Here is a 144179-nt window from a genome sequence, read left to right on the forward strand (position 1 = left end):
TTTTAAAATTGATTTTCTTTTCCCCTGTAATAATAAAACAGTAATTGATCCCAACTTAGATATAATTAATCCTTATTGGACACAAAAAATCCTATTGGGTTTAATTCATGTTTAATTGATTTTTTAGTAGACTTTAGTTATGGAGATCCAAATTACGGAAAGATCCCTTAGTTACGAGCATTCTGGATAACGGGTCCCATACCTGTATAATTAAAACTCAATAAAAAGATAATTAAAACTCAATAAAAAGATAATTAAAAAAAAAAAAATTGAATAAACTCAATCTATGTAAACCATCAAAAAAACCACTTAATATGCATTGAATTTGTATTCTACCTATTACCCTAAAAAAAAAAAAAAAAAATAGAAATACTCTCATTGAAAAACCACATGAATTTTGCCTAGGACAGATCCTATCAACTTCACAAGTTTTTACAAATGAGATTATCAGATTTTTTGTGCTTAATAAATATCGAACATTAAAGTTTTAGAAGCCATAATGTGAACTCGGGAGTTTTTGAGCCAAAAAATTTGAATTGTGGAAAAAAAATAAAAGGTTAATTCCCCCCCTATAGTACCACAACATCTGGAAATATGTGGCAAAGCACAAAACAGGGCATATTTGTCCTATTGTGCTGTTTCCCAGATTAACAGTGTGCTTAACGGTTACTTGGACTTTGGCAAATTATGTTGTCACTGGAGTGTTTTTTTCAATTTTTTTTTACTATTTAAGTTTGAATTTTTTACTTGCACAATGTCCCTGATAAAGGTTCCAAGAGGGACTGAAATGTTGGATTGCACAGTGAATAAAAAGAAGATATTGATGTTACCTGGTGTGCTGGTCCTTCTTATCTACAGGTATGGAACCTGTTATCCAGAATGCTTGGGACCCGGTGTTTTCCATATAAGGGATCTTTTCATAATTTGGATCTCCATCACTTAAGTCTGCTAAGATCATTTAAGAATTGAATAAACCCAATAGGCTTGTTTCCCTCCAATAAGGATAAATTATATCTTGGTTGGGATCAAGTACAAGGTACTGTTTTATAAAAAGGAAATTTTTAAAAATGTGAATTATTTGCTTATACTGGAGTCTATAGGAGATGGCCTTTCCGTAATTTTCTGGTAACTTTCTGGTTAATGGATTTCTGGATAAGGGATCCCATACCTGTATATGTGTATATATATATATTATTCAAATCCATTTTTGCAATGCTGCTGACCTCTTCTGGTCAGTGCATATTAATCATTTGCTTCTTAAAAATTCTAATTTATCACTTCATGCAAATATTTTCTGATGCTATGAGGTGCTCCCAACAGTAAAAATCACCATTACAACATCAAATCTGTTATTTCTTGAGATAAATGTTTAAAAAATCTCTTTGCTAAAATATTTTTTTTATAATACTAAACCTGTACCATGGCATGATACAGTGCAAAAGCCACACATTTTCTATGGTTTCATGAATCTTCATGGACTTAAGGTACAAATGACCCCCCCCCCCCCCCCACAAACCTCTAACAATAATGATTGTTACAGTAGTTTTGTACAAAGTTTTGTATTAGTGTCCTTTGTGTTTTTTTGTTTGATAAATCATGGAAAATTCTTTATTTGTTTTTTTTACACTTAAAAATTCAGTTTTAATGCAAACAATTGTGAAAAATAAAATATGACCTTTAGTTTTACCCAGAAACGAATGGGCTTATTTATCAATTTCTCAAGTTTGTGAATTTGAGTTTGTTCGCATATGGCTTGACTTTGCCTAGGTAGGATAACTCCCGTTGACGTTTATAGAAACTAGCAAACTTTTAGATGGCAAATTTTTACATTAAAGTTTTTGTTTTTTTGTGTTTGTATGTGTAAACTGTATACAGGGGAGAGAAAACACATCTTATAAGGTTTGATTTACTGCTGTATCGTTATTTTTCTATACAGAAAGTAAGCTGAAGAGTTGGCCTCATACTACAAGTCTGGGATCCATTATCTGGAAACATTTTATCCAAAAATCTCTGCAAAGGCCCTTTCCCATATGATTTCCTCTTTTTCTGTAATAATAAAACTGTACCTTTTACTTGATCCCAACTAAGATATAATGAATCCTAACTGAAGGCAAAACAATGCTATTGGGTGTATTAAATGTTCATAGATTTCATGGCTGTACTTTAAAGCTACTGAAACCTTATGTATTTTATTTAGAATTGCCTTTTTACCTTATGAAAAATTTGGATTTGAAGATCTCCTTTACAAATAGCCAGCACTTGGTTTAATCCATGCTGCAGCATTAACCTGCCTCTAGAAGCACCCATGTACCAGCATGTGATCTAACATACATTCTGGATTTAATCAGCTGTGAAAAACAATAAAAAGACATTATTTGCACACATAGAAGGAGACTGATTTCAAGCACACAGTTTCAGTCTCAATAACTGTTTATTTAAGTCAAAAACTATAAAAAAAAATACATCCACAAAAGACTAAATACAGAACATTTGACCTTAAATAAACCTTTTTCTATACATCTACACATATTTACATAAATAACTAGTTAACTGAAATTTGGAAGGCAATGTGTTTGATTTCAGTTTAAAAAAATTAGAGGGTCTAAAGTAAATAAAAGAAAAATTCTCCGATTTCTTTTCTGAGCGCTCAATTTTTTTTTTACTTTAGATCCTCTTCAAGTGCAAAGCTTTTTTTCCAAATGCTTCTATAAAAAGTAATTGCTATTTTTTTCAGAATTATCTACTAATAGTTTATTCAATGTGCTTAAACGTCTGAAAATATACGGACCTAGAAATGTCATTTTGGAATACAATATACTTTGTAGGTACCCTCATTAGTAGGGGAAAATGATATATACTTACAAGCAAAAACAAGTTATGCAGTAATGGGTAGTCCCAGTAGTCTGCTTTAAATAGCACACTGTATATAAATAGCACTGTCTTGTGTAACACAACCAAGTAAAATTGGTTTATCCTATTCATTAACTCCTGGAAAATCAATATGAACCCCAAACTGCTCAGAAAGTGCTTTTAACTTCTCTTCTAGAATAATATTCTTCTTAACTTCTTCATTATAGTTATACTTTAAGTCTTCTATCTCTTCAAAAAATGTAGGGTCAAAGTTCTGTAGCTCTTTTTTCAAGTTTTTTATCTCCTCCTGTAAAATAGAAAATACTTTTGAGTTTATTATATTTACCATATTTATAATAAATTCTCACTTTTATTTTTTAGCCTAAGGTGAAATAGCATTAGGAAATGCAAACAAATAGGAATATAAGAATGGCAGTGAGTTAGCTAAATATGTTCTTTACTCCAACCATATGCTATGAAGAAAGAAATAGGCAAGACTTTCATCTTATTTGGTTTCTATTTTAACAAAAAAAAAAAAAGTAAGGTAAAATAAGAACTGAGCAGGATTTAATCAATAACTACCAGCACTTGACTTTGGCTTGGGGGATAATGAATTACAATTGCTATCTGGGAACAGTTTCCACCAATGCTGTAGAGCAGGGACAAGATAAGCAACACAGCATGAACTGCGTGATAGCCTTCCTAAGTTTCTAGCACTGATGACACTTTGGGAAAGGGTTAAGCAGCCTAATTAATTAAACACTACAACTAGTTGGGGAAAAACAGACTTTTGTTATGCAGGGCACAACACAATTAAGCTTAGACTAAATCTGCTTGTTTGGTAAGGTTGCCAAACAAGCAGATCTTTACCTAAATGCAGATGACAATTTTCAAATCTGCCCAATAGATATCTGGGCAATTCTTGGCCAGATAACAGCCAGTCAGGCCTTCAGACTGACCTCATACATGGGCCAATAAGATGCAAGAATCGATCAAGAGGGGCTGAGTTTGCAGCTAATGGCTGCTGGCACATGAGCAGCTTCAGTATGTTGTGTAAAATACTTGTATAAGATCTGGATATTTTTTAAAATGGTACATTTAATTTACTTACTCTTAATTGTTGTTTCTCTAAATCAGATGTTTTGATATGTGTTTGCAAAAGAATGATTTCCTCCATGAGTTTGTCATGTTTGCTGTCCATTAGAGAGTTGTAGTCTACCCAAAAAAAAAATAAATAAAAAAGATCATACACATAATATCCAAATTGTGTTCCAATGGCATACAACATATGACAGCAATGTCATTGAAATGCTTAACCCTTTTGGTGGCAGGTAAAAGAATTAAATATAACAACAAAGTTTTAACCCCTTAATGCACATGTTAATGATGTATAACCATGCTTCTTTTCGGAGCATAGGCAACCAGCACTGTGGTTAGAGAGGATGTGGCCAGGAACCAGGAAATAGACAGTTTTACCTATTCTTAGGGCGAGGGCATACGGTGTGTATATCCCCCTTTTCTCAGCCCTGCATTTTTCAGTCAGGCTAAGAGAAGCAGATTTGCTTGCCTATAGTCCTCTGCCTGCATTAAAAACTATGGCAACTGCCCAAGTGCGGGCACACAGAGCGGAATGGATAGCATTTCAGCCTGAAAAACGCAAAAGCGGGTGTTTTCTAGGCCGACTTCCAATCCAGAGGAGCATAGGCAACTGGATATACACACAGAGTGCTTTTGTTCTTACAGTCTATTCAAATAGTATTCCATGGCGCTGGCCTCTCACATTTATCAGCTCAATAACAAAAATTTAATTAAAAAATATATATCAAATGTATTACATTTCACAAATACAGTATTACTATAGGTATTTTACTATAGATAAGGATTAGGTTCACTCGTGAAATTTATAAAAGCAGGAGTACCTCCATGTCCAGAAACACCACTCTTCTTTCTATATATTTCTAACTGATGTTCCAGCTCAGCCTTTTCATTTTGCAGACGATTATTGGCTAATCTGCAATTGAAATAAATTGTTCAGTTAAGTACAAATGTTAGATTAGTTTTTAATCAGATATGAAGTGCATTTAAGTACATTTCTAGTGCTCTGCTGCCCATCTACATCCTGTTGGAAAATAATTGAGCCTGCAGGAAATTAACTGCATGGGGTACTAATAACAAGCATTGCAGCCATAGAGCTAAACTACACAGGATATTTTGTAGGATTGTGTTGGATTAAAAGATTGCATCCTAAAAGTCGGATGTAGTGGTGTGGGTTAAAAAATAATGGGACTAATAGAAAAAGCTTATGTGTAAACTAAATGAAAACTTTGCCATCTGATGTGACATATGTGCCGGAAGGGAATGCTGCATCTTTTCATTGAAATACATTGACTGTCGGATGTTGATGCATGAACAAAACCCACTGTCCGATGTTATCTGATTCGACTTGCATTAAAGCTCTTACACATAGGCATTTTAAGCTCTTTCCTGTGTTCCAGGGGAATGCAGAAAGAAATACAACGCATTCTTCCAGATCCCACACCAGCGCTGAACACAGGTGGAACGCATTAAGTTCCTCAATGAGTATAATGCAATATGGAAGAATGGGCTGCATTTTCTCTACCGCAGGGGGTTGCAGCAAGAGATGCTCATGTATAAGAGCCCTTACAGCTGGGAGGATCAGATTTACAAAATATTGTGCTGTTGCATGATTTTGTGGGTTAGATATAGTGTGACCCACAAAATCTGATCAACATCTCCCATATAGTGGTGTCTTTGCCCTTAGAGTCAACAGGACTCCACAAGAACAAACGCTCACACAAACCCCAAAGTCTATTATGAATCTTCATCACTTTAAAGTACTAAACATTTTGTTATACGCCAATGTGACATTATACACAGTGTATGCTCCTGCTAGAAGCAAGCTGTGTCAGAATCAAGATGGGCTTATTCCCATTTAAGCTGCTATAAATCTATTGTTTTATTCAGTAATCTATGAAAGTAATCCTCTGAGGTAACACAAAGAGGAATTTAGAGAAGCAATCTATCTTGTTTATTTTTGCATTAATTTTATTTTATTTTTTTTAATGAAAGAGTTTCCTAGTGAAGAGTAAGGGCAAGGGCACATGGAGCATTGGCTGAGAGAAGTGGATCCAATCCCTTCTGCCTCTCCATATAGTTGTATTGACAATTGTAGCTTCCGCCTGCATGTTGCTACACGGAGTGGAAGCGGAGATCCCCCAGAAAAAGCAAAAGCAGGCATTTTCAGCTGTATCTCTGCTCCATGAAGCTACATGCAGGCTGAGGCTGTAATTGTCAATACAGCTATACTGGGAGGCAGAAGGGAGCAGATCCACTTCTCTAATCCTGCAAGAATACTGCTGAGAGCAGGAGACCCAAAAGCTGTGTCTTACTGTTTGCTGTCTAATAGTTATAATGCATAAAAATAAATTAAAAAAATAATGTATCACTACATTTTTTTTCCTTTTACATTTTACCCCCACATATCATCTCAGATTTAGGCACAGAAATACATGCCAAGTATACCAAAGGGACTCATTTTGGCAGCTTTCCGTGCTTTACAATAAATACATATATTTGAATACCATATATTTGATGCATTTTTTCTAAACTGACAGTTCATTGTATTAAAAGAGATTTTAAATGTAAAATGTCAGTATGGATTAAGAAACTACCCAGCACTAATAGCACAAACTTAATTTCTCCATCTGTTCCTCCAGTTTAGTGCAGTCCGACACTGGCAAATAAAGAGGGGGTTCAACAGAGTTGCTAGAAGATTTATGCCAGAGAGAAGGAATAGAAAATGAGTAAAGAAAAACAACAGAGAAACAATGGTCCTCTTTATTATATTCTGATTATTCTGATAAACCCAAGAAGTTATTCTGTGAGACCATTTTCTCTCTTAATCCACAGCAGATGCACAGATACCTTTCTATTTATACAAATGAAGATTGCACAAAAAATTATTGCAACACAGGAAGAATTAATTCAGGCATCAACACACATTAACCCCCCACAAAAAAGTTACTCTGTGACCAGCCTCTTTGAAATCTTTAAACATCTGGCACTGTTTGTTCAAAGGTTAATAGTTAGGCTGCAGCACCCCCTTAAGCACTTATAATGTCTTCTCCTCCTCTAATCCACTCGGCCATCTCCCTTAGGAATTTACATTAGCTGTTGGCTACTGGGCATGCTCACTTCTCAGCTCAGGTTACTAAACACATTGCCTCCAGTCTAGCAGCCAATGAAGAGATGGCATTGCTGGTTCCCATAGTAACTCTGCTCTATTTTTTTCCTAACCTCGTCTCCTAAACCCACTTTAACCATTACGGTGTTCAATCCAAGCAGGACCAAAGTAAGGTCTGGCTGTGTAAGCCTGTATTCTTGATTGCATGAACTTTACTCTAAATAACGGTCTTTGAAAACATGTGCTGTTGATGTCACTAATGGTGTGTCAGAGAGAAAATGGCTGCCAGGTGAAAGCCACTATTGTTTTAGGAAAATGTAATTACGCTGGCGAATGGAGGGGTTACGTGCTGTACTATTGATGTCATTTGGGTGGGGAGATGTGCCCAACTTATATGCTTATAGGGATATTTGGGTTTACATGTCCTTTAATTAACCCTGTAAATATTAAAGCACTTCTGCATACTATACAGAATGTTATAGGCCCTAGCACAGAATGGGAGCTTTACAATAAATCCACTTTATCTTACATATATTTGACTTTCAGCAGCTGAAAATGAAAAGGCCTAAACTAGATCTATACTGAAACACCCTATGAATTGCACAAAGTATATGTACATGGTCACTAGAATATAAGGATAAAAACTTTGCAGCTTTGTTTATCATATTGTGTATAAGCAAAACTAAAACAGCATATTCAGAAACTTTTAAACATCAATGAAGTTCAATTATATCTTCCCCAACTTACAACAGGTTAAAAAATAATTACCGTAATATTTGAAAATCTCTGGCAAGGCCTTCTTCTGTTTTTGCTTCTTCTGGAAAATTCTTCAGTAATTCATTCTTCAATTATAAATATACATATATTAGAAAACAGTTAACACATTTGCTTACTAGAGGAAATTGCCTGATATTTGGGCTTATATCATTTGGGTAGGGCCCATACATTGTGTATAAGCTTTCAGTAGTGACCAAATTAGCAGCTTTTATGGCTTGTGTATGGCCATTTTAAGAATGCAAACTCTAATGGATGTCTAATAATGATGTCTGTTTTGGAGATACCGAATGTATTATTAGTGTGCTCATCGACCACAAGATTAGCCCTGTGGCAGCTGGGCATTTCAAATAGATAACTTAGGCAACATTTTGGCTAATTACACATGGGAAAATCAAGTGATTCTCTTAGGGCAAAGGCACACTGATATTTTAGGATGAAGTATATTAAGTAGAAGGGCCTGTGCCTTCTGCCATCTCCATGTCCATAAAGCAGGGATCAGTCAGAAACAACCCAGTCATTGTCTCCAAGTTATAACCACCTACAGTAAGCAGCATATACAGCTCATTTCCTATTCACAATTTTAAGTTAATTTTTTATTGTAGTTAAATTTCCCCTTTAAAGTTATAGGAACTCTCTCTTTTTTATAATGACAAAGATGGCATGTTTTTGTCACTTACTTCATTTTTTAGGTTTCCCACTATTTTCTCAGTTTTCAGTTCACGCTCAGTGGCTTCTTTCAGTAGCTTTTTTAAATCAACAATGCCGTCATTTTTCTTTTTAAGTTCTGATTCTAATTCCTTAATCTTGTTTTCAAACATCCTAACAAAGCAAAAAAAAGGGTCTGAGTTTTTTTTGTTCAAACAGTACTCACAGAAGATCTGTGTCTGAGCCAAACTGGAAACAGAATGTGAAAAGAAAAAAAAAACAAACTACTGGGAAACAATTACATTCTTCTTTATAGTCTAAGAGGCCTCAGGAAGTGTTTAGTAAGCCATTTCTCTCTTATTTCTTAGAAAAGAGCTTGATCGGAAAGGTATAGACTGCTGGGACAGCAGACAGAGTGGGGGAGTAAAAGTACTAATAATTTCTAGTCTATACAAAGATACCTCAGGAAAAATATATAGCTCATAAAAATATCGTCCATGAACAATGTTTATTTTCAGCGTTGATTTGAAATTTTTAAGTCAACGCAAAACAGAGGGATAGACATACTTGCTTACAACAGTGGATTTCCAGGCTTTTCCTTGGGTTCCTTCCAGTTGTGGCCCACTTCTTTCTGAAATGTTCATTCTGGCCTCCTCTAGGTCCCTTGCCAGTTTCTCTTTGATCACCTCTAAATTTCTTTTTGCTATTCTTAATTTTTCTGACGTCTCAGTTTCCTAGATAAGTATTGGCAGAGTTTGTATTAAATATCAGATTAAAAATCTCTTTAGTATATGTTTTGCAATAATTTGGGATGAAGTGAACATGTTGGTTTGATAAAAAAACAAAAACAAAACAAAACAAAAACTTCTGAACTTTGTACATTCTTTGTACAAAATAATTAATATGAATTAATACAAATATAATGCAAATTGCTACCTGACATTCTATGGCTAAAGGCCAAGCAGCTCCTTTGCTAGCCACAGGCATACCTATGCTGCAGTACATGAGCCGCCTTACTGTGCAGCATTATTTGTTGACATTGCAGGTGTAATTAAATTTTAATGGCACATAAATTAGCTTTTAACAATCAATATGGAATTAAAACAATATACCTAAATTATAAATATCCAGTACTTACTGTTTTCAGTTCTTTTCGGAGCCTATCATTTTCAGCAATTAGTTTTTCTATGCCTTTTGTTTTGGCTTCATATCTCATACTTAACTGTCCACCCACATGCAGCTGTAGCTTTTCTATTTCCAACTAAAGGTATAATGAAAAAATACATGAATAGATGTCATTCTTATTCACAGATCAATAACAATAAATACAGAGGAAATTAATATTTTTTTACAGTATAATAGCTGTAGCCTAAATGCTACTAAGGGTCTCTTCATACAAGTAAGTTTATTTTATTGTTATAGATATATGTATTTGTATCTCCTGCAGTCAGCAAAACAAGGCTTTTATTAACTTTATGAAATATATAGAAAGTATAATCAAAATAACTTCTAAAATCTTCTGCACTGTTTATGAATTGAAACAGCAATACTCATATATGACGTGCAGGGTAGGGTGTTTCTTGTGCTCCAAAATAAAATGCTGAGCCTATGTAATACTATAACTATATTTTATTACCTTTAATTTTTCATTTTCCATTTCAAGGTTTGTCAGTTTTTCATTGGAGACAATTCCTGGAGCTTTTTTAAGTTCCTCGTTTTCTTTTTGCACTCTTTCTACCACTCTTTTCATTAAAGCAATAGTCTTTTCTAGCTCTGGGACAGTCTTTCCACTTCTTCCAGACTGTAAGGAAAAAAAAAAAGCATGGTTGCTATTTGAAAATAAAATACATTTATCAGTTCACCTGTATACAGCATGTTGAACATATAAATCTATATACAGCAGTATAATGTTTTATTAATGAGTATACAACTCTCTCTTTTGCTATTCTTCCAATTACCACTTCCAGAAGCCCTAGCCATTATCAAACAAGCCACTAGTTGGGGATCACTGCCCTAGACCGTAAGTAAAAATCATCTGGGCTTCCTCATCTTGAATTCCCCAACCCTACACTACAGGGTGACATATAAAACCACTTTTAAGAACAGTTAAAAGGCTGAGCCAATGGGACAAAACCAATGTTACATTTTGGCAATCATAGTTGCAGAATAGCAAGGTACAGCTTTAGTTTTATCATGCAAAAAGATGAATTTGTATCACGCAGTCATAAAAATGTTCTCAAGTGCTCAGCACAACAGCATAAAATATTCATCCCATACAAATCATAAAAATAATAATTTTTCCACTAAAGCGCTGCTTACCCCTCTGACACTAGCAACTTTTCGTTCAGCCTCTATTTTTTCTTTTTTCAGTAGATCACACATTTCTTTCAAATTTTCTATTTGGTCCTAGAAAGTAAAAGACAGAAACTGAGGATCTTACATTTCATTGTGGGAAAAAAAGAAAAAACAAAAAAACTTTTGGTTCTATGAACTAGGTGTTTTTTAATCCCTTCATAACTGGTACAATAACCTATGAAAGTTTCAACAGATTTATTATATTAATTTCTGCCACATGTATTCCATGCATCTACCTGGAGGCTCTTGTCAGAATCCAACTCAGAGCTTCAGTTCTGCAAGGCAGCACTGCTAAAGATGAAGCCATCATGGTGCCATCATGTTCCTTTTTAGTTTCCTTCACCTGTTAATCCCTTCATAAATTTACCAAAACTAAATATATACTATATCTCCTTGCACAAGCTATGTGTAAATAAAAGTGACAAGGAAACCTGAATTATGAACCATTAAAAAGTGCCAGCTTCTGGGGGGGGGGGGGGGGGGGGAAGTTGTTATTACAGAGCATGCTATTGTAACCAAAGGATGAGGCCTAAAGCCAGTATTAGAGGCATCAGTTGTTAAATGCCACTATTACATTTTTATTTTTCCCAGTAATTTTTCATTGCGCTCTTTAGCAATCCTTTAATTTATGTGTTTACCTAACCTTTCATTCATTTAAAAATAACGTTTGTTAACAGATACTTTATTTGGCAGAGAAAATGCTTTGCTAAAATCCCTAGAAAACAGCATTGCTGCAGACTACACACATTGTTAATTAATTAAACCAGCCCTATTTTCCCCTCCTGGTGAATAACAATGGAACAGACTGCTTCCATAGACTCTTAAAGGTTACAGTGTGACATGAAGAAGTCTATGGCAGGTAAATTCACATAAGAGAGACCCAACTGCTGTGTTCAGACAGCTACTGCCTACACAAAACGTCTTTTAAGAAAGAAAACAAAAACAGCTTTTTCATTAGAATAATACTTTTGTTATTTGTATTATGTTTCACTTGGCAGTTTTGAGGGAAGGTGTAACATTTTGTTGTCATAAACAACCTTAGCCCTTCGACAAATTATGGAACAACTGAAGATAAGGATGTATTTCTGCGTTTTGGAGGCAGGCAGACATAAGCCAGGAAACCGCATGCTTCTGCGTTCTTCTGGCCAACCTCTGCTTTGTGTAAGTGCGCTCAGGCCAATGCAAGTGGAGAAATAGCAGGGCATATTAGCTGAAAAAATGGTGCAAAAAGCTGTGAAAATAAATGGGAACTTTATCAAGCTGTGTTTTATTTTACGCTGTCTGAACACCAGATTTGATGCAGTTTTCTCCACCACTTTAGACCTTGTGTAAGTTCCAATTTAAGAAAAAACATGTGCAAAATTGTTCAATTTTTAATGTAAATGTGCGAATATCACAACATTTTTTATGCAAGAGCCATAAACATATTAGCTACTGTACCTTTAAACGAGGCAAGTCTTTGTTGGCCTGTTCCAAGTGGAACTGAAGTTCAACATTTTCAGAGGTTAATTTTAAATTTTCCTTTTCCAACTCTCTTGTTTGGTCATCTGATCCTAACCCTGAAGTCTTAAAATTAAAAAATATTGTTAATACCAGAAGACATGTTCATGATTTTTCCTGTTCCCTCACATTCCCAAACTGCTATTAATTTTAATAACTTAAAATAAAATATCTAATTAATACATACCTCAGGGTTTATATTCTAAAAGAGGAAAATACATGTTATATTTTGAAACATTAAAACACTCAAACTAAAACAGCACTATAATAAAGAAGCAATCATCTATATATTGTTGGTTGCTAATGACTAATCTATATCCACTCTTCAATACACAACATAAATAGAAGACTAAGATATAGTACTGGCTACAGGGAGGGGGCACACCTGAAGATGTTGTAATGATGATTCTAATTTAACAGTGTTGCTTTTTTGAAATGCAGTATCTTCAACTGACTGGTTTTCAGAGTTGGTATTGGCTTCATTAAAGGGCTTCTGGACTTGAGTTTCCGAGGTAAGATTGTGTCCAATAAGGGAATCTGATATAATTTTATTACAGTTCAAAGTATTAAGCTCTGTGCTCCCTTGCTCTGTAATATTTCCATGTATGCTCTGATGTTTGTTATTGGGGGTTTGCCTTTCATCTGCATTTTTAGCAGCACTATTTATTCTTTTTGATGTTATGTTAGAGGTGTCTTCTTCTCCACTGCTGGAATTAGATTCTTGTTCATCTGTAGCTGGTGAGCTTGCTGTGCATGCTGCACTACTCAGCCCCGGAGTAGCTGTTGTACTTAGAGGAAGAGAAGGTTTTGAAGCTGTTTCTTCACTTGCAGACACTGACAAATCAAATGATCTTGGGGTTGCTTCCCTGCTTTCAGCAACTGACTGATTACTTTCCAGTGTGGTTGCATCTATATAAATTACAGAACTATCTGGAATTTGTGTGACTTCTTTATATGTCAAAATTTCCTTCCTCGTATCTGTTATTTCTTGACTATTCATAACAGCTAACTGATTATTTTGAATCAATGTTGCTTTCCAATCCTCACAGGAGGAATTTTCCGGCTGTTTGTGAGTGTTCCCATCTCTCTGTATTTCTTCAGACTCTGCTCTGTAGTCAGATTGATTTAGGCCAAGAGAGGTCTGTACATTTGCCTCCAAATGAATACTATATGGTTTGGACAGAATTGTTTTGTTTTCTTTTAAACATTTTAAGATATTTCTTTTTTTATTGGGAAACACAGAACTTCTGTGTTTACTGGTTTCAGTCTCATAAAATGGAAGTGCCAAAAAAGGTTCATCTCCAGCTGCACTCTACAGACAGAGACAGCATAGTTGCATAGAAAAAAAGCATAAACAAATAATATGATAAACATTGCTATACTGTACTACAGCCACATTATATTTCTCTTTCTTTTTACGAACGTGTATTTAGAATTAATTATATGGTTATTTATAATAGGACATCATCAAGAGTAAGAATAATTCATAGGGCTCACATTGAAAACGTAATCATTTGTACTTTTTAAATTGACTTATGTTTATTTACGATATTACCCGTATATACTCGAGTATAAGCCGATCCGAATATAAGCTGAAGTACCTAAACTGGAAAAACCTATTGACTCGAGTATAAGCCTAGGGTGGGAAATGCAGCAGCTACTGCTAAGTTTTAATAATCAAAATAAATACCAATAAAATTACATTCATTGAGGCATCAGTGGGGTATATGTTTTTCAATATTTATTTCAAAGATAAACTAGCTCTGTAAGCGGAGAAGAGGGTCAACAAAAACAATATGAGTACTACCCCACGCTCATTGCACATTGGCAAACTGGCAGCAGACCCAGTCCCGGAGAGATGTAAGGGGAAATAAGTATTGCTAGTGGGAGCCTAGGCCAGGGCACTGGAGGGTCTGGTTGCAGGTGGCCTAATTTGCACACAAAGGAGAGAGGGTGCTAGTCTAGAGGGACCCATGGCACCCGACTCGAGTATAAGCCGAGGGTGACTTTCTTCAACACATTTTGGGTGCTGAAAAACTAGGCTTATACTCGAGTATATACAGTAATAGTTTTTGTAGGAATTTACCTAGTTATAAACATTTTTAAAAAACGTTCATGCTTGATATATTTGCAGCTGCTCTGCATTTCAGTTAGGCTGAAAATTTAGAATGATGGAAGTTCAAATTCACCCTGTCTCCTTATCCTTGGGGATAATATAAATGTGGCTAGAAAACACACCCCTTGTGTTTGCAGAACCACAGTTCGTAAGGTGAATCTGGGATGGAATAGGCAGCTAGATCAGGGCTGGGGTTTGACATGCCTGTACATGCAGTAAACTGGTACCTGATGATACTGACCATAGGGTGTGTGTTTTGTATGAATTTGACAATGATTTACATGTGAGGGACACATTTTTGTGTAAAGAAAGATATTGTTACCCCTTCAGGTACATTATAAAAAGGAAGCTAGCATGCTGGTAACACAAACCTTTTTATAATGTTCACAAAAAATATATAAGAATGGACATAAACAATACTTACAGAAGGCCTTGATGTGTTTTCCTGTGAAAGCTGTCTTTCCAGGGCTTGTAACTTTTCTTGCAAGAAGCGATTTTTTAAGTGCAAGTCATCAATCACAGAATCACGTGGCAATGCTTGTTTTGTCCTACAGCAAACACCATGCAAAGTTTTTATTTATCTTCATCCTAAACCTTTACTTACTGCTTTCACTCCTGCTCAGTCTTACATAGAATAGAAAGAACCTAGTAGTTTCAGTAAGTTCCCCTAGAACAGCATCACTTTCAGAACTTGAGCACCATGCATGACAAAAAAAATGTAATGAAGGGCACCACAATATTTTTAAATGTGTATGTTACTTGGATTCAGGATCACAAGGTTAATGAGAATAAATTGTTTCAGCCAGAATGCAGAGGTTATGCCTTCCTTGCCAAATACTATTTTGTTCATCCATGTGTAATATCTCTAATTATTTCAAGAGCCGCCTGCACTCCATTCTTCAGACATTAACCTGGCAAATTAATCCAGTGATGCATTAAAGCTGTTATTTCTAATCCTATTTCAACTAGAAAGGGTGATTTTTTTTTTTATCACACTGACAATTTAAGAGGATTTTGATTTAGGAAAGTTAGGAGAAAGAATATCATTTCCTTTCAGCTATTTAAAGGGCTGTAATGTGGCATTCATAGGAGAATGGAATTAAAGTGCCCGGTAATGAAGTCAGAAGAAAATAAACTGATATGTAATTATCAAAATCTGCCAACATATAGCAATCTTTAAAATTCATAGACCAGTAATTAGGGGCATTAGAACTATGGGTAATAGTAAGTCAATACTAGACCCCCAAATCAAATACATTTTTAGTTATGTAATATACAGGTCCTAGTAATGAACAGTAAGAATCAGCAAGCAGCTTTTACTGGTCACCAGGCTGAAGGCAAATATCTAACTGCTTGCTGTGAGTTATTAGACCTGGTGCAACCACAGTTCATTTTATGAATTTATTTCTTTAAAGTGATCTGGGGCTGAACGGATTTGAATAATTTGATTAACTGGCCTGGGCCATTATGCAACAAAATCCTGCTATATATTTAAAACATTGTAAAACCAAATCTTTCTGTACATTGTATAAATAATTATCACACAATTTCTGTCAGCAATCTCACTGAAACAAATTGTGTAGTGTTAATTCATGCGCAGCCTCTTAAAGACAATATGCAACATCTTGGAGCTGCAACTTTTCTTAGGGAAAGCAGAAATAAAATCTAACTTAGATAACTTAGAAAAAAATTGAAATAACACAAATGCAAATAATTAAGATGACAGAGAAGACAGAAAATAATATGATTACACATAATATAAAAGTTCCAGAACTAAATTTTGAGTTAAAAAGACCAGTTCATCACCATATAGACCTGTGATCCCCAACCAGTGGCTCATGAGCAACATGTTGCTCAAAAAACAAGATTTACTACCATATAAAGAAAAAACAAGATTTGCTACCATATAAAGCCTCCTGTAAGCTAATAGTGTGCATAGAGGCTGCCTAATAGCCAATCTTAGCCCTTATTTGGCACCTCCATGAACTTTTATGATGCTTTTGTTGCTCTCCAAGTCTTTTTACATTTGACTTTGGTCACGAGTAAGAAAGATTGGGGATCCCTTTTAGACTATACCATTCTCTAATGACCTAATCAGCCAAAGTCTTAAAAAAAGAATATACATTCAGTACCTATGATTAAATGACTTACTTCATGTGTTGAATTTCATTTTCTAATTCTTGGTTCTTCTTCCTAAGTTCCTCCACTTCTCTCTCTGATTCTGCAGTTCGTGCCCCAACTACCTGATCCACAGTTACACCACGAGATTTTAGCTTCTTTTGTAACATCAACTTTTCTTGTTCACCTCTGCAATACAATTATTTATTATACAACAGTTTTATTTCAAACTAATACAAAAAATGTACAAAAGGGTAGTTTGAAAGAAATACAGGAACATGCTTTACACCATTGTGCAAAATTATCCAGACACTTTTATTACAGTGTATGGTGTTTCCGTGAAACATATTGTACCATGAGTCTAAATATATCATTAAAGCATGTTTCATCTGGGTAGCTGCAAACTATTTATCACTACATACAGGGACAGGGTCTGATCAGGCAAGTGCTGAAAAGCCAGGGAAAATGCAAATAAGGTAGGAGGCCCAATTTCCATTAAAGGTGTTGTTCACCTTTAAGTTGATTTTTATTATGTTATAGAATGTCCTATTCCTATGTCCTTTGCAATTGGTCTTTCTTTTTTTTAATCGTTTGCCTTCCTCTTGTACATTTTCTAGCTTTTAAATAGGGGTTTCTGACACCGGCACCCAAGATATTATTACTCTGGGAGCTTACAATTGTATTACTGTTATTTTTGATCCTTATCTTTCTATTCATACCCCCACCTATTCATAGTCCAGTCTCTCATTTACATCAAAGCTCTGCTAAGGTGAACAAGACCCTCAGAGTGCTGCGCTAAATAACTGAAAAACCACAAACAATAAAAAATTAAAAACAACTGCAAATGGTCTAAATTACACTAAAAGTTAATTTATAGGTGAACTTTAAGCAGACCCAAGTCAGGCATGAGGTACTACTGTTCAGAGCTCTATTACAACAACAAATAAGCAAAAAAATTAAATAAATAAAAGACAAACTGTAAAATGTCCTACAAAATGTTCATTTGAAGATAAATTGCTTAGTGTACACATTTGACTTGGTTTGAGTGGTTTGCGAAAGTAAGATATCAGGTACATACTTTTATATAGCATTTTTGTAAATTAATAATTACATACCAAGAATTGCATAATTTGTCATTATAATGTCGTTACTGACTGAAGCAATGGAACTCACTTTGAGTAAAGGTCCTTTAAGGTTGTCAGTTGTTTTGTGAGAGAATCTACTTCCTTTTCCTTGTCCTTAAGTTTGCTTCGCATCCCTTCTATTTTTATTTGCCACTTTTTACTTTCTTCCCATCTTATAATTTCCTCTTTAGAGCTCTGCAATTGAAAACAGAGGTGGTTTTGTGGATGTTATGTTATATATTATATATATTGGTATATTTTCAAGATTCAGAAAGCATAAAAAAGTATTTGAATATTTAAATAAATACATATAGATTTTTTGCCTCAGATCCTTTTCACATCCTACATTTCATATTTTTTTTTAAATGTGACCATGTGCATATACAGTCATTTGTACGGTATCCTTCTGTTTGGCCTTTAGGTCAATTCATCAGATACCAAGGAGAACAATAGTGTACGGGCACTTTTATTATGGACACAACATACTTTGTCATCCCGAACAGGTTTCCTTTCAGCTTCTTCACTTTTCTTAGCTAATTCTGCTTCAAGCTTTTTAATTCTTCTCTGGAGATCTTCTGATGTATTGTGTTTATTGTGTAAATCAACTTTACCCTAGGAAATGCAACAACATTTAAAATGTTAGCTTTAGTCTACAAAATATCTACGGCTAATTATGCAGGGACAGATTTGAGTGCTGCTACTAGAAAACAGTGACAATCAAAATATCCCTGTGTGCCCGTCAGCACTTGTAATGTCTTTATATGACAAGCACCCCACCAGACACATGTGGAGAGGTAATAGGCAGCCCATCACACATCATTTTTGCATAGAAGTCCATGCAAAAAAACAAATTTAGCCATGTTTCACCCAGAATAATTATTTTTAATTACTTGGTTCTCAGTCGTAAGTTATGAATGAAAACACTTGTGTTGGAGGCCACCATAAGCCATAGGTGGTCTCCAGTTGTTTTCTAAGCGTCTGTACAAGACTTCATTTTAAACATCTTAATTTAAGAAAAAGTGGCTTGTCAAAACTGTACAGTTCGACCAAATATGTGGATGCCCAAATTTCAATGACTTGGTTAACCTATATGATTGCTTTCTCTACTTTTCCTAGGAGGGACAATGACAAGTGAAAAGTAGGGCATACCCAAATTTTGGGCCAGGGGCCACTTTCTAAAAAAAAAAACCCCTGAAAGTACATGTTAAAAGAGGGATGCTAGTGTCCTTAGGTTTTTTTTTTTTAAAAATCTTGCGTTTAAAGGGTTGCAGGTACCTGAAAATTAATTGTTAGATCTTTTATCCGTTTTTTAAGTTCTTCATTATCACGTTCCATTTCATCTTTGTCCTTCTGCAGCTTGCTAAGAGCTTTCTCTTTTCCACGCAAATCTTGGTTCAGGTTTTCAGCTTCCTCAATGAGGGCATTCTCTCTGGATTTGCTATTTTTCAGGGCCTCCTTAAGCTTTAGTTGCTGCTCATTTAATTTTTCAATTCGTGCCTGTAGAAGATAATATTGTTCCCCTTTACAATTAAATTTGCCCATTGAAAATATCACACAGGAATTAGGTTTCAGATTAAAACTTCTTTAATCAGCTTTTATGCTAAGAAAGGATAATGTAGTAAATTTACATCATTTACAAACCAGCCTTATCGCCATGGGACATCATTTGTAAGTAGCTGTTTAATGAAAGAATGTGCTCCAGATGAATTATTTATCTCCTGTTTTCATGTAAGAAATATCAATAATACAAATCACACCACAAAGGTTACTAAAAGTCTTTGCCCACAATCAATATAAACTCAAAAGGTTTCAAGACTACAAATAAAGCAGAAGTAATACATTTATTCTGTATACCGCAAAAATCTCTCTGGGGAAAAAAGAAGACAATAGTGCTCAATGCCAAATGATATTCCTATTCAAACTATGCAGCACAAATTTGGTGTTCATGAGTGCACAATACGCATAGTGCTAGTGTTTGGCAGTGATGCAAAGTAATTCTAATGATTGTAAATAACTTAAAAGAGGGAGGCACCGGCCCAGAGTAAAATATAAATGGGAAGCAAGCGGTCATTGATATCATTGATAATCTATACCAACCCTTAGTGAGTGTTAGAAACAAGCTCATACAATTCAAAATTATCCATCAAACGTACTTTACACCCTATAAATTGCACTCCATTGGAAGACTTGCCTCTCCCACTTGTTTGAGATGCAAGGCCCCCTCCGCTAACTTCTTCCACCTGATATGGGACTGCCCTGATACGCGGAAATTCTGGAGACAAATTGTGCACTTTATGGCCACAGAACTGTCGCTCCCTCAAGTCTATAACCCAACGACGTGCCTACTAGGCTTACTTGACTCCCTGGTGCCCAGAACATATACTAGATGCCTTATGAGACTGCTTTTCTTCTACGCCAAAAAGACTATAGCCATTCACTGGATGGGCCCAACCCCACCAACACTTGCCAAGTGGATTGTCCTGATTAACTCACAGTTACAGTTATACAAACTCACCTATCTAGCCAGAGGCTGCATAAACAAGTTCGAATGTGTCTGGTCCCCATGGCTCGAATCCCCAGCAACAACCACGGAATGAAGAATGTGATCGTCCAGCTCCCTTTCCCCTTCCCCTCTTTCCTATATCCCTCTAAACTTTCCAGTTAAAAATTAAAATCAATAAAAATACTTTAAAAAAAAAAAAAAAAAAAAAAAAAAAAGAGGGAGGCACATTTTTCATAATATAAAGAAATAAAATAGATTAAAAAAAACATTTAATCTGTGTCTTAGGCACTGATTCTCATATATATATTACCTTGCTATAAATTAATGGTAGGCTGGAAATATGGAAGGCCAAAATGGGGCTAAAAGAGCTCTGTAATAGACAACCTTTACAATGGTGCCCTAATGAAGTGCCATTTGCCATAAAACCAGCAATGATAACCAGGCAACCTCAGTGTACAAGAAAGATTTCTAACACAAAGTAATAAGGATTCTTTTCTTATCCTATTCAAGTTTTTCATGAGCCAAGATAACATATATTTTCATTGTAGAAATATGTGCTGGGATGTACTTGGACAAGTTAAGTTTTTTTTTTTTTATGAGTATACATGGTCAAGTTACATTTTTGGTTGTTACATTATTTCTGGGGGTTAAGCTCTAATTTTTATTCCCACTATATTATTTGTAGTGAAAATTATTTCTCACGTTACAATGTAAGATAATAGTATTTACCTTTAAATCTTTCGTTTCTTTGTCTACAATTTGTTGAACATTTATATTCTCTTCCTTTTGTGCTGCAGCAGCAATAATATGTTGTTCTGCTTGGGAGGTCATCTCTGCCCTAAGGGTCAGAAGAGCTTTACTTAAAGCCTGTAGAAGAAACCATCGTAATTAGCACATTAGGTTGAATGGTTAACAGTAGACTGTTTATCACTTCAATTAAACATTATATTAACCGTGAAGTAAGAATTTTAATACCTAGATTAACCAAGCTAAAGATCAAAATGAAAAATAAAATTAGAATAAAATACAAATTAAACCAGCGACTACTTTCTACTTTGCTCTTTTTCTACTGTTCACTAGCAGGGGGCAAACATAAGGTATGTTTCCAATAGTAGCTTGGTGCATTTATTGCCCAATATATAGGTAAGAGGTACAGTTTTTATTCCTGACCCATTATCCACCAGATACAGAACATATGATTCTCTGCACAGGTAGAATACAAAGGATGGTTGTGCAAACAATACAGGGCAAAGAGGTGCTGGTGTATACCTACCCAATCAGAGTAACATAAGACTTTCCACAAACTACTTGAAAACAATTAATACTTCTTGTGCTCTTGAACAGTAGGCAGGTGGCAATGATTAGTGGATTTTTTTTTTTTTTTTGGCCTGTGTCAAGTAGCAGCAGGCAAAACCACAAGAACTGACCTTTGCTTTGTAATTCTCAAAAACAACAAAATGAAAGTTTATCGTGACTTTTAATTATTAAAGGACTAAATATTTATACTTTTTAACTGTTCCTCAGCGTATAAACCCCATTGAAGTGTGCTGAGTTAGAACACACTTGTGAATATTCCCGAAACAAAGGCTAAAAGCCAACTACCAAATGATTTTTAATGTGATATGTTTCTCTTTTGAAATTAAGTTCATGCATGAACTACAAAGAGCTCCCAGTTATTGGCAAGAATCTAATCCCCAGTCTCATTAATAGGAAATTAATTAAGTTAAACTTCAGCTGATTAATATAGAAATGTACCTTAGACAAGTTACAGATACTCCTGCATAATAAGTACCATGTCTGATACAACAGATAATTTGAGGGGCACGGCCAGTGGAGAGGGCCCAAACTCCAGGATAATGCCTTCTTAAGTGTTTATGTTAAGTTGCAAACTTCATGACTAGTTAACAACAGGCTGTATTTGAAGTTATCACTAATGAACCTTATAAATCAGCCCAAACACATTCTAAATTTGTTCGTATGCAGGTCTGGTGACTGGTGGCACACTTTATGACTAAATGTAAGTTGGTCTGCTCATGCTGCTCGAACAACCTCAACCTTTCTGAGAAAGCTTTTTATTAGATATTGGAACCCTGTTGGTATGATTTGTTGCAGTTTAGCCACAAGGACATAGTAAGGTTGGATGCTGATATTGTGGTCTCAGGTCTAGCTTGCAGTTGGGTTGGGGTCAGTGTTCTGTTCTGGCCAGCCATGTTCATCCACTCCCAACTAGGCAAACCCAAACTGTACCCACCTAGTTTGTGGACTGGGGTCATGGAATGCTTATTAATGCTATTGTGTGCTGTAGCCTTAATGAAGGTTTCCAACGGAACCAAGGGCTCTAGCCCCAACCATGAAAGACAGTTCCAGACCAATATTCCTCTCCAATAATGTTTACAGTACATACATCATCTATTAATCTATTATCTTATTAATAGTCTTTAAAAAAAATCCATAGATTTACAATATACCTGTTGCTGTTTTTCCTTAAGTGCTACTTGGTTTTTCAGACGTTCCACAAGATTCTTCATAGTTGATGTTGGAGCTCGGGTATTCGCCTCTTTTTGAGCCTCCAGTTCAGTGTTAAGATAATTAATTTCTTTCTCTGTTTCAGCAATACGAGCTCTTAAATCTTCAGCATCGTTCTTCAGTTTTTTAATCTCCACAATGTGCTTCTCTTCAAGCCTGTTATTTATACATAAAATAGATATATTGATAGAACAATATAACATAAGTTAAGCAACTTATCACCGATTTCAAGTAACAAATTTCAAGTAACCTTTTTCACCGGCTACGTAACCAACATGAGAAACAGGTTCAAAAACTTCATAATTATGTATAATGTTTCTCTGTCTCTAGTAGCTACATTTATTTAGTATCTGTATTTATTAACCACAGTAGCTCTGGTTATGCAAAAGCACAATTCACTAATAAAAAATCATTTTAAAGGCTTAATCTTGAAAAAAATGTAAAAAAAGGTTTTGATGGAATTCTTTAAAACTACTTGAGACCGCAGATATCTGCAGAAAAGCAGAAAAGGCTGACTGCTACAGTATTTTCTTGTAGCCTAAAAAAAAAAATTCAAGGCTCATTTTCTGTAGAACAATAAAGTCGTAAGGCCACAAGCTGTAGGTCTATTCTATGTTTAGAATCTAGTTTACACAAAATTGATCCCTTTAAATCTAGTTTGTTACACGTCAAACAAAACAAATATTAATAAAACATATATTGTATTGATAAGTGATAAAAGTAAGGTCAAACCTGCACTGACTGCTCACACCACATTTGCTGAAAGGACTGCTGTATATTTTCTAAAAAATTTACAGAATTAATACGATATAGACCTGGTTTTGCTGTTTTCAAATTCATTGACTTTTGCTATCGTGATCTGTTTCTGCTTCTCCAGCTCCGATGTTGCTTTCCTCAGCTGGTTGGACAGGGAAGCCAGTGAGTTTTCTTGTTCAGCAACTGTCTGTTCCATTTCAGCCAAACGAATTAAATTTGCACTTGATGGAATTTGGAGTGAAGGTTTTTTCATGAACTCCTACAATGTACAACAGCAGAAGGTATGAAGGTTATGGGGTCTTAATGGCCTTAAAGAGGTTGGGTCGGCTGACTTTACTGTTAATAGTTAATACTTTATACATAATACAAGTCAAAAGAATCCAATACTTCTAGAGAAAACATAGAGAGTCATAGTGATTACCACTGTTTACCACTGCAGAGAATATTAAAATAAAACATCTATCTAACCATTAACCAAAATCAAACTCTGAAAAGATTAAAATTTCAGTGAATTAACTTAGTTTTGATCTTTAAATATAAATATATATATATATATATATTAAATAATGTACCCTCTATCGTATATTATTATGTGATATTATAAGTCACAGAGGAGTGTCATGACCTTATAAAATCACAAAGCGAAGGCCGGTTAACCTCATATTTTACAACAGGGGGTACATTATTTATTATAATACACAATTTTCAGTGAGTCATGTGACGGAAATTACATCACTAAGCTCATTTATAAGCTCCAATTATAAAGATACAATTTACAGGATATTCATGACTCTTGTGTATTATATCAGGATATATGATCACTTTATTGCAACCAAATTTCATCAAGATTTAAAAGTAATAATGCATTTTACTATTTTTTTTATTTTTGATAGATATAAACTTTTATCTGTGTGTTGCAATTATAGATATATGACATCCTAATGTTAAACAGAATTGAAAATATATATAATAAGTGCCATTGCTTATATTTTACATTATAACAGAACATTTGAAAACTTTTAAATCTGAATTCTGTTAAGATAAGTACAAGACTAAAAAAAAGGAAAAATACACTGTCTCTTTTTGAAAAAAAAAACATTAAAATACTTACTTTAGCAGCTTCTTTAAAATTGTTAATGGAAGTATCTGAATAGAAATTCAGTTTATGATGCAATTCTTTAAGGTCTTCTGCATGCTTCTTTGTAACTTCTTCTTGCTCCTAATGTAAAAATTTAAAAAAAAATATTCTAATATTATATAAATAGAACATTTTATTAAACTAATATACTACCATAATACTGAGCAGGACATGATGAAGCTCTGAAAGTATGAGAGAAGTATTGCTACTGCCTTTACTGCTGGACCTCAGTATACATTTAACACTGAATGCTGAAGTAGGTGAGTCTACTCTAGTCAAGACTTGCTAAAAAGCCTAAAGCTGGACATACCCTAATAGATCTGCTTGTTTAACAATGTTGAAAAAATGAGTTAAATCATGCTGATCCAGTTGTTTGACGCAAGGACTACATAAAAAGTTATACATTTCTGTCTATTTAGATTTGTATTTATTTATTTTACAGAGGGGTGCACAGGATTTAAAGAAATGTGTTTCTCTGTAAAATCTTCATTGGACCCAAAGTCAAAACAAGTGTGGGAGTAACTCTCCGTCCTAATCCAAAGTAAGGTACCTGACTTCACATTTGTTTGAGATGACCACATGCCGTACTAGCTTTCAAAACAGTATAAATGTATAATGTACAGTAAACAGTACAAAATTTACAATGCTTAAAGTAAAAAAATTTCTACGAATTAAGGTTCATAATATGTTAATATTAATAATAATATAAGATCATATAAAAATGTACAGTAGTGCTATATACATACATATTTTCATTTATTAGAACTTGCAACAGATGTAATATCTACAAAACTACAACATGTTAGCAGTCCCTAAGAGATGAAAAACTGCATCTAGCTGCTTTGTGTGCAGTATGTCATTCATATTTTATTAGAACACATGCTGAAGGCTACAGCATAAAAATCTTCCTGTTAATTAAGATACAGGATTGACGCATTTATATACGATAAATAAGATGAATTTTTCTTTTAAAAGAACTGCAGCACATATAACTGCAGTATCAATCACTCTATCAATAACACGACATTTTTGCTTTGAATACCTCTCTTGCTTTAGCCAGAAGATGTTGATATTTCTTTAGCATTTCTTCCTTTTGATTCAGTCTTGCTTGCATGTTGGCAACAGTTTGATGAGCAACTTTCAAAGCTTGATGCTGTTCTGAATCTTCCTTTATTTGATTTAGGTTAGACAGAAGTGTTTCTTTTGCTGCTGTCGCAGGCAGCTGAAGCCGTAATTCATTGATCACTCTGTCTCGGCTCAAAATATTATTTTCAGCTGTCCTCAACAATGAATCTTTCTCCTTTAGTTTCTTAAAGTAAAAGCAACACTTCTTTAAAAAAAATCCCATTAGGAGCCTACTAAATGTGTACCATGTGAACGGGTGTGTAAAGATGGTAAAACCTGTTCTATTGCAGAGCTTCTATTTACCCACAAAACCTATAGGCATTAATGTAATATCCAACACCATTAGAGAGTATATAAATTAATTACACCCGCAAACCTTGAAATTTCCCTATCCCTATAGGAAAAATTAATATTCTGCTTAAAAGTCAAGTTAATACAATGATTTGAAACTGCATTTGCAACCATAGTGTTCTCCAAACGGCAACAGTCAGCAATCATTCAAAAGCATATACTATGTTTACACAGATTTTATAGCTTTCAAAAAAGACTTGTTTAATGCTCCAGATGTAAAATATTGGTTAACCATATACCCCTCTGTTGGATTGTATTTACAAAGCTGATCATGAACATGCCACTTACATTCTGATTCTGAACTCTGATTGTGTTGCCATTTTGTCTCAGTGATTGAATAGCAAGGGCAGTCATTTAAACTGTCTATGCCTGAAGCATTTTTTTTAGTGTTTTAAAGAAATAACAGTTATACTTAGGATCAAAATGAAAAGAAAATAGTGATTCAGTTTTAAATGATTTGGCACCAAGTTCCAAGATCCATGCAGCACACTATACATCTTATTCTTAGCTGAAGGCTGTCAGTAAGAGGGTGATGACGCAAGCTTTAACAACAAAAGCCTAACATTCCATGCCCACAATATGCAGAAGGAAACAGCTCATCATACAGCATATTTTATTTAGTGATGCCTGGGTAAAAAAAAAAAAAAGCCATTCTCAGGGGTGTTCCAGCACCTAGTGCCACCCTGAGGCAACCTATCGGATGCACCCCCCCCCCGCCCCATTTGCCACCCCTGGTAACTTCAGGGATGCAGCTGCCTGAGGCAACTTGACTCATGGGAACAGCGTTCCTGGCCATTCAAATGATTATACTGGAACCAAAATATTACAACCAATATAGGCAAAAAAGTAACATACTGCCCTTGTTCTTTATTAACTATTAACTATTATTAATTAGAGTTATGTGCAGATACAACTTGAAACTGGCATTGACACAGAGATCAAAATAGCAATTAATTCACTTACCTCTTCTAATGTTCTACATACAGATTTTGTTTCCACAACAGCCTTTACATGCTCTTTTATTTTTCTTAGTGCAATTTCAAGTTGTTCAGGTAAAGGTAAATTAGAGTCAGGAACTTCTCCAGTTGCCTCTTCAAACTAAGATATATTACAATAAATGTTAATTTATTTTTGCAATATAATTCTAAGAAATTTATGCTCCCTGACCCCAGCCTGGGTTGGGTTTCAGTAAGATTAGATGTACCTTTTGAGCTGCACTTAGCACTTCATTTTGCTGGTGCTCATACATGTCAAGCTGTCGTTCTAGCTCAACTTCTCTCTGATCCCAAGACATTTGCCTTTCTTCATGAAACTTCAAGAAGATATAAATACAATATCACACAATATGCAAATTATAAAGAAACAATGATATGTGAAGATGTGAAGCTTATTCTACTAAAACAATGCAAGGTTAGGAAAACTGTTGAAATGAGATTCTCTTTTAAAAGGAAACACAGATTTTATGTATAATTCTTTTCATGTGAAGCACCAATTCCAGTCACTGCATGTGCCATCTGTAAGTGTTCGCTGGATAATCCAAAATGCCACCTTTCTTCATTTGACTTCACAGCAATAATCAAAAAGAGCAATGTAAATATGCAGAGAATGCACTTAAACATATAAATGAATTAGAAAAACCCTGTGACATTTTGCTTTGAATCCTATTCTCACTATCTGGGCAATAATTTTTTTCTCACTAATAGTAAGCTCTATTGAGCAGATATCACATTTCTGCCCTGGGATATCACTGGCATGCATTGCAGACAAATTGGCACAGATTGAAATTCACATTGTTAGTGTAGTATAAATCTAATTACACTTGCTTGTACATATTTTATATAAACAACTTCCTCTTGTTATAAGTAGCCCTGCAGGACATGTTGGCACTTTATAAACACTTAATAATAATAATAATAAGCAGCAGAACTATGATTTATTGGTATTCGTGTTTGTGACTGCTGCATGGTTTCATTTTAAAACCCTCATCAATAATTATACCAAGTTACAGATTTTGCACAACTGACAGACATTTTGAATGTCAGTTTTGCAAAAGTTTTACACTTTAAAAATATAAGACTATAGAGCCATGTAAGAAAACATACATTTCCAAAAGTACATAAAAAAAATAATAAAAAGTGTAACTATTACTTGATAAAACAGTTAAAGAACTTGCAAAAAAACAGCTACTTTTATATGATCTCTTATTTGTATAGTGTCAACATATGTATATTATATGTTCATAATATTAACAACAGTCTCTGCTCCATTGGGGCTTGTAACCAAAGGTCCCTATTACACAATACTGATATCACTTAAAGGCATGATCACTCATGGAAAAAAATAATCCCAAGTCGTTTACTTTAAGGTCCCTCTTTGCTAAATAAATAAATCTGTTCTAAACAGCTTTTCATCTGGTCTTTAGTATTTATTTATGGTTTTTAAATTATAACTCTTTATCTTTATTCTTATATTGAATTGATATATAGGATTATATAGGATATATTATATATATATATATATATATATATATATATATAAATAATAATATGTGTACTCTTACTGTAAAATATAAGAGGAGATGGTCAAACAGGAGCTCTGTTACCATATAAAAGCTCAAAGCCAAGGCTTTTATACAGATCATGTTACTCTGAGGTATATTTTCATATCCTTATACAGGTAAGGGATCTCATATCTGGAAACTCGTTACAAAGAAAGTTCTGAATTATGGAAAGGCCATCTCCCACAGATTCATTTTTATTCAAATAATTCAATATTAAATATATATTATTTATATTCAAATGTACTTGATCCCAACTAAGATATAATTAATCTTTATTGGAGGCAAACAATCCTATTGTGTTTAATGAATGTTTAAATTATATTTTATTAAACGTAAGGTATGGAGATCCAAACTACTGAAAGATCCTTTAACTAGAAAACCAGGACCTCAAATATTCTGGATAAGAGGTCCCATACCTGTATTTTACAACAGGAAGAACATTATTTTTATGACACAGAAGTTTCAGTGAATCATATGACACAGATGACATCAGTGAGCAACAATTATAGGGATATATTTTACAGGATACTCATGGCTCTTTTGTAGAATATTAATGTTCAAACTGTCAGCTATTTATCTTCCATTTTGATTTCCCAATTGCTGCTTGGATGTTAGTGTAATAATGCCCCAACTACCAAATAGTCAAATGCATAGTTACATATAATTACATAGATGCATAGGGATGCATAGTCCACAAAGTTCAACCCTTCAAAGTAAACCCAGCAATAGCTGCAATAAAAAATAAATAAAACAAAATAAAATGATAAAGACCAAATGCAAGCTGTACACTCAAAAGTAGATCTACGTCTACTATTAGTAGCTCATATTACTTAATTTCATGAAAATATGTTCCTGTATGTAAAGTACACTCATTTGCTTGTACATTAAAATATATGTGATGCATTGTGCAAGCAATAAATTGTGCCAATGTATAGCGCAAAGTATACCTTTTTAACAGACCACTTTTGTGAAGTTTAATACAAAAATATGCAAAACTGAATTTTAATAGATGCCAGCTGTAGAAATACTATTTTAAATATTATGTGCACATTTATTTTTTGCATTTTTATCTGATTCCTCAAGGATGAGAGTATTCACCTTTGGAAGAAAATCAGTTAATCATGTTTGAAAATATATAAATCATCAACTCCTACTGGAAATGTCAGGAACATTTTCTAAGCTGGACAAAAATGCTGATAACTACCATATAGACAAGTTGTTCTAAAATAAAGATGACATTTATGTAAAACTGTCAGTGTAAATGTCACTGCCATTGTAACAGTTTGATTCCCAGTGCCGCCTTCCTCACTGACCTTTCTCTCCTTGCCTATTTCCCACAAGTCAGGGAAAATATCACTGAGGTCACTCTACCATGAGCATACATAAATTACCAACCAGGTATATGATTTTAAACAAGATAGGTAAAAATATATTTGTAACCCTATTTTGGCTACTGTTGTACTTTTAACACACAATCACCTGCGTGTGGCGCTACAGGAGCCCTGAGCCCCCACTTATTATGGGGGACAGGTTAGATATACATGAATGGCGTGCCTCCACCCAGGGTAGGTATAGGTTGAATTATATGTCTCCTCCCTGGGAAAACTCTGTGATGTCCTCCTTGGACAAGGACTCCCTGCAACTCCCAGTACCTTGCCCCTCCCTTGGGATAGCCGCTTACCAGGCAGAGGATGAGGATCCTCAGTATATGAACAGCCAAGACACCAGTTATGATATTGAAACAGATGAACTTGCTTTATTGATGCAGGCAGAACTTTCAGAGGATGTCACACAGATGGCTCAAGTTACACTCTCTCTCTTTGGGCTACCCCCGGTACTCTCGCCATATGATCCCACCTAGGAACTCAGCCCAGTCCACGCGTAGGGTCCCTTCACTGGGAACACTCCCACGTGCTGACTTGGCTCCTCTTGCTAAACACTACAGGTCCTGAACTCCAGCCATGAATGCTGGGGGGTCTTAACCCCTCTCTCTCCTGTTGGGGCTATCTCTGCCCATTCTCTCTAGCCTGCCTGTCACTCCTAGAGTGACCTATTACAGTACCTCCTGTACTAGAACACAAGCCTGTTGTACACCTCTTTACAAGAGGCAGTCCCAGGACTAAAGGTGGCCATACACGGGCCGACTATAGCTGCCGATATCGGTCCCTTGGACCAATTCGGCAGCTAATCGGCCCGTGTATGGGGAGAGCAGAGCGGCCTGGCCGACCGATATCTGGCCTGAAATTGGCCAGATCTCGATCGGCCAGGTTAGAAAATCTGGTCGGATCGGGGACCGCATCGGCTCGTTGATGCGGTCCCCGATCCGACTGCCCCATTGCCGCCCACATAATCCGATCGTCTGGCCCCAGGGCCAAACGATCGGTTTATTATTTTTTTTACCTAAATGGTCCCCGATATCGCCCACCCGTAGGTGGGGATATCGGGGGAAGATCCGCTCGCTTGGCGACATCGCCAAGCGAGCGGATCTGCTCGTGTATGGCCACCTTAAGACCTAACTGAACATGGCTGAATGCCCTTTTATACTTTTAGCACAGCGCCATCTAGCGGTTGCTGTTAACTTGCAGGGAAACTCCCTTTTAGCACACAATCATCTGGCGGCCCGCGACCCCCCTCTGTGTGGCCCCCCACCTGTCTGGCTGCTTTAATGGCTTACTCTTGTGTAAGCTTTAAATGGTATCAGTACTGTGATTAACTGCCCCCCCCCCCCCCCCTGCATGGTTCACACCTCAGATTCAGGCTGTAAACCCTCTGTATTGTTTAAAAATATAATCCCCTGTGTTGTTCACACCTTTTAATCTCTGCATTGTTCACCCCCTGCAGTGTTCACACCTCAGGCTCAGACTGTAATCACCCACATTGCTCCCCTGTTCACACCTCCGGAGCAGTAGAAACCCACAAATAATCCCTTCACCATACAAAAAGAAGATATACTGAGGTAGTACTGCAATTAAAAAGTTTTTTAATATATAGTTATTGTGCAGACTGTAGGAGCAGTGCCAGCATTGTGTCAATGTATGCTGCCTGTGTGTGCCATACAGCATAGGGCAAGCAGAGTATGGCACACACAGGCAGGGTAGGGCAGGTAGAGTATGGCACACAGGCAGGGTAGGGCAGGCAGAGTATGGCACACACAGGCAGCATAGGGCAGGCAGAGTATGGCACACACAGGCAGGGTAGGGCAGGCAGAGTATGGCACACACAGGCCAAGTATGGCACAAACCAGCCAAGAATGGCGCACACAGTCAAAGTATGGCACACGCAGGCAGGGTAGGGAAGGCAGAGTATGGCACACACAGGCAGGGTAGGGAAGGCAGAGTATGGCAGGTTTTTGCTGTACTACAAACATTAATATGGGTATGGTCATGTGATAACACGGGTGCGGTTTCAAGTGGGTGCGGTTTCAAAAAGGGGAGTGGTCAAAACTGGCTTCCATTATCGGCCCTCCACCTCGTAGGTCGGAAAAATTCCGGCCCTCGGTACCACAGAAGTTGGACAGCACTGATCTAGGTGTCCAAATCACATAAGACCACCCTCATGGTGCCTTTCTAAAGGGGAACTTCTAAAGGGGAACTCATCCCGAAGGGGCCTAATTCTTTGGGGTCCCTATATATTGTTTTGGGAAGCATTTTGTTACGTGCATTTTCTATAAAGGGGCTGTTATTTTCAATATTTTAACTGTTTTAATACTTACAGTAATGTTACTAGAACTGTATTACAACATCAATTCAATGAAATGATTGCTCTGCTAGTTACTGTTTTTTTTTTTTTTTTTTTTTTCAAAAAACATTACATACCTTCCCCTGCTGAACAAGGTCTTCTTCTAGTATACTGATTGTGCGTTCTTGCTCTGAGATCATATTATTCAAATATTTGATTTCTTCCTTCTTCTGACTTAGTTCACGACTCAGTTTTAAATCCTGCAAGCGCAATTCTTCTATCCTTCTGTGCCATTCAGTAACCTGTTAAAAGCCATTTCATGTTTTAAAGGTTTGAAAGTATACACATCATTGCTACACACAAGAAACAATTTTTCAAAGTGCGTCAGCCTCCCAATAAAATATCTTTTGTTCCTTAAGCCACCTAGTGCGGACCTTTATATATATATATATATATATATATATATATATATATATATATATATATATATATATATCATGCTGTTAATACATGTGTTGATAGCATAAAAGTTTTAAAAAATACTCTATTTTTTAATATAAATATATATATATTTATTAATATAATCTTAATTTCCCAGGGTGTCACAGCCATCTGACTTTGACAAACTTCAGTCTCTCTTCTCTTTACTACTACACTGCAAATTGGAGTGATATCACTACCTCCCTTTCCAACACAGCAGCAATCAGCAAAACAATGGAAAGGTAACAAGATAGCAGCCACTTGACACAATGCACTGAGATGGCTATAGGGATGCCACTTTTCAGTGGGTGTAAAATCGCCTCATCAATTTTGGAAAGTTCTGCCCCGGTTTCCAAATTTGAAAAACAAGGCAGGCAGTTTTGACCCAGACATCGCTTTCAAAAACTGTGCTGTCCGGGTCAAAACTGGACAGGTTGCAACCCTAGATGGCTGTCTACACACCAATATTAAAACTTAATATAAATACAACAGAATTCCTTTTAACTTCCATTGAAGTTAAAGCCATTGAAAAATTGTAATAAATGTATATTAGTAAGTTGCTTAGAATTATGCTTTCTTTTTATAAAGCAAAATTATATATTTTGGGGTTGTCATGCCCTTTAACAAATATACAGGCAGTGAGTCAAACAGAAATTGCAATCATTGTGTCTGTCATTGTACAGTGAGACTGTCATTGAATTATATTGCTGGCCCTAAATGGGCTTACATTTGAGATATCTGACTGTTCAGCGGGAGGTAAGTGCAAAAGTAATATACTATGCACACCCATTGGTAAAAATGTACCCAGTTTTTATTGTGATGATGGTTTGCTTCTTAAAAGTCTTTACATAAATAATTTGTAGTAACATTATAAGGTGTTAAGCGACATGATTAACATACCTTTTGAGCTCCCCTGGCATCTTTCAGGGTGCTGATTAGTTCTTCTAAACCTTTCAGCTTTAGTTCTAGTTCCACTGAATGGTTCTCTGCCTCTCTGCGCTCTTGCTGAACACGCTCCATTTCATGAATGGTTTTCAACTTGTCATTTTGCAGCTGCATCATTGTTTTAGAAAATTTTTCCTGCTGTGCCAATGGAAGGGCACCACTGAACTGTCGCCTCAAAGAGTGAACAGTTTGACGGAGGTGTTTGGCTCGGTTTCTACCTTCCATACGGGCATAATATAATGCTTGATCTTTATCATCAATCTTCTGTTCTAAACGTAAATTGTATGCCTCCATTTTGCGTAGTTTAGCTGTAGCAGCTTCCAGCTTGCCCACTGCTGTAGACTCACTGATCTGAAGAGCTACAATTTGTTGGTGTAATTTGGCAATTAGTGCTTTTTCATCAGACTGATCCTGTATCAAACAAAAGAGAGTTAAGATTATAAATAAGCAAGCAAATGCAGAAATGTACATTGACCTAATAAAATATAACATGATAATGATACAAACAAACATAGACAGTGCACAGTATAAAAAAAAGTACAACATGATAACTTATTGAATGATGTGCAAGGGAATGGAGAAGGTGAATTTTAAAAGATGAGATGTTTTTTAAGATTACATGTTGGAAAGTTGAGTGATGCTTTAAACTGATGGGTTTGGACACAGCCCCATGGAATCAGCCCATACTGAATAAAGTCTAAAACATAATGCTAGTCCTGTCACTTACAAATGTCAGACATTATTAGAGCCAGCATCACTACCAAGAACTACCATATCTTGGCTACTAAATCCATCACTAGCTAAAAAGAGACAGGAAATCTATGACTGATGAGCAGCTACAAATGTACAAAAAGGATAGGCAGGACATTTCACTGGTTTGCCAAGGGGCTGATTATTTATATTATTTAAGCAAGGGGACTGATGAATCGTTTAATCGTTTTCTCAAATATTATTAAAACCAAACATGTACATACATATTGTAATATTGTAGATCTTGTTTTTTCCCTTAAAGGGTACCTATCACCCCTTTACTGTTTCCCCCACCAGAGGTGAGACCTGTGGCTTTAAAAAAAAAAAAGAAACTTTCATGACTGGTTTTATTATTAAAGGCCATACTTGATAATCCAAAATTTGCTTTCGCATGGACTCCACTTCCTTCTCTCTTGATTGCTGACGACTTGCTAATGCTGAAACTTGCATTTTGGCTATATCTGAAACATTACGTAACCTAAAAGAAATTGGGAGAAAACATCTGAGAAAAGTCCAAATGTTCTTAAATGTCATTTACAAATCTTAGAAGGGCACTGGCACCATTTTTATAGCCATCAAGATGTCATCAACAACTGATTTCCCTGAGAAGACTTATTTTTACTTCAAATATACCAGATTTCAGAGGTACAGTGATCCGACCTTGTAGACAAATTTACTGGAATTGCAGTTTCTAGGGTGCAGTAACATCTTAGTGAGTAGTGACAGTAACTTGGGCAGCAGTATCGCTAAAAATTCAACTACACTTATTTTCTAGAAATTAGGTCCTTCGTAAAACATCCTGATGGCTTTTCAAAAGGTTTCAGGGACCCATAAATAATGAGAGCTTACAAATTTATATTATTAATTTAACGGCATTCATTGGATTTTGGAAGAATAAAAATAAATGGTGTATTATGTTTCGGAAAAATGAAGCTGCCATTTTAATGATATTCCTCATTATGAATTATTATTATTATTATTATTATTATTATTAAGAATACATAAATTCAGTGACACTACTGACTGTTTGACTTCATGAACAACAGGCAAAGGTTGCTAGGAGGCAGTTACAATGCTTACATAACACAATTAAATTGCATTTGCATGGTTATCATGTCTCTGATTACATACAGTGGTATGTTGCTTATTATTTGAACCAGACAGTCTATATAAGCCTATTTTTATTAACATTTACAAGGTATGTTGGTTTTTATGTTCACCAGATTTCACCTTGAATGACAAGCTGATTCCAGCAGAAGTCTGATATTAAGGCACAACTGCCAAACAGCACACTTAAAATGTTAGCATCAGAAAAAATGATTATGTTAAACAAGTTTAATTAGTAACAATTAGGATCTCTAAAATAACTAAAAGAAAATAGCAAAAAATTGAATGTTAGTTATAGGGATGCACTAAATTCACTATTTTTGGATTCGCCCAAACCCTGAATCCTTCATGAAAGATTTGGCCAAATACCGAAGCAAATCTGAATTTGCATATTCAAAAAAGGCTAAGGAAGGGTCAAAGAGAAAAATCTTGGCTGAATCACGAACCAAATTCTGGATTTGGTGCAACCCTAGTTATTTGTAGTTAAAAAAAACCTACTTGGACATCTCAGCCTTTAATTCTGCTTCAGTCTTCTCCAGTTCCATGATTCTTTTCCTATCTGCGTCAGACACTGCTTTACTTACGCTATTGGCCAGATCATCTCTTAAAGCCTGTTCAACTTTTTGTGCTTCCAAGTTGATTTTAGTAAGCTGAGAAAACACAGGCAATGCACAGTCATAATTATTTTATTTTCTAAAATGAAAACTATATGGCAGAGCCTTACCTTTTTTGCAGTCATGAAAAAGAAGTAATATGAAGCCAGGATTAAACTAATCTACCTAAAAAATGTATTAAATGGAATGGAGGTATGGACATTAGATGTGACCTGAATGATTTTGACGTTATAAACACTATAAGTAACCCCATGCTTAGAGCCAGATTGTTTGTTAAAGGAACAGAAACATAAAAAAATGTAAAGTGTTTTAAAGTAACAGTAATAATGTAATAGTGGAAACGTAATAGTAATATTGTTGTTCTGCACTGGTAAAAATGGTGTGTTTGCTTTAGAAACATTAATGTAGTGTAGATAAACAAGCTGTTGTGTAGTCATGGGGGCAGATGAAATAGGGCAAATAGCAGATAACTTCTTTAAAACACATTCTACAGAGCTTATCTGCTATCTACTGTAAAACTTGTGCCTTTTTCAGACTGAATGGTTGCCCTCTTGGCTACACAGTGTTTACATCAACTGGATTAGCATTTCTGAAGCAGACATACAACTCTTACCAGTGCCAGGTACAGGCAAAAGTAAATTCAATTTAAAATACTTTTAAAACACATTCATTTTTGGCGTTCCTGTGCTTTTATACCATTATACCTATGCCCCTTTTAATCATTCTTAATTGTGAAAAGGCTTTAACCTAATAATTTTGTCACCATAACATACGAGTACTCTTTTGATCTCCCACAAAGTTTAGATGAACAATGCCAGCCATGTGAACACATCACATTCAGATGTGATAATAACAAAAAACAGCCATGCAAGCACATATTTCTTTTGAAGCATGCTGGCTAAGACAATAAAAAAAGATCAAGCAGTGAGATAGGAGGTCAAAATCAAATTTCTGCTAAATATTACCTCTGCAAATTTGGTCTCAAGTTCAAAATTCCGCTCCTCTAATTGAGTTAAAGTGGTTCTCAGATGTTCATACATCTTCTGCGAATGCTCAGCCCTTTGCCTTTCATTTAACTCCTTCATTTCCAGCATGGTTATTTTCTTAGATATTGAAACGATTTCGTTATTGGTAATGGCTTTGGTTGCTTTATCCATTGCAGGATTACCATCTAAAAGAAATATTTGAAAAGAAAATACATTTGTAACAACAATTGTCAGCTGTCATTGACATGGCATTCCTCCATAACTCTAAAAAGGAAAATGTATCTAGTGTCATGAAGTTGCTAAAAGGCTACAATAATTTAGATCAACATGTTTAACAATCAGGGAGACCACAACAGACCTTATAATTTCCTTCCAAATCCATGATTTTTCAATTAATCCAAAAACATATATCTACAAAACATGTTGTTGAATTGTATGTTAAACACAAACCCTCACTTTCATATTTAAAAGTATTAACCATTGTCAAAATAGACTGTGGACTGTGGACATTTCTCTTAATTTGTCCAGTACAACAAAGTTTTTCATTTTAATTTGTCCAAATTCCTAAATTCTTAGTATTAAAAAAATAAATAAATTCATTTCTCAATGCTCAAAAATATTTTACAATATTTGACATTATATTACTATTCTTATGCATATAAAATATATATTAAAATATGCAAAAGCTCTGTGCATGTGTCCAAAACGTTTGTATGTGTATGTGTTCACAGTATGCATATGCAGAATGTGTGGGCATATAAATGTTATGTGTAGGCATGCCTCCTGCAGTATATGCATGCAGGTGTTCAAATGTGGGTGCTTATGTCCAAATGAGTTTCACGCGTTGGATATGTGTAGGCCATGTGGAAGAAAACAATAATGTATTAAGAATATAAAGATTTGTCCGTTTGAAATGACATACTGCAGAATAAGATTTTCAAAATCAGTTTTGCTTACCCAAATTGTTAATATGTTCCAAGGCTTGCTCCAATGTGTTGCATTTTTCTTTTGTTATTTCTAGTTCTTTATTATAGAATGCAATCTGGGATTTCAAAGATGCATTTTCATGCTGTTGGCAAAAGCAAAATAGTGCAACCATCATATTTATTTATTATGAAGCAAAAGTGTAGCATTTGATTATGAGTTAAAAACTACTAGAGATTTACTCATGAATTGCACCAGTGCAGATACCCACAGTAATTAAATCGACTAAAGCCAAAAAACACTACTCGCTACTAATACTTCTCGATCTCTCTGCTGCTTTTGACACTGTGGATCACCCTCTTCTCCTTCAGACTCTCCGCTCTCTTGGCCTTCGTGACACTGCCTTATCCTGGTTTTCATCTTATCTCTCAGATCGATCCTTCAGTGTCTCTTACAATGGGGAATCATCTTCTCCCTTGCCTCTTTCTGTCGGGGTTCCCCAAGGCTCTGTGCTGGGCCCCTTACTATTTTCTCTCTATACCTCCTCACTTGGCAAACTAATCAATTCTTTTGGCTTTCAGTACCACCTCTATGCTGACGATACTCAGATCTATCTTTCCTCTCCTGATCTCAACCCAGAGTTTCTAACTCGCGTCTCTTCCTGCCTGTCCGCTATCTCTACTTGGATGTCCCAACGTTACCTTAAATTAAACCTCTCCAAGACTGAACTGGTTCTCTTTCCCCCATCCAACGCCCACATTGTTCCGAAGGTATCTATACAGGTTAACAATTCTACCATCACCCCATCTTCCCAGGCCCGGTGCCTTGGGGTTATCCTTGATTCTGCCCTGTCCTTCACTCCTCATATCCAGTCGCTTATCAAATGTCACTTTCACCTAAGAAATATCTCAAAAATACGATCATTTATCACCCAAGATGCTGCCAAAATTCTTATTCACTCTCTTATAATATCTCGCCTAGACTACTGTAACTCCCTACTAATTGGCCTTCCCCTCAAAAGACTGTCCCCTCTCCAGTCCATAATGAATACTGCTGCCAGGCTCATACACCTCTCCAACCGCTCCTCCTCTGCCGTGCCACTCTGCCAATCCCTGCACTGGCTTCCCCTACCATCCAGGATAAAATTCAAACTAATGACTCTCACATTCAAAGCAGTTCATAACTCTGCCCCACTCTACATCTCTGAAGTCATCTCTAGGTACTATCCAACCCGCTTGTTACGCTCCTCTACTGACCTGCTCCTCAACTCCTCTCTCATTCCCTCCTCACACGCTCACATTCAAGACTTTGCAAGGCCTGCCCCCCTTCTCTGGAATTCGCTCCCACAAACTGTCAGACTTTCACCCAATCTCTCTGCCTTCAAGAGATCTCTAAAAACACATTTATTCAGAGAAGCTTACCCTAATCTAGTTTAGCAACACCCTGTGCCACACCTCTCACAACTCTGTCATGCCCATTCCCACACCTTGTGTCTCAACCCTTCTCCTTGTAGATTGTAAGCTCTTTTGGGCAGGGCCCTCTTCACCTCATGTATCGGTTATTGATTGCTTTATATGTTACTCTGTATGTCCAATGTATGAAACCCACTTATTGTACAGCGCTGCGGAATATGTTGGTGCTTTATAAATAAATGTTAATAATAATAATACTAATAATAATAATTATCATTAGGCCACTACAAAGTCAAAAATAAAAGTAAAAATCTAACTAGGGATAAAGGAGATTTAAAGTCAAAAAGTAGATTTATGTAAACTTTGTGTGATCTTTGACGCTCAGATTTTGAAAAAGTGCTGTGAAGCCAAAAGCCTGGTATTAGCAGTGTAAACCCCTTATATACCACAGATATAGAAAATGACTGTAGAAACCATTAAGGTACAGGGAGTAAGTTCCAGAAGCTATATCTTTATGGTTACATGGGCCTTCTTTACTCATAGTTTGTGGCAAAGCACTAACAGATATAGATGGCATATTAAAGCGTACCTGTCACCCAGACATAAAAAACTGTATAATAAAAGTCCTTTTCAAATTAAACATGAAACCCAAATTAATTTTTATATTAACACATCCAAACCCATTATAAAGGCATTTAAAAATCACAGCTGTCAACCATATATTGCTTGCCCCGCCTCTATGCCTCAGGCATAGAGGCGGGGCAGACAATAACTTTAGCTTTCCATTCAGCACTTCCTAGATGTCACTGCACATCTCACTTTTCCCCCTCCCTCCTCCTCATCTAATTGTGTAGCCAGTGCATATGCCTGGGCATCTGGTCCCCCATTCTGGCACATACACAAGATTTTGGCATGATACAAAGCATGGCTTCATAACAATGTCCATAAAATGGTGCCTGCCTGCTTGCTTTGATCGAGTAATTCCAAGATGGAAGGAAACAAGATTTATATTATTTATATAAAGTAAGTAAAGTTTATTTTGCTCAACTAACAATATAGAAAATAATTTGGAGTTGTTTCTTAGGGTGACTGGTCCCCTTTAATACAGTGGTTCTCGAAAGTTTATGAACCCTTTACAATTTTCTATATTTCTATACGACCCTGTTTTATTTAAAGAATAGGGATCCAGCAAAGCCTGATCACACATACAATGCATTTGTGAATGTGCATCATGGCTGGAACAAAGGAGGTGTCGGAAGACCTCAGAAAAGCTTACAAGACTATCTCTAAAGAGTTTAGACTGCACCAATTAACAACTGAGATTGTACACATTGTGTACAAATGGAGAAAATTCAAGACTGTTGTTACCTTACCTGGAAGTGGTCGTCTATTAAAGATAACTCCAAACCGAAAGGGTCTAATAGTCAGAGAGGTTGCAAGGAACCCAGGGCAAACTCTAAGCAACTAAAGGCCTATCTCAGGTTTGCTGCTAAAAAGACAGCAAACATTTAATGCTACAAAGAAAAGACTATATCAGGGGGAGTGTCAAATGATTACATTTTGTATTTGTCAACAATACCTCTAGGTGCTCCATGTCAGCAGTCCTCTGAACTAGCAAATTATCCTTTTGTAGCATGTCTCGGTACTTGGAAGTCAGCTCATTATATTGTTTATTGGCTGTTTCCAGCTCTGATATTGGAACACTGTCATCCAAAGCCCTTTGTAGAGATGCTATTTTGAAAGCAGCTATTTCCTATGTACAGAAAAAAAGAGTTGATTCTAGCAGTGTACATTTCTAAAAGAAAAAAAATCCACAAAACGGTATATGCATGTAAATACAGCACAAATATGATAGGTATGAAAGGGACATTTACCATAACTTTTTAGCGCTAAAGGCCAAAAATACAGACACACTGGAACTGGTATAGTGCATTGCAATGATTTCATATCAAAATCATAAGAATTCAGACAAATCTGAATCCTGCAAATAATGCTGGTTTTAGCCAAATCCCAAGCCAAATCTTGGATTAGGTGCACCCCTATTAAATACAAAACTAATAAAAGTGGGTTTGAGGTTAGCATCACTTTAGTAAATGCATACCCCACAGAATTACAATCAGTTGGAAATTATCATTCCTTTTCACCTATGAGATCTTTGCCTTAGACTTACCATTGCTTTAAAATGGCCTTGCTTGGGGAGTAATGGAACAGGTAATACTATAGAGGCAGCACAAGTATATGCAGTGTTGTAGTTCAAATGGCACTACTAGCAGGATTTAAAGATTTTTATGAACTAGATGTGAGTATGAGAGCACTTTTAAACAAAATGTGCACTGGCTTTTACTGATGTAATTTCAATTTTGTATAGTTATCACTTTAACTATAATTTAGATGGTTTTGTCTGCTTTGTAAAAATGCTGTTTACAGTAATTCAATGTCACATATGGATTTGCTAGATTTTTCTTCTGATTTTTTAGAAACAAAAATAAAAAAAGATTTGTCTTAACCATTTTCTAAGGGAAATTACAGATTTAAGTGATATGGGATTCAACTCTTTACCTTGTATCTCTGCAGATACCCAAGTCGCTCTGCCACTGCAGCTTCCATGTCTGAAATATCATTTTTCAGTTTTCCATTATCTTTTCTCAGATGTTGCTCCATTTCAAGCAAAGTAGTGTATCTCCTTGTGAGCAACTTCTCATTTACCCGGAGGACAGTCATTTTCCTCAGGTTCTCAGCAACTTGTTTTTTCATTTCATCAGGATCCATTTTAAGAGCATCTAGCAAATTCTGCAAATATATAAACAATGTAAATCTGTGAAATAATGCACATTGGCACAACACAGTCAGGCAGCAGTGTAGAAAGTTACTAATAAAAATAAGACTTTTTAACACAAAATAAGCATTGAAATGCAGCAATCTTAGTAGTTATTATTTTCCAATGTTTACAGCAATGATTACTATTACACTCTCCGGTGTAAAGAGACACTGTAAAAAACAGAAAATACTTTCCCAAAGGGATATAAGCCAAATAAATTCTAAGTAACCTTAATTGTAAGGAGAAATTAAAATATGTTAGAAATAACAGATACTGAAAGGTTGGAAATTGAAAAGAACATAAGGTGAAAGGTAAACTATTCCAACTTTCCTCTTTAGGTTGTTAATGCTTTTGTGTTTGATAAATATTGTTTCAGATTTTTTTTTTTGCAGTTTGGATATTCACTTTAGCAAATTTAGGTCACCCTGGGGTAGGGCCACAACTAAGTGTGAGCAGAAGAGTCACATGTCTAGGAAAAAACAAGGGGGATTTAGTGCAAGAGTTGCCAGGAGGAGGTGGCGTGTGGGTGGAGGCCAAGGCGAGGTGGCACATGGAGCCTGGCACTGTCCTAGGCAATGTTTCACAAGTACTCATGGAATTTGTAGCCTATGTACATAAAGTTTGACTAGGATCGACCGTGATCACAGATGTATCACAAAGATAAGATAGGATAAGATAAGATTTTTAGGATATGACTTTCACAGGATTGCACAAAGACTTTGTATTTATAATTTTAAGGGTGATGTAATAAAAGACTTACAGGATATGTAAAGTATATTTCACTGTGGGGGGGCGGTGCCAAAACATTTGGTTCCCCCCTGTTAAACAGATTCCAAAGCTTCTCCTTGGGCTGGCGCTCCTGTTAGAAAGAAACTGCACCGGCCCAAGGAAAAAATACCCAATTTCTATGCCGACATCTCATAGTAAGTTAGGTTGAAAAAAGACGTACATCCATCATGTTAACCATCTCAGTAACTTCTTTCTTCTATCCTTGGCGCTTGCCATTCTGCACATGTGCAGTAGAGTAGAAAAACTAACCTGAACAAAAAAGTTAAAAGAGGGTATACTGCCCTTTTAAGTGACAAGTTGTAATAACAATGAGTATATAGAGAAATAGATCAGGAGTTAATTTGTATTATACAGACAATGAAACATCACATTCTGTGTTGGAAATTGTTAAACATACCGTATACTCTTTGATTTGCACCATATCAGTTTCTTTTTGGTTCTCCAGTTTAGCATTTTCTTCTTTTAATTTCTTTAATTCCTCTTGCCAAGATTCTTGCTCACTATATTAATACAAATACAAAATGAGTTTGTAAAGTTTCTAAGGGGAAGTAAAAAAAAAACAAAAACCTGTAAGCACAAAGGGTTGTTGTAAAAACTCTTTTTATAGTAGCTCTGTAAGCAGCTTAAAATAATGCCATTGCAATTAGTGCCTCTAACATTCAAAGTATGTGAAAACCAAGAAAAAATCATGTACATTTTCAGAATGCTCTTTCATACAAAAGCCACATTATTAATTACATTGTTCTTTAAAGGACTACATGCTACTCATAAGCAGTTTTGCTACCATAAATAGCTTGTTATACAGAAATGTTTGTTTTACCGAATTCAGACCAATCAAGGTGCTTATCAAGTACAACAAAATATCCAACATCTATGTAAAATACCCTAAAATAGGGAAGGCATGATATGAATGCAGTATAGGTAGGGCTTTTATTATACGGAACCCTCTATACTAAAATTTCTAAACAACAGGAATACTGTTTTCTCAGCAAAACTTCAATTCATATTTGACTGTTTTACTTTTTTGTGATAATAAAAAAACAGTCCATTTTACCTGATGGCAACATAACTGTATAAATCAATGTTGGTGGCAAAACATACCTATTAGGTTTATTTATTTTTTAATGTTTCAGTATTTTTAGTAGTTTCAGAATGTTGCTCTAGAATTATATTGTGGAAAGACCCATTATCTGGTCCCAAGAATCCCAGATAATAGACCCTATAGGTTTATTTTGTAGACATTAAGATAGATTTGCTTAACAATGCTATAAATAAAGGGTTTATAGTAATGCTAATCAATATATATTTCAACCTCATATATTCCTTGTAAAGCAAGCCATGCTGATGACGAATCACTGCAAATTTTCTTTTATATTCTTCTAATGCTTCTTCAAATTTTATGACAGACTGTTCTTTAGATTCTACTTCCTGTAAATGATAACAAAACATAATAGATAAGGAAACTAGAACATTTTGTTCCACAATAACAAACGTATATAAATGTGTAGATATTTTTTGTATTTTATTGTCACCTATATATGTACAAAGTGGTGTTTTTAACTTGCACCATGTTGTATGACAACTTGGCCACTGGAAACACTATGCATGAGATCCTTATTGGAACAATTATAAATCCCAAAATATTCACAAAGGGTAACCATGTGTATTCACATTCATAAAATGAAATGCCTTTTTTAAATATCCAGATGTAGCAAGGACTAAGGACAGTAAGGACTAAGGGGCGTATTTATTATGCTGTGTAAAACAAATGGAAATGATCGCCATCTGAACACCGGATATTACGCCATTATTTCCCATAAGTTCCGGTGGAAGAAAAAACACGTAAAACAATTACGCCGATTTTACGCCGTTTTTACACGGCGAAGCCTGGTGATGTATGGCGAATTTTCTCTCCGTTTTTTACACAGCATAATAAATATGCCCCTAATTGTACAAATACCTGTAAAAGATGTAGGATATATTCATTAAGTGAGTTGAGAAGATTTGTGCTAGTAGGAGACATTCCGTCTGGTAGGTTAATGGGTTTGAAAATCATGTTGGCTCCCTCTAACTGACGCAACATTTCAAGCTCATTTTCAAGGTGTAAAATCTGGTAGAAATGAAATAAATGAGTAAAGCATTACTAAAATAATAATTACGTTTTACTGGATAGCATGCAAGGTATCATGGTCAGTCAAAAATAATTTAGGGTAATCTCTAAATCACTAATCTTTTAATTTACATTAATTTCCAATACCAAGAAGAATACCACTTCACATTAAACTAAAGTGATAAAAAAAAAACCTAACCTACCTGTGTACTTTTTTGTATTTACATCCTATAAGCTTTTAATATATATTAATTACCTCTTGCCATCTAAACTGTACAGATTCTGCTACCAGCATGATATGGCTATTGATGGTGTTTTTTTTTTATTATTAAGCATGAACTAAATAATAGTAAAATAAGTCATTGAGTTTCATATACTAGCAGAGAAACTGCTTATATGCCTGCGAAATTCTGGTTTCTACTTAGCAAAGTAGTAAACATTAAGCATGCAACAGTCTGCTATAGTTAAAAGGTAGTAAGGAAAGCAGTTTATTTTAATTCTATGGTGTGGGAGGAATGGTTAAGAAGCATTATGGAATAAAATAGGGAAAGGTGCACACAATATGTATTCATATATATATATATATATATATATATATAAAACTTCAATGTTGCAACAGGCACTCACGAAAAAGCAAACAACTTTGCCTGGGTGCAGACCAAAAATAGCAGTAATGTATACAAAAAATAAACGGTGCCGCACTCACAGGACTTAAGTAGATCAAAATTTATTATTACTTACAGGGTTGTATCTAACGTTTCGGCTACCACTGTAGCCTTTCTCAAAGACATAGAACAATTGTGGAGGTGCACCTCATAAACACAAAATGGCGGGAAATAGTGACGTCATCAAGTGAAAACAAAGTGAAAAAAACCTTTGTAAACATTACAACACCATTTGGGGTAAAAACGTCATAAAGAAAAATAAACACATACACAAAGACAAGGGGGAAGTACACAAGCATATAGGTTTGGGTAACAATAGGAAAAAATAGACATACTTTGGGGCAGAGAACCGATGTATACTATAGCTCAACTATAACTCCCTGCGTATGGGGATAGTGTAATTTATAGCGGTAGTCAAAAGTGGCAGGTCGTGTTCAGGGAAGAATTACTGCATATGTTCCGGAGAAAGGACTGGAACACCACTTGATTTAGGGCACCGTGGAACAAGAACGAAAGTAAAGGACCGGTACTGGGAGCGCATCGTGTATTCGGTGGGCGTGTCTTAGCTCGAGCAGCCGCTTCGTTCGTTAGGATAGTTAGAAATAATATTTGTGCGGTTCAACTGAAACACATACTGTGCAGGTGAGTGGGGAAGGCAGAATCGCTTACCGGAGATGCTGGATTCGGTACGCAGAGTCCGGACCAGCAATCTTAGGGCTGCGATAGGGGGGCAGATCCGAATTATCCAGCTGTCACACTGTCATCCAATAGGCGCCCAAGGGGCAGGACCAGATTGTGAAGCTGTCACTCTTTCACCCAATCAGCGCCTGGCTCTCAACATAGTGCCAGACAGTGGGGATCAGGTTATGAAGCTGTCACTCATTCACCAAATCAGCGCCAGGCTATCCACATAGTACCAGACAGTGGGGATGTAAATATTAATGAATCAGACAGAGCATCTGGAAATAGGGGTAGGGCTGTGTACGGGCACTCGGCTGGTTCACAGATACGCACGGTTGAACCTGACTTCTAGTCGGTCAACTTGGCAGTAACGTGTTCGCAATATTACCTTGTGCATCAATGGAGCCTCTACAGCCTTTTCCTGGCTTAAGTCTGTAGTACATGATGTAGCACATATAGCTGATAAAGCGGGCAGGGACATCTGCTCGTGTACTGCTTGTAGGGACTGGTGCGCAATAGAGTAATGGAAAGTTATGTCACTCTAGAAACAAATTAAGGACATACTGTAGGTGTCCGTGGGTACGTGGGCGTCAGTTGAAGTGCTACAAGCATACATCGGTCGAACTGCCATGGGGCCCGGGTGTGAACTACAGACAAGGGGATGGGTACAGAACACAAAGGCAAAGAAATCGGCAACTTGCTGGGCAGACAATTCCTGGAACACTGTGAAAGAGTGACAGCTTCACAATCTGGTCCCGCCCCTTGGGCGCCTATTGGATGACAGTGTGACAGCTGGATAATTCGGATCTGCCCCCCTATCGCAGCCCTAAGATTGCTGGTCCGGACTCTGCGTACCGAATCCAGCATCTCCGGTAAGCGATTCTGCCTTCCCCACTCACCCGCACAGTATGTGTTTCAGTTGAACCGCACAAATATTATTTCTAACTATCCTAACGAACGAAGCGGCTGCTCGAGCTAAGACACGCCCACCGAATACACGATGCGCTCCCAGTACCGGTCCTTTACTTTCGTTCTTGTTCCACGGTGCCCTAAATCAAGTGGTGTTCCAGTCCTTTCTCCGGAACATATGCAGTAATTCTTCCCTGAACACGACCTGCCACTTTTGACTACCGCTATAAATTACACTATCCCCATACGCAGGGAGTTATAGTTGAGCTATAGTATACATCGGTTCTCTGCCCCAAAGTATGTCTATTTTTTCCTATTGTTACCCAAACCTATACGCTTGTGTACTTCCCCCTTGTCTTTGTGTATGTGTTTATTTTTCTTTATGACGTTTTTACCCCAAATGGTGTTGTAATGTTTACAAAGGTTTTTTTCACTTTGTTTTCACTTGATGACGTCACTATTTCCCGCCATTTTGTGTTTATGAGGTGCACCTCCACAATTGTTCTATGTCTTTGAGAAAGGCTACAGTGGTAGCCGAAACGTTAGATACAACCCTGTAAGTAATAATAAATTTTGATCTACTTAAGTCCTGTGAGTGCGGCACCGTTTATTTTTTGTATATATATATATATATATATATATATATATATATATATTATATATTATATTATATATATCCAAAAATGAAAGGTACCGCACTCACAGGACTTAAGAAAAACAAAATTTATTTTACTTACAGAATTGTATCTAACGTTTCGGCTGCTGCTGCAGCCTTTCTCAAAGACAGAGAACACAAGTGAAGGTGCACCTCATAAACACAAAATGGCGGGAAATAGTGACGTCATACAGTGGAAAAAAAACAAGTATAAAGTATCAATAACAAACATGAACTATACGGAGTACTATTCAAGTCCAAAAGTAAAAAACACAAAGGGACAGTGTGAAAACATAAGGATAAAAAAGTAAAGAAAAGTGGGCTGAACCAGAGGTAATGACCTATTACACACACTAGCTCAACTACAACTCTCAGCCTGATAGATTAGCGCTGCATCTTCTAGTCAAAAAAGCTGAAAAACTACTAATTGTACTGCATAAAGGAAAAGTTCATTGAACAGTTAGGGCAGAGTAAGCCCCCCGAGAGAGAGAAAAAGAGACAGACCATATGGTTGGCGCTACCTCCGCTAGTCCCGTAGGTGGGGTGTAGCAGCAACAATCACCGATCGCCGAGTGCTATCATTCATCCAGCACTGATACGGTGTGCGGTATGAATGATAGCACTCGGCGATCGGTGATTGTTGCTGCTACACCCCACCTACGGGACTAGCGGAGGTAGCGCCAACCATATGGTCTGTCTCTTTTTCTCTCTCTCGGGGGGCTTACTCTGCCCTAACTGTTCAATGAACTTTTCCTTTATGCAGTACAATTAGTAGTTTTTCAGCTTTTTTGACTAGAAGATGCAGCGCTAATCTATCAGGCTGAGAGTTGTAGTTGAGCTAGTGTGTGTAATAGGTCATTACCTCTGGTTCAGCCCACTTTTCTTTACTTTTTTATCCTTATGTTTTCACACTGTCCCTTTGTGTTTTTTACTTTTGGACTTGAATAGTACTCCGTATAGTTCATGTTTGTTATTGATACTTTATACTTGTTTTTGTTCCACTGTATGACGTCACTATTTCCCGCCATTTTGTGTTTATGAGGTGCACCTTCACTTGTGTTCTCTGTCTTTGAGAAAGGCTGCAGCAGCAGCCGAAACGTTAGATACAATTCTGTAAGTAAAATAAATTTTGTTTTTCTTAAGTCCTGTGAGTGCGGTACCTTTCATTTTTGGATATATCTTGCTTATTTTGGACTGCACCCAGGCAATTATGATTGCTTTTTCGTGAGTGCCTGTTACATCACTGAAGATTTTTATATTATATATATATATATATATAGTAGGGGTACACAATGCTTTTAACTAAGCAACGGTCAGTGTTGCCTTCTATAACTGCTGCAGCCTTTTAGTACCAATTCTGCCCAATTACTAATTATTTTTATCTGTGATGTCGTGCATCTTTGAATAAACCAAATGTCACTTCAACATTTAGACATAAACTGATACATCCTCTCAGGCAGATCTGTTGGCCAAAGAAGACTGATCCCATTGTTCTCTAGATACAGACTTATAAAATGAATACTTTGGAATAATCAATATCAATACTTGAGCATTTGATATATTTTTCAGCCAATGGAAACATAAGGAATTGGTTAGGATCTGTTTATTGCAACCCATTAAACTTATTTCTTATCAAAATATATAAATATATATATATTTCTGCTTTAATAATCTATCATGCGTTACTAGACATTAATCTTATACCTTCTCATTTGCTTTTTCTAAGGCACATGATATGTTTATGGCTTCTTTTCTTGATTCCTTTAATTCTTGTCTTAATTCCTCATTTCTTCCTGTGAGCTGATCAACTTGGGCTTTCAGGTGTATACTGACATCAAATATTCCCTCTGTATTCCTGGATTCAATGGCCTTCAATGAACACAATACATTTAAAAAAAAATCTCTCTGTACATAGTTTATTTTTAATTGAATACATTACATTTAATGTATTTTTTTAACCAGATGATGTACCTTTAACATATCTACAGCATCTACTGCCCAACAACTCTCTTTGCATGTATGTATCTCTTTTCTTTGCCAAAAATTGTTTGCTAAAATGTTGTTTGTATGAATTACGCTGAATTGTAATATACAGGGATTAGTTTTAACTTTTTTTATAGTCTCTCATAATTCTCTAGCCAGAATACATAGGAAAGGTATGTAATATAAACCCCAAGATTAAGCAACACATAAATTGATATAAAGAAAGTATACTCCAAGAACTGACTTAAGCATGGTCACATATTTCTTTATTGAAATCAATATTAAATACTTTTTTCAACCATGCTAATCAATACAATTCCCTGTACAAATAAACATACATATTGTTTTTAAAACCTAGTCATCTGCATTAATAGGCTGCCTGTTAAACAACTATTATATGCTTTATAAATTTAATCCGGGATCTCATCTTTTAAGAACCATCTTACTAGGGTAGATGTCATTCTGGACAGCATGATGAGGACAGTTTCCCCAGCAATCTCTCAATACAGTCCCAATCTACATTCTATTGATCATGTCTAGTTAAAATATGTACCCATTTATTATAACTTCTGAACTTTCAGTTGAATGCTGTATACAGTAAAGTATTCATACCAGGTGACAATTTCAGGGACCTTCCCATGAAGGGTAGTGGAAACATTAAGAATTTATTCTACTTCAATGGCAGTACATTACAAGGACAGAAATACCAATCCCTCCACAACATTGTGTCTCTTACACACTCTTAGGTATTTGCTATTTATGACACTGGCACATGGGACAATTCAGGACCTTTAGAGGATGGAGGATCAAACTATGTTAAACATAAGCATTAAGTCATAAGTACTTATAGGATTATCACATTATTTTATGTTCAGTGGCTGTGCTTCCACTGAATTTTAACTTGAGGTGTTTATTTTAAATTTGTACTTACGTGAATCAATCGTTCCAAGCTAGGTACTGATATAATTGTTGCTTCTCCATTTCTTGTATGATCTTTCTCAACATCTTTAAGAGCCTGGAATATGTCCTTAGGTATTTGCTCCAAATGTTTTTTGTCTTCAGAAATCTCTTTTACTGGGGAAAAAATAATACAATTTAGTCAGCAAATGTTTTTGTGTGTTTCCTTGCATCTATATATTGATGCAACAAAAGGTGAAAATACATTTTTATCAAATGCATAATGTTATATTTTACAAGTACAGGTACAAGATCTCTTATCTAGAAACCAGATATCCAGAACTCAAATTACGTGAAGACCATCTTGCATAGGGGCACATTTACTAATCTACGAACGTCCAAAAAGCGTCTGAATGCGTTTTTTTCATAATGATCGGTATTTTGTGATTTTTTTTCATAAATTGTTGCGACTTTTTCATAGCCATTACGAGTTTTTCGTAAATTGTTGCGACTTTTTCGTAGCCGCCGCGCCAAGTACAAAAGTTTCGGATTCATTCAAGCTTCAGTATCGTGACTTTCCTTGGGCCAGGTTGGAGCTGCAGAGTGCCATTGAGTCCTATGGGAGGCTTCCAAAATCATGCAAAGTCTGAAAGGTTTGCCGGCCATTTATGAGCGCTCAATACGAAAAAGTTGCGACAAGATACAAGGAAATCTTAACGGCTACGAAAAAGTTGCGACAATTCGCGCAAGTCGTAACGGCTACGAAAAAGTCGTAACGGCTATGAAAAAAATCGCAAAATGTTAGTTTACAATCCGAATTTTTCCCATTCGGATTCGGATTCGTGGATTAGTAAATGTGCCCCATAGAGTTCATTTTAAGCAAATGATTCTATTTTTTTGTTATTATTATTTCCTTTTTCTCTGTACTAAAAAAAACTGAAAAACAGTACTTGATCCTAACTAAGTGGCATAAATCCATATTGGTTGAACAATAATTCTACTGGGCTTATTTAATGTTTGGCTTATTTGAATATTTAAATTTAAGGTATGGTCATCCAAATTATGGAAACCCCATCTGGAATAGCCAAAGGTTCCCATCCGGCTCCCTACCTCCTTAACAGATCAGTGTAGTCTATGGGAAAGAGGCCAACATAAAATTTCAGGTCCCTCTGTTCCTAGCACTGGCCCCACAGCAGGATATGAGAGGACATGTAATGCCCTTGCCTGTTCTCTCCTATCCTGCTGCTAAGCCAGTGCTCAGAACAAAAGTAACCTGCAATTTTATGTTAATGAGAGGGGAAAAAATTTTGCCCATCACAGAGTGTCTATACAAGAGTAAATGAACAGCACCTACAATCGTTATAAACATATTAATTTTAATATTGAACTATTTTCCCAAAATAAATAAATCACATACTTACATTTGGACTTTAACTCTGCTGTAATGGTTTTGTATCTCTCTAACTCTTGTTCTTTTTCACTCAGCTGTTTTGATAGATGCTCATTCTTGAAAAAAAAATGTAAGGTCATGTGTGTGAGCATATGCCAAAAATTATACATCAACTAATGACTAACAGCAAAGAAGAAACAGTTGACTGTTCTGCTTTTCCTTGGCACCCCCTTTAAAGCATGAACATTTGTCTAGGCAATGTAAAATTTAATAACAAGTATATATACTTTTTTTATTAAAAAGAATATATAATTGTTCTAAAATAAACATCCTGACAGCTTGCTTTAGCTGGCCATACACACGAAGAGGATCTTTCCCTGATATGCCCAACACAAGTGGGAGATATCGAACTGATCTGATTATTCATCCCTCGGGCTGCCCATGTATGGCCTCCTTTACTTATGTACAGGGCCAGACTATGCTGGTGGGACACTGGAAAAAAATCCAGTGGGCACCAGGCTTTGTGGGTTCTGCTGACCCAGGCCTGCTTCAGTAGAACTATGGGCACACCGCCCCCCAATCGCAGTTGCAAAGAGGAAGTTACAGGTACATAGTGCGCAGGGTGAGGGCGAGTATGGCGCTGGGTTTGATGCTCAGGGGAGCTTGTGACTGGTGAAGGTGCCCCTGGGTGGCTGCCATGGTGGCATGAAATTTGTAAAAGGGACTATTTCATTTGTTATTAGGGTATTCCCGTTTTACAACACCATTGTATAATATTTCAGAAATGATCAGTAGTAATTATGACAATAACATTTACCATTCCTTCTGCATGATCTAAAACTATGCTGTTTGATGGCTTCTTCTTCTTAGACTTATGATCTTCTGGAGAATCAACACTTAAGTTTAGGTCATCTGCAGTCAAACCTTAAGAAAGAAAGAGAGAAAAAAAACATAAAGACATAAAGAGTCTATACACCCCTGCAAAATGGCATGTTTTTGCTTAATAAAAAAAATGAAATTGAGATAATTCCTGTCAGAACCTATTCCACCGTTATTGCAAAATTGCAATCTATACAAAAGTCGAAAACAAATCTGGAACAGTTTAGTGAAAAAATTGAAATGATACAAAAACCTGGTTGGCATTAGTGGTGTGCACACCCTCTAAATTAATACTTGATTAAAGCACTTTTTGATTTTATTACAGAACTCATATATATATATATATATATATATATATATATATATATATATATATATATATATATATATATATATATATATATATATATATATGAATAATAATATAAAAAATCAATAAAGCATTAACCAAACCCAATTGGATTGTTTTACATCCAATAAGGATTATTTATATCTTAGTTAGGATCAATTACAAGGTACGGTTTTATTTCTACAGATAAAAAGGAAATCAGTTTTAAAATTCTGAATTATTTGTTTAAAATGGAGACAGGCTCTCCGTAATTCAGAGCTTTCTGGATAACAGGTTTATACCTGTATCATCTATGAGAACATGAAAACATGTTTTTAGGGCATTATAGTGATCATTCCTTATGGTCTGGTTTAGGATTAATCTTAAAAAAGGCATGTATGTACAGGCTTCTTTCATTAAGGGACCTAATTATGCATACATTCTACTCAATGGGACCCTTTTGTGGCAAAATAGACATCAAGGTATCTAGGCAGCATGATCAGGAAGAAGGCCCCTTTTGGTGCAACTGAACATTTAAACATTGCTGATATCATGAAGATTGTGCATTCATAAGAAAATGATGTCCAGTGACTACAGGCACTTACAAAGCACAAGTAAAATGGGACCACTGGATTTCTTGAGGCAGATGGCTGCATTGGATTACTACACCATCCTGAGAGTGCAGTTCCAGCCACGAGCTATACATCAATTGATGTGGGCAATAACAGATAATATGTCTAACTTGAATATAGAAGCCCCAAATAACTTGATTGCGTCTGTATATTTGTTATAGACCATATTGTTTCCACAGATATTTTAAGTTATGGAATGCCAATAATGGATATCCCAGTCACCATTACCATGGGATGCCAATATAATTAGAGGGGCCCCTTATTCTGCATTTTAGTTATGTGTTAGACATTTTGATTTTTTTTCAGACCAAATAAATTTGCATTTTATCTTTCAAAATTAAAAGTTTTTTTTGGGATTCATCAGAAGTAGTAAATACACTTTTTTTTACTTAACCTACTACAGGTACTGATTTTGTTTACCTAAACATGCAGCTCTTTTCCCTTTCTCCTGTGCCAATTTTCGTATTTGTTTTTTAAGTCTGATCCGCTCTTCTTCAAGACATTCAACCTGTTCAAAACATATCACATCAAACACGTTACGAACGAACATGTTAGATTCAGTTTGATAACAGAACTTAAACACTTTAGAATTGAAATTAAAAGCTATTCTCCCTAGACTTGATATAACCCTCTCAATATTTTTCTGACCTTTAAGGCCCAGCAGTCAAAATTCAATTGCAAAAGTGTTGTTTTGCCTTATTTTGAAAAGCACCAGGATTTCTTAGTCTGTACAATTCTTAAAGAAAGCACACAGGAATGTTTAATATAGAAGAGGAAAATTAAATTGAGTATGGTTAAGGCACGTGTCAATTAATTAAAATTGTTAGATTTTAGATAGCAGTGCCACCACATTACCCTGTCTTTCTAGGGATTTCTGGTGAAGATCACAGACTTGTGCATATACAGTATGCAACGGCATTGCTATAGACATATCCCAGACAAATGCGTTTTTTCTAAAGAGGAGAACCAGCCCCTAGCAGGGGGTGCCTAAGCTATTGGCACACCCCAAGTTAACTAGGATTTTCTTAACCTTTAAAAGAGTCCCAATCACCTGTAGTGACTTCCAGCAAAACATTTATAAAGCAGAAAATGCCTCTTTAATCCCAGTTTGTGAGCACTGTGTCCCATTCCTCTCAGGCCTTTACACTACAGTAAGACTTAAGCTTTACCATTCTTTAGTCAAGCTTCGCACATATGATGTCTCTCCCTTTCTGAGTGACTCGGATGATACTTTCTTTTATAAACTCATACCCGTCCCCTCCAGTGATGTCCAACATGGGTGGGGGGCAAGTTTATAAAGCAAGTTGGCAAAACAGTTTAGGGGTGGGGATGTGACCCACACTTATGGACTAGATGTGTGCTGTGCCATTTCCATTTATACAAATATGATGCAAATCTGAGCCAAGTTATGAATTTTACAAGCATCACTAGAATTGTAATATTTTTTGCACATATATAATGTGTGTGTATATTTTTATAAGAGTATGTGTGTGTGGTTTGACTTTTATTAACAGTATGGGGTGTTGAAGCTGCCCATAGCAATCAATCAACAATTAGTTGCCTACAAATTAGAAATCAAAAGCAAATGTCTGATCGGTTGCTTCGGCAAACATCACCTGTGATATTTAGCTCAAATATTATTAAACGTGCCCTTATATTTTTTCCTTCAATAATTTTGAATATATTTATTCTGAAATATATATATTTTTAAAATAACAGCAAACATTTTTATATGTATCAACAATTGTTGTTATTAGTAGTTATAATAAAAACTATTATAGATTTAAAAGTTTTAACATGATATACTTGCCTCTTTCAAAAGAACCTGATTTTCTGCTCTGTACTGTTGCTCTTTTAGAGCTTTAATATTTTTAAATTCTGTTAAATCAATTGCAGTTTTTGGATCAAGACCTAAAAAAAAAAAAAAAAGCAACAAACATACATACATTAATATGTAATGAATGATTTCAACACAAATACACAATTCATCTTTTTATAGATGTATTCCTGATAAGATCTGCTAACTTTACTAAAGGTGGCCCCACATGGGCAGATGCAACCTGCCGATTTGGGTCCTTCACAGATTTAGCTCATTGATGCAGTCAATATTTATTTTATGACACTTACACTCTATTATACTACCACTCTTTTTTGTGCTTTCAGTTTTGCGGAATAATATGCAGGTATGGGAACTGTTATCCGGAAACCTGTTATATAGATTTCCAAATTATGGGAAGGCCATCTCCCATAGACTTCATTGTAAACAAATAATTACAATTTTTAAAAGGTAATTTCCTTTTTCTCTTTAATAATAAAACAGTACCTTGTACTTGATCCTAACTAAAATATAATTCATCTTCATTGGAGGCAAAACAATCCTATTGGGTTTATTTAATGTTTGAAGTGTTTTTTTAGTAGACTTAAGGTATATAAACAAATACGAAAATTGGCACAGGAGAAAGGGAAAAGAGCTGCATGCTTGGGACCTGGGGGTTTCCGGATAAGGGGTCTTTCAGTAATTCGGATCTCATACCTTAAGTCTGCTAATAAAATTATTTAAGTAATTAAACCCAACAGGATTGTTAAGGCTCCAGTAAGGATTAATTATATGGGATCAAGTACAAGCTACTATTTTATTATTAGAGACAAAAATTAAATATTTTTTAAAAATGTGAATTATTTGATTACAGTCTATGGAAGATGGCCTTTCCGTAATTCAGAACTTTCTGGATAATGGGTTTCCGGATAAGGGGTCCGATACCTGTAATGGATAGCAAGCAATCAACAGAGACAATTTACCATTTGCCTTCTGATTGATTACTAGACCTGTGGAAAATGTAAATACTTTTTTTACATGGTCTTTGCGTCTCTTACTTTCTGTTTAACTAATAATGACATACATTAGAAATAATATAGTATTTTTAGACATACATGTTTAAACCACTTATTTAAAATCTTCTTTTATAACATAATATTAATGAGACATAATAATTTTGATCTGACTCAAAAAAAAAACTTGAAACATCAAAGCAATTATGATTAGAGTGTGCCCAAACTGTTTTGTATAAGGCTGAATGTCTTTTATATGCAATAATTAAAAATGGCAACAAACAATACCTAAACGCTGCTTGAGTTCTTCATTTTCATCAAGGATATCATTAAGCTTCAAGTGATGTTTGTTGAGATCCTTTATTAGTGATTCAATTTCTTGGTCTCTTATTTTTATTTGAGTTTTCAGCTCCTTAATTTCAGAAACAGCTTCCACTAGACCATATACACCCTGTAATTGTAATCAAAACGAAATTATTATTCCTGCTTACCATGCTGAAATTACATCTTCCAAAAAGAACATCTTGGGAACAGTCTGGGCTTAATTTATTATGGCAGAAAAACCATAACAGCATATTACAGTTATGATGACACTCTCATTGTATCCATGGGTATGAATGCCCATGTCTCATCCAATAGTGACCCATTATGAGTTTTAAACTGCTGCCCTCCTATTAAAATGTGAAACAAACATTTACATATATGAATTGCTGTTAATGCAAGGCTGTATTCTTGCAAATATTTAATAGTTCTGCAAACTTAAATGGTATTCTCTGCAATAATACTGACTTTTTAAAAAGCCCTTAAATAACTCCTAGTAATATTTACCATAGAGATAAGCCACAATTAACAAGAATTTTAATTGTATTTCTAAGCAAAAATAAATCAATTATTCTGTATACCTTTATGTCCATCAATATCTAATAAAGTAAATGTGGGGGTGCTGCCAAATGGTATCACCTCTAAAGCAAGAAGGCTTTCAAATGTCCTCAAAGCTACCTAAGTGCCCAGAAATAGCCCTTTTACAAATATACCCACGAAAATTAAAACCTCCAGAAAATTACTATTCACATATTTAATGCATCCACCACACTAATTGCAAAGTACTGGAAAAGATTCACTTAGCCCACATTACAGGAATGGATGGCTCAGATAAATAATATAGAGGCTATGGAATGAATGGCAGTGGGAAAAGAAAATCTTAACACTGGGACAATCTGGGTCACAGTATCATAAAGTCTGGGACACATGTCTGGGATCCATATGGCCAGCCCCAACCACAAAACCTTAAATCTAAAGCAGGCCATATGCGCACCAATATTATTGTATGAAACAGAGTTTAGTACAATTTTGGACTGTGTGTGGGCTCTACATTATCATCCCAATTATTTTCGTACCATGGTGACTGGTTGTTTAGTTGATCAGACAGGTTAAAATTTTTGGTTGTATAGTGATAAAATCTGCACATGTATTGTGTAGCTCACATTATCTTTAGGGGGGACCAACAATGTATTTCCAGGAAGTGTCTTTCGTACAATTGGCGCCTGCCAACTATTTAATGTTCAGAACATCCTCTTATTTGTTATTTTTAGGGCCTTATCCTACAATTTCAATCTGAATGGTAGTTTTAGATTGTTGCATTTAAACACACGATCGATTTCCAAACGTGTTAGGTCACCTTAACTGTATAAATACATGCTAGCTGCTATTATTTTCCCTTTTCTTTTGCTTTGTTCTTTTTTCAGTGTCACTTTTTGTATCATTTTAAATCTTTTTAATGGGTATTTATTTGTACAGGTATAGGATCCGTTATACAGAATGCTCAGGATCAAGGGTATTCTGGATAAGAAGTCTTTCCATAATTTGGATCTTCATACCTTAAGTCTACTTGAAAATCAATAAAATTTTAATTAAACCCAATAGGATTGTTTTGCCTCCAATAAGGATTAATTATATCTTAGTTGGGATCAAATACAAGGTACTGTTTTATTATTACAAAGAAAAAGTTAATCAGTTTTAAAAATCGAAATGATTTGATTAAAATGGAGTCTATGGGAGACGGGATTTCTGTAATTCGGAACTTTCTGGATAACGGGTTCCTGGATAGCGAATCCCATACCTGTAGTATATAGTGAGTAGGCTGGCAAGCCATGGTTTTAGTATATTTAATATATTTAATGTATTTTTTCAGTGTGACTATTTGTATAGTTTAAATCTTTAAATGGGTATTTATTTGTAGTATAAAGTGAGTAGGCTGGCTAGCCATGGTTATAATATATTTAATTTATTTGTTTTTATCACTTCATAAAGCAGAGCACTACATTTTCTCACTTTGAACAGGGCATGTGCTCATCATTACCCTTAATTTTAAAAATCCTGCTTCCATGTATAAAAAAGTTTATGCACATTCCCAAGCTATAACTTTAGTTACACATATTTGCTAACCAAATTTTGCATCTTAAACATATTAGTTTAAAAAAATAAAGTACAGATGTCTAAAAATATTTTTGACAATATTACAATGTGTGTATAAAGTGGGACACAGTATTGTTAATGATCGTACAAACTGATGTGTATTTTCATTTTTATTTGGTTTAGAAAAAGTAGATTTATTACCGCTTCGTATTCCCTCATACGTCTAAGGGCCTCGACAAGTTCTTTATCCTTTTCACGAGCATCACTTTCTGCTAATTTTGCTATACGCTCTGATTCTTTTACCCTCTCCTCAAGAATATTAAGCATTCCCACAAGTTCTTCAGCTTGCTTGATTTCTATATGGCCAGAGACACCTGATTTTAAAGAGTCCAAAATTAGAAAAACACAACTTTCCTTATAAAGTCATTGCATATTTGCTACAAAAAATATATAGAATTACAGATAAATATGATAGTGACAGATATATAATATTACACATATCTCTATGTTTGCTATACAGCAGTTTATAGAATACTGGAATGGAAGAGCAAAGAATGCCAGCTACTAACAGTTCTATTCCTATGGGGAGAGACAATTTATAAAGAATCACATTATAAATTTTAATGAGACACCTTCTTACTGAAATTAGCCAGTGTTCACTGTGGTGTCAGATAAAATACACATGCCCTAGTCCCCTGTAGGTGCTTACTGTGCATGCCTGAGTGCTGATCAGTTTAATCTCTCTATTAAACAAGGCTGAGATTCATGAGAATATGGAGGTTCCAGGGGAACCTTGGCAGCATGCATCTTATGTAAAAGAAGGCTGCTGGATGTAACATATGCTTAAATTAAATGCATTGTAGCCTAATTTAGTGCATTTTTATGCTTTGGCTGGTATTAAGTTGCATTTTCTATTTTTCTTTATAGATTTTTTATCAACTGATCAAAATAAACTTAATTTTGTTCTGTTAAAAATAGAATACAATTTAATAACATTCATTCATATTGTTTTCAAAGATTTATTAAAGAAAATGCTGTACAAAATATCTAATAGAGAATTTTCCATAAATTGCCTTTTTCAGTTTGCAACTGCAGCTTTAATTTTTCAATGTGAAATGTGTTTGATTCCATCTCCTGTGTGTGTTGTTCCAATTTCTCAGTCAACATTTTGATGTGATTATTCCTTTCCTGCAGGGCCTAAAAAGAGAATTATTATAATTTCTTCAATAGCACACAAAAACTTCCAAAAAAAAAGCAGAAAGCTACACAAAACTTGAAAAAGCAGGTTACATTTTGTTGGACAAAAATCGTAAGCAATTTTCCTTGGAGTTCTAAACATAACAAAACCCCAGCTATATCTGGAGACTTGCTACTTTATTAACCTTTATAAAGTAGATATTGTCACTGGCAATATGCCCTTAAATGTGTTTTGATCAATTTAACAGGATTATATTTGGACTTGATGACAATATCTGCTTTATATTATAGAAGAATACCTATGCGAGTAACAGTGATATCTCTTTTATAAAACGGCAGAGGGGTTATTTCTATTATTGGCTTTCTTGGCCTTTTCCATGACTGCCAGTTTTGGCTGGAAATTTCCTTTAAAATGCCATGTAAGCTCCTTGCAAAGAAGCATGGCAATGAAAAATATAAACAAAATTACAATGGCGAAATAAAAAAAACACTATTGTCAGAATGACATTCATAGAGGCTTAAGAAACCTAAAGATGAAATTTACAAATATTTGTTTATTGGTCAGCATTACATTTGACAACTTCAGAAAACTACAGAAATAACAGATGTAAAATTTACCTGCTGGAGAGCAAGAACACTGCTTTTATCTGCATCAAGCTGAGCGATTTTTAGTTTTTCTCTAAGATCAACAATCTTTTTTTGATAGTCACTAATTTCTTCATCTTTGGAAGCTAATATTATCTGAAAATAATAAAATCAATTTAATAATCACCAAGAACACCTTCAATGACAAAGATTAAGATTCACTTAATACCTTCCATTCGTCCACTTTTGCATTTACAGCTCTCATCACTGGATCATCTTCTTCATTCTTTGCTTTAAGTTGCTCTGCTAGTTCCTGGACCTGTATGAAGACAATTAGAATAAAAAATGATGTAATATCAGCTTTTCATATCTGACGCATTATAGTGGTCTGCAGACATCTAGGGTGGTTTTGAACTGATATCCAGCAATCCAGCAATCTTTACTAAACTTATAGATTCGGAATACTACTATAAGGATAATATACAGGTTCATAAAAGGTAAAAGATATGTAGGGCATATTAATATGTTTACACAAGCTAGATGAGCCCTCTCACTTACTTTAAACTATTCATCGTCTATACAGAATTTTAAAATCCAAAACAGAACTCACCTGAAGCCTATGCTGCTCTTTCTCTTTTCTCAGACGATCCATAGTACTGTCACTATTTTGTACCATTAGTTTCATTTTGTTGTACTCATCTGTCATCTTTTCCATTTCCTGCACAGAGTACTCAAGATGCTTGGTCAATTCCTGGTTTTGAGCTTCTAGCTTTTCATTAGTTTCACTTAAGCTCTGAAGGTTTAAAATAAAATGTAAGTAAATATAACAGTTTTAAAGGGGTCTTCCACCCAAAAACTATTTTTGCATTGTAAAAGAATTCTTAGCAAATTTCCAGTTTGCAATAATTATAAAATATCAATGGTTTAAAAGTCAGCTTTAACCTGCAATTACATTTCCAAATATCTTTAAAACAAAAAAAAAAACAAAAACAGTTTTAAGGTGGAGGACTCCATTAATGGGATTGCACAAATCCCATTAATGCATCTAAACTGCAAATTCAGTCATGTGAATTCTAAAATCCTCAGTTAAAATAGGTTAGTCATCATCTTACTACAATTAAGACATATATGTATAGTGCTATGCTCTTTAAGGTTTTGTGCCTTGTAAGTACTTCTAAGGTGAAGATCAACTAAACGATTGCAGGTGTACAAAATGTAGTAGAAAGTAAAATTGTAAATATAAACTACCAGGAAGTACAGATTCCTAAATTTAGCAAATCAAATGCTCAGTCAAATTCAAATTTATTACCCACATTATTATTATTATTATTATTAATAACATTTATTTATAAAGCGCCAACATATTCTGCAGCGCTGTACAATAAATGGGTTTCATACATTGGACATACAGAGTAACATATAAAGCAATCAATAACCGATACAAGAGGTGAAGAGAGCCCTGCCCAAAAGAGCTTACAATTTACAAACATAATGAAAAATACAACATGCTCACATTCACTAGCACTAAAATATACATAACATTTTAATATCTCACCTGAATTTCATCAAGATACTTGACCAGCTCCATGTTCTTTTGAGAAAGCAAAGATTTGTAATCCTGTCCCCGGGAACGTGACATAAGGGTTTCCCTCTGAGAGTCAATCTGCCGCTGATAATCGATGACATCTTGCCGCAGTTGTTCATTCTATTGATATATTTACCAGCTATTATTTCTGGGCATTTAAGATCAAATGGAATAAATAACTATGATTTATTACAAGTAAAATGTGTCCCAAGAGAAAATTCCATACCTTTTTCTTTATTAGTTTTTTCTCCAAATTAAAAAAAAATGGAAAGATGAAATAAGGAGAATGGATAAAGAAACATTAGAAGCAAAAGAAATACAATATATACAGAATTATAAATAAAGGTAATGAAATGATAATATAAAGGAAAGGAAAAATAAAAGGATAATTTACCTTGCTTTAGATAATACAGGTATGTGGTTTTAACTGGAAAGAAAAGATGCCTAAAATCTAGCAATGCTGCTTCTGGATTTGCAGCCTTTATGGACATCATTTTCACCTAAAATTGTCATGTCTCACCTGATCTGATGATGGATATATCTCTTGATAACTGTGTTTACTAACTATATCCATTGACTGAGCAATACAGGTACAAGTATAGGATCCCTTATCTGGAAACCCATTATCCAGAAAGTTCCAAATTATGGAAAGGCCATCTCCCATAGACTCCATTATAAGCAAATAATTCTGATTATTTCCTTTTTCTCAGTAATAATTAAACAGTACCTTGTACTTGATCCCAACTAAGATATAATTAATCCGTATTGGAGGCAAAACAATCCTGTTGGGTTTATTCAATATTTAAATGATTTTTAGCAGACTTATGGTATGGAGATCCAAATTACGGAAAGAATTCTTATCCGGAAAGCCCCAGGTCGCGAGCATTCTGGATAACAGGTCCCATAACTGTATTTCAATATTATTTTTGTACCTCAACAGAATGTCTGACTCTGAGACTCAGACACGAAAACAGTGCATACTAACTGGCTGCCACTTTATCAACTACAATGCTCGACATTTACGTGGTAAAATATAAAATATAAGCTCATTTTGCAGTGTTTATGCCCTACGAGGGCTTATTTATTAAGGACAACCACAGCTGCGATCATCACCTGTGAATAAGGGGTGGGGCTGGGAGTAAGCCTTCTGTCCAGCAAGGAGAAGAAGAAACAGTACAGCTGGAAAGCGGAAAAAAAAAATTGCCAGGGAGACTGCAAGTGAAATATTTATTAAATTGGTCTGAGTTCAACTAACAGTGGTTGAGGCACTTTGGGGAAAAAAAAACCTTGCTATGAACACAGGATATTTTTTCTTTTTGGTAAATACTGATTTATTTTAAACATTTCGGTCACATTCCATTCTTGTTTGCAATCAATACATTTAACAGAATCCTGCCTTTTCTGCACCAGTGTTATGCTCTGTTATATGATTCCACGTTTGAACGTTATCAGTGTAATTTAACAGAAGGTGTAAAGTTTGTACTGGTCTCGTTGCTCATAGCTACCAATAAGCAAGTAGCATTTAGCTGTTGGAAAACAAACATTATTTGGAGAAAAATATAGATAAGAATCATACAGAAACCCATTATCCAAAAAACAATGAAATGAAGCAGTCATTTCCAAAAAATTTCTATTAAAAATGAACAATAATGAATTTGATTATTTTTTTCAAACCACTTAAGTACTATCTAAGCAAACAATAATATCCTGCTGGGTTTTCAACAAACAAGCACACACAAATTAAGAATTAATCAGCACCTACCTCTCTTCTTAACTTGCTGTTTTCATTATCAGTTTCTTCATTTCGGAGGGCAAGCTAAAAGAGTGAATAATGAAATAGCTGGATTTATAACTTTCATTTTAACTTTTTATTTTCATTGTTACGCAGACCCTACTTGCATCAAAATGCACTCTTTACAATTCCATATAGTTGTGCTTAGTGCTGCTCAGTCCTCCCTGCTTTCCATTCTGAATCAGGCACTGCTGCACCCAGTCACGCAGGGAGAACACTGGAGCTACTGCCACCTTCTGACCAGGCAGTAGCTCCAGGGTTCCCTTCATACCCTGCACCAATAGAAGGAGCACACTTGCTCCCAAAGAATTGGGCATGCGTTACTCACACCGTACATCGGAAATTATGCCAAGCGAACTTCCATGCAATTGCATTTTATCTCTGAGAAAATGCATGTGCAGTTGTGCTAATTTTGCCAGATCAAAAGCAACTGCACCAGGGCAATTCCCGCTTGCTGCTGCAATGACGCTTGCAGGAAAAAATCCACACATTACCTATTGTTAATAGTCATTCTCTGATAACATTTGACTTGCAAATATGGTTATATTCTGGCACAAAAATTGTTACATGCATCTCAGTAATAACAGCACTAAAGCATTATTGTTACACAAATATATTTTTTCCTCAAAAGCATTTTAGAAATTACACCACAGTAAAGTTGCAATTGGCTTACACATTAACCATGCTCTTTATGGTCTTTCAAATGCAAACGTAAGGGCATATTTATTGTAATGTGTAAGCCAACATCACCGGTGATATTGCCCATAGCAACCAATTAGCAATTACATTTAAGTTAGAAAACAAAAGCAAAGATCTGATTGCTTGCTATGGGTCACATCACCAGTGATGTTGGCTTACACACTAGAATAAATATGCCCCAAAATGTGATTTGCTCCTTCACTGCTGATCAGTTTCTTTTTTGTTTAAATGTACATTTTGTGCTCTTTTCCTTAGGGGAATTTCCAGGTGGTGATATTTAGAAAACGATGCCTTCAGAACAGATGATTAACCAACCGACTGGTTTATATCATATAAAGAGGCCTATTATAGAATCTTACCAAACTGGAATATACCTTGAACCACTATTTTGTGATGATCTTTGTGCTTCTTTAGAGTTCGCCTTATCAGAAATAATGGTGCTCTAACTGTAACTGTACAGGAAGAAGTGTAGGAGCAAAACACAGGACTTTGTTCATTAATTGGCTCATAAGAATGAACATGTATGTGTACCCATGGTTTATCTGTGTGCACCCTGAATAGTACGGACCATGAGGTTGGTCCTTAATACTTAAAATAGGATTAACCAATAGCACATACTACTAAATTAGTATATTTTTATTAAAATGGTTTATTTAGCTGAAGCAGAGGTTTACATATAAGCTGTTGTATGCAATATATTTTTATAGAGCCCTTCAATGTTAGGGTGTATAGAATGTCAAGTTCCACACCAGAAATCAAATTGGATTGGCATGCAACTGATGCAGTAATTGTGAGCGAGAAAGATTCATTCTAAAGGCTCTGGCAATAGAAAAATGGAATAAAATGTAACAGTTAGTAAAAATTAGTGGCACAATGAACACACTGTCAAAAGGGAAGTTTTCCTGGGTTCTGATCTTTTAAAGGAACAGTAACACTAAAAAATCACATCACAGGACATCACAGTAATAATAAAAGTACCAGACTGAGATAGTAGTAATGTGGGAACTACATCTCACTGTCAAATGGGATCTGCTTTGGTATGAAAACATTACAGTTAGACAGGAACAATACAAAACTTTTTGTCTCCAAGCTAAAAAAACATTTACAAAAATGTACTTTATTTTTGTTCACACGACCTAGTATCTTCCAATAACAACACTGTTTAGCTTCACAAAATATACCGACACAAATGAAAGGAAGGTGGTCATTGATATAACTTACTTGTTCATTAACTTGTTTCTCCCTTTCCAACTCATTTGCCATATCTTTGCATTCTCTCTCACTCTGACGCAACTGCTCCTCCAGCTGTCTAATTTCTTCACGCAAAAAACGTGAATCTCTGCTACCAGAGGATAGCTGTGCCACCTGTTTTAAAAACAAGAAAAAATACATTCTAATATTTGAACTTTGCCTTTCAAATTGAACAACTTTAAACTGAGGTTATCTATATCCTAAAAATCTGTAGAAGAGAAATGTATCCTATATAATGTAAACTAGCAAGGTTAAGCTTTTGAGGAGTTACAAGTTTGTAATGTCACTTTTTAGACTAATAAAATGTATTATTTACAAATATGCATAATCTTATATGCAGTGTGATTTTTTACTCTCTGTATATTTGCATTAATTGCCTTTGCATGTATTGGCTTTAGAGGATTGAGTCATATTGGCTGTTACTGAGGTTTACTAAATAAAAATCAAGATAGAAGCTGTATAAATGATATCTATATAAAGAATATTAACCGTTTGCTTGCTGATGCCATATGTGCTACATCGACAGCAAAGTGACAGCCTGCCAAAAAAAATATACGTCACATACAGTACAGACAAAATAGTTTTCAACCCTTAAAGGAGAAAGAAAAGTGCAATTACTTGGGGGTACCAAAATGTTAGGCACCCCCCAGTGATTGTAATCACTTATCTTATACCCCGGGCTGGTGCTCCTGTTAGAAGAAAACCGCACCAGTCCGAGGTAGCGATCCTCTTCCTTCTTCTGTCTTCATGCCAACAGCGCATACTCAGTAAAGTGAAAAGCCGAACTTTAATTTAAAAAGTGGTGTTTCCACTCTACTGCACATGCGTTTGTCACTAAGAAACAAGACAGGAGGAGGAGGATCACTCGTTCGCAGCTACCCTGGGCTGGTGCAGTTTTCTCCTAACAAGAGCACCGGCCAAGGAATAATGTAAGCGATTACAATCACTTGGGGGTGCTTTGCACTTTGGGACCTCCCCAGTAATTTTACCTTTCCTTCTCCTTTAACACAAAACAGGAGTGCTTTAAAATATATGACATGAAAAAAAAAGTGATAATAAAGATCTATAGAAGAGAAACTCACCTCGATTTCATTCTCCAGACGCTTTACTCTGTTTCTTAATTGGTTTTCTGTCAAATGAAACAGGAAATATTAATCAAAAATGAAGCTGCAGGGCTATCTATGAATTAAGTAAAATGGCCAAAGAGAGTGCCGATTCTACCAAAAACATCACCTTTCGTTTTATGTAGGGCCCTTAGGAAAGTAGTTTCAACCATAGTCATAATAAACAGACAAGTATTTTGTCTGAATTTCCAGAAAACAAAAAGTAATGGTTATTTTATTAACCTTTTATTTTCTCACTTGCTATATAATTATCAAATAAACTGCTTTATGGAGAAAATTCAAAAACATCACAACTGCACCTTAGTATGAGATTAGAATGATTCCCGTCTAGCGATGAAGAGCCTTGTGTGATAATGCCCTAAAGCACCTATGCTGCAGTGCAAACTATCCCAATCTGGCTAGCCTTTCTTCATAACAGAGAAATTAGAGACCCTTTATCTAGTTAGTTGTCCGGACTTTATTTCAATAGTGTCCCTTTTTCAGCTCTGAAGACCAAAACTACATAGCATTTTTCATATGCGGCTTTACTACTGAATTGTAAAGAATAAGAATAAGCACTGCTCCCAAGCTGTGAACAATAATTCTGATTGTAAAACATGCTTGTATATTCCCTCTCCCCCCCCCCCCCCATTCCTTTCTGTACCCTCACCTATCCCATGTTAAAATGATAAATAAAGAATATACAAAAAAAAAAAAGAATAAGCACTGCTCCCATGGAACCATTCCTAATACCCACTGAAGTAATGATTGTAAGGTGCTAAACTTTGCTTTTCTAATATTTTAGAAAATCATTTAGGCAATTTTCTTCTGTTTTTTTTTTTTGTTTTGTTTTTAACACAAAACCACACAGGCTAGCAGTAATGTGTGTTTTATGAATACTTCAATACCTACAAAATGACAATTTTGTTTTGTTTTTTCCAAATACTCATAATGTTTTGTGACACATACCAGTTTTCAGTTGTTCTTCATTTGCCTTCTCTGCTTCTTCTAACAATAATTGTACCTCTTGAGCCTTTAACTAAACAAGAAAGTAGAAAACATTAATATCAGAAAAATATTTAAATTTCTGAAAAATTCCATCAAGAAAACCATTATTTTGATAATGTTAAAGTCTTTTCATCAGTTTCCATTGAAGGGACAAATGGAGCTTTAAACCCATTGTCAACTAGATGACTACTACAATTGCATAATGCTATATACTTGCTGTGAACTACTGACAAAATAAAGTTACAAAAAAAGAGCAGTTATGTGAGGAAGCATACCTTCATCAAGCATTGTGAAATTCGAAACAGCTGTATCAAGTTTTCATTTGGTTCATCTTTTATATCTGTGCTTTTGACCTAAGAAAGACAAATCATTTTTTGTTAAAAAAAATTACAAAATTCAGAATGATGTCTGTTCCTAATATAAAAGGGATAAATACTATTCACTTACGGATAAATTCAATAAAGGTGCAGAATATACGTTTTGCCTATTATTTTAATCAGAAAAAAAAGCTTTTTGTTATTTCTTGAGCTACACAGGAAAATTGAAGCCACTTCATGTTTGGTTCAAATAATCCCCCTACATAATGGTCAACTTTTTATCCATACACTGCTACTCTCATTATCTACCTAGCAGAACTAAACACAAGTAGCTTCAAATTTCTGTTGCCCTGTTTGGCTTAAATAATAACAAAAAAACACAGGTTTGTTAATAAAGCAAATGACAAAAAGTTTATTTAAAAAAAATCCTATTCACTAAACTCATGTAAATATGTGATGGTCTCATCACCTGTACCATTTGTAACCTTAGTTTGTATATTTAATAATACTTGCTCTTTGTGCTCTGTGTTTAAAACGTCTATAATTTTTAACTTTGTGACTGGTAAAACACCAGTAGACAAACCATTGATATCGTAGTTTGCATTTCATTGGCTGTTCTTTCTTGATTGGGAAGAGCATCTGGGTCCACTTTCATGAGTCTTCCCCAATCCAAAGAAGGCGGCATCTTTAAGGACTTTCTGGTAATATAAAGAACAATATTTACTTAAAGAGAAGTAAATCATTTGGTTATTAAAGCAAGGCTATCATTTCCATTGGTAAAAAATAGTTGTTTTTACTAGAAACAGACTAGTGTTTAAAGTGTTGTTCACCTTTAATTTCCAAATCTTATTAAATTGTTCTTAGAGTGCTGGAAAATCCATTACAAAAAGTACAAAGACACTGAAAAAGCTACTTTTTATACCTGCCAAATGTCCTTCTCTGATCTGTTTTCTGACGGGATGGGAGTGGCCTATTTTGACCCTGACACACTGACAACTTATATGCTTACATTGTCACGTCGAGGCTTTGCCTTTATTTTTTTCCTATTTGACCAATTCAATAGTTGCTTGTGCACTCTAACCAGAAGCATAAATTAAAAAGTTAGATTTGCCACAGGCACAGGAAGCAATGTTAGACTGACAGGAGACACAGCCAATAGGAGTTAAGTCTGCTGTCAGTACTATGCATGACATCACATAAGTAAAAAAGCAACTGTACTGTTTATAGAGGTCAATGCACCCCCCCCCAACCCCTCTCCCTCTTATACTGGGGCCCCCGAGGCTGCCCCCATTAATCTCACGGAGCAGTGGGGAGAGGCGTGGCGCCCCCTAAATTTGTGCCACCCTAGGCCTGGGCCTTTCTGACCTCACCACAAATCCGGGCCTGCCCCCAACACAGGATCTGTGCAGAAGTGAAGAATCAGCAGAGGGATTATTCTGAGGTGCTACACAATTTTTGTTAACTTTCTATATGGCAAAAATTGTTCTATTAATGCAAACTGTTAGATTTGTGAATGTTGTACAACCCCTTTAAAACTCAGAATGCCAGTAGACTATTAAACAAAAAAAAAAATAAGTACCACAGTTTTCAACTGAGTTTATGAGGCAGCGGAAGGTAAGTGCCAAATGCAGATGGATAGCATCAAGTCTTAAGGAGAGTACAGAAATGTAGTAAATTTCTTGGAACATACGCTGAAGCATATTTAATACAGAAAACAGGTGTCAAATTGGATTTGTTGCAAATGAGAGTTCTGTAGAAGTCCTGTTTGGCCTTTGACAGAGCAAAGGTATAGCAGGTGAAATGTATAATGAATGAAGCCTGCTTGTGTATGCTTGTAGGATAACAGTGTATCAAAGAAATGCACTTAAAGGAACAGTAACATCAAAAAATGAAAGTGTATAAAAGTAACTAAAATATAATGTGCTGCTGCCCTGCACTGGTAAAAGTTGTGTGTTTACTTCAGAAACCCTACTATAATTTATATAAATAAGCTGCTATGTAGCCATGGAGGCAGCCATTCAAAGGAGAAAAGGCACAGGCACATAACAGATAACAGATAAAACACTATTGTATTCTACAGAACTTATCTGTTATCTGCTATGTAACCTGTGCATTTTCTCCTTTTTTCCAGCTTGAATGGCTGCCCCCGGGGCTACACAGCAGCTTATTATATAAATTATAGCAGTATTACTGTAGCAAACACACCAGTTTTACCAGTGCAGGGCAACAGTGCATTATATTTTTATTACTTTAAAGCTCTTACATTTTTTGGTGTTACTGTTCCTTTAAGTGGTTTGTTTGCTTTACATATAAGCTCTGTAGAACAGCACTGTAATCTACAAAGATTATCCGTAACCTATCTAACATGTGCCTTTTCTCTTTTTTTATCTTGAAAAGCTGACCCTATGGTTAGACAGCAGATCAGTTATACAAACTATAGTAGTCTTTTTACAGCAAATACACAACTTTTACCAGTGTACATAACAATTTAGTTACTTTAACATACTTTCATTTTTTAGGGCAGTGGCAGATGGGGAGATTAGTCGCCTCGCGACAAATCTTCATTGCCAGGGGCAACTAATCTCTCCGCAATGCCATCCCACCGGCAAGAATGTAAATTGCCGATGGGGTGGCATACACATCACGATGATTTCCCAAAGTCGTCCGGAGTTTCCTCTCAACTTTTTACATTCTTGCCGGTGGGATGGCATTGTGGGGAGATTAGTGCTTGATTGTTCACCTTTCACTTTTTCAGTTCAATTATTTTCAAACAGTACACCAACAATAACTAAGATTTAAGTTTAAACTTTAATTTTTCTACATATGGTATTTCCGACTAACAGTTTAAGGAGAGCCTGGTGTAGACTATTTTAACTGTTACAATTTGCTATATTAGTTGACGTGTTTCTCAGCAGCATCTGAGAAATGTCAGCAACTAATGTATCAATTGTAGCAGCTAACTTCAATAAAGCTCAGCCAGTATGCTAAACAGGCCTGATGTTAAACTAATGTATCATATTTTAACAGTTTAGAGCATTGATCCCCAACCAGTGGCTCGTGAGCAACATGTTGCTCCCCAACCCCTTGGATGTTGCTCCCAGTGTCCCCAAACCAGGTAGTTATTCTTGAATTCCTGACTTGGTGGCAAGTTTTGGTTGAACATAAACAAGATTTCCTACAAATAAAGCCCCCTGTAAGCTGATAATGTGCATAGAGGTTAACCTAATAGCCAATCTTATTTAATAGCCAGCCTTTATTTGGCACCTCAGTGAACTTTTATGATGCTTGTGTTGCTCTCCAAGTCTTTTTACATTTGACTGTGGCTCACAAGTAACAAAGGTTGGGGATCCCTGGTTTAGAGTCTTAAACCACCATTAGGGAGCAAAAAGCAATTAATTCAAATTAGGTATGCCTTACTTTTAATAGCTTTGGATGCAGATACTACGGGCACAATTCTGTGAAGGGCATAAGCATTGTGTCCACTTCTGAGGCCACCACATTTAACATTTAAAACCCAGTTGCAAACAGATGTCATTTTTTAAGCTTTTTTGTTAATATAGGAACCAAATCCCTAAACTTGCCTCCTTATACATAGCCCTACACTACAGGTGCTTATATATTTAAATAAATATAGCCCTATAGCTGGGTAGCAAGAAAGTTTTCTTGATATGTTTATTAACAAGCGTTTCTAAAGTGCCAGGGCATTGTACAATAGATGGGTAAGGTGACCAGATCACTTGAAAAATCAGGTACACTAATATATACATGTTGCTGGGCAGTACAGATTGCATTGAAATTGAACTGCAACCAGTTCAACCCTGCTAGCTGGATTCTCTAGACATGTCCCCAAATTTCTAGGTGATGTGGGACCATAGTGTGACTAGCGATGTAACTATAGAGGGAGAGGGCAGACCCACAGTAAATATGGGCGCTGGGTGACGCGCGATTTCGCCCAAAACGAACGTGAAATTGCAGATGACCCCCAATGTTTCGCTTATCGCTAATCAAACGCTAATTCCTGTCAAATCGTGGCCGGGAATACAATTCGGCCCGAAGTTATATTATAACCCTGAATATAACGTTAAGGCTAAAGGTCCCCTAACATGTTTATATATGTTCTCCCAACCCCATGTTTGTGCTCAGAAAACTGCATCAACCCCAGACATCGGATGCAAGCGCTCTGTGCGCCTGGCGATAAGAAGCATCCCATATACGAACGAAACCTACCGGTTTCTTTTGCGCCTCCCGTCTAGCTACGGCTTGCTTGGTTGCTAGGTGTTAGAAGGCGCAAATATATGACTTAAGCATGATGTCTTTTACGCATGCGCTAAATGTCAGCGCCGTGTCTAAGCAAGCCGTGCGCGAAATTGATTAACCAGAAGAAATATCGCGAGAAGATGCGCGATTAGGCCGGGTTTCCTTCCGATCACGTGATGGCGGAACTCTAGCCTAGCACTCACTTTGATTCCCCGCGCTGCTTTTGCCGGGGCGTCGGCTGCGCCTGTGATCTGAACGTCACAAAGTGAGTGTGCTTAGGTTCTTTCTCCTCTCATTCTCTGCTCAAACGCAACAGGGATTGCTTTGAGAGCCCTGAATACCAGCTTGGAATGCTTTTGTGATGGGGACGTCCCGCCCCACCACCAAAGAATGACAAACCTGCATAGTTTTCCTTAGCTTGTTGTGAACAGGGTGACGTCCTGTCATCCGTACCGTGATCCGTCGCACGAAACAGGTGTGTTCTAAAAAGCCAAACGCACCGAGCCATTTTTAAAAATACGTTGCACAAACTGCAATTTGAATTGATCACAGCATGCGAGATAAATGAGTAATCAATAAAGTAATTGGCTGTTTTGTAGTGAGTGATTCAAGTAACAAATTGCTATAAAGCTCACCCGTGTGTTTTAAATCAGGTTCAAACATATTGTCTGTTTACCTGTACATAGATAGTACGGTTAGTAATGATTACCCACCTGGGGCAATGAATAAATGTATTAAAAAGGCAAAGGCAATTATCTGAAGAAATACTCTACGCCCAAGATATATGTCCTGGGGCTGTCCCCCAGTTTTGTTTCCAAGGGAGTGGATGGGGGGTTGGGAGTTTTAGAGCAACAGCTAAGTGACAGCTGTAACTTTTCAGTCTACTGTACTTTATTTGTTTTGTATTTAGTTATATGATGGAACATGGAAGCAGAGCTTAAAGGGGGTCCTCCACCCAAGCATACCCTTTAATAAATATGCCCTATAATAATCTACTCCTGTCAAACATAACATTAACCATTGCATGAGTTGCCATTGTTTCCTAAAAAAAAGTATAGTCCTTTCTATCACTTTTATTTTTTTTTTTATTAAGAATACCGACATCAAATATAGTTTTCCTAACTTCTGTATGAACTAAAACTACAACAAAGCAGACATTCCTGCTATAATGGGTCAGTACAGCAATAAGTCAGAACTTGTTTGACTGAGCTACTATAAAGTAACAAATGATTCTGCTTCTGTTGTAAGGCTCTGCTTATGTTTCTCTTTGATATCTAACACAGACAGTGTTAGAAAGGTATGTTCTTTTGAGTAGACAGGAAATGACACAATGCTTTTTTCAGTTTGTTCAGTTAACAACCATTGTAGGAAGTGACTACTATGTGAGGGTTCTCACTTAGGGTGAAGACACACTGAGCTGGTAGTAGCAGCTACTTGTCGTGGCTACAAAAATAGATAATGTTAATTATTTACTGATAATTGCACTACATGTATTTTAGCAGAGGCAATTCTCAGTATTGTCTATGGCAGTGTATTTTCTGGCCTTTAGGCTGATGGCCCACAGAGCAAGTTAGTAGCCCACAATAGATTTCTGCTACCCAAGGTGACTAACCACTCTGAAATGCCTTTCTACTGGCAACAATAGGAGTTACCGGTGGAAAGTCACACAAAATTGCCGGAAAGAGGAAATTTTGTGTGACTTTGAAAAGCCAGCATATTGGAGTGGTTAGTCACCCGCGGTAGCAGAGATCTATCACAGGGCAACTAATTTACTCCATGGGCCGTCAGCCTTAGTAGCCACGACAAGTATGTGATACTAAATAGCTTTATGTGTCTTTACCCTTACAAGTTGCAGGTCTTTCCATTTACCTTGCAGTCTATAGTCCAAGGCAGATGGCTATAGATAGATGTGGTCTAGATGTATGAGAAAGAGCATATGTTAAGCTGTGCCTTTTACCAATGAAATCTTAAACAACACAGTTTTGAGCTCCCTAGTGGACATTGTTTGCCATGTACAGGTATTGGATCTCTTATCCGGAAACCTATTATCCAGAATGTTCCAAATTAGGGAAAGGCCATCTCCCATAGGCTCCATTTTAATCAAATAATTCATATTTTTAATAATGATTTCCTTTTTCTCTTTAATAATAAAACAGGACCTTGTACTTGATCCCAACCAAGATATAATTAATCCTTATTGGAGCCAAAACAATCCTATTGGGTTTAATTACTGTTTAAATAATTTTATTAGCAGACTTAAGGTAGGAGATCCAAATTACAGAAAGACCCCTTATCCGGAAAACCCCAGGTCCCAAGCATTCTGGTTAACAGCTCCCTTAACTGTATGTCTTTTGCTCTCAGTGCATGAAATGTTTCATAAAGCACATTTCTTTCTTTGCCTTGGCAGTGACACGAAAATTAAATAATATGAATGTTACAATACATTTCCAAGTAAAGGCAAGTTTAATTTGTGAACTAGTAACAACTTGTGTTGTCACCGTTATTAAACTTGTTTCATTTTCATAGAATATTTCTAAAGCTTATCTCTAACAGCAATACCTGGCAGTAAGTAGCGCTGAAAACCTTTTTAATAGCTAGTATAAACTTCTGCATGCCTTAATTTCGGGTAAATGCTACATTTGTACCTGTGAATTGATTAGTCCTCTATTTTTCTATTAGAGCAGCTTTTAAAAACAATTTTCCAATTTTAAAATACACTGTTGTTTGCTGTATTCTTATTACATAGGATAGGTAAAAGTGGATGATGACATGGTAAAAAAAAACACTGTCATGCTGCGTAATAAGTCTAAGAAAAAATATTGTATGTGATAATCAGCGCTATTGGTGGTTTATCTTTGATGTAAGTTTTCTGTGATGTGCTCAATGTTGTTGCTTGCTGCTTCCTCTTAAAAAAAGCCCCTTTGAATGGGCCCCTTTTCTTACACATTGTGAGTAGCCTGCAAAGTGCAGGATTGATTTTCTAATAAATGGTATTATGTTATTTTTGCCCTCTCTTGCCTTTTTAACATTTTGAGAATCTGTCCGGCACTTCAATCAGAATTGATCCTTGTCCATTATTATTTAGTTCTGGTGAGTGTGAGCCGGTGGTGGACACTTATTTTGTTTATCCTTTTGAATTTGTTTGTCACTTTACACTCTGCACAGATGGGGTTTTAAACAAGTTTGTCTTGTACATATTACACTATAATGTGTTTTATTTCATTTGTATGTGTTTCCACTGCATTTCTTATGGTTAATAATAGTGATTTATGTGTGGCCTTTAACTACTGAAACAGTTTGGTGTTATCCTGTTTTAACCATCTTCTTTAGTAGCAAGTGCTTTGAATAGCATTTAGGACTAATTCCTGTGTGAGCCTCAGTTACTTAGGGCAGTGCTGTCCAACTGGCGTCCCGCGACCCCCCTCTGTGTGGCCCCCCACCTGTCTGGCTGCTTTGATGGCTTACTCTTGTGTAAGCTTTAAATGGTATCAGTACTGTGATTAACTGCCCCCCCTGCATGGTTCACACCTCAGATTCAGGCTGTAAATCCCCTGTATTGTTTAAAAATGTAATCCCCTATGTTGTTCACACCTTTTAATACCTACATTGTTCACCCCCTGCATTGTTCACACCTCAGGCTCAGGCTGTAATCACCCACATTGTTCCCCTGTTCACACCTCAGACACCCACAAACAAACCCTGCACACTACAAAAAGAACATATAGTGAGGTGGTACTGCAATTAAAAAGTTTTTTTAATATATAGTTATTGTGCAGACTGTAGGAGCAGTGCCAGCATTGTGTCACTGTATACTGCCTGTGTGTGCCATACACACAGGCAGCATAGGGCAGGCAGAGTATGGCACACCCAGGCAGGGTAGGAAAGACAGAGTATGGCAGGTTTTTGCTGTACTACAACCATTAATATGGGTATGGTCATGTGATAACAGGGGTGTGGTTTCAAGTGGGTGTGGTTTAAAAAGGGGAGTGGTCAAACTGGCTTCCATTATCGGCCCTCCACCACGTAGGCTGGAAAAATTCCGGCCCTCGGTACCACAGAAGTTGGACAGCACTGACTTAGGGGATACCAGTGCATTATTTGTGTTTACTGACTGCAAGTGATCTAATCTCTTAACCATATAGATGTTAATTAACATACATGTTAGAATGCAAAATATTTTATTATTGGTACTTTTAGACTTTTAGTGGAAAAATAGTAACCAGCTTTACATGTGTAGGGGTACATTACTATTGAGGGTGGCTTATGGCTGGAAGTCATGGTTTGTTGTTCTTCAGTAACTAGGTGACTAGCATTTGACTGATTGGTTGTTTACCTGATTATTTCTGTAAACGGAGAGGGATTTCATTACAGGTAAACGCTGCCATAAGAAAAAGGAGCAGAACTGGTAAGCAATCTATAATTATAAGTTTGCTGCCTGTAAGTGATTAGTATTGGTTATTGCAAGCATTAACTTAAGGTACTGGTAGTTTTGTAGCAGTTGCAATCAGGTCTTGTAATAGTAGCCATTTGGTAATAAAAAGAAGCTGTGCCATGGAGTGATAAAGATGGGGGGTTTGCTTAGTTTTTGCCTAATGACTCATAGCTCAATGTCATGTGCTTCGCTTGGGTTTTACTAGTCCCACCACACAGGCTAAACCTAAATTGCCCTCCATTTCATATTTTGAGAATCGTCTAAAAGCACTTGTTCTTATAGATGCAATTCATCTGTTTTGGGACCCATCCTTGGACTATTAAGGGCACCTGCTCATGAGGAGGTTGCTAGCATTTTTGCTTCTACTGCAATTAAACGGCAAAATGCTTGCAAGTGCTGCTTCATAGACTAAATCAGTGCTGCTTCTGAGCACTACTCCTCTGTTAAACACTGGTGTGTGAAAGCTATTAGATGTTGAAGAATTGATGCACATTGTGTATATTGTTCCTGACCCTCAGAAAAGTTTGGTTACACAGTGAGAACTATCCTCTAGGATTTCCTAGTTTAAAATCTGATAAAGCTGCCTCTGAATCTTTTAAAAAAAAAAAAAAAAACTAAACTTTTTTTCAGCACTAGTTAACCAAACATTTAACTTCAGTTTTCAGTCCAATAAAATGTTTTACAGGTTAGTATCCCTTTTAATGCTCTGAACAATATCTACAAAATTTCACATTTCTCAAGCCTTGTTTTCATAAAGAACCCAGGTTGGCAAAAAGTTATCTGCCGCAAGAATGCTGGGTCAGTCAGTGATAGAGTTCTTCCTTATCAGATTTAAAGCGCATTATTATTTTTTTTTTTTGTTTAATCGTACCTTGCAAATGTTAAGGGTGTTGCCATTTCTTCCTGTCAGGACATGATATTCTAAAAAGCAGTAGCTCAAGAGTATGATTAATAAGTTAAAGTTAGTCTGGGTTGTTCTTTTGATAAATACAGCATGGGTGATCAAATACTAGTAAATATATGCTCTGAAGTACTGTAGATAATCTTTACTTTACAGAATGTATTGTTATGTGTATATATATTACCGTATATACTCTAGTATAAGCCGATCCGAATATAAGCCAAGGTACCTAATTTTTCCTAAGAAAATTGGAAAAACTTATTGACTCAAGTATAAGCCTAGGGTGGGAAATGCAGCAGCTACTGCTAAGTTTCAATAATCAAAATAAATACCAATAAAATTACATTAAAGTTACATTAAATGAGGCATCAGTGGGGGGGGCATCAGGGTGACATTTTCAGCACATTTTGGGTGCTGAAAAACTAGGCTTATACTCGAGTATATATAGTATTTCATTTGAATTAAAAAAAAAAAAAGTAGACATTGTTCAAGCACCCTTCAGTAGTCTATCATATATGCAGGTTTGAGATGAAGGTTTTACCTTTGAATGTATCAAGAATATACATGTAGAAAAGCTGTTTTTGTATGTAATCTGCATTGTATAAACCAATTTATTGTACAGTCTTCAGAATATGTTTCCGCTTTATAAATATGTGTTTATAAAAATATATCTAGTATATTTAATTTACAATAGTAAAGCCATTTTATTGCAAAGGAGGCGCAAATCTTGAAGTAACTGATAAGATAGCCATACACAGCCAATAAAAGCTGCTGACTTGACACCTTCAGACCAAGCCAGTAGCTTATTGGCCCAATAGTAGCGCTCTCCCGACTGCCTTCCCAAACGAGATCTAGCTAAATACAAGCCAGATATTTGAAGATCCTGTAAAGGTGAAAAGTAAATTAACACTTTGATTTAAAGGCATAGAGGCATTGGTGTGCAGAGGTAAAGTACCTACTAAATTACTGAGGGCTGGAATTTTTCTGGCCTACATGGTGGAGGGGCAATAATGGAAGCCAGTTTTGACCACACCCACTTCAAACCACACACATGTTCTCACAAGAGCTTTTAAGACCATACCCACACTAATTGTGGCAGTGCAGAAAAAACCCAAATGGTGGATGCTCACTGTAGGAATATCACCCACCCTTCATTCATATGTGAAAGAATTATATTATGTCATATTAAGACATACCCTTAAATTTGTATGCCGCCCTGTGGATAGCACAGCAACCCCTAGCATATAATTACACACTGTACTGTGCCTACCATATGCTGCTTGTGTGTGCCATACATACAGGCAGCAAAGGGCAGGTTGCACATACAGTGACACAATGATGGCACTGCTCCTACAGTCTGCCTGAGGTGGGAGATTACAGTCTGACCCTGAGGTGTGAACAGTGCAGGGGGTGAACAATGCAGGGACTAAAAAATGTGAATCGTACAGGGGATTAAATGTTTAAACAATACAGAGGTTTCCAGCCTGAATCTGAGGTGTGTACAATGTTGGGGGGCAGTTAATCTCAGTAATGAAACCATTTAAATCTTACACAAAGGTAAGCAGTTACAGCAGCCAGACAGGTGGGGGGGGGGGCAGGGGCCGCCAGTAAGACAGCACTGCCCTAGGGGAAATGTGCAGACACATGGAGCGGATTTTGGCAGCTGATTGGTGTATAAACGTGGGCCAAGAACCAGCCCTGTGTGCCCATATCCTAAGAAAACTATTTGACTCCAGAGGAGTCCTAGAAACAAGGTAATGGTATATTAGTCAGCTGTTTTGCCTTGTTCTTGGACTTTTGGTTGGCTTGCTTAGGTATGGAGGTTTCGTCCTCCCTTTGAATCGTTTTTGTGTCTTTCCAAAAAACTACTTTTTCATTTCTGTTTTATAGGGTCAGCCTCCTATCCCAATTTGTATTACTGCAACATGTCAGCAAGCAGATTTTAAAAAGAATACAGCATTTGCTTGGAGCAAATGAAGGCAGGAGTACTGTTAAAACCAAACAGCTATTTGATCCCAAGGCACAAAGAATTAACACAAATTGGTAATTTAAAGTTTTTACTTTACTATCTATAATATGTAGCTGTGTTCAAAAAAAATGTTTTTATTGTGTTAAGAAGTGTAAGAAATGTCTTAATGTGACTTTTTGGCACCATCATACAACTATATATACTATATATATATATATATATATATATATATATATATATATATACAGCTTGTAGACAGGCACTCACGTCATAGAACAATAGCTATGCCTGGGTGCAGTCCCAAAAAGTATAGGAATAGTAGCAAATGGAAATGTCCCGCACTCACAGGTCTTATGTGAAGCAAAAGGTGTCTATTTTATGTTGATTTAATAAACACCTTTTGCTTCATATAAGACCTGTGAGTGCGGGACATTTCCATTTGCTACTATATATAATTTTTTTTTTTTTCATTATTTTATTTATTTTTTACACATAAGTGATTTAGCAGATTGAAAGGAGGCAATGTTCATTTTAAAAGCCAATTTCCAACCTACCTCAAGATCAGTGTAATGCCAACCCCTCTCTCACCTTGTTCTTTTGTAAAGTTATGGATTGTGGTACTGAAAGTGTCTGCTTTCTATAAGGGTGAAGACACCCAGAGCTACTTAATAGTAGTAAGTTGTCACAGCTAGTAAACACCAGAAAACACCCTGCTATAGATAATACTGAGAATTGCCTTTGCTAAAACACACATTTATCAGTAAATTATCAGCATTGTCCATTTCTGTAGCCATGACAAGTAGCTGCTACTAGTAGCACTATGTGTCTTGACCCTAATGGTAAGGACACATGGAATGGGGTCTCTGCTATCGCGGGCAACTAACCTTTCCGAAATGGCTTTCCACCTGCAACAATAGGTGTCGCTGGTGAAAAGTACTTTGCTTCGCTTCTGTATTACGAAGTTGCACAAAGTTTCCTTCTGCAGCTACTTTGTGCGACTTTGGAAAACAAAAGCGTTTTGAAGGGCTTTCCACCTCCTAATATTGTTGCTGGTGAAAAGCCATTTCAGAGCAGTTAGTCACCCGTTACAGCAGAGCAGAACAATTAAGTAAAAGGTTGGAACACTCTGAGCCTTAGGGGGAAATGGTCCCTGCAGCACAGACAGACTATCATTTTTTTCCTTAAATATGTGGAATTAGGTATGTCTGTATAAAAATTATATATATATATATATATATATATATATATATCAATCCAAATGGTGTCCGCACTCCAAGGCTCAATATTCTGCGGGGTGCTAGCCAAAATTATGTCTGTATAGAAAATAATCATCTGTGGCCAGCACACCCTTCAATGTTTCATCAAAATTTTTTTATTTTAAATATATTGTTAAACATTATAATAATAAATATATATAATATATAATAATAAATATTATTGTTTTAACAATATATTTAAAATAAAAAATTTTTGATGAAACATTGAAGGGTGTGCTGGCCACAGATGATTATTTTATATATATATATATATATATATATATATATACAGTGGAGGAAATAATTATTTGACCCCTCACTGATTTTGTAAGTTTGTCCAATGACAAAGAAATGAAAAGTCTCAGAGCAGTATCATTTCAATGGTAGGTTTATTTTAACAGTGGCAGATAGCACATCAAAAGGAAAATCGAAAAAATAACTTTAAATAAAAGATAGCAACTGATTTGCATTTCATTGAGTGAAATAAGTTTTTGAACCCTCTAACAAAAAAAGACTTAATACTTAGTGGAAAAACCCTTGTTTGCAAGCACAGAGGTCAAACGTTTCTTGTAATTGATGACCAAGTTTGTGCACATTTTAGGAGGAATGTTGGTCCACTCCTCTTTGCAGATCATCTCTAAATCCCTAAGGTTTCGAGGCTGTCTCTGTGCAACTCTGAGCTTGAGCTCCCTCCATAGGTTTTCTATTGGATTAAGGTCCGGAGACTGACTAGGCCACTCCATGACCTTAATGTGCTTCTTCTTGAGCCACTCCTTTGTTGCCTTTGCTGTATGTTTTGGGTCATTGTCGTGCTGGAACACCCATCCACGACCCATTTTCAGTTTCCTGGCAGAGGGAAGGAGGTTGTCGTTCAGGATTTCACGATACATGGCTCCGTCCATTTTCCCGTTAATGTGAATAAGTTGTCCTGTGCCCTTAGCAGAAAAACACCCCCAAAGCAAAATGTTTCCACCCCCATGCTTGACGATGGGGACGGTGTTTTGGGGGTCATAGGCAGCATTTTTCTTCCTCCAAACACAGCGAGTTGAGTTAATGCCAAAGAGCTCTATTTTGGTCTCATCAGAGCACAGCACCTTCTCCCAGTCACTCACAGAATCATTCAGGTGTTCATTGGCAAACTTCAGACGGGCCTGCACATGTGCCTTCTTGAGCAGGGGGACCTTGCGAGCCCTGCAGGATTTTAATCCATTGCGGTGTAATGTGTTTCCAATGGTTTTCTTGGTGACTGTGGTCCCTGCTAATTTGAGGTCATTAACTAACTCCTCCCGTGTAGTTCTAGGATGCTTTTTCACCTTTCTCAGAATCATTGACACCCCACGAGGTGAGATCTTGCGTGGAGCCCCAGAGCGAGGTCGATTGATGGTCATTTTGTGCTCCTTCCGTTTTCGAACAATCGCACCAACAGTTGTCACCTTCTCTCCCAGCTTCTTGCTAATGGTTTTGTAGCCCATTCCAGCCTTGTGCAGGTCTACAATTTTGTCTCTGACATCCTTGGACAGCTCTTTGGTCTTTCCCATGTTGGAGAGTTTGGAGTCTGCTTGATTGATTGATTCTGTGGACAGGTGTCTTTTATACAAGTGACTAGTTAAGACATGTGTCCTTAATGAGGTTGACTAATTGAGTAGAAGTGTCTAACCACTCTGTGGGAGCCAGAACTCTTAATGGTTGGTAGGGGTTCAAAAACTTATTTCACTCAATGAAATGCAAATCAGTTGCTATCTTTTATTTAAAGTTATTTTTTCAATTTTCCTTTTGATGGGCTATCTGCCACTGTTAAAATAAACCTACCATTGAAATGATACTGTTCTGAGACGTTTCATTTCTTTGTCATTGGACAAACTTACAAAATCAGTGAGGGGTCAAATAATTATTTCCTCCACTGTGTATATATATATATATATATATATATATATATATATAATTTTTTTTTTATTTTTTTTTTGGAAAGTTCAGATAGTGTTTTTGCATCTATACTAAAAAAGCACAACTGAATGAGCTCACGTCAAAGGGGTTTTATATATCCCCTTTAAGCTGAGTTACACTCACAGTTCTTATAAGGAGGAGGAACTCCAGCAGATAATTTACATGATACATGTATATGTTTAGGGTCAATGCCCTATATCACGTGTGATATAGGTATCGGATCTCTTATCCGAAAACCCCATTATACAGAAAAATTTCCTATTTCTCTGTAAAAATAGAATACTACCTTGTACTTGATCCCAACTAAGATATAATTAATCCCTTTTGGAGTTAAAACAACGCAATAGGGATTATTTAATATTTACATTATTATTTAGTAAACTTATGGAGATCCAAATAACAGAAAGACCCCTTATCCAGAAAACCCCAGGCCTGAGCATCCCGAATAACAGGTCCCATACCCGTACTTGAATTTTTATTTTTTTTACTTGGAATAATGGTGACATTTATTTAATCAAAATATGGTAAAGGAAGACTTAAGGTGTATGTATTTCAACATACACCTGCACAGTACATTGTTCATATAGAAAAATGCTATTAAACAAGCATGATTTAGGTTGGCAACTAAAAAAAAAAGTTTATTGCATAGTGATAGAAAATGTACTTCATTTTATTCATTGTTTGCATTTTCTGCATTCCATGCCTTGATTGAAACAATATAATGCAAGTGCATGCAATTTACAATTTTATTTTTTTTTACGTTTTAGAGATATTCATTTTTAAAATGAATTTGAAGCAACAGGTGGCGCCAGACCGAACTGGCAACAGAAGCATGACTTGTTCTTTCCTTTGTCTTGCAGAAATAAGCATCATCCCTGTGCAATAATGTATAGCTGTATCTGGGACCCACCTGCACATGAACATTAGATTTCTTGTAAAGGTTTCTCTCTACCACACCCACTGCTATTTACGCTGTTAAGGGTGTTTCCGCAGTCCCAATTATTGGATACATTTGGTTAGCATAAAACGAGGTAAGCAATTTAATCTTATGTATGATTATTGTTAGTATAAGTGTATGGGCTGAATGGAGCTGCAGTTGTAATAGATTATGCATTTCTCTGGTATGAAAGAAACTTGCAAACCTAAACTAATACTAAGGTCCACAAGTAACTTTAATATACATCGTTCACATCAGCTATCCCAGTGGAGTTTACAGTCTAAATTCCTATCCCCCATACACAAACTGTGCCATAAGGGCCCAGTTATTCTGACCTTGGGGAGTTACCAACATTTAGCATTCCGCATTAACAGATTGTACACCAATGAGCAGGGCAAGCTTACTTCCAGTAATGGTCTGTATTTGTACATAATTTTCTTGTTTGATGTCTAGGCACTTCTGCGGTACAGTGCTGCAGAATATTTTGGCCCGCATTTGTAAATATCAAAAAAGGGAATAGGTGCAATGTTATTCCATTTTTTTTTTACTTGCATTCAGACAAGGCTTATCTAAGCAAAGATGGCAGATACATAGCAAACGGAAGAATTAAAGCTGAGGTAACATTATTGGTGCATATCATAATAGGTCTATTAAGAGTACAATACAGACAGCAAAATAAATACATTTTGCTCCACTGGGACTTTCGTTATGTTCACCAGTGTATCCATTACTATATTATGTATTATATTTTGAAATTTTAAGCGACTGTGTATATAATTGTTGTATCCTTTGTGTTTGTGCTAACCTTTTATTAACATAACTTTTTTTTTCTCTTCTTTTTAAGTACACCAGGCCCAGAAAGTAAATGAAGAAAATGGCAGCTATTAGCCCAAAGGAGATTGGAATTTTATCAAGTGTCATATTTTTATGCTATTGGAATAGTCTTTTCTGCGGGTTTGTTTTTGACGATGTATCTGCTATTCTGGACAATAAAGATTTACACCCATCAACTCCCTTAAAAAAACTTTTTCAAAATGACTTCTGGGGAACGCCCATGTCTGAGGTAACGTTTGACTTTTTTAGTTTATAGAAAAGGTTTTTTTGTGCAATGAACAGTACTTGCATCAGTCATTCAACTTGCGTATTTAGTAGAAAGCATATAAGTGGATCCCTGCATCGCTGATTGAGGTTATTGTAGAGGAGGTGTCCTGACTACATCAACTTTTAATTAAAGACACTTAAAATTCAGAGCAATAACATTTAAATACATTTCTGTACTTGCACGTGACCACTAACTGTTACCATAGCCAGGGTCATCCATGCATTTCTGCATTGCTGTCACTGAAGAAGGAGTAGCTTGACAGGTGGGATACAATGGAAGTTCAGGAGGTATGTAGGGCTAAATCTTAACAGGTATTTTTATACATACATTTGTTTAACAAGCCTATGCAAGTAGTCAGTCCTGTTTGCAGACAATTATTTTGGCTTTTGTTACCTTTTAAATTATTCTTGGATGTGTTAGTTTTTTCTCTACCAAATTAATACTACTGCTCTTTAACTCTTTTACTGCCAAGCACGTATGGCATACGTGCTGGCAGTAAAAGGGCTTAAACGCCAACGGCATGTGCCGCCGCTGCAGAGGGCTTCTAACAATGACAGCCCCCCTGGGCAATGTGCCAGGGGGGCTGTCATCAGGGTCCTGCGAGCCGATCGCTCGCAGGACCCTCCAGGAAGCAGCAGACGCGATCGCATCGCGTCTGCTGCTTCCTCCCTCTCCCCCAGCGCCGGCCCAAATGAGGAAGGAGGCGATCGGTCTTCAGGAACAGGTAAGGAGTTTTTTTTTTTATTGCATTTACACACTTTTACACACTTATACACACATTTACATACATTTATATACACTTACATACATTTACACACACTTACAGCACACATTTTAGCATTTTTTTATTTTTTTTTTTTCATTTTTCACACTTTTATACACTTATTTACACTCATATACACACTTACACACTATCACACAACTTTTACACATGTACACACATGTATACACAAACACTTTGGGGTTTTTTTGTTTTGCTTTTTTTTTTTTTTTTTTTTTTTTCATTTTACCACTTTGTTTTTATTTTCTTTTACCTAAAAACTGTTTATTTTGACAGCGTAACTATTGGATCAGATATTCTGGCCACTAATTACACTGTCATGTGACTTATTTTGTTGTTTCACTGATTTGCACAATTTTTGTGGTTTTATCACATTTTATCCCTATATAAGTGTTCCTGATCTGTTTTTAGCGTAGCTTTGCCAGGTGTAACTTTGGTGTACAAAAATAACTTTACCTATTTTGAATTCATCAGAATGTGTACTTTCCAAAAATATATGGTTTTCTGGGGGTCACTGTATAGTTAGGGGGGGTTACTGCACATAATACACTGACAGGGGGCTCTGTGTGCAAAAGCTGAGTTGGCAGGCGAGAAATCCTTATGCGCTATTTTCATTTTGGGTTCAGTACATACCGCAGACTTTGGTATATCTATGCATATTGGGCATCAAACTGTTCAGTAGGCCTCTGGTGTTCCTATTTGGGGTGACTTGCCTTTGTACGCAAGAAATTGTGTGAGATAAATGCGGCAAATTGCAACATTTTTAGGCGATTTTCTGAAATGTCATAAAAACCGATAACTTTAGGAAAGCTTTGCGGCTTGGTACTTTGGTGTAGAAAGGACTCTTTACCCTTGTTGGATTTGTCAGAATGTGTACTTTCCAAAAATATATGGTTTTGTGGTGGTCTCTGTATAGTTAGGGGAAGTTTTGGCACATAATACACTGACAGGGGGCTCTGTGTGCAAAAGCTGAGCTGGCAGGCGAGAAATCCTTATGCGCTATTTTCATTTAGGGTTCAGTACATACCGCAGACTTTGGTATATCTATGCATATTGGGCATCAAACTGTTCAGTAGGCCTCTGGTGTTCCTATTTGGGGTGACTTGCCTTTGTACGCAAGAAATTGTGTGAGATAAATGCGGCAAATTGCAACATTTTTACGCGATTTTCTGAAATGTCATAAAAACCGATAACTTTAGGAAAGCTTTGCGGCTTGGTACTTTGGTGTAGAAAGGACTCTTTACCCTTGTTGGATATGGCAGAATGTGTACTTTCCAAAAATATATGGTTTTGTGGGGGTCACTGTATGGTTAGGGGAAGTTTTGGCACATAATACACTGACAGGGGACTCTGTGTGCAAAAGCTGAGCTGGCAGGCGAGAAATCCTTATGCGCTATTTTCATTTTGGGTTCAGTACATACCGCAGACTTTGGTATATCTATGCATATTGGGCATCAAACTGTTCAGTAGACCTCTGGTGTTCCTTTTTGGGGTGATTTGTCTTTATCTGATCTTTATCAAGAAATTGTGAGAGATAAATGCGGCAAATTGCAACATTTTTATGCGATTTTCGAAATGTCATATAAATCTGCAAACTTAGGAAAGCTTTACAGCTTGGTACTTTGTAGCAATAAGAAATATTTACCCATTATAGATTCGGGGGGATGTGTATTTTCCAAAAATATATGGCTTTCTGGGGTGAATGTACTTTTTTTGTAGCATTATCCCACATAAAGGATGTAAATGTGTTGATTTTGCAGGAGCTGAAATGACAGAAATGACAGTTCATATGGGGTATGTTCACATTGGGGCCCCTACATGCCACATACTTAGGTAAACCTATACATATTGGGCATCAAACTGTTCAGTGGACCCCAGGCATTCATATTTAGGGTGTTTTATTTGGTTACTTTATGACCTGTAGGAGATAAGATACTATAGACTGGAAGCTTTGAAGCGATTTTTAAAAAAAATCACAAATTTTGATAAAAACCAATAACTTTAGGAAAGCATTGCGACTTGATAGTTTGGAGTAGACAGACAGTTGTGCCTATTCTGTATTCCCCAAAATCTGTTCTTTCCAAAAATGTACAATTTTCTGGGATAAACCTTCTGTTAGTGGAATTTTGGCCTTGAAATCCAAAGTATGCAGTTTTTTTGGAGCAGTGCTTTGGGAATTTGGTAGTGTACTGCTGGGAGTTTTTGACCTATACAAGTGAGAAATCTCCATAAAACTATATATATTTGGTATTGGCACGTTCAGGAGACATGGGACTTTCCAAATCAGTTGTATATTCGTGCATAAAATAATTTTTGTTTCTAGTATGTGTGATTATATTATGGAAAATTTGATTTTTTTTGCATTTTTAGACATTTAGAAGCCTATATCTTGTTACAGAATTGGAATTACACAAAAATTCTACCATATTTTGAAAGCTTAGGTTGTTCTGAAAAAAACGATATATTGTTTTCCTTGGTAAACTAAAAGTCCCCCCGAGGAAAGGCCCCTAAAGTGAAACAGTGCAAAATGTTCAAAAACTGTCTGGCAATACAAGTTCCGCTTTGACCAAAATGGCTGGCAGTAAAAGGGTTAATGAGTTTCATGTGGTGGAAGGTGGGTTGGGCTATAAGATAATAGTAGCAAAAAGTGTTTTCTAGTGGAATTATGAAATGTTACTGGGACCCGCAGAATATTATTTTTAAGCCCCCTAATGATCTGAAATTTGATCTATATTAACTAGTATACATTGAAAATCCTTATTAATTTGGGCCCTGGGCACTCTCCACGCTCCCCTGCAATCTCAGGGTGTGCTTTTGCTACAGTCACTCCTCAGGAGTCTTCCACTGGTGGCAGATCATTGATTTTAATTGTGTAGAAGAGTTCTACAGTTTTATTTCAATCAAAAGGGTAAGCAACCAATTTTATAGCTGAAGCCACAGTACTATATATTTGGATTGCTAGGAAACTCTAAACCCTTCATTATTATTTTGCTTTGTTTTTGGATGACTGTGTATGTTCAGGTGTTGAGCACAGTTACTGTGTCATGACTTTTGCCAGTTATGTGCACATTTCTGCTCCTTATCTAGAGCTATAAACAAGCAGTCTTTTTCTTTACACTTGTTTCGTTAGGGCTTTTCTAAAAGCTTGGTTAATGATGAACGCTGTATAAACACAACGAGAATACAATGGAAGGAATGGATTCCATTGGCGTTCTCTTTCATACAGTGTATCATTTGTATCGGAACAAATCCTATCCTCTTGTGAATTTATTCATATTCATGCAAACATATTTAAGGACTTCAGAAAAAAGAAATGCTCTGCTGCCCTCATTGTAGTGCCAGGTGCAAGCTGCAAACCCCACTGGAATGGGATTATATACACACACAGCTACCATACTGGTGTGCAAATTAAAAACTTTAATTCAAATTCTATTAAAAGATGTCATTTATTGGTAAGATTTTATGAAAACATTGAATTCTCAATTCAATTTAACAAGCAGTTTCTTTTGAACTAATCATCTCTATGCAAGGCAAAACTTGTTAATTTAATGCATTTTCTCAAAACAATATGGGGAGAAGGTTGGTTTCCCTTAAAGGGCAAAAGTTGTGTGAGCATCAGTTTATCCCTGTTTTGCAGATCAGGGCTTAACTGTAGAAAAATACTTTGATAAGCTTACAGAGCATATCCTCAAATATTCACAGTTGTGGTGGCACAATACCAGATAGCAGATCTGATAAAGTTTTAATAAACTTTTTATATAGAATGGGCTTGCGGATACTCTTGCCATATTGAGAATTACCTTGATGTTTTGGCACAGTAAGCCTTTCTCAGGGGGAATTCTCATTTTGGTAAGAGTATCCGCAAGCCCATTGTGTGTATTGCATAGATGTACCTGAGTGATTTAATGTGTATTCATTATATTAAGCTCTACTCTGTATTATTTTTTGAGATTCTTTTGATAATACCACTGTGCTTAAAGACGAAAAGGTAAATATCACTGGGGGTGCCAAATGTTAGGCACACCCCACCGACTTTAATCGCTTACCTTTTACCCCGGGCTGGTGCTCCTGTTAGGAGAAAACTGCACTAGCCCGGGGTAGCTGTGAGTGAGCGTCTCCTCTTCCTTCTGTCTTCTGAAACCTGGGGCCCACACATGTGCAGCATGAAAAAGCAGGCTTTTTTCTAAAGTTCGACTTTTCACTCTACTGCACAAGCACGTTTAGACAGGAGACAGAAGAGGAGACACTCGCTCGCAGCTACCCCGGGTTGGTGCTTTTTTCTTCTCAGAGGAGCACCAGCCCAGGGTAAAAGGTAAGCGATTAAGGTCACTGGGGGGTGACTTAGCCTTCTCCTTTAAAAGTTATTTTTTGTGCAATCCCATTTTATACAAAAAGGGCATATATTTAGTTGCCTTATATGGGGGGCTTCTTTTGGGCTTTTTTGCACCTAACGTTGATTCTTATATTTTGTTATTGTTAACTTATGTGCCTTCCATTGATTTATATTTTTGCATTGTCTTTTAATACTCAGATTTGGAAACTATGATAGTATGAGGAGATTAATTAAATTTCTCAGAAAGAAATAATGTGCATTGAATGATGTTAATCCACAGTCTAAGAAGCTCAGCTCTGTGCAAACTAAATGTCATCATTTTCTTTATTGGTAAAATTATTACAAAATTAAACATTTTTTTAAAATGTAACCTTGCTTTTCTTAATCTTGCAGGAGAGGAGCCATAAATCATACCGTCCCCTTACAGTTCTGACATTTCGTTTAAACTATCTGTTCAGTGAGTTGAATGCTGTGTCTTATCATTTTCTCAATGTGGTTCTACATGCTGTTGTATGCATAGTTTTTCTTAAAGTCTGCAGACTTTTCATGGACACCAAAATCAGTCTTCTGGCCACTTTGCTGTTTGCTGTGCATCCTATACATACAGAGGCAGTAAGTAGATGTTTTTCAGAACTGATTATGAATACTTTATAATGAATACTTTACTTGTTCCTTTCAGCAACTATACACCAAATCATTTGCTACTAGATATGTGCAAAGCTTTAAGAATACTGTATTTACTTTCAATACAAATAACCACCACATGAGGGCATCAGGACCCCCGTTACAGTGATCTACTGACTACAGTGTATTTGTAACTAGGTTGCCACTGTTAAAAGACATGACAACCACCCCAAAAAATTATTTTGCCTAATAAAAGAAAACATTATTCTAAGCAAATTTGCAATATACATTTTTTACAAATTTGCAGTTAATTTCTTATATATTATTGCTCTTAAAAGCAGTATTTGTCTGTCTTTTTCTATTTTCTGCCCTGGTGGCTCTGACTTCAGAAACAATGTAACACAAGCCAGCAGACTGACAGGCCTGTTTTGCTGGAGGAGAATGGCTTTTGCAACATTGTTTAAAAAGTTATAACCAGGAGTTAAGCAGATGCTCTTTCAGTACCAATTACATTTACAAATGACACTTTAAGCACTAAAAAACTTAATAATTTCATATTAAAAGGTTACTTAGAATTATGTTTTCTTCTATTAGGCAAAAAAAATGTGGGGATTTACATGTATTAAAAGAAAGAAAGAAATCAGTATTTAAAACAAGGAAAACAAGTGTTTAAAACAAGGAAAAATTCGGATTAAATCCGATAATTTTTGATGTGCGTTAAAAGCACGAAAATTTCGAATTGTGGTTGTACGAAAATATTGTGGTACAATGTGAAAGTTCTGAAATTTTCGTATCCGAACGATATGAACAGCGCAAAAACCTTTGACTTTGAACCTTCAGTGCATGATTTGGGAAGCCTCCCATAGGACTCCCAATGGCACTCTGCAGCTCCACCCTGGCCCAAGGAAAGTCACGATACCGAAGCTTGAAAGAATTCCGAAACTTTCGTAGTTGTTGCAACTAATTTGATTGTGTCGCACAAATTGTCGCAAGAAGTCCGAAAAAGTTGCAGAAATTAACGAAAAACTCTCAGAAATTATGCACAGTTCTAAAACTTATTGAAAATTGGAATTTTTTCTATTCGGACCCAATCGTACTTTGATAAATCAGCCCCTAACTGTAGGCCCACAAGGTATTTTATGACTCCCTGTCTGACTGTATTTTCCATATACTACGGTATAGAAATGTAGTAATGTCAAAGTTTAAGCCCCACTTAAAGGTCCAGCCTTTCCTTCAAAGTCACCCTTGAAGGTCCAACCTTTGGTCAAGGCTGAAAGTTGGGAAAAGCAACAAGCTGTAGTCCTGCTACTTGTGTTTTTTCCTACCACATTTCATCCTAGCAGGAGGGATGCAAGATTTGTGTGTATTGGAGATTTTTTTTGTTTTTTAATGTCCCATACACACCATTTGACTGAGAATAGCATGTGATCAGAGATCAGAGGCCCACACTGAACATGAGATGCTGATGTCTGCCTGTGTCAGAAAATGCAGGCACCACATGAAATTGGTTGCCCTAATAGAATAGGGCAGGTAGTAATGACAGGGCCCTGCCTCCCTACCATGCACTTCCTAATTGATGCACAAGGTAGCGAGGATACCTAAGTGCCCTAATGCAGTCAGCACTGTATTAGCGAAGGCAACACTTATACCTTTACTCTCTTAAGGCTGTTTTTTGTCCTTTCTTCACAGGTTACCGGTGTTGTTGGAAGAGCTGAGCTTCTTTCTTCTATTTTTCTGCTGGCTGCATTTTTGTCTTACACAAAATCAAAGGGTCCTGACAACTCCATAGGTAATTTTTTTTTTCCAAGTTTTATTTTTTATTTCTGTAATCTCAGTGCTATAGCTGCAGTTTGCTACTTTGTTCAGCATGAACCCAATAAAAAATTTTTTTTTGATATTCTTGAGGTAACCACTTAATGCTGCGCTCTTGGTTTTAACCAGTTATGGGAGAACGAATGGCTACTCCTTGCTAGACTGGTAAAAGGAAAGGATTTACTATATTGTTAGGTTTTCCACTTAACAAGAATTTTATCTCCAATATACTTTCATTAAAAAGTCCGTACAATCTTTATAAAACACCAGATAGGTCTACGTCGATCTGACTGCTGGGGACACAAATCTTTAGATGACCACTGACTTCACTACAGCAAAGCGATCATGGTTGCATCGAGTTCTGAGTATCAGGGAAGCAGCATGCAGGTTTTTTTCACTTGTTTGTTTCTCATTAACGCTAACCTTAGTGAGAAACAAGTTTTCACACTGCTTCCCTGCTGTTCTGAACTCAACAGCGCTGGTCGTTTTGCTGACGTGCAGCCAGTGACCATCTCACGATTTGTTCCCAAAGTAGTCAGTGTCTTTTTTCTGTATTGTAATACCGCTTTAAATTGTTGCCTGGCTTCTTCTATCCCAGTTAGGCTAGTTACACTGTGTTATGTGGTGCTTTTTCTCCACTGGCATAGATATGGCAACAGAGACAATGCAGTCCACCTTCGTTATGTCTGCAAATGCTGATAGGCCCATGCTATGTCTGTCAGTACATTTGCAGATATGTGGCAGAAGGCAGCAGATCATGTTTCTCCATTGATGTATCTAAATCAGCACAGAAGCAGCACTATGTACCAAAGGCCTTAAAGGAGAAGGAAAGGCAAAATCTATTAGGCACACTATTAAATAGTACTACTATTGCTGTGTAAAATCGCTATATTCCTGGCTTGCCTAATGAAAGATTTACAGAGATACACATACTAGAACTTACATGCTTGTTTCAGTGAACGGCGCCGCCACCTTATCCAGCGTGTCTGTATGGGCTGGAAAGCATAAGCCAGCTCCCTGCTCCTGTCACAAAGTTTCTGCAGCTCCACAAACCCCCCCCCCCCTCGTTTTTTTTCTGTTTGGCTTCTGATCTTCTGAACGGGTGAAGTATGGGGAGACTTAAGGGCACTATTGAGACAACTGAAGGTATGCCTGCAGCTTGAGATTAACTCTTTATTAGCCTTTCCTTCTCCTTTAAGGTAACAATTGAAAGCATAAATGTCTCTTATGGTTGATGGGTGTAGAGAGCCTGGCAACATAAAAGTATTTTTCAAACAAAGCTAGAGAGAGGCAGAAAGAATACAATAAAATGAAGGGCAGTTGCATACTGCTTAAGACTATCACAATATCTGCGTTCTCCTGATCGTTAATTTTAATGTTGTCTATTTAAGAAGCAAGTTGTATGTGTGTCAAGGCCTTCTGTATACCCGTGCAAGTGAAACAATGCTGTGTGGTATATAAAATAGCCCTTAAAAGTTTCATTTTTATTTTCTAGTTTGGACCCCAATTGCAGTTGCAGTTTTCCTTGTTGCTGTTGCCACACTCTGCAAAGAGCAGGGAATTACTGTTGTGGGGATTTGCTGTGTCTATGAAGTCTTCATTGCTCAAGGGGTAAGTTTGGAAGGCTTGGACTTTTTGATCCCTGTGAAATAAGGAGGGAGTGCTAGAATGTTGACAAATGACCCCACTTTCTGGGAAAAATGGATGTGGCTATAGTAGAAATCCAAAAAATGGGAAAAAAGCTTCAGCAGGTTTGCTGCAAAAAATTTATTGTGGGTAGTGGTAACACAGCATGTTTCGGGTACATTTGATAAAGGGTTTTGACCCGAAACATGTTGTGTTACCACTACCCACAATAAATATTTTGCAGCAAACCTGCTGAAGCTTTTTTTCCTATCTCTTGGATTTCTACAATCGTATTTGGTTGCAGCACATAGCAACAACTAGGAGCTGAAAATTTTTTTACACAAGTATTTTATACAAAGTTCACCGACTATTTTTATTTTTTGGGATGTGGCTATAGGTAAGCTCTTTACCTAGGATGCAGGATGTGAAGTTTGGGTTGTGTATATTAATATTGATTTGAGTTAAATAGCATCACATTTCTTTTAGTTCTGTTAATTTGATATTGTAGTGTGCTATGCATTTGGAAACCCTCTTGTAAATAAAGCACAGACTTTAATCCACATAAAACTACATTGTGTGTCATTGTTGATGCATCTGGCACACATGTCATAAAATTCATTTGTGAACAAAAAGCCACTCCCAGTTACTCAATCCCTTGCCTCTGATCCAACCTTTTTTGTGGTCTATACATTGGGAATGTCCAATATTGCAGACTATTGCAGTTCAGGTGAATGGGAAGCAATGTTGTATTGCCTATACTTGGACCTATTAATAATCAAATTTTTCCCAAGGTAAACAGAAAAAAACTGTTTGGTTTGAGACAGAATTGGCTTTCAACATATTCTGTTTTTGTTTTGGAATTCCAGTATACCTTCCCAGTGCTGTGGGATACAACATTACAAATTCTAATGGGCAAAGGCAGCATTCCATACTCCATGCTTCAGACCTTGCTCAAGCTTATTGTTTTGATGTTCAGCACGCTTCTACTTGTTGTTGTAAGGGTTCAAGTCATTCAATCACAGCTTCCGGTGTTTACAAGGTAAGATAACATTTTTGAAGAACATGCATTATGCATGAATTTTCAGTAGGGATGAAAGATATAAGATATAAAAATATGAGGAAATAGGCTATACATTTAAGTGTCTATGATAGAGGTGGTACAGATGCCTGCAGGATGATGTTACATTGCCAAGGCACAAGTTTTATATTAAAAAGAGGAGGGTGGTGTTTGAACATTGTAGAACTCCAGCATCAGTTTGTAGGCACTGTTTGGAGTACAGACATGGGTTTTATAGTCTGCTGAACAAGTATGGTTATACTTTAATAGTTTCCAAAGTGACTACAGTTGTTTCAGTACATGCATGTCAGTGTTAAAGGAGCAGTTCAGTGTAAAAATTAAACAATGTAAAATAGACTGCGCAAAATAAAAAAATGTTTTCAATATAGTTAGTCAGTCTAAAAAATGCTGGAGTTGGCAGATGTTTAAGATGTTTATAATAGCCACTACTTACTCCTAAGCTGTTAGCAGTCAGTAACCAATCAGTGACTTAAGGAGGGGCCATATGGGACATAACTGTTCTTTTGCCTCCCCCCCCCCTAAAGTCAGGGCTCTGGTACACGGGGAGATTAGTCGCCCGCGGCAAAACTCCCTGCTCGCGGGCGACTAATCTCCCCGAGTTGCTTTCCCCCTGCCATCCCACCGGCGAACATGTAAGTCGCCGGCGGGATGGCAGACGCGGCGGGGCGATTTCGGGAAATCGCCGAAAAAGACTCGCGAGGCCCTCACTGACTGACTAAAAGGTTAGAGAGCTGAAGAGCTGAAAGCAGGATATAGTGTTCTGGCTACTAGGTTAGACATCTGCTCACTCCAGCCTATAGATTACATTTTTGCCTAACCAACTATATTACAAATATATTTTATTTTGCACAATCTGTTTTCCCCAGTTTAATTTTTACACTGAACTGTTTCTTTAAAGGACAAAATAATTAATGTAAAAGAAAAGACTGACTTAAGACTATGAATTTAAGTCTTTGAACTTCTTTAAGTACAAATACCACTATTCATGAATGTCTTGCTATATAAAAGTGAGAGCTGGCTACATGGACAGCAGTAGAACATCACTCACTGTCTGTTCTTAGTCACTTGGAGGCAGATTTATTAATGTTCAAATTCCAGTTTTTACCACCTATCCAGTTTTTGTGCTAAAACTCACGTACTGAGTTTCTGAAATCTGAATGCTTGATTTATTAAGGGCAGGTAAAAAATGTAAAAATTCATTATCTAAGCTGGCAAGTTCATCTAGAAGTCAGTAGGAGTTGTCTTAGCAAAATTTAAGCAAATTTGAGTTTTTTTTAAATAAAAAAATTACGTTTTTTAGGCTCACTAAAAGTTTTTGAGAATTCAGTTTTGCTGCGTTCACTTTTTATTCATGTTTCAGTTGAGATTTCAGTTTTTTAATAAATAAGCACATATTGAGTTTTTTTTTTTTATTAAAACTCGCCAAACTCAAATTTTGATAAATATGCCCGTGTCATTAGGCCTTTTTTATTTTCCTTTATTTCACCTTCTAATTAAAGGGTTATGAGGTTAATATATATAATTATTTCAAAACCTTATGTTCGCTAGTTAATTGCGGATAGTGCCTTTTTAAAGGCTGCTTAAAGGTGGTGTATTTGTTGTGGCATAACTGACCTTTTCAATAAATTGGTTTATTATATAAACAACTATAGTATACGTATAAAAATAATTGAGGTCACTAAATACCTTTATTACAATCCTGCAAATGTATTTTGTCCCAGTCAGAAATGTGTTTTTCACAATAAAAATATCTGTACAAAATCTGAAAAGTAATATTTACATTTTTAATGTTTGTTGTATTTACATTGATAATCATGTTTATGTAGACTAAAGGTGAATGCTTTCCTTTAAGCTCCATTATTTTATTTATTTATTTATTTTTTTACCATGATTAGGTTTGATAATCCTGCAGCAGTAAGCACAACACCAGCAAGGCAGTTAACATTTAACTACTTGCTTCCTGTGAATGCCTGGCTTCTCTTAAATCCCTCAGAACTGTGCTGTGATTGGACAATGGGAACAATCCCTTTGATAGAATCGATTTTGGATATCCGCAACCTGGCCACACTGCTATTCTATTTTCTCCTGGGTTACCTTATAGTTTTTAGTGTTCGCTATTCTGGAGATTCTTCAAAAACTGTACTTATGGTAAGTATTTTCTTATTATTTTGTTTGCCCTTCTATAACAAGAGTGTAACCTATTCATCCTAATAAGGCATGAAACCTTCTACAGAACATGAAGAGATACTGAAGAAAATAAAACAAACTTTAAATAATTACGGTCCTTAATGGTGTCTGTACCTCATCACCAACATTAGCATGGGTGTCATAAAGATTTGACCCATCACTGGTGGAAGACCTTCCTTTTTTAAAATTATTTCTAGGCTAATTAAATCATCTATCACTACTTGGTAAGTAGTAGTATCTTGAGATGGATATTGGTATTGTCTTGAAAAAAACATGTTTTGCCATCTACCCTATCATTCTTGCTTGGTTTGAAATGTTCCTTGATCGTTTTAAAGGAGAACTAACCTCCACACACACAAACAAAAGCCAGCATCCTTTGCTCTCCCTCGGCCCTGCTCTCTCCCAATAAAGTCAATTATATGGAGAAGCGTTCTTGTTTGTACACCTGATATATAGATGTACAGTAACGCAGTGGAGTTTGCCATCTTCTGTGTGTTCAGTTTATCTACACTGAGCTTTCTGGAGCATACACAGTTACAGCTAGACTGGAATTAGCTCCAATTGCACATGAGCCTGAAAGCTGTCAACAGAGGGACAGTAACACAAAAAAGGGAAAGTTGTGCTCAACCACTAAATTGTAAACCATTAAGCGGGGGTGCAATGAGGCTGTGACCATAAAATACATATAAACAACCGCAAAAAATCCTCTGCACTCACCCATTATCAATATGTAGAAATTGGACACTAGGGCATTTCGCTACTAAGAAATGCCTTCCCTCCCCACCTCAAAAAGAGGGATTGTTTGTCCGTACATTGCAATATACTTCAAGCTGGCCAACTACGTCAAAGTCATCCCTTCTGGCCAGTCCTACCCTAACTGACCTATATAAGTAATTTAAGATTAGTACTGAGCAAAGGGACTAAGTTTTACCTGCAACATGCTTGCGTATAAGGTTAAAACTCCCATATGGTTGCCCTTTTATTAGCTCCATTGGGATCACCTGACTATAGCTGGGACAGAGGGACAGAACAGGAAGCAAACGGTCAGAAAATGACACCTGTGAATTCCACTGCACTACTCTGCATCTATATGCCCGGTTTACAAACAGGGGTTATTTTCTATGTAATAGACTCTGCGTGATGGGAGGAGGAAGGGGTCCTATGGAGGACAGTGGATGAGAGCTTTTGTTTGTTGAGGGGTTAGTTCTCCTTTAACATCTTAGGTTTTTTTTCTGTATGGTACTAGGGTCTGGTGTGAATAGAACATCGATACATAGATATACAGGCAACACATTTCTCTTGTTGTTCTGTTTTAACAACAACCTTTAGTACTACTTCTACCTTACTCTGCTATTTTCCTGAGGCATGCAGTCGTCAGACTTGTACCCGACCATTTAAACCCTCTTGTTTTTAAGTCATTTGACCATCTCCTAGTATTTTTAAGCCTTCCGAAATCTTTAGGTCTTCTGTCATTTTCTGCATGATTACCATTTTAAAACTTCTTAATCATTTCTACTTTCTGTAAACTTGTACTTTCTGTAAATGTGTAATTTTGTAAATACTCAGCAGAACAATGTAATTAAAGTACCAACTGATCTTTACCTTGAAACCTACAAATTAAATTTTTTGCTGCTTTGTGTTTTGACCTTATTGTTTATTTGCAGTTCTGGCATTTTGTTCTCAATACCCTTATGTTTTAATTTAATAAATATGTGCCTTTTAGGCACATTCCCTAAATGGGCTATTGTATACCACAGAGCCACACATTTCTATTACATTTAAAATTGCAAAGTCAAACATGTTCAACATACAGTACTTCACAAACCTCAACTTTTAAACTTTTAAATATTTAGCTGCATCAAGTCTGGTTTAATTCTAATTCATGCTAGGAAATCCTTTAATAACTCTCTTTGTTGATTCACTTGTGCCCCAAATGTAAACGTTGTCCGTTGTCCTAATGTAAACGTTGTCCTTTTTAGGGGTGTCTTCTCTGCTGATTTTGGGGTTGGTATCATTACCCTGTATTACTTATACAGGGTAATGATACCCTGTATCTAGTCACCTATTATGCTGTAAAGTAATGGTTTGCATAGTTTGCAGCTGCCAGTTAGAGCATGGTTTTAGAGAATGGTTATTTTGTAACCTGGAAGTCAAGCTTGAAAGATCTTTAGCGTGAAAATTAAGGGAGGTGACAGACGGGGAGATTAGTTGCCCTGCGACAAATCTTTGTTGCCGCAGGCAACTAATCTCCCCGCAATGCCATCCCACCAGCAAGAATGTAAATCGCCGGTGGGATGGCATACGCGCCGCTGCGATTTCCGGAAGTCATCTGGAGCTTCCTCTCAAGGCAACTTCGCTGACTTCGACAAATTGCGGCGCTGTGTATGCCATCCCACCGGCGAATTACATTCTAGCCGCTGGGATGGCATTGTGGGGAGATTAGTCGCCTGCAACAACGAAGATTTGTCGCACGACGACTAATCTCCCTGTGTGTCACTGCCCTTAGAAAACCAAACCAAAGCAAAGCATCTGATTGGCTGCTATGAGCAACATCACTGGTAATGTTTTACTGTACTTTTTACACAGCATGATAAATATACCATCCTGTGATCGTAGTCAGTCTTTTTAGACTAAAGATTCTTTGATACAATTTATCATCTTAGGCGTGCTGAATCGGAAGAACAGAACAGAGAGGAGCCATTGCTCTTTCTGTCATATTTGATCATTTTAGCAATTGCTAAACAAGCAGAACAGTGCTATTTTGCCTATCCTTTGAAGGACCAGAACATCCCTTTGCTCTCCAGACTTGAGCTGGGCATATACACATTGATATTGTACGAAACGAGGTGTATAGTGGATTGATGAAGCGACCAATATCGCAAAAGCCTTGGATATCAGTTGACTCGTTGATCGGCGCTGTTGAAGGCTCCCGAGTAAAGGCAAGCGTTTAGGGCTGAATCATCAGATAGGAGTAGAATTCCTATTGTTTCTACCTCCATATCTGACAATTCAGCCCTGAACGTTAGTGGCATGTATGGCTACCTTTAGTGGTCACGTCATGTACCTTGATGATCAGCTATGACCACCTTAATGATGGATTGTTTTATCTGCCTCTTTTTATGTAGTGCAGCTATATATCAAGGTTCCTTACATCTACATGCTCCTGGGTGAATGTACTAAACTGTTTATGTATGTTTTATTTCATACTGTGTTCAAGGTAACTATGTTAAAACACTTGCACACCAGATTATGAATTATTTCTGCTTAATATTTGTCTTTGTGTGTTTTAGGCACTTTGTCTGATAATACTTCCTTTCATTCCTGCATCAAACCTTTTTTTTCCTGTGGGATTCGTAGTTGCAGAGCGAGTTTTGTATGTCCCTAGTATGGGGTTTTGCATGCTTGTAGCACATGGCTGGAAGAAATTATCAAGCAATGGGTGAGTGTCTGATGATCTTCAAAATGCTTGATGTCTGTTAGTGTTAATACTCTTTGATAAATTTTGGGGAGCTTTGAAGGAATATGGATAAAGTTTCCTATAGTCTGATACCCTGTATACAACAATAACATAGTTTTTTGAAATACAAATGGCATTAGGACAATACAGGCTAACAAACTTGCTAATGCTTCTGGGTCCACATCAAAACGTAGTCATTTTATTTCATAAACTCTTTCTTAGTGCTTATAGAAGGGATTTTCTTTCATCTTTGCTCCTGGAAGTATTATCATTTTTTTTTTAAAGTTATTTTGAATGGGGATTACAGCCTTCCCTTTTTTATATCAACTATGATCCACTCTAAAATTCCTTGTTGGCATGGTTTTTTTTTTTTTTTTTTTTGAAGAATGTTTTTCAATCTCAGCTTCTTCTTTTCTTCATATTAAGCAGCCTTTCTGCATGTCCATTGATAGAAGAGACAGTGTAATTACAAACCAAAAGAACAAATTATGTCAGGGATTTATCGGTCATTGGGTGAAAAGGCTAAAATGTCTCTTTCAGTAGGCAAGCTTTATGCTTCCCAGACCAGCTGGCTTATACAGTCAACTAAATTGGATTTGTAAAGTTGCTCATATGGACATTTTATTCTTAATTAATATAAATAAGTTATCTTAATTCATTTTGTCTGAATGACCCAATATTATTTCCTGTCTGGTTTGTATCAGACTAACTTGAATTCCTTGAACGTATTTCCTTTTTTCATTAAGCTTATCAAGAATTTGCAGTATATTTGTAAGTAACAAATAAAGGTCAAATATCCATGTCTAACAAACAGCCCATTTTATATTATTTAGGTGCAGGCACAATAAAGTGAAAATAGAAGCAAAACAAAACTTATAGAAGAATTACTAAAGATTAAAACAATTACAAAATATAATAACTACATTGCATAGACATTGACAAGTTGCTGGTCTTGCTTTTCATTTTGTTTCATGCTCTACCCTTTTATATCTTCTTATACATTTTTTTATCTTTATGTTCTTACCCTTCTCCTATAGCATTGTTTCTACTCTTTTTCATGCATAGTTAAAGGAAATAAAACTGGATGTTACCCAGTGGATTTTCTTATTCCCCAATTATATTGGTGTAAAATAAATGTAATACATTTTATAAGGGAAAATTCAACACTCAAGGTGTGTCAGAATGTAGAATATATGAACTTGTGTATAAAGCGATCAAAGTACCACAGATCATAGATTTTGCAGCACTTACAAGCCTGGGAAATCTGCTCCTTCATTTCCCCATCCCAAAGCAAAGTGCAAAGATAGAAATGAGGGGCCCCTGGGTCACTTGTTCATTGTTATAAAGGTGTTGTATCCCTGGGTGCAGAGGTCTGTGGTGTCTTTGTTACCTTGTGTTCTAAATATGCACCTGGGCAATCACCCATTGTAATTAGTAACATTTTTGCTTGCATCTGGGTGAAAAGAAGCTAATTAATGATTGATTGCCATAGGTTAAAGGCAAGGTGCAAAGTATGATAAATGAACCCTACCATCTTTTCATTTTGAAAAAAAAAAGTTTTGAAGCCCTTTGTCTTAATACTTATTACACAACTCCCAGCAGATGCTTTAGCTTCCCTCAACATTGATTTTTTTCTGTGTGTGTTTGGGCTGTCTGTAAACTATGAGATAAAAGAGCCAAAATATTTTTAAACAGGCCAAGAAGCGTTCATCGTAGTTGTTTCTCCATGTATTTTGTATTGAAAAAACTTAATTTCTTTTTTGTTTGTTTTTACAGCAGATTGAGAACGCTCTCTTGGATATTTTTGGCTTTAGTGGTTTTTACACATGCCATTAAAACATTTAACAGGAATTGGGATTGGGAGTCAGAATATACTCTGTTCACATCTGCTTTGAAGGTAAAGTAATAGTGCTGCTTCAAATATTTCAAATCCATGCAGTTGTTAGAGACAAGTAGATTTGCTCACATTTAAACTGTGGGACAACTATATATTACTATATATTAAATATTTAAGAAATATTTAATGGACCTTTAATTCCAAACCTTATTCCCACCAGCAGCCACTACCTATTGGTTCCAGTTGGAAATGTGTTAGCTGTCAGGTACCCTGTTAAAAAAAAAAAGGGGGGGGGGGTGCCAATACTGCCGCAAAAGGGAAAAGGTTACTAAAAATAGGGTGGGGTGTGATTGAATTGGAGGGGCACTGACATGTGTATTGAGGGACCTAGTCAGACAGGCATAGGGAGCCCTGCTACTTAGCACTGGTTTTGACTGCCATGCTTCTCCCTGAAAGAAGCATGGTGGTCAATATATGCTGTGTACCAGGTCCTGGAATTATGCTATAAATTCAAGATAAATGATTGAAATGAATATTTCATTGTATTTGAATGCACTTCTAATTAGTTCAGAACATTAGTTCAGTCACTTTATCTGTATCAGTTTAATAAATAAGCTAGTTATTAGCTCATAATTTTAAAAATGTGGGTTGCATTCATGAAGCAAGATATTACTACTACTTTGCATGAGAAAGGAATGAGGCTACATCATTTGATTATACTTCCCATTTCAAGCACAAAAGCAAATTTAATTTTTTCTATTTCAGATATTGTATAAAGGGTATACATTCTAAATATAAATAGTTTTAATTATAAACTAATGGGTTGCATTGTTAATGTTTAGAAGACCTTCATTATATCTGTTTATGTATTTTCTGTGAATTTTTGCTTAATTCTAACACTTTACTTTTAAGGTTAACAAAAACAATGCCAAGCTGTGGAATAATGTGGGCCATGCTTTAGAAAATGAAAAAAATTATGAAAGAGCATTAAGATTTTTTAAGAAGGCTACTGAAGTACAACCAGGTAGGTTTCCCAATGCAAAATGTAAAACTCTGAAGCAAATTTTTTTTTTTTTTATGTAATGGTTCTGGTTCCAAAACCTTCCCTTTAGTCAGATATTTGTGTTATCGGGAAGTGCACATGCATCTATATAGTAAACAGGTGAGTCTGAGTAACCATTGAGCTAGCGTTTTATTAGTGAATGATAAATATAATTTCTTTAATAATATGTACAGTCCAATGTGATTGCCTAAAATAGTCCATAGAAAATCATATTTTGAAAAGAACAGATGGTTCTTTAGTTTTCTTTGTAGCTAGTTATGTTTTTCATTGTTTTATTCCCTTCAGATAAAAGGTACTTATCTTACTCCTGCTCCTGTTTATGGCTTATGGGTCATTTTGATTGCTGATGCCTCCGGCGGGTACTGCTGCTTATGCAACTTAGTGAAAGGTTCTACAGAGCAATGGGACATTCACTGTAAAAATCATTGATTTTCTTTCAGTGCAGAAGCAGCCCATGTGCCAGTAGCTTGAAGATGGCCATACAATGGCAGATTTAAACTGCCAATTCAGACCGATTCAGCAGCTTCTCTGCCCTTGTATGTAACCATCTGATGGGCCTACCCACTGATATCTGTCCGAAATCCTCTGACAGGTCGACTATGGTCCTGTGAGTGCGCACTCAAACGGGGTGGCCGAATGAGAGTTTTCTTATCTGGATTTATCACATGCAACATGTGCCATTAACCTTACCATTTCAAAAGTGCTGAGTATAATTCTTATCTATCAAACATCCCTTCGAGCTGATGAACTTTTAAATGAAATGTTCTTTATGCACTGAATCCAAGGCAAACAGTTTCTCTTAATTGCTGCCAGTTCGTTCAGTTGTTCAGTCTTGAAGTTGCTTTTGAAGTAATGACATCAACATGATGCAATTTGATGTTTAATATAAACATCCTAAAATTCTTTTATATTCTGTATTAAAATGGCATGTCTCTTCTGTTGTGTGAAAAGTACTTCCTCTCATTCCCCCTTTCTGTCAGATAACTAATTTGCTATCTGCTCTGGTTGTGTTGCTTTTGGCCCACGTTCAGTTTTTAGACTTTCATGGATATTGAACTTGAGCTATTGGCCATCTGCTGCTGCTTAATCATAAATAATTAGTTTTACTGTTATGTAAGTTTCTAAAGTCACAACTATGGCCCATAATTTAATTTACTTAATATAAAATATATATATATATATATATATATATATATATATATATGACGTGTGAAAAGAAAATGCAGTTGTCTTTAAAACTTTCTAAATTATCTTTCACATTCACTAAAGGTAGAACATTAAACTCTGTTTTTTCTCTGTTTCATAATAGGTTATTTATATTAGTAAGAACCCACAATTATTTTTATTTCATTTAATCTAACCACATTATTTAGTGTGAGTTGTCAACATAAAGTAGAACCTGATATTTTTCTATTTTTTTTTTTATAAAAGAGAAATTTAGACAAAATAACATAATTTTAGACACCTTATACCCCCTTTTCAAAATGAGTTTTGTGAATAGTTCTTGTGCTGAACATACACTTGCCTTTTTAATCTGCATGGCTTAAATTTGATTTGCTTTGATTGTGCTTTTCTTTTATCAGAAAATATGATCAGCACAGCCCACTCATTGAACTAATGTTAAAAAAATGGGGTAAACTGTCACTTTTTTATATAGTGTCCATCTAACGAGATGCAATTAAAGATCAATCGTAAAATTTGTTTCCTGTTTTATTAAAAATTAGCTTTCTTGAAATTATCTGAGAGATTAATAGAGAGAGAGAGTTGTGTTTTTCATGAATGGGGATGTGTTCATTTCTGTGGGATTTATTCAGGATTTTTCACATACTCATTGCAGCATACTGTAACACTGTTATGACTAGTGATGAGCAAACCTGTCTCATTTTGCTTCGGCGAAAAATGTGCAAAACGGCAGAAAATTTACGAAAACATGATAGCACCCATTTTGACGCAGGACAAATTTTTAAGCTGCACATTTTCGCGGAAGTTTTGGGAAGCAATTCCCCAATGACGAAATGTGAAAAATTTGTTGCAAATCCATGCCTGGTGAAAATATTCGCTCATCACTAGTTATGACCCCAGCAGGCAATTTCCACTTAGCTTTGTAGTATTGCTTGTCTCTCCTAAACTGCTAAGAAAAGCAATGATCTTTATTTTGGTGATTCCAGAAATGCCACCATCCGCCTCTGGTGGAGACTCCCTGGGTCAGTCACCAAAAATTATCTTATAATTTTTTTTTTTTTTTTTTTTTTTTTGCTAAAAGCGTCCAGGCCATTTTACTGAGAGGCAGTTGTTCAGTGCCTCACTCCCACTTAGCTGTGATTGCTTTTGGTTCCTGTAAACCATGCCTTCATCAGAGCAGTACTCTTGTAGTTAATTATCGTCCCCTGCTTTATGTATTTAGATGTTTGCACATATACTGATTAGTAAGACTATTAATTTAGTAATACATTTAATTTAGGTGTTAGGACAGTGATCCCCAACCAGTGGCTCATGAGCAACATTTTTCTCACCAACCCCTTGGATGTTGCTCTTAGTGCCCCCAAGCCAGGTAGTTATTTTTGAATTTTTGGTTGAATAAAAACAAGAGTTACTACTAAATAAAGCCTCCTGTAAGCTGATGGTGTGCATAGAGGCTGCCTAATAGCCACTCTTAGCCCTTATTTGGCACCTCCATTAACTTTTATGATGCTTGTGTTGCTCTCCAAGTCTTTTTACATTTGACTGTGGCTCATGAGTAAGAAAGGTTGGGGACCCCCCCCTGTGTTAAGGTATCTTTGTTTTTACAGAGTTTTCTGTGCTGTGAAGGCTGTCAAGTGCATAGTACCTGAATTTTTATATGTAATATATGTGTATGTATGTATATCTATAGCTACTTATGTACGCAGCACTGTACATTAGAAGTAGAAGTTTCCTTTTCATACGTACTACAGGATAAGCAATTAACTGGGAAAAGATATGTCTGTTTATTAAGGAAATGTAATATATTTAGCCTATTGACTCTCTTTTAGATCATTATGAACTAATTATATTTATTCATGACTTAAAACTTGTAAAGCGTGGAACAGTCCATAGGCCCAAAATATTTTCAAGCTAAACAGTGCATGCTGCGTAATCTGCATTTTTTTGTTTTCTCACAATATTCAGATGATATTGGTGCCCACATGAATGTAGGAAGAACATATAAAAATTTGAACCGAAGCAAAGAAGCAGAGGAGTCTTATTTGATTGCTAAAGCACTAATGCCACAGGTGAATAATATAAAATATATATTATTGGTAAAATCAGTTAAAATATTTTTTAATGATAACATATAATAGACAATGACAAAATGTATATTTGCTTTAATAAAATTGACCTACCAGCCATCTCCTCTCCATTTCCCCACTCTCTTACCCTAAGGTACACAATACATGTAGCACTGTTAATGACTCTACCCTTTTTAAACTAGTCTAATATTAAAGACTATTTATTAATCAAATTGTCAAAAATAAGTGGACAATATAAGATTGTATAGTGATACTCTACTTGGTTTACTAGGTTTAAAACATCACTGTAATTATTTAAGACTGTATTTCCTATACCAGCATTTGATGTGGAGAAAGCCTCCATTTGGCCATACCATGTAGCAACTCCTATTTATATGTGTTAATACGAATTTGCAGTGGAAGAACAAATACCTTACAGACAGCCTTCCCAGGTGACAGCAACTTGTTGGGGTTTCAAGGCTGCGAGGGCTGTGTAAAAAAAGCAAAGTTTAGATAACCTGATGCACAGAGCCTAAAAGGGGACAAGCAAAATGCATATGCCAGCGCTGTTCTTTGCTTAGAACCTTTTGAGACTACCCACACATTAAAGTATAGAGCATGTAAGGCATAGCAAGACTAAAGTTCATTAACAGCCCTAACAATAGCTTTTACTGCTTTTATCCTGTAGAAGTAAATTCTGTAGGATAAACAGTAAAAACTTTAAAAATGATGAAAATATATTGATAATTTTACTTTATTTCTCTCAAAGTATATATTAGAATTAGAAACATATACTTTCTTTCGACAGGTCATACCAGGAAAAAAATATGCTGCACGAGTGGCTCCTAATCACCTCAATGTATATATAAATCTTGCAAATTTAATACGTGCAAATGAGTCCCGGCTGGAAGAAGCAGATCAGTTATACAGACAGGCGATAAGCATGAGACCAGATTTCAAACAAGCTTATATAAGCAGGTGAGATGTTTCATGTGTTCCTAAGATGATCTTATTGTATAAATTAGACTAAGGGGCCAATTTATTATAGATAAAGGTATTTTCTACCAAGAGGCTCAGTAATACAATATTGATCTTTATTGACAAGTTAATTTCCACACCAGAAAGAATCCTTAAATAAAAATGATTGTCTGACGAGTTCCTGGCATGTCATTAGGATCAGAGAATAAAAATTTAGATGGGTGAAAAATAGAAAAAACATAGAAAATGCTCTGTCTGATTATATTCTGTAAATAACAACTTGACTGTTGAAGACTGATTAGCCACTTGATGGTGTGTAGGAATCAGCTTGCACCATAACCACCAAATTTATGCGCTTGGGGGAGGACGTCGGGTGGGGGCCCACAAGGGGGGTTGGGGGGGTGGTTAGAGGACGCGCCCGGCTGAGTGCACCTGCAGGGCCCCTGGGACGGGAGCCCCGGTGGGCCCTTCGCACCCCAGTCCGACCCTGACAGTTTCTATAACATTTGACCTTACTCTATTTCAAACATAAGGATATATATGCAAATTATAGATTCTGATTAAATGGACTAAAGGGGAACTCCAGCTTCCAAACCACATTTTGTTAAAGAGCCCCATAAAGCACAGAACCCCCTAATATAATTTATAATTTGTTCCTTCAAAGAAGTATGAATAAATTCCATTTTTATGTAATGAAATCAAGCTGCAAAACTGTTCTTCTCCCTTGCCAGGATTTTAAATGATGCAGAAAGAGGAGTGATTTAAACATTGATGTTATAAATTGTAACAATTTCTCCACAGCTTACAGACGGAATGCAGGAACTACATAACCCACAATTCATTGCACTGTAATGTTCCTTTCCTTATTGATATCACGTGTGCAAGGGATTTGGAGGACGTAGACTGAGGACAGTCAACTACTGTTACATTTTATTTAAGTCTTAAAGTACTCAGCCAGATCAGGAGAACAGAGGGTCGTGCTTAGATAACTGTTCCAAACCATAATATTACATTAAAATCATGAAAAGGCTGTATATTTTTTAATTGGTGTATTAGCAAAGTTGCTTAAAATTATGTTTACTTTTTAAAGAGCTTAAAGGACATGTAAACCCCACATACAAAAATGTAATCAGTGAACAGCCTCTTTGAAATCTTTCAATACCTGCCACACTGGTTGTCCAGAGGTTAATAGTAAGGCTGCAGTATCCCCTTTATCACTTAGATTTCCTTCTACTCAGCCCCCTCCCTCAGGAATTTGCTTTGGCTGTTGGCTTGTGGGCATGCTCAGTTGTACTAAGCTCAGATTACTAAACACGCCCCCAGTCTAGCAGCCAGTAAAGAGATGGCATTGCTGGTTCCCATGGAAACTCAGCTCTAGTTGTCTGCTTCAGTTTTTTTCTCCTGAGGGTGTGTGTGTATGGTGTTTGCTGATTTAAATGTAACTGATTATGTATCAGAGGAAAAATGGCCACCGGGGGAAAGCTGCTATTTGCTTTAGGAAAATGTGATGGTGCTGACAAACGGAGGGGATATATTCAGTACAAATGATGCCATTTGGGTGGGGGAGACGTACCCAACTTATATACATTGTAGGCAAATGTAGGCTTTACATGTCCTTTAAGGTGTGTTTGGGTGGAGTTCCCCTTTCATTTGTATATTCTATCTTTAGTGATCTAGAGCCCAGCACAGTTTTGTACAATGCAAATTTATACACACCCCACAAAACTATACCAATAATATATATTTTATTGCAGAGGAGAACTACTGCTAAAAATGAACAAGCCATTAGAAGCCAGAGAGGCCTACATCAAAGCTTTAGAGTTGGATAGGATGAATGCAGATTTGTGGTACAACCTTGCTATTGTTTACATTGAACTGAAAGATCCATCAGAAGCCTTGAGGAACTTTAACCAAGCTCTGGAGTTAAATCCCCGGCACAAGCTTGCCCTGTTCAACTCTGCTTTGCTTATGCAGGAGTCAGGTGTGTTACTATTTGGTATTATTCCTCATTCTTTTTTTCTTTTGTTGTTTTTTTTTTCCCAAAAAAATCTTGTAATTTGTCTTGCAAATATTCAGCTTTAGTCAACTTCTAGATCCAGTCCTTTTTATTCATTTCCTTTAGACACCCCCCAACTTGCCAGTGCCTTGCCTTCTCCAAGCTTTAGCACTAATTCTGAAGCCAAATGTATCACAAGGAAAGGGACCTTTTTTACTGCTTCTAAACAACATGCAACATAAAACCACCATGATTTTGATCCATAGACAAGCAGTAGTTGCTCAGGGGAATCACTGCTCAGAATGCAGTATCCTTACGAAAAAGAAAAATTGGCGAAAACCTCAAAATTTAAAAGAAAATCAAATTCTAAGAATGTTTTGGCCTTTGCAATAATGGGCACCATTTAATACACAGTAGATCTCAAACATTATGTATCCCAGATTTTATATTTCCCTGGAATTGACGCTGTTCCTTCATGGCCCCATTCATGCAAGTGCCATCTTTTTTCTAGGAATTTACTTTTTCTGAATTTTAAGCTAATTTGACGCTCTTCCCCAGGAAATGTAAAAATGGGGTTCTACCGTAGTGTTGTTTAACTAGGATTAAGACATGCTCTGCAAGTTTTAATCAGTGGCACAATAAACATTTTAATATTTTAAAAACAAAATAAAAGACCAGTTATAAATTGTTTTAGAACACCATTGTCTACATCAGTGCTGTCCAACTGGCGGCCCGCATGCGGCCCGCGACCCCCCTCTGTGTGGCCCCCCACCTGTCTGCCTGCTTTGATGGCTTACTCTTGTGTAAGCTTTAAATGGTATCAGTACTGTGATTAACTGGCCCCCTGCATGGTTCTCACCTCAGATTCAGGCTGTAATCAGACTGTATTGTTTAAATATATAATCCCCTGTGTTGTTCACACCTTTTAATCTCTGCATTGTTCACCCCCTGCAGTGTTCACACCTCAGGCTGTAATCACCCATATTGTTCCCCCTGTTCACACCTCAGGAGCAGTAGAAACCCACAAATAATCCCTGCACACTGCAAAAAGAACATATACTGAGGTGGTACTTCAATTAAAAAGTTTTTTAATATATAGTTATTTTGCAGACTGTAGGAGCAGTGCCAGCATTGTGTCACTGTAGGCTGCCTGTGTGTGCCATACACACAGGCATCATAGGGCAAGACGAGTATGGCACACACAGGCAGGGTAGGGAAGGCAGAGTATGGCACACACAGGCAGAGTATGGCACACACAGGCCAAGTATGGCACAAACCAGCAAAGAATGGCAAACACAGTGAGAGTATGGTACACGCAGGCAGGGTAGGGAAGGCAGAGTATGGCACACACAGGCAGGGTAGGGCAGGCAGAGTATGGCAGGTTTTTGCTGTACTACAACCATTAATATGGGTATGGTCATGTGATAACATGGGTGTGGTTTCAAGTGGGTGCGGTTTCAAAAAGGGGAGTGGTCAAAAATGGCTTCCATTATCGGCCCTCCACCACGTAGGTCGGAAAAATTCCATCCCTCGGTACAACAGAAGTTGGACAGCACTGGTCTACATCATAATAGAAGCTAGTTTTAAGATTAACTACCGCATATATGATCCTTATTAATGGTGATTTATGCCAACCCTACCCCTTGCATAGGAGGATTATAAAGTAAAACAGGAGTGAATTTAATTGAAATAGAAGCATGCCTTAGAAATCCTATATTCCCTGATGAAAAACCATTTATACCCTGTGCTGTGCAGAATATTGAAGGCAACATCTGCTTATGTAAGAAGAATCTGGTTAACTGTAAATCTCCAGAAGCTGGAGAAGCTGCTCAGTGAATCCCAAACTGCTTTTCACTAGTTTATATTTTTAACTTTTACTAATCATAATGCATATCTTCATGAACATTTTTCTAACATATGTTATGCTTGCGGTTACAGAAGAATCTGAATTCTGTATCTGATAATAATAGAAAAAAGCATGTTTAACCCCCTTACATAAATGTTATATGCTAACCTAATTAGCCATGGATATATATTACACATGTAGCCCGCTATGAGCTGGTCTTAACCCATGCCTGTATTTAGTTTAGTTTTAGAAAAAGGAATTTTTAATTTCTCTTGTGTTTGTGTCTGTGTATTAAATAAATAGCAGGACACATTAACACATAAGAGGGAATACATAACATTAGTAAAAGGTCAATTCTTTATTAATCATAAAAGCTGCACTTCCTGTAATTCACAGTATAAAATCCAAAACACAAGGGTGTTCAAAAATATTCTTGTACTAACACAACTCATTGGCTAAGTAATGTATTTAAAAATGCAGAATAAAGAAAACCTCAAATGTAAAATGTTTGCCTTTTGTGCAAAGGCACTTACTGTGTAAAAATACCAGATGTAAGTAGCGTTTCTGTCTAAAACTGACAGGCACGGGTGCTCGTTTCTGTGTGTATATGTCATTTGAACAGTTTTAATTTCAGAGGTTTTTTTTTCTCTTCCAAAATATTCATACCTATTGATCTTTTACAAATAGTTCTTCTACAGTTAGCATGACAAGCAATTTATAAAACCTGTATTGCTTCCTACAAAGTAAAGTATCTTTCTAAATGTCGCTCCAGTCCATTTGTGTCAAATATACGTGCTTAGCTTGTAGTTAAGTTTGTGTACTGTTGACAGATGGGGTCTACCTTCTGTTTAAACTGTTAGGCAGTTTTTCCAGATAACAGGTGCTGCTTTGAAGCTTTTGCAAATATTGCAAATAATGGGGCTTCTGTATATTTTTAAGTTTTTTTTCTTAACTATGTTTCCTTATGGTACTGCAGTTCAACTGGCAAGTGTATATAGATAGAAAGTGGAGAAGTATATTAGTTGTGTGTATGCTGCCAGTTGTGACCAGTGGAGTAATTTGGTTACGCCAGGCTCCCCTGCAGAAAAATCTTCTGAGGGGGCTGTGGGGCAACCTGTCCCCCCCTCCCAGCCCTCTGGTGCTGCACTTCTCAGTTATGCTGTTCTAACTATACCCTCTTCACCACCCTCTTATTTTTAGGCAGTGCAAGACTTCGGCCTGAGGCTAAAAGAAGACTTTTAACCTATGTAGAAGAAGAGCCCCATGATGCAAATGGCTACTTTAATTTGGGAATGCTCGCAATGGATGAAAAAAAAGATACTGAAGCAGAGGTATGGATGAAGAAAGCAATACAGTTACACCATGGTTTTAGAAGTGCTCTCTTCAATCTTGCCCTGCTTTACTCCCAGACATCAAGGGAACTAGAGGCCCTTCCAGTGTTAGATGAGCTCCTGCGCTTCTATCCAGACCACAGTAAGGGACTGATCCTTAAAGGTGACATTCTAATGAACCAAAAAAAGGACATTAAAGGAGCCAAAAAATGCTTTGAAAAAATAGTAGAAATGGATCCTAATAATGTTCAAGGAAAGCACAATCTTTGTGTGGTTTATTTTGAGGAAAGAGATCTAATAAAAGCTGAGAAGTGCCTTGTGGAAACTTTGGCTTTAGCACCACACGAGGAGTATATTCAACGCCACTTAAGTATTGTCCGTGGGAAAATAATGGCCCTAAATACTGCTGGGCAATCTGTTCCTCCAAAAGAGGGTGCTCTGACATTGCCAGAACAAGAAAAAAAGCAAGTTGAGGAAAAAGGAAAAAAAAAAACTCCAATTAAAAAACTAGAGGATGAAAGTAATGTACCAAAAGCCAATCCTCCATCAAGAAGCAAAATAGGGCATGTGAAATCAAAACCCCAGCAAGAGAAAAATATTGACAGAGAGGGGCAGAAAAAGTCGACAAAAGAAATCAAAGACATTGAAAATAAAAGAGTAGCTGCTTTGAAGAGATTAGAGGAGATTGAACGTATATTAAGCGGAGAATAATGCGTGCAAGACCATTCAGACTTAATGGGCTGGGGAGGTTAGACACTTTTAAGCTATCATGGACATGAGGGAACTGTGTACATCTGGATTTTATACATGAAAATAAATTGAGCGAAGCAAAATAACTGCTTTGCTATGCCTACTCTGACTTTGTTTTATACTATTGAACATGAACAGACCACGCACTTGTGTTTACTAAAGAACATGAATTCATTCTCATTTTTGATACAGTATATCATTGAAGAACACTATTTTTCTTTATCCTGTGTTAAAGCTGGCCACTTGAAATCAGAACCTGAAAACCCTTTCTACTGAGTATTGTTTTGTCAAGTGTTCTTTTGGTTTTGACTTGTTAATAGGGCACATGTGTACAATAAATCTGCAAGAGTTGGAAAGTGACAGCAGATATATAAGCTACAAATTGCTATTTATTTATTTATTTTTTGAGAATAAGAAAAATATGAACATCTGATACAGTGTGTGCCCCGCCATTGAAAGCATTCCTGCACCTTGATTGTTGCCTGTGAATGGTGTTTAAATTAAAACATAAATGTTTAGCAGAAACATTATTGCACTGTTAAGTGTCAACATGCACAACCCCATTTATATATTGGTATACAGGTATAGGATCCCTTATCCGGAAACCCGTTATCCAGAAAGCTCCGAATTAGAGAAAGCCTGTCTCCCATAGACTCCATTTTAATCAAATAATTCAGAATTTTAAAACTGATTTCCTTTTTCTCTGTAGTAATAAAACAGTACCTTGTAACTGATCCCAACTAAGATATAAATAATCCTTATTGGATGCAAAACAATCCTATTGGGTTTAATTAATGTTTTATTGATTTTTTAGTAGACTTATTGTATGGAGATCCAAATTACGGAAAGACCCCTTATCCGGAATATCCTTGGTCCCGAGCATTCTGGATAATGGGTCCTATACCTGTACAGTAATTTATTCTGTTTCAATTCCAACAAAGTATACACTGAACATCGGGATACATTGTCAGGTCCCCCTGCTCACCATCATACATATTATCCTTATTGTGCTAAAGTCACATACACCTTACTATTTATACAATATTTACATTGGTTTATAAATAGACATTTTATGAGTTCACAGGAATATAGTGTCCCTTTTAATAGATTGGTATAGAATTGAATATCCAGAAGGCTTGGGATTTGAGATTTTCCATATAAGTTATCTTTCTATAACTGCACCATGGTTTGAGGCTTTTAAAATTAAAAACCTAATAGTATTGTTTTACCATGAAGAAAAATGTATTCTAACTTTGTTAAGCACACCAAGCACTGGTTATTGCTTTAGTATTGCAATAATAGAACCCTAGGTCCCAATCATTCTGGATAATAAATGCTATACCTGCACTACCTTTATTTTGGTACTGTGGGCTCCTTGAGTTTCATGGAAAATAACAAAAACGGAAAATGGCTAGTGCATGTCTGATGTGGTTTCAAGTGTTAAATACCTCAGTGGTCAAAATAATTAATAAAGATTTGAAATCAACACTTGTGGGACATGTGATGGTAGCCAAGTGAATATTGCCAACTGCAAGGAATACTTTAATGCTGTAAGTTGCTGACAGATATCACCTAATCTAACTGGCTGATTCCAAGAGTGCCATATTTGCAAGGCACTGACAAACAGCATGGTTAATTGCAGATATAAAAAAGCAAGGCTGAGAAAACACAAAACCTATTATAGCTCAAACATTTTAATTAGTAATAAAGAGCCTTAAAGTTGTTTTAAAGTTCCACAAATATATTTTATATTAAAAATACCCTAATGAAAGTGTTTCATTGAAGGGAAGTTCTGAGATCCAAATAGCAAAATGCTTTGATGCAGCAAGGACATAAAAGGAAAATCACTATAATCACTGAACAATTGTTAGTCCATACAATCTGGTTAAGAATTAGAATTAAGTTTTAATAAAAATACAGTAGGTTCTCAGTTCTCTTTCACATCCAGCTGGTCTTGTGTTGCTAGCTTCTGAAATGACATGGCACAGGCATTACATTATGGGATATAAGTTTTAATTTGATTGACCAGGGGGCATTGCAAAATGCTGCATAAAGGCAGTATGCAATATACCACTAACTTTAAAATATAGACATTTCCATTTTACTGGGACATGCGCTATATTGTTTTCTCTTTTTTTATACTCCATATAACTTTCTTTACAAATATGGTTTGATAAATTTTGTTTTCGCATTGTTTGTAGAAGTTTGCTAGGCTTACTTGTATGATAATGTTATTTGGCTGTAACAGCTTCAGCCTAGGGATAGAGCTATTACTAGTGCATAAAGAGCAGCCGTAATGGTCTCCCAAAACGCCCCACTATTATGTGGCCAAACACCTTTCTCCATTGGTGCCCTCATCTTGACTTGTTCTGCCCAAAATATACATGAGGGCCTTATCACCACACCTGTGAATGCTGACTGAGCAGCCAGCTTTTTACCTACCAGTGGCATAACTTGCAGCTTTGAACCTTGCAGGCAATGGACTAGATTTGGTTGGATTGTGGGTTCAGTTGCGGCCTAATTAGGGAGTGGCTAGGGCAGATCAGGGCAGGGCCCATCACCCCACCTAGGGGGCCCAAGTGACCAGTGGACTAATAATTGGCCCCAAATTGACCAGCAGGCTAATAATTGGGGCCCCCAAGGGGCAAGAGCTCTGCTACTTATAACTATGGGACCTCATCATTACTGATGGCATCTCTATGTTAATATGTATATCAGTGTGTTAAGCACTTACAGTTGTGAGTCTTAACTCACAACGTACTGAGTGGGGAAGGTACGGTATATTTAAAGAGTTCATACTTTTTGATTCATGAGAATTAACAGTACAATTTACATATAATATATTTATAGGATATTTCCTCTTTTAGGAAATGTTTCAATGCCTAATGCATATTGCCCCAGAATGCATTAAGGGCTAAAACACATGGTTGACTTTATTTACAAAGGTTTTATTTTTCTCCTCCTTTATGCTCTTTTGTAAGCCATGTTGTGTGCCTCATAGGAAACAATTACAAGTACAAGTATGGGACCCATCATCCAGAATGCTCGGGGCCTGGGTATTCTGGATAAGGGGTCTTTCTGTAATTCGGATCTCTTACTAAAATTATTTAAACCCAGTAGGAGTGTTTTGCCTCCAATAAGGATTAATTTTATCTTAGTTGGGATCAAGTACAAGGTACAGTTTTATTATTACAGAGAAAAAGTTTGTTAAAAATGTTAATTATTTCATTAAAATTTAGTCTATGGGAGATGGCCTTTCCGTAATTCGGAACTTTCTGGATAATGGGTTTCCGTATAAGGGGTCCGATACCTGTACTGCAGATTTCATATTTCATTATTTTTGTGAACACAAACTTTCAGTGTGGCAGGAGTTCTCTAATACTTGATTAATGTTATTCTGTATTTCTGTTGACTTTTTTTTTTACATTAAATACTATACAAAATAAATTGTGTCAATGCATGTGCGTATTTAGAGATGTTTATTCCTACCGGTAGAACATAACAAGTAGCAGTGGAATTGTAAGGTCAGTGTGAGTAGCCCATTCTTAAATTCAAATTATATGGGGAACTCTTACCTGAATAGCCAGGATTTGTTTAACAATGGAATATTTTAGCACTTTCGAAATAATGGTATATATTTTATTATCCAGAATGCTTGAGGCCTGGGGTTTTCCAGGTAAGTGATCCTTCTGTAATTTGAAGCTTGGAACATTGAAAAAATAAACCCAATAGAATTGTTTTGCCACCAATATTGAATTCAAGCAGCTTTTGTTACCATCAATACAATGTACATTTTTATTATTACAGAGGAAAATGAAATCATTTTTAAAAATTAGAATTATTTGATCCAATGGAGTCTATAGGAGATGGCCTTCCTGGGTTTCTGGATAAGGGATCCCATACCTGTATATGTTAATAATATTGTGAACTAGACCAATCTTAAGCTCTAAGTCTTTATGTACAGGAATGAGTAAAGGAAGTTTAAATGCAGGTAACGTCTATTGCTAAAATATTCATGATTGATCAAATCGTTGTGTGTAATATTTTTTTAATGTAGGCTGTTACCTTTACCTTAGGTTTTGCTCTATTTTTGCTTTTTAAACTGTGGCCCAGGTATAGGGGACCTGTGTTTTTCTTTCTGTAATTTGGATCACCATACCTTGTCTACTAAAAGATCATATAAATATTAAATAAACCCACTGGGATTGCTTTGGCTCCAATAAAGATTATGTATATCTTAGTTGGGACAAGAACATTGTGCAGTTTTATATTTTAAAAATAAATTATTTAATTATAATTGGGTCTATGGGAGATGTACTTCCTGTAATTTGGAGCTTTCTAGTTTTTTGATAAAGGACCCTATACATGTACATACAAAGTAGGTTTTGTTCTACAGCTTGGACAATAATAGTTTATGTTCTGTATATTTTTTCCCAGCTTAAATCTTAGCAATAACTTTATTTGTGACGATTTAGAAATGAAATCCTGTACAGTACCTTGCCTAAGTATTCTTCCCTTGGACTTGAACTACAAAATCCTCATTTAAATCTGGGTCTGAATAGACATGTTATGTACATACTGTGGAATTGGTTCAAATTAGGTCAAAGGGAAATAGAATTGCTATGACTTGCCCGTTGAAATCAGCTGAAGAATTTACTTTTTGTTTTGGACAGGATAAAGAGCAGAAATGAGTCAAACACTTTGGTGCCTTGAGCTAAGCAAGGAGTCTTCAGTTTGTAGTTGACACTAATGTACACCTCCCACACTTTTATGACAAATGAATGTCTTGTGAATGCTCAGATTTGTAATTTAGCAAAGGATTGATAACTGTAAAATTTCTGACCAAATGATAAAGCCAGTGCCAGCTCTCTGCCTATAAAACAAACAATATTCACAAATATATTGTACTGTTATATACTATTTTACCTAAGTTTCACCTGAATGTGATTCCCTCTTTGTTTAATCTACGTTTGACACTAATTTGTTCAACATGCAAATATTTAATTTGTAAGTAACATGGTAAATCAATGAAGTAAGGCAAAGCCCACCAACCACAGAGACCTACTTGCCAGGTTACAGTTGGACGAGATGTAGAAAACATAACTGCGAAACTGTCAGTGTGTGAATAAGGGAATTTACTTTCATATCAGTCCTAGAAGAAAGTGGAACTTCATACAACATGTGCCAAACAGGTTACCTACTGTATTGTTTGAATAGCAAATTGGTAGTCAGAGACCAGCACTTCAGTTCAAATGTACCCAGCGGCACATAGCTAAGTGAAGAAGATCAAGTTTCCCACTCAGGAAAGAAGTGCAACCTGTCTCCATTATCCTCCTCTACAGATTTTACTGTTGACAGGTTAAAGGGACAGTATACATCTAAAAAATGTGCAGATTAAATAGCAATTGTGTTGAAATTACAATACATACATACTGTAAAAACAAAATCCAGACCTGGATATGATTTATACATTGATTTAGTATATATAATAAAACATAGTTCATTTTACATATGCTTTGATACTACAATATGTATTAAAATAATACAGGACCCCTCCCTCCACCGTTAGGCTCCATGCTTACAATATATACTTAAGGGCTCTGGCACACGGGGAGATTAGTCACCCGCGACAAAACTCCCTGTTCGCGGACGACTAATCTCCCGAGTTGCCTTCACCTGCCATCCCACCGGCGAAAATGTAAGTCGCCGGTGGGATGGCACACGCGGCGGCGCGATTTCGGGAAATCGCCGAAAAAGACTCGCAAGGCTATTTCACCGATTTGCGCAAAATCACGCTGCCGCGTGTGCCATCCCACCGGCGACTTACATTGTCGCCGGTGGGATGGCAGGTGAAGGCAACTCTGGGAGATTAGCCAGAGCCTTAAAGGGACAGGATACAATCCTTTTCAACATGAGCTCAATGAATAGGGCTCGTGCTGAACATACTTTTTGTCTATTGTTCTAAATATGAAATATCTGTGGTTTCTGTTACTTGCTAGCACAAAACAATAATATGAAGCCAGTTTCACTTTAGCACTTCCTGTCACTTTTGATTACAAAGAACAAAGGAGCTGATAAAACTAACTACCAGTTCACTGAGAAGCCCCTGATAATGATTTGCTCAAAGACTGCCGCTTATATAAGGGAGATTTTTGTTTGTTTGTAGTTAGGGAGCTTTACTCTGTTTATAAAGGAGAGGGGAGGCAAGTTCAGAAAACATAGCCCACATTTCAAAATAGTTCTTTATAATGGCAAAAAAACAGGAAAATATGGCTTAAAAAAAAAAATTAAAACAATAGGCAGAATTATGTTACCTACTGTGCATGAGCATCCACATATCTGGGTGTCAGTGTGTTGCTGCTGTGCTTTTTGTAAGGGCAAACAGGTAGCCATGCTATAGAAGGGTTTTAACTAAATATGATTTTAACTCTCAATTAACCATTGCTATTGCACAATCCAGCTTTCAAAGGTAACTCATGGGCTAAAATATAATTAATGCAATTGGATGCTCCAATAAAAATGCTGGCTTTCAGCACTTCATTTTAGATTTTTTTTGGCAGGGGCAAATGTTAGGAACCCTCCAGTAATTGTAATGATTTACCCGATACCCCAGGCCGGAGTCTGTCTTGGAAATCCCAAGGCCTACACATGCACAATAGAGAAAAAGCAGACTTTCTTGTTAAAGTTCATGGAGGGATGCTTCAAAAAGGTCATGAGCTACATTCCGCATCCCTCAGACGCTTGTGCACTTTAGCCCTGGACAATGATAAATGAGACCTATCCTATTCCCATTATGTACGAGTTGGGGTCACATGATACATAAATCACTAGTGGGCCTAAAATAAAGGACACGTATCAGATAAAGATCCACTAGATTCCTACAGGATTAGAAAAAGCTTTCCTTATGTTTAAACTGTAAAAATTCTGAAACATTCTTTGCTTTTTATAAACATTTTAGAAAACTAAAGTAGTATTTAAGACCAGACTGCACCTGCATAATATTTGTTCTTTCATGGACATAGAAGACTATTATCCTTACTTGATAATGAAAGTGAGTAAATAAAGCTGCCACATTGGCAGATTAAACGATCCTAGTTCCACATGATTGGGTGCATTTACTCTGAAGAATGCTTGTTTTCTTTAGGTGTTAGAAAATGAATACACTGAAAGTTCTTTAATCTTTTGCACAAAGTAAAAGATTAAAGAGCTGGAATTAATAATCAACCATTGCTGTTATTCTGCATATTTGTAAAATGACAAAAAATATCTCGCTCAGAAGTTTTCAAGGACTGGCATTAAGCTAGCACAAGACAAATGGAAAATGCTGAAACAACGTGCAGTGAGCTAAATGGAGGCTACTTTTTGAAGGTAAAATGACTGACTACACCCAACAATCAGGCACAGTTTAGCAACATGCATACATGGTGCATTTTGCACACATTTGCTATGGCCCTGTGCTTTTTGTATAAGCTACAATGCTGGAGAGACAGGTAAAATGTTCTGGAGGGTCTTTTGGTTTTACTAACATTATTGAAAAGTGATGAATAATGTGCTGGTACTTTATAATTACATAATGATAATGATCTCTCTCTGCTCTGGTTACTGACTATTCCCCACCTAACATGACATCCCCTGATCTGCTGATCTGCCCATTGGAAGGTCATTCGGTAAGGCTAAAGCTGCCCATACACTGGCTAATAATATATGCTGACTTCACTTGGACCCTCCAGACCAAGTCAGCAAAATATTACCCTGTGTATGGAGCACTTGGGACTGCCTGCCCATCTGGCCAGATATCTAAATCAATATGTTGATGTGGTCCTTTCCTGATGAGCCCCCGTAGGCCTACAGAATGATTTTGCTATATCAGGGAAAAGATCCCGCTAGCTTAACACTGCAAGATGATTCCATGTATATTATTATATCAATATTATGGAAATAAGGCATCTTGACTATTTATTAGTAAATGCAATGGCCAACTGTAGGACTTATGAGGAGCCCAGCTAAACATTACTCTGAGGGATTTTATTTTATGGCTGGTACACACGGAGGTTGTTCTGGCTTAACCATATGAAAGCACACATGGGTTTTAAATCTCTGAAGTTCAGTTAAAGGCATGTAAGCAATCAATAACTTTATACCACATGAAGGTTACATCACATGTTTTTAATAAGAACAATAGCTATTTCAGCTCTTGTTTTTGTTAAGTAATTTTCATCCATCTGTTGGTGGTTTTGAACCAGCTTTCCTCTTTTGGAACTGTCCTAGAAGGGATTTGGAAAGGATTTGAAAATTTACCCAACCAAGTAAGGTGTTAATATTCTAAAGTGGTGCAGTATTAGATGATCCTCTTCATGCTTTGAGAACCATAGGACATGGCAGGCAGAATTCTAACAAGAAAGGGCTTTACTTTATGTCGTCATGCAGACTGTTAACAGAAGACTGCAGCAGGCATCTGTGCTTCATGGTTTTATAGGCCCAACACAGTTGCAATGTAGGGTTGCACAAAGAAACAGGGTAAAGGTTTGAGTAACAAAAGGAAAAAAGTGCATGTGGAAACACCATCGTTCTAGAAAGGTCCTTCATGTTATAGCCTGTGTAAAAAACTTCAGGCGCTTCTTGGACATTCTCCCTTAAGTCCTGACCACACGCCTTTTTACCACTGCTCATCTCTCGGACTATGCTCCCAGCTCTGCCAAATATTAAATTAGTTGAAAACTAGTGTAAGAGGGTCACTGGGCTGTAACTGTGGGCGAACTGGGCAATCCAACAAAGTTAACATGGCTGTGACAGCAGCAGTGTCTCTTCACCTACTATATGAGAAGGTGCCAATTACACAGCTCCTCTATACTAAACAATGGAACTTACCTTTTATGATATCACAATCTGAAAGTTGCTTGTACACATTTTGTTGTTTCTTAAATTAAGCTGTTTAACATGGACTTGCCACAATAAATAACAGATCCCCACAATGAATGTGATGAATGCTAAATATGATTGTATTCAAATATTATTGAGCTCAGATGTATTGCATAGTAATAATGTAGTTATAATTCTTCATTAAATCCCTCTATTGAATTTCCCAATTTTTCAAATGATGCTGCAATGATAATCCTGTCTACCAGGACTGTAACTACTTAAAGGACAAGGAAAAGCTAAGTCACTAGGGGGTGCCTAACATTTTGGCACCCCCAAGTGACTTTAATCGCTTACCAAAATGTTAGGCACCCCCAAGTGACTTTGCCTTTCCATGCCCTTTAAAGGATATATATATCTAATAAAGGGGTCATTTTTAAAGATAATATTAATTTTTATTCCAAAGTAAAACCTACACTATATATTATTCATTATTTCCTACAAAATTGGAGTGAATTTGTAGTTATCCTATATATATGAGCGCATTGCGGCAGAGGCCAAAACTAACCCCAAAAGGTTTTTTAAGTATATTAATAGTAGAAAGATGCAGGTTGAGGGTGTGGCCCCATTGAGTTATAATAACAATATGGTTACAGCAGATACAGTAAAGGCAGATGTGCTTAACCAGTTCTTTTCTTCTGTGTATACAGTAGAGGAGCCAGTGGGCCAAGTCCCACCCAATAGCTGCACTGTTGCCTCAGCTCCAACTACGCAGTGGTTGACACAGGATATGGTGCTTAAAGGGTTACACACGATAAATGTAAACAAGGCACCGGGGCCAGATGGAATACACCCTCGGGTACTGAGAGAGCTAGGGTCAGAATTATAGTGGCCCTTGTGTCTGATATTCTCAGACTCGCTTTCATCAGGTATGGTACCTAGGGATTGGAAGAAGGCGAATGTCATTCCTATATTTAAAAAGGGAGTAAGATCTGGGTAGACTCGATATATCGCCCCCATATTAAGTTGTGGGGGAGATATATCGACGATATTATCATGGTGTGGGGTGGTACAGTAGAATGTTTACAGGAGTTTTTTGAAGTACTTAATGGCTCCAACCCCCATTTAAAGTTCTGTATGGAATTCAGTGCTGAGACTATACATTTTCTTGATTTAAAAATAGATGCGGTTAACAATCAGTTAGTCACATCCACTTATTTCAAAGAGGTGAATGCCAACTCATATATAAATTATGGGAGCTGTCACCACCGACCATGGTTGGATAACATGCCGCTTGGTCAGTTCCTTAGGGTAAGGAGGAACTCCTTAAGGGACAGTGATTATATAAACCAGTCCCAAGTGTTGGTTGAGAGATTGAAAGAGAGAGGCTATCCAGAGCAAGGTATACAGAGGGCAAAAGATAGAGCAGGGACAAGAGATAGGGCACAATTACTTAAGGTAAAGGAATCAAATCATGGGAGTAAAATAGAAAGAAATAAAGGGACTGTTCCTATTGTTTTGGATTTTAGTGCTGATAGTTATAAAATCAAAAAATTAATAAAGAAAAATTGGGAGATACTAAAACAAGATAAAGAATTGGCGCCTTTATAGGGGATAAACCCAAGGTGGTATTCAGGCGGGCTAGCAATTTGAAAGAGATGTTAGCACCATCAAGATTAAGAGAGAGTAAACCAAACCATAGAGAGAAAGATTTTTTGCAGAGATTGTCTCCTTTAACAGGGATGTTTAAGTGTAATAACTGCGTAAATTGTAAATATGTACAGAGAGGAAATAAAATTAATTTTGGAGGTGGAGAGTATAATATAGATACATTTTACAATTGTGTAACACTTGTTTGGCTTAGATATGGCAAACCCAGGCTAGTAGTGTGCTGTAGAGCATGTGTTACATGCAACCTTAATACTTAGGAGTGGGCCTCCACTAAGTGGGAGATAGATAATGGAGCTGAGGGTGTAGTTGAACTACAACTATCTGAAGTAGTGTGGTGCAATAGATATAAATGGACGCCAGAGGATTCTTATGGATGAACTAGATAATACTTTATTGTCCAAGACAATGATATTGCAGGGTATTTCAGTATACTCACTCAGATGTTACACAGACCAGCATGCAGAAGTACAATAGATATTGCAGAGGATCAATAGGTAGAATATGATGCTTCCCTAGTATCCCTTCTCTTTTGGAGGTTAGGTAGGTACACATCAACAGAAGGATAGGCATAGGCAGCTCACCGGCGTAGTCCATTTCTCTTGTGGAGGTTAGGGCAAGGTATATTTGCTAACCTGATTCCCTAGCACTTCTGTGTCCCTACAATAAGGCAATAAAGGCCAAGCAGGAAGACTACTCCTTTCCTATTATCCTGGATGGGGCTAAAAGACTGCCCTTGCTAAATAAGTCTGACTGAACTCACACCTCCTAGAGGGTGCTATTGCAAATGTTGCTATGCTGTCTTTTCCTCATTCACGGGGCCCTGTCCCCGATTTTAATTTGGATGGAAGTGGCTACTGGCCCGGATCTGTACCCAGGCTCAATGGAGTGGTGCTTCAGGTAGCAGACCGGCAGCCAAAGAGGAAGTCACACCCTCCTGCCAGACACTATATCAGTCTGCAGGGGGCATGTACAACCAGGCTAAACCTATAAGGGATAGCTTTACACTGTAAACTAAGTACAGGGGCTTCTGCCCAATAACAGTAAAGGTGTAGGAGGTAGGGGATAAAGCCATAGGGAGCTTAACCCTATAGGTCCCTACAATTGTAAATCATGCTATGTGATATATGGTATGAGATGTTCATGTAATTTATATTATATTGGTAAAACGGTGAGATCCCTTACTGTGAGAGTGGGTGAACAGAGGGGCTATAAAGAAATCATTAACTATGTTCCAAAATAAGAAGCCAATTCCCATGTTGTATAAACATTATGCAGAGGTTCACAGGGGGAAATTTGAAGGCACAAAAATTACTGTTATAAAGGGTATTTCTAACAAAGTTATGAAATCAGGGGGGAATGTTAACAATTTATTGCTCAAATTAGAACAAAAAATTATATTTGAGTGGCATACTACATATCCCTATGGGTTAAATGAAGCTGTAGAATTGGCTCCTTTTTTAAAATGCAGATAAAGGGTTAATGGTATAGGATAAGGTGCACCACCTCTCATGATGAGTTAAACCAATAAGAGAATAGAGGGGAGGATATATATGTTGTGTTGAAAGAGAGACTGTAAAGTAAATTAATTGGAAAAAGCCTGAGGAAGCTCATAACTGAGTGAAACGCGTAGCAAAATTCTAATTGATTTAACCACATTGTAGTTATCTATTGCTTGAGAAGGAGAAAATGCTATTGTGTTCCACTGTGGAACACACACGATACTAACAAGGTGCACTATCTTGGATGAAGGAGAGAAGAGGTGAAGTGTCGCAGGTGGGAGCGAGTAACATCATTACTGGTGGGAGAAAGTGAACAGGTGGAGACGGTCATTAATGCGAGTGAAAGCAAGCGGTGAAGTTTAAAGGAGAATTTAAAGTCAAAATTTAAAAATCATACTACCCAATAGTCCTCCTGTTGTTTAGTAAAAACACCACACTTTTGGCTCACCTAATCAAATATTTACTCAGTCACACTTACTTCACATTTTCTAGAACAGGCAGCCATCTCTAAAAAGGTATTCTCCCTTCCTTTCCCTCCTTGCTTCATACTGCACATGTGTTTCATTCCCTCCCCCCCTCCCCACTGCCAGATCCGCTTCTGATTGGCTGGTGGGCATGTGTAGCTCAGAACAGGAGACAGGATCAAGTTACACACATGCTCAGAGAATAGGAAGGCTGCCGCTGGCACCTACAGGAAGGACAGAGAGATTTCAGTGATGTCACTGTAGTCTTCACACTGCTGTAGGCTGCCAGCACCATATCTCAGAGAAGCAAGCAGGGATCTGGGAATTTAGATATGCAGTAAGTACTTAAAAAGAATGCCTTTAGACTTACTTTTAATTTATATTAACCTTTCATTGTCCTTTAAGCGAGTGCTGCAAAGAACGTGCTAAAGCTGGGTGAGATTGTTCTGTTTTTTCATCCTTTATAAAATTTATGCTACACGGATATAACGACTGGGGGACGCCCCATAGTAGTCGTTGGTGTAGGCTGGAAGTAAAATCACCCTGCGGTGGTGGAAAACAATCATATAAGTAACATCAATCAATTCACTAACTTGTGCAACTATATTGGCCACTAAGATTGTGGTAATAATTTTTTGCTATATACAGCAGCACGGACACTTATAAGAGACACTGGTCTTTATAAAAATCTTGCTTGAATATATAAAGGGAATTAACTCTGCAAATTAAGAACTTTTCCCTCTCACCAACCCCCACCAGAATAATTAAAGTGGAACCTGCATAGAGAACACAATACCACTCTCTTTAAGAGGAATATCCAATTTTAGTGACTGGTTTTTTTTCTCCTTTTTCTTGCTATTTAAGGTTTTTGAAATAAGGTTTTTTGTGTTTTTAAACAATTTAATACAGTGCATTTATGGTTTTAAATGGATGTAACTATATGTGGTTGTGAATAAGGTAGGCTGGCCAGCCAAGTTTTTAATTTGATTTTATTGTGATATATCAATACTAAATACATTTTTTATATAATTCAATTTTGCCTCTTTCCATAGAAAGTGGTAGAGGAGGGAGGGGTCCCCACCTCTTAGTACTGATATTGAGACAACACTCTGTTGAAAGAAAAAGCTTTGGGAGTAAGATCTCAGCCTGGCAATTATAGGCCTGTAAGTTTGACATCCGTGGTGGGCAAGTTATTTGAAGGCTTGTTAAGGGATCACATTCAAAATTATGTAGTGGAGAATGGCATTATGAGCAGTAATCAGCATGGCTTTATGAAGGACAGGTCATGTCAGACCAATTTAATTGCTTTTTATGATGAGGTGAGTAAGAAGCTGGACAGTGGGGATGCAGTAGATATAATCTTTTTGGATTTTGCCAAAGCATTTGATACCGTTCCCCACAAACGACTGCTTTCTAAACTAAGGTCTATTGGTCTTAGTGAAGTCGTTTGCACATGGATAGAAAACTGGCTACAGGATCGGGTACAGAGGGTGGTTGTTAATGGTACATTCTCTACTTGGAATAAGGTCCTCAGTGGGGTCCCTCAGGGTTCTGTACTGGGTCCACTTTTGTTTAATTTGTTCATAAATGACTTAGGGGAGGGTATTATGAGTAATGTATCAGTGTTTGCAGATGACCCAAAACTCTGCAGACCAGTCAATTCTATCCAGGTGTGGCATCCCTGCAGCAGGATCTTGACTGACTGGCAATCTGGGTGGCTAAGTGGCAGATGAGATTTAATGTGGATAAATGTAAGGTCATGCACCTGGGATGTAAAAATATGCAAGCCACTTATACCCTTAAAGTGGACCTGTCACCCAGACATAAAAAGCTGAATAATAAAAGTCCTTTTCAAATTAAACATGAAACCCAAATTAATGTTTATATTAACACATCAAAACTCATTATAAAGGCATTTAAAAATCACAGCTGTCAACCATATATTGCTTGCCCCGCCTCTATGCCTTAGGCATAGAGGCGGGGCAGACAATAACTTTAGCTTTCCATTCAGCACTTCCTAGATGTCACTGTACATCTCACTTTTCCCCTCCCTCCTCCTCATCTAATTGTGTAGCCAGTGCATGGGCAAGGGCATCTGGTCCCCCATAGTTACATAGTAAGTTGGGTTGAAAAAAGACATACGTCCATCACGTTCAACCATTCTGGCACATAAACAAGATTTTGGCATGATACAAAGCTTGGCTTCATAACAGTGTCCATAAAATGGTGCCTGCCTGCTTGCTTTGATTGAGTAATTCCAAGATGGAAGGAAACACGATTTATATTATTTATATAGAGTAAGTAAAGTTTATTTTGCTCAACTAACAATATAGAAAATAATTTGGAGTTATTTCTTAGGGTGACTGGTCCCCTTTAACGGGACTGCGCTAGGCAAATCCATAATGGAGAAGGACCTTGGAGTCCTTGTAGATAATAAACTTGGCTGTAGCAAGCTATGCCAGGCAGCAGCTGCAAGGGCAAACAAGGTTTTGAGCTGTATTAAAAGGGGTATAGATTCAAGGGAGGAGGGGGTTATTCTTCCCCTTTACAGAGCACTGGTAAGGCCCCATCTAGAATATGCTGTTCAGTTTTGGTCTCCAGTCCTTAAACGGGACATTATTGAATTAGAGAGGGTCCAGAGAAGGGCAACTAAGCTGGTAAAGGGTATGGAAAGTCTCAGTTATGAAGAAAGACTGGCCAAGTTGGGTCTGTTTACACTGGAGAAGAGGCGCTTAAGAGGTGACATGATAACTATGTATAAATATATAAGGGGATCATATAATAACCTTTCTAATGCTTTATTTACCAGTAGGTCCTTCTAACGGACACGAGGGCACCCACTCCGTTTAGAAGAAGGGAGGTTCCATTTAAATATTCGGAAAGGATATTTTACTGCGAGAGCTGTGAAATTGTGGAATTCCCTCCCCGAATCAGTCGTGCTGGCTGATACATTATATAACTTTAAGAGGGGGCTGGATGGATTCTTAGCGAGTGAGGGAATACAGTGTTATAGGAGATAGCTCTCAGTACAAGTTGATCCAGGGACTGGTCCGATTGCCATCTTGGAGTCAGGAAGGATTTTTTTCCCCTCTGCTGCAAATTAGAGAGGCTTCAGATGGGGTTTATTGCCTTCCTCTAGAACCTAACTAGAAGTTAGACAGGTTAGAGAGAGAGAGAGAGAGAGAGAGAGAGAAAAATGGAAGAATGCCGCACTCACAGGGCTTAGTGTAGAAAAATAGAGTAGTTTATTCAAACAAAAACCTAATGTTTCAGCTGGAACCTCAGCCTTTGTCAAAGTGAGAAAGGCTTTGAGAAAGGCCTTTGAGAAAGGCTGAGGTTCCAGCCGAAACGTTAGGTTTTTGTTTGAATAAATTACTCTATTTTTCTTCACTAAGCCCTGTGAGTGCGGCATTCTTCCATTTTTGCTCTCTAAACTACAGCTCTAATACTGCACCCAGGCGATCTGTGATTCCATCAGACGTGAGTGCCTGTTGCTTGGACTTATCCTATATATATATATATATATAACTACAAATCCACTGAAGGTTTTGTTGGAAATAATGAATAATATATGGTGTAGGTTTTACTTTGGAATAAAAATTAATATTATCTTTAAAAATGACCCCTTTATTAGAGCACCCGATAGATCTACTAGGTCCCTGTATGTGTTTCAGATAAGGGGTGGGCGTGTCCTAATGGTCAGTGCAAGAAGCACAGTAGGAGGTAGATAGCCAATCACAGCCCTTCATTCATACAAGCAAAGACGGACTTCAGTTGCCTATCAGGTCAGCCTAGCTGCTGATTGGTTTCTATCCTACAGTGCAGTGTGCTCAGTGCTGTCAGCTCCCCTGCCCTGCCTGGCAGAGGAGGCCCCACTGTGCAGCTCTGATAAGTCTGTCCATGTACAGTATAAATATATATTAGAATATCAGTTCTTTTCAACAACATAGGTTAATGTAAGAGAGTTGCCATTCCTTAACGCCTGGCAGTAATTCCTTTATAGTAAACACCCAAAAAGCAAATATATGTCCACACATTACAGTAGTCCCAACATATTTTTATTTTATTTCAAATGCCAGTATACAGACAAAACATTATTACTGTAACAGACATCTACTGCTTAACAATGAAGCCAATGGAGTGGATCACACAGTACATTTTTCTTAGGGTGAGGCAAATGATGTTCCGAAAATTCAAGTAAGCAATTGTGTGTGCAAAACAGCACTCCTGGGAGAGAAACACCCTCAGTGCTGCACATTATTTATTATTGGGAAAATCCTTAAAAGTAATGCTTACCCATTGATAAAGACAAATGAGCTCTTCCCTTTTACAAAATTTCAATGTTACAAAATTGTTAGGTCAATGTGTGTCTTTAGATGGGATAAAATCAGAACAAACTCTGCTTGCACCATATAACTTACAATAAAAGATTTCAATGGCAAGGATATAATTCTTGAATTGTCGATGAGCTTTGTCTTCATTTTGTCACATTTAGGTAGGATAAGATAACTATGTACCCTAGCTATGATTCAATATGACAGTGGGTCTGTCTGCAAACAGAGAACGCTTTCTGCATATTTACATTAATTTTATTACAGATTTCAGTTTCCCTTTAACAGTTTAATTACACTTGCCTATTCAAGTGTTAAACTATTCTACTAAATATTACATATTGTTCTCAGGAATAAATTACAATATTATCACATGGTGGTCTACTTGCTAATGTCTTATTGACAGCAGGGGGCAGCGTGACAGCAAAACTTGCACTTCCATACAAGCCTGGTCTTTCTGTTTGTAGCTTCACAGGAGGAACAACATCAAGCAGATTAAAATTACAGTACATGGCAGCTCTGCAAAGTGAAGCTCATACTAAAGGGCAGGCCCATGCTGACAGTTGTAGAGAGTTTCTGACCCCAATAAGGCAATACATTGTAACCTGTTGTGTGTGTCTGCATTCTAGTCTTTCCATGCATTCTGTTTTATTGTTGTGACGGCTACTGTTTTATAGTACAAATGTAGTCCATTGTGTGCTACACAGACTTATATGTTCAAGTACCAGTTAATAGCTTAAATTGCTCTGCCAGGTAGCTGCTGCCTAAAAGAAAAACAAGAAAGTTTATCTAAACTGACATGAAATCTTGGAATAAGCTTCATCTCATGGAATATGGTGAAATAAAGAATTCTGTTCACTCTTTTCTACCCCCTCCTAGAAACCTGACTTCATTTAGGTAGACACACCTACTCAACACAAATTTTCTGGTCAACCTGTTTTGCACCCCCTCACATCCTAGTCTCCAGCTTCATGTAGTTTATTAATGTTACCCTAGCCACTGAAAAGGCCTAAAATGCATCACTATACCCTAATAATGGACAACATTGGGCAGAGCTTGCAAGATAGGGGGCATGGCCAGCGACATAACAGGGAGTGGCTTAGACATAACAGAGTATGTCCATGACACACCCAAAATCTAGAGCCATTGGCTTGGTGTCTCTCTACAGGATTTCCGTTGTTGTTTATTAGTTATCTTTCTATTCAGGCCTCCTCCTTTTTATATCCCAAACTCTCATTCAAAGAACTGCCTGGTTGCTAGGGTAAATTAGAGCCTAGTAACCAGATAGCGACTGGAATTTCAAAGTGGAGAGCTGCTTAACAAAAAGGTAACTTTTTGTTATTATTAAAAAGGAAAGGAATACAGGAAATGGCATTTTTATTCATTAATAAGCTCTCTAATGCCCCAAAGCTCATCAGCATAGGCATCCCAAACTTCAATACAGAGGCAAGGGGCTACATTAGAGCATATCTTTCTTGCAAATCATACACCATAATTAATCTTCAGAAAGGTACATATAGTGCTATTTAGGTGTTTAGAGCCACAGCTTAATAATATTTGTTAAATGCCTTTGGGCATAATCATGTAAAACCAAGAAGAAAGAGGATAGTGTTCTCTTTGGCAAATCCCTTTGAATCAGTTAGACTACAGTGGCTTTAAGAAAATATCTCTATGGTTGCTGGAAACTAGCTCATGTCATGTTCTATATGGGGTACATTTGTAATGTCCACACATTTTCTCATGTATATAGTTGCATAACTTGCATTCATTCATACATTCTCAACTCTTCATAAAGGCCTCATATATTTATCATTATTACCTCCAGGCCTATTCCATGTGAGGCATCTGTACCAATTGCATTTGCAATTATGCTTACAGATGTCTGGAAACATTACTTTTATGATCAACTTTACACTGCTTTTGTGGAAAAAATGCTAATTACAGTACTTTAGATGCAAAGCTCAAAAGAACTAGCAGCAGCTATTGCTGTTTATATGTAGTAAAGGCACCTCTTGCATCTCACTAGAGTACTGAGAACCAAAGCAGTAGTAGGAAACGACTCAGTATGCTAAGCACAACTAACTCACTAACACCACTTTCACATAGGAGCTGCATCTATTCATCAGGCAGTCACTGCAACCACCAATCAGAATCAGAGAGGTGAAATGACTAATTCAATACACTCTTTGCACATGAATGAACAATTGTAATTATTTAGCTTCTATTATCATAACCATTTGGTATCTATCATGATCCTCATCATTTTTCACACTGTTTTTATCAAGAGAATTTAAGCAGTGCTATATGTATTGTTCCATTACGGTTGACAAGTGGCTGCAAGTACAGAATACATCGCATTAGTAAATATAGGCCCACTTTTCCTGCACAAATAGTTACATATTGATTAAATGTAGATATGCAGATATTTACAATTAAATCACACAGGTGAAAATCGTACCATCGTTTTCTGGTTGATATAATCTCATTACTTACAATTAAAGCTAAATATAGGATTACATGGTTTATTTTGGGCCAATAATGATATCTGGGCCTGGGAAGTAATTTTATTTTATAAATGTAATAAACAAACAGAGCTGCTCATATCCTGTTCTGCAGCTGTCACATTACTGTATCTTGTTTAAGATAATTATGTACTGTAATGCTGTAAACTGACAATTATATGTGTACACAATACAGCATTTACATTGAACAGGGTAAAGATTCCAAACATTAATTATTATGCTTAAAAAAAAAACACCCTATAAAAAATAGGTACAGTATCTAAAAAGGTAGATCAAAATTATTGCAGGAAACTGAGCCATAATTTCAAAATAAACTTTACACGCGCTGTCATTAAACAAAGCCCATTGTGTTCAGTATAAAAGCGATGCACAGATGCACCTAGGAATGGAATTTAGCAAATTGATGCAGAAATAACTATAGGGGAAACACTGAGATATAAAATGTTGGCATAACTGTAGATTTGTAATAATAGCATTTTGCATGACAAGGGGACTCCTCAAATCGACCCTACGCCTTGAGCCAACCCACTGACCCCCTTGTTACATACCTTAATAAAAACACCAGAAGACAGAGATGGGGTAAAATGGCCACAGCATTTATTCACATTTTATCAAATAAACAGGATCTTGCCAGCCTCACCCCAAGGCAATATTCAAAAAGAGATCGCTACTATGCTCTGCCATTAAGTAATAGACTGCCTCTACCTACAGTGAGGATGGCCCCAAACTCTGCTACCAGCAGGAGCTGCATTACCAACCATGACAGAAGTTCAGCAGCCCTGCTGCCGGTCCTGGATCTGCAATGTCTTGATAATAGGAAATCCAAGCAGGCTGTCACCTAGCACAAGCAGTAGTAACGGCTGTATCTATCAACCCACCGTGCAGTCACAGGAGAGAACCTCCTTTCTCCCTCTGCTAAAATAACCTGTGCAGTACTCTGGCAAGGTCCTACCGTTGTTGTGACAAATAAAACCTTAAATACATTATCATATATCTGCTTTTTTGATACAGAGGAAGGCAAAAAACCCAACCTAAAGCCTGTGCCAATTATGCCTCAAGAGGGAAACAAAATTCCTTCCCCCCATGGTGATTGGAAACATTACCTGGATCAAGCAATCGTAGTTAACATGAATTAAATACAATGCCGACAGGTTTATACTGTATACAGAAACCACAATATAACAGTGCATGCAGGAAAACATCCACATTCAGTTATTAATAGATAATATGAGAACATAAAGAAGACAAAATCCTGACATTATTGCAAAATATGTAAAAATCAGGAGGGTGGGTGGGATGTTTCTACCTGCTCAGAAGATAAGGAAGTGAGTGCTTCTTTTCCTGACATCACATCCTTCTCTTTCTCCACCCCCAGCCCAGCCTTCCCCCACCTTAACTCATTGCTTCTCACCCAATTACAGTTACACCGGATTCTGACAATCTTTAAACATAAACCAGTGTAATCCAGCTGCTGGTCTTTCGGAGCCCTTGTCATGGTTTACAAAATATAAACATCTTTATGTGAATTAGGTTATCACATGTTCCAATGGATATGTATAGTATTCCTTCTGCCTTCTGGGAATATAATAAGATATAATAAAATTCGTAAACAGAAAGAAAAATTTGAACAAAAATGAATAAAAACTATAGTTCAGCTTTTCACTCTACTGCACATGTGCAAGTGGCACAAAGACAAAACAAGTAGAGGATCGCTTACTCACTGGCACCCTAGGCCGGCAAATGTTTTGCACGACCCCAATTATTATAACTTTCCTTCTACTTTAAAATCACTAACATTACTCTGTACAGCCCCCAGAACAACATACCTTTCTCCCTGCATGTAGATTTTGTTTCTCTGTTACTAACAGATGAACAGCAGTTCTTTTGTTCTTTTAAGTATGTCTAGCATAAATCTCCATCTCTTTTTACTTTCTGAGCCCTCCTTCTCTCTCTGGCTATGATGGCCTCAAAGAGGTGCCTACTGCACTTGCCTGATTGTTTTAATTGGAGCAGAGGCAGTGAGCATGCCCAGTAGGCACCTCTTTGAGGTCTTCACAGTCTGGAGGGAGAGAAGGTGGACTTGGAAAGCAAAAGGGGGTGGGCTTAATGCTAGACACAGATTTCAGTAAAACAATGCTGTTTAGCAGCTTGTAATAAAGAAAAAATATATCTGCAGGCAGGGAGAAAGGTATGTTATTCTGGGGACTGTATAAAGTCATTTTTGGGTTTTTTAATATCAAAGACTTGTTTATCCTTTAAGCACAGTTTATGCATATTTACAAACAGAGGGTGAATTTTGTAACAGTGTTAATGTTGAAAACTGCAGTGCTGTATAATACTATAGCAACAACTAAACATTTATAAGGGTTCTAAAAAAAAAAACAAGAAAGGGTTACAGTTGATACAACAACAGAAAAATAGTAAATATAGCTTTCAAATTAACAGCACTTTTTGTTATTTAATTAAACTTCTTTTAAAAGCCAAATTAATTTCCCTTCTTGTACCAAATATAATGTATCCATAACCTGGAGGGATAAATGACAGATTATCCTTTCATAACTCTCAACTGACTAATTCTCCTTGAGTCACTCGTTGATGGAAAAGCTTCCCTAATTTATTTAAAGTACATATGATGAATAAGCATTACACTAAGGGCAAATCCTCTTCCACAAAGAAACATTATTACTTAGCACAACACGATAAAGAACCTATTCTGGCATTTTCTATTACTTAAACTAAATTTTGCACTTTAGTTTTTAACTCCATAGACGTATGGTTTTCATTTTTAGGGGGACTCCCTTTATTATCCATTTGCTTGTAAATTGATATTAAAGTACGTGAGAACAGGACATGCTTTGCCATTGTAAAAACATTCACGTCTATGTGTGGGTGCTACTGAATTTGATTATATATTTTTATTAAAGGTCTGTCTCACAAATCTTAGTGTAAATATATGGAAAGAGATTATAGGTAAGAGGGGGGAATAATATATATATATATATATATATATATATATATATATATATATATATATATATATATATATATATATATATATATGAGCAAAAAATGTTTTGTATCACTTTTACTTAGAGAAGTTCCCTTAAGAGTTAATAGGCTGGTTATGTTGACAGTTTGGAAGGAGGTAGATTTTGCTTTCCAGGTTAAGGCAGGCCAGGTTAAGTTCTCCCAATTCTTTGTTTTTGCAGTCTCTTTACTTTACATACTATCTTATATAATTCCCCCCCAATTTCTCCTCTTTTTTTAATACATAAATAGGGAATGGTATATGCATATAAATAGGATAGGCTTATTAAAGAAAATGGTTGGGTGAGTAGGGGGGCTCAATGACTCCTGTACCAATGGTGAGTTTTTCTGATACCCTTGTAACTAAGGCTGACACTGGGGCGACACCTTGAAGTTCTGTCTCTTTGGACCACACTCCCTGGAGAGGGTAGAAGAAGGTGATAGAACTATCCAATGTAGGTCATAGCTCTCTCTGGTGATAGTCAGGCCAAGGATAGTTGGCAGAGGAGCCAGAAGCTCCATTATAGAGCAGAAGGCTTAGTACCCTATGTATCACCCACCAGTGCATAGCTAAGGGATAGAGATATCTCAAAAAAAGCACAATTGTGAGGGCCTTGTACTTTGGGGTCTAGATACCTGTTAATGAGTACTACTATTAACTGTTACTAATGTTCTGCCTGTGCCCAATACCTTTAAATGAGTAACTATTTTGGACATGTAGTAATTGTATTGTGTACCATCTTGAAATAACATCTAAGAGACTGTGTAAAGTTCCAACAAAACATCAGAATAACCTCTGCTCGGGCTATTGAATATGTCTTGTGTGTATGTGTGAATTTATTGTGGAAAACCTTTCCTTACATCAAGGACCTTTTCAAGGCCTGTGTGAGAAGGAAAAGAAGTTTCTAAGAAGCACAGCAGAACTCTCTAGAAAGTATGATATTTTTATTTGAACATACAGTACCTGTAGGTTTCCTGTCCAGCATTTTGTATACATGAATATACATAATCTGGAGCGCCACTAAACACAATAGATCAGGTAAGGTTTTGTTTAGACAGCAGATAACAATGGCTAAACACAGCAGAGCTGATAGCAACCAATGTGCAATAACATTCAGGACATCTGCTTCAAAGAAAATAAATGTGCAAAAACAGGATAGAAATAAAGAGTCTAGCAAGCCAGATAAATACTTTTCTTTTTTTTGTTACTGAATCGTTAAGTAAACAACAGAATACTCAGAAATGCAAACATCATTTCATCATATTTTCACTATAATCTTGCTTTATAGTAAATCTGTACATTATATTTAGATAAGTAACTATAGGGTTACAACTCTCACTAATTTATGCCTCAATGGCAGACCTTCCATTTTTGCTGGCTGAAAGATGGTTGTTTTATGTATGGAGATAGCAATGGTATGAAAGCAGAAACTTGATCAGAAAGTACTTTAGTATTCCACTGTCACTCATTCAGGGAATGATGAGTTCTCAGCTATAAAAGGTGCACTGATGGCCTTGAGTGAGGGGGAATGCCAAAAGATAGAGTTAGAACCTGTTTTACTTTTTAGATGCACCCTGTGTGTAGAAAGCTAAATACCTTGATCACCTCCTTATCCATGAAGAGGTTAATTATCTGAAAATAATAAGAAGCGCCAAGCTTGTCAATACTGAAAAATTAAAATAAACTATGTCTGTTTTGCACACCATTTGGGAGCATGTTCACTGTTCTGTTTTAATCATTTGTATTTGGTTTTGTTCCTTTGCCAAGAAGAAGGAAAGGGACTGAGAATGCAAATAAAGATGGGAGGTTCAGAAAGGGGTACATGCTATAAACAATATATTACTTTATATGATGAGGCCCCTCACATTTCGACAATGAATATTATTACATTTAACACTGACTCAATGGATGGGATTCCAGCCAAGCTCATATCTTTAGAAACTTGTATGGTTTTCCCTAAGGCATCAAAAGAAAATGTAATTACAGGCACCATTATATCTCTATAATCTAGTCATTTTGTTTTGAGATGGTTAAATGGGTGCCATTTAATGCATTCACAGATTTGAATAAAAAAATTTAACTATTATACCTACATTATTAGTGGGAAATAAGTAAATCAACTACAACTACTAAAATGTAGACTCATGTAGATGTGATTCTGGGGACAGAGATTGCTCTGTTCTATATCTATTGGCTTTGAGGCAATACAAATTTATGATTGGTCATGCCATTACCATGTGCCAGAATTAGCCATCTTTCACCCCACACAGCATACAATTGGGAGTTGCGATATACCAGATAAAAACTAATCAATTATGGGTTAAATAGGTTCATAACAGAAAGGTATGTTGTTTCAATTTATTTGTGGAGGAAATCTCTATTTTCAGTCATCATAGTACTCCTGCAGGAGACCTAGCACATCTCTCAACAGCTTATATGCTCCTTGGAATGGTGCTGGGTTTGTGGAGATCAAGCTTTCATGACACTAAATTACTAGGGGCGTCCTTCTTTATTTAGCTTTAGTGATGAGAAGGAACAAACGGACACATAAATATGTGCTTGTAACTTGCTTGAGAATTTTGTTGGTGAGGACACAGATCTGAAAACTCTGACAGTTTATCAACAGACAGTAATATAGGGATTAACTCATTCTGAGTAGTTAAATGCCTTAATTCTAACCTGTAACCTTCTAAGGGTTAAAAATGAAAAATCCCACCTTTTTGACATTCTGGAACCTGAAAACCTTAGTTTTCCAGAGTATCCATGAGGAAGGATGGGGTGGATGCCTAAGCAGGGGTGGAAAATAGCTTCTGTGAATCAGGAACAGATTAACAAGACTTTCTTTGAAAACCACCAATTATAAAATATAAGTATTTCAGTTACTAGGGAGTTTTGTTACCATATAAAGGCATAAGGCAGCAGGCTATTGCTTATAAAAAGGATGCAAGCTCAGAACATTAGGAAAAGAGCAAATTTTGCACCTGTTACATAGCCCCTGTTAGCTTTATATCTAGCCCAACCAGGCAGCACATTTAATTACATTAAACTGAATAGTTACATCCTGTTGAGTGTGGCATGCAGAGGATATTTGATACCTTTTTACAATGCCACAATAAACCATTTATTTTAAGTGGGCTAAAATGATCCAGCGCAGATGAAGCATGCTATACAATAACTCTGATACCAGTGTTTAAAGTGTGAGCATAAATAATGTATAAATAATGTTATGTTATACTTTTTAAACCAATAAGCCAAGAATCTTTCATGGAGTGCATTACTTTTAAAACTCTGCAGGCCATTTGCTGAGAATGCTTGTAACATTCATGTAAACCTATATAAAGTCTTAAGGATGTAGAAGTCTTTTAACTATGAAGAACTTTTAAATATTTTACTAAAATGTGTCATAACAGAATGGAGCTCCCCAGTGTTAGAGTGGCTAAGATATAACATGGTAATACATTTATTTATTATGCTATCTTCTTAATGTAAGTAACATGACAATACTCAATGGCTGCACAAAGAATATGATTTGGGCATATTTGTTTCCTTATACTTTCAGCCCCTTATAGATTGTAAACTCTTTGGCACAGGCACTTCCTTTCAACTGTGCCAAACATTTATCAGCATTTAAGCAGCTTCCTTTCTTAACTCTGTAATTGTGACACGGATTGCATGGTCACAAATGTAAGATTTTCAACAAAAACACAAAACTTGAATTTCAAGTTTACAAAATATAGTTTTGTGTTTCAAAGTGTACTGAGCCCTTAGAATCCAACACATATGGTCTTGAGATCTGTTCATCTGCCTGGACACAAACTCATTGTCTTTCGTCTTCCAGTTTTTTTTTGTCTTTTTGCATTTAAAATCTGACAGTCTACATGTAGATAACATCAGGCATGTAACAAATGCAGTGAGATGGGAAACCATAACACAGAGTAATGCAGATGCACTAAATACTTGGCAACAGTAAATAGATGGGGAAGGCCATTTTATTTTTGCGGAAATACTTTTCACTTGACAATCCACGCTTTGTTGTTATGTGTTTCCAAATTGTTACTTGAGTGGAGAAGACTAGGGACTTTGGGTTTTAGAGACTATTGAACAAAATCTGTTTTCGTTTACAGATGTGAGCCATGTAGCAATAGCTTTGGAAAACAACTTTTTATGGATAAATCTTTTATAGTAGTATTGCTTCACCTAAAGATAATAACTCCCAACATTTTTCAACATATTATCAAGGAATGGAACATAATGTGAACTTAAGGCCAACAACATCAGATAAATGGGGCTATGCAGTAATGGTACTAACAGAGTAATGTAATTGAAAAGCCTTATAGGACAAGGAATGACTTTACATTATAGGGTTTGAGGTTAGCAATTATAATCACTGGGTGATACACTTGGGGGTGTCTAAAAAATTGCCACCTCTCAGCAATTAGCCTTTGCTCTCCTATACGTTACATCTTGTAACCCATGGCAACCAATCAGATGTTTGTTGAGAAAAAGCTGACCAGTAAATGGTCCTTGCTGTTGGGTTACTAGAATTTCTCTGAGCACTTTTTCTATTTACATTCATTTTCTATTTTTACCAGTTTCTAGGAAATTTGCATTTTTAGATGGTAACGCAATAAATATCTGATTGGTTGCTATAGGTTTCTAGATGTGGGCAAACTTTTTAATTACAAATCTTTTAATACATTATTGTATTAGGCTGCCAATAGCAAGATTTTGGTTCAGCTATGAGTCAACAATCCACGGTTTCACTAATTACAGGAAGTGCATAGAAAGTGCACTTTCTATGCACTTCCTGTAATTAGTGAAACCGTGGATTGTTGAGTCATAGCTGAACCAAAATCTTGTTTTTGGCAGCCTAATACAATAATTAAGAACAATAACACACTGGGTCTAAAAAAACATTTGCAAAAACGTTTTGGTCCCACTCAAGAGACCTTTTTGTAAATGGACCCTCCACCCAAGAATGTAATTTTTTTTTTGCATAATGAAGGAATAACCACTACTGGTGAAGTGCTGTTGGTTACTTCACCTGTAGGCTCTTTAACAAATGCAATTTGTGGTTAGTGGTTATGTGCTTCTTCAAGCTGCTAAAATTAACTGCATGGTAGCAAGGGAACCATGGAATTCCCATAATCCTGCACTGCTGTTATTAAAGTGTTGTTATAGTACAGAGCCTGTAGCTAAGGGAGGCTAAGCATCCCTAAATCTGCATTATTCTTCAACTACGCATATAGTACACAAAATTCCAGTAACATTTGTGTTGCCTTGATCCAGATACAAGCCTCAGTTCATAACTACTTCTTGTACTTATTCCTTAACAAATAATTCCACTTTTTATTATCTCAAGCTATTGTTTCTGCACTACAGGGCATGTTTGCATAACCACCTTCACATTAAAAGGGGAAAGCTTTCTTTATGAACAGGCAGTCTGTAAAATGCATGTAAACATTGTATGGCAAATGAAACCGTGCATTCTGAAATAATACGCTATGAGTGCTAAATGCCTTCTGGGTTTGTTGACTTTAAAGGATTAGTTGATGAAAATGAAGTCAGCCTAGATTTCCTGATAAAGGAAAAAATAATCGTCATCTGTTACTGATTTACAGTAAATCACAATTGGCCAAATTACAGCGTGGACAGCTTAAAACAATTCTTAAGAATGACACAGAACTATTTAAATATTGTAACTGATACTTTGCAGGATAGGAATAAGACAATTCCCATCAAAATGCATTTATTATAAAAATGTTTACTAATGAGCATGGTCCTCTTCTCCTCCTGTATTGGTCAGTATTTGTTTGTTATTTGTATGTTAAATTTATATTTACTTATAGTGCACAGCACTGTGGAATATTTTGGCACTATAAATATGATAGTAATAAAAAAAAGTCACCCCTGAGCATTTCGTTTGTATAAAGAAACAATTTTGGCAAAGTTTTTCTGCGTGATGGAAAGGTCTGTAGAAAAGATCATCCAGTTTTTGCAGGAAGTGGTGGGTTGGATTGGATAAATATTCCCTTGACTTTAGAGTCTTTGATTATAAGCTAAAACTGTGTTGCCAAATCTTTAAAAAACACTTTTTCAGTGATATGCTCAGATCGTGAATCATCTGTACTGAATGGCTTTGATTTGAATTCTTATACTTGTATAGAAACAAGGTTGTTAGAGAATAAAGGCATCAAAGCACATGGACCAAACCACACTACGGAATCAAACCTGTGGTATGTTGTGCTGCATGCTATAGTTGATGTATGTTCTGCTTATTCACTTCCTTTGCATGTTCTGGTTCTGTCAGGCCTGCGAAAGAAAGAAAGAAAGAAAGAAAGGTTTATTGGCCTGTTTCTCTTCCAAAATAAGCCAATCACTGGACAGGTGGCAGAATCTTCTTTATATTTTATATATATATATAACAAAAAAACATAGACCATCACTGATGGGGTAGGAATTGTATTTCCTATTCCCTAGTTTATATAAAAGTTGGGAGCACATAGTTTTGTGTCTTTGAACTTCACCTGGTTCTGGGGGTGAATGCTGCTGGAGAGCTTGAGGCAGGAGACCTCAGTAAAGAAAGGCTTTGGTAAAGTATAGGATAAAGGGCTCCAAAAAGAGGTAATGTAAGTGGCAGAATAGCACCTACAGTGTATTGTAAAACCCTCTAGTCCCTAAGCATTATTTAAGCTAAGTGTGTTTCTATATTCCAACACCAAACATTCATTCAAGAAATCATTTTGAACTGTTCATAACTAAACAATCAACACGGTTAACACATGGTTGTTTTCTATTTAATCCTAGCAAATGATACATGAGAAAAATATCCCTATAACACACTATGAGCACTGAGCAAAGAGCCTCATAAACATAAAGGAAAGGTACATTTCAAATTATCTCCTAGCTATCTAAAGCCAACTATTAAATATCTTCAAAAACACAGAAATAGGTTTAATCAAAACCAAACATGGATTTTGGCTCCCAAAGCTACAATAAACC

The 144179-nt window shown here is 36.5% G+C and overlaps 2 protein-coding genes across 7 annotated transcripts; one reads left to right on the forward strand and one right to left on the reverse strand.

Moving 5' to 3' along the window:
• Positions 1-2412: 2412 nt before the first annotated feature.
• On the reverse strand, positions 2413-73374 carry cep290 (centrosomal protein 290). Of its 2 annotated transcripts, none has more exons than XM_031898900.1 (53): positions 73289-73374; positions 69645-69759; positions 69020-69097; positions 68706-68775; positions 67716-67762; positions 66604-66747; positions 64654-64707; positions 62862-63011; positions 61917-62099; positions 61536-61625; positions 61340-61462; positions 60598-60721; positions 59726-59898; positions 57398-57560; positions 56091-56191; positions 54701-54788; positions 53259-53365; positions 52473-52557; positions 51086-51228; positions 49876-50040; positions 45112-45261; positions 44464-44579; positions 43549-43651; positions 42104-42334; positions 41124-41297; positions 38166-38277; positions 37188-37393; positions 36107-36258; positions 34868-34979; positions 33707-34162; positions 32464-32628; positions 27293-27400; positions 27052-27186; positions 25655-25921; positions 24586-24693; positions 23534-23733; positions 22661-22874; positions 20922-21059; positions 18965-19186; positions 18176-18301; positions 17739-17884; positions 16599-16754; positions 14872-14995; positions 12272-12397; positions 10796-10882; positions 10113-10277; positions 9615-9737; positions 9044-9210; positions 8509-8650; positions 7823-7896; positions 4770-4861; positions 3962-4065; positions 2413-3157 (listed from the first exon to the last, which is right to left on the reverse strand). In XM_031898900.1, exons 2-53 carry the CDS (start codon positions 69744-69746, stop codon positions 2975-2977), a joined length of 7374 nt encoding a protein of 2457 aa, XP_031754760.1. In that variant the 5' UTR covers positions 69747-69759; positions 73289-73374; the 3' UTR covers positions 2413-2974. The 2 variants fall into 2 exon arrangements, with proteins under 2 accessions (XP_031754760.1, XP_031754761.1); XM_031898901.1 differs by lacking the exon at positions 73289-73374 and adding an exon at positions 70641-70725.
• A 37-nt stretch (positions 73375-73411) lies between these two features.
• Positions 73412-115171, forward strand: tmtc3 (transmembrane and tetratricopeptide repeat containing 3). Of its 5 annotated transcripts, none has more exons than XM_031898903.1 (16): positions 73412-73793; positions 80542-80694; positions 84681-84851; positions 85602-85820; positions 91367-91585; positions 93287-93386; positions 94905-95020; positions 95902-96074; positions 98009-98261; positions 101591-101739; positions 103534-103654; positions 104507-104618; positions 107805-107908; positions 108714-108883; positions 110638-110864; positions 113926-115171. In XM_031898903.1, the coding sequence occupies exons 4-16, from the start codon at positions 85623-85625 to the stop codon at positions 114765-114767; spliced, it is 2784 nt and encodes a 927-aa protein (XP_031754763.1). In that variant the 5' UTR covers positions 73412-73793; positions 80542-80694; positions 84681-84851; positions 85602-85622; the 3' UTR covers positions 114768-115171. The 5 variants fall into 5 exon arrangements, with proteins under 5 accessions (XP_031754763.1, XP_031754762.1, XP_031754766.1 ...); XM_031898902.1 differs by having other exon boundaries at positions 73412-73583; XM_031898906.1 differs by having other exon boundaries at positions 73412-73583; positions 103537-103654; positions 113926-115146.
• Positions 115172-144179: the final 29008 nt, after the last annotated feature.

The sequence above is a fragment of the Xenopus tropicalis genome, chromosome 3 (genome assembly GCF_000004195.4).
Source record: "Xenopus tropicalis strain Nigerian chromosome 3, UCB_Xtro_10.0, whole genome shotgun sequence".
Classification (NCBI taxonomy): Eukaryota; Metazoa; Chordata; class Amphibia; order Anura; family Pipidae; genus Xenopus; species Xenopus tropicalis.

Excerpts from the sequence above, each read along its gene's own strand:
- tmtc3 (XM_031898903.1), top strand. The coding sequence starts at position 85,623 with ATGAAGAAAATGGCAGCTATTAGCCCAAAGGAGATTGGAATTTTATCA. Across the intron at positions 85,821-91,366 it reads GGGGAACGCCCATGTCTGAG|GAGAGGAGCCATAAATCATA; the intron begins GTAACGTTTGAC and ends TTAATCTTGCAG. Across the intron at positions 95,021-95,901 it reads AAGTCTTCATTGCTCAAGGG|TATACCTTCCCAGTGCTGTG; the intron begins GTAAGTTTGGAA and ends TTGGAATTCCAG.
- cep290 (XM_031898900.1), bottom strand. The coding sequence starts at position 69,746 with ATGCCGCCTTCTTTGGATTGGGGAAGACTCATGAAAGTGGACCCAGAT. Across the intron at positions 62,100-62,861 it reads AGTATCTTGATGAAATTCAG|AGCTTAAGTGAAACTAATGA; the intron begins GTGAGATATTAA and ends TTAAACCTTCAG. Across the intron at positions 10,278-10,795 it reads AAGTTGCTAGTGTCAGAGGG|TCTGGAAGAAGTGGAAAGAC; the intron begins GTAAGCAGCGCT and ends TTTTCCTTACAG.